We start from the raw sequence: 129,523 nt of genomic DNA, 5'->3' as shown, positions 1-129,523 counted from the left end.
AGGTCTCTAATGTGTTAGGGGTGATTCCAAGCATAGTTCTGCTGAGGTTGGAAAGACCCTGGGTGGGGGTGAGGTGGGGGTGGGAACCAACAGAAATCAGGTGTCACACCCCGTGGGCTCCTGGCACAGGGCCGTCCATCTTGCCCTCCCACCCCAGCCTGGGAAGCAAAGTGAGCTAGATAGTTTTGTATTTGCCAAGTAAATTGTTTTTTGGTTGTTTTGTCATAAAAGATTCAGAAAAGGAGTGATGTTTTGTTTTAGAGAGGATTACTTTTAAAAGATTGAGGGTTTGTGGGCGGGGGGGTGGGGTGGGAGGATCCATGTATATGTATAGCTGCGTCCCTTCACTGTTCACCTGAAATTATCACAATGTTGTTAATTGGCTACATCCCAATGCAAAATAAAAAGTTAAAAAAAAGATTGAGAAACACTGCCCCAAACAAGAGAGAAAGAAGATAACAGTGCCCATCTGTCTGACTCCATAGGGTGAATGTACCACTGTGGGGCAAGGGCTGCTCCCAAACTGGGAAGGAGGTGCAGGTTTTCAGCAGCCATTGAAGGATATTTAAGACCTGGCACCCACACCAGCCTCCTGGTCAGCGTGCTCCCTTCAGGCACTGGCAGCTGCCCTCGTGAGTCATGTGGCTCCAGCCTCCTGTCTGTCGGTGAGATGTCGGTGGGGTGATGGAGACTGCGGAGCACTGTGAGGTTTGGACAAGCGCTCAGATCAGGTTTTCAGCTCCTTGTGCAGCGCAGAGCAGGTGCTCCATTAGGTCTTGCGAGCAGTGTCATGTGGCTTAGCCGTGGTGTTACCTCTTTAAGTCAACTGTCCCTGTGTCTGGTGTCAAGAGAGACGACCAGGACCACAGGTGACCAGGCCAGCACTTAGGAACTACTTCATGGGCAAGATGTCTCCTGTTCACCCCAGCTTATCTGGCTGGTGCACTGTGTGCCCTAGTGACTTCTGGATTTGGCTCATGCTTGATAGGCATGAAGGGCCCCCATGGCAATGGTTTGGGGGAATGGCTCCCCGAGAGAGGGTGGAGGCAGCAAGCTGCAGCTCCCCTCTGCTCATGGGGACCTACCTGCTTGTGGCTGGGGGAGGACATTGTGCTCTGCCGGCACCAGCTGTGTGATAGGGTTTTCTAGATCCTTAAAAATCAGAGGCTTGTTTTTCTTGATGCTAGGCCCTCTTCACAGCAGTAGCATTTGCAGGTGTGTGGGCTGGAGGGCCAGCACCAGGTCCTTTGGACCTTGGAGGTAGGATAGAAATGGGAAGGAAATAGGAGGGAGTGCCACGTCACTCCCAGCTGCCAACAGGCTGGGCCATAAGCACCTGAGTCCCCGACCTGCTCCCTGGCACTGAATAGGGTCCCTGCTGCCTGGAGATGGCGACATCTAGTTTCTAAGGCCCCAGCTCACCTCACCTTGATCAAGAGGAATGGTTTGCCGCTCAGAGGCAGGTCACCTGTGCAGGCGCCTTGACACAGTGATGTAACCTTTTTGGCATCACGGGTGCCAAATGGCAGAGCTGCAGTGTGTCTGCAGATGGGCCCAGGCCCTGGGAGGCCAGTGGGTGGGGGTTCGGCCCCGGCCAGAGCTCTTCCTGCTGCTGAGCTCCCGGAGAGCTGCTCCCGCATGGAGGTGGAAGCAGCCCGGGTGGTCTTTGCAGAGGTTCATGTAGAGGCGGCTGCTCGGCCGAATCCGTGGTTTCTTGCCGGATTCCTGTCCTCTCTGAGCCCTGAGGCCACGCTGGGCACGCTTTCCCCATGGACTTGTTCTGTGCTCTGGGTGACTCACAGGCCCTCTCGTCCCTCCCGCAGGCAAGGTGCCGGGTGACGACTGCCCGCTGGTGTGGGGCCAGTGCTCACACTGCTTCCACATGCACTGCATCCTCAAGTGGCTGAACGCGCAGCAGGTGCAGCAGCACTGCCCCATGTGCCGCCAGGAGTGGAAGTTCAAGGAGTGAGGCCGTCCGCGCTGCCCAGTGCCCCTGCCCTGTGCCCCTGCCCTCACCCTGAGATGGCCTCGCCCCCACAGTGGCTCTGGGTGGCTGTCTCCTCCACGGAGACAGTCTCCTCTGGGCTCTGACAGGGTTGAAATGAGGACTGGAGCTGCGTTTGTTTTCTCCCATCACAAGGGTGACACTTTTATCCAATAAATAAAGCTCATTAAACCACCTAAGCCTGGCCGGAGGCTCCAGTGGCTTGTTTTCTTGGTGCTGAGGCAGCCTCGGTGTGCGCCAGTATGAAAACTCATGAATAAACATCCCAATGCAATGCCGAGAGGCCCTGAGTCACACCCCTGGAGAAGGAACCGGGGATCAGCCGGAGGAGCCAGGGTGGGAAGAGTGGGCTCTGGCTGGTAGAGCCTGGTGGGGTAGAGAGGCCGGGGGCCTGCTCTTCAGGCTGGTGGCTGGGACCCTGGCTGGACACAGCTGGCAGGCACTGCCATGCTTCCTTCCTCTGGAAGGCTGTCCCTGAGTAGGTGCTGGCTGTGCTAAGAGGGCTTTGCCAAGGCGGCTGTGATCCGTGGTCTCAGTCCCTTTCTCCCAGCTCCTTGTCAGGGCCAATGTCCTCGACATCAGGATGTGTGTCCGCAGGTGTCTGAGGGTCTCCCCATCTAGGGAAGGACAGCCCTTGGGACATCCTTTGGGCACCTCTGTTCCACCTCAGCTCCCGTTGGCTGGTGGCCTGGTGTGGGGCGGGGGCAAGGAACCAGCCCTAGGGTTTTGAGCAGCTTCTGGATGGCAGCCGCTGTAAGCTGCATGTCTTGTGAGCATGGGCTCCTTCCAGTCTATTCTCGATGACCTCCCCCCACCTGGGGTCACTGCCCCGTGTCCCTGTAATGCCTTCTGCCCAGTGGGTAGCTGGTTTCTGAGCAGCAGTCCCCAGGGGAGAAGGTGGGGCGGTACATGGGCTGGATCATTGTGCCCAGAGGGAAGGAACCCTCATAGAACCTGGAGGTCATGTGCTCCTTGCCCAGAAACCCAGCTGCCAGGGCCCTTGTACTGGTCTGTCCTGGGAAGGCACGTGGCCAGGGTGTTTGGAAAGTGTGAGCAGGAGGAGGGGCAGCTGAGTAAGCCTTATGTCACCTGCTGTGTGCCCTCCGTCTTGGGCCCTTGGACTCAGCCTCCTGTGTGCTCCCATTTAGCTCTTGGGCTCTAGGCAGTAACTCTGAATTCTAAGTGCCTATCTACAGCGTGTCTGGATCCATGGTCACTGAGTTCACAGACCAGTAGGAAGACCAGCCCTCACTGGGAAGTGGGCTGTGGCGGCTGCAGAGGATCCCACAGAGTGGCCTGGCCTCCGTCTGGCCTGTCCCTGCTCACCTCCCCTCCCTGGAGTTCTGCCTTCCCTGGGGAATTCTCCCCGTGACAGGAAGTACCCACATGCCTAGGGTGCCAGACCATGAGCCAAGCCTCCAGGCTTTTAGCCCTGGCACACCGGGACAGGTGCCCTCACCCCAGGGGTCTCAAGCTTGCCACAGGCCAGACAGTCCTCCAGGCAGACCACTCCCACTTCGCTGCCAGGTGGGCTCCTCTCCATTCTTTACTGGGTTCCAGCCTGGTCCTCCCAGGGCCTGCGTGGTCCCTTCAAGTGGGACACAGAGCTACCTGCCAGGCCCAGCACACACCGAGATCCCAGCCACTGGCTCCCTCGCAGGAAGCTCAAGGGCTCTGCCAGGTCCTCTCAGGGCCCATAATCATCTCATCTCTTCCTCTGCCACAGTGGCACAGGGCCACAGCACCCACCTCTGCACAGACTCTCCTCTGGCCTCCCCTCCTCGTCTGTCCTGGGAGCCATCCTGCCTGTCCTGCCAGCTCTATTTGAGGACCAGGTCAGTGGTATAAAACTCTAATAGGTGTGAAACCCACCTCTGCCCTCCCCACCCCGGGCCCTCTTAGATTTCAGTGCCTCCTCCAGAAGCCTGGCCCTCTGGTCAGCTCCCTTTAGGGTGGGAACTGCTCCTTGTCCCCGGGGTAAGGGAGACAACTGCTCCTTGTCTCCCGGGTACAGGGTACAGTCCCCGGGGCATGACTCGGGGCTGGGACGCCGTCGGATTCGTTGAGGGCTCTGCAGCACCGCCGCCCCTCCTCCCACTGAATCGGGACTAAGGTCTGTGGGAGGGGCCTGGGGGCTGCCTCCCAGCAAGAGTTGAGTGGGCCAGAAACGGGGAGGTGGGCGGCGGTGGGGAGGAAGGAGGTGTCGCATCCCCCCTAAGCCCTGGACCATCTTTCTCCAGCGTGCCCCTGTGCCCAAGAGGCTCTGAACCCCGAGCGGGCTTCTTCCTCCAGGATGCGGAGGCCCGTGCCACCGGCGCCCGCCCTCGCGCCCCGCCCCGCCCCGCCGCGCCCCGCCCCCGCCGCGATATAAGGCGCGGGTGCTGCTGTTCCGCGCCCCGCCGCCCGCTGCCACCGAGTACCCATGGCCGGGCCCGCGATGCTGGAGGCTGCCGCTCTGGCGCTCTGCTTACTGCTGGCGTCCCCCGGCCTCGCGTGGTACAAGCCGACGGCGGGGCCGGGGTACTACTCCGTGGGCCGCGCCGCAGGGCTGCTGTCCGGCTTCCACAGGTCACCGTACGCACGGCGCTCCGAGTCCCGCGGGGGCACGCGATCCCTGGGAGGGGCCGGCACCTTCCGGGAGATGCGCCCCAACCTGCGGAGTCTCGTGAGTAATGGGCGCTGTTGGGTGCGGAGCGCTGGAGGGTGCAGGCGCCCCCTTATTTTTCCATCCCATCTCGCCCCTAGGCCGTGTGCGTCGAGGAGGTCACCCCCAACTTGCAGAGCTGCGAGCCGCTCCCCGACGGCCGCGCCACTTTCCAGTGCAAGGCCGATGTCTTCCTGTCGCTCAGTGCCTCGGACTGTCGCAGCAAGTGAGCCCCGACCCCGGCACCTGGACCCAGCCTAAATGCCCAGGGCACCCGCGGGCCCGCCCCCCGTCCTGGCGCTAGATGGCACCCAGCACCGCCTATCCATCCCCATAGTAAATGGCTTAATGAATAAATGACTGGCAGCCTCTGGAAGGTGGGCACAGCGGGTGGAGTGGGCGTCTCCAGAATCTCCACACCTGTACTCTGCTCACCTAGGTGTGCAGACAGCAGCCAGGTCACCAGGTTTCACGGAGACACCTGTACAGGAGTTCCTAAGAACCACTGCTGGTAAAATGCTGCTGGGAACTTTCTGTGGGCCTCGGGCCATATCAAACCCAGACATCTTCTGGAGCCCTGCATCTGGCTCTGCAAGGCTCCACTCCATACCCCGCCCCCTCCCTGCTTTTGTTCAGGCAGCTCCTGGATCCTCCTAGGAAGTGCTGCCTGTGTCCCCTACTAGCCATCAAGTCTATCATGCCAGCTCAAAAGTCCTACCCTGTAATAAGCCTCCCCTAAACACCCCACACCAGGACACCCTCCTGTCTCAAATGCTACATTTCTTGAGGCCTCCCTTACTAGAGGGGCAGCTCTTGGAGTGACTCCTTTCTTGGAGCACCCCCAAAACACCTCAGAGTATACGGCATGGGACAATACTTGTGCCAAATGAATGAATGAATAGGCTGGGCCCAGCAAGAGGGGGAAGGCAGCTAGATGTGGGGCTCCGGGGCTGGGAGGGGCTGCAGCAGGGGGATGACAGAGCTGGGAGCTGGGCACAGCCCCAGCTGAGTCCTGAGTCAGGCAGCTGGCTCCTCCCAGGCCTGGGAGCTCTTTGTTCATCCCAACCTAGACCCACAGGAAAGCGGTATCCCCAAAGCCATGGGTGCTACCATACCTGGAGAAGGGAGGGGCTATGCAGGACCATGGCTCCTGAATACAACTGCCTTGTGCCAGCCCAGCACCCCTGCCCCACTCAGGCTAATTCCCTAATTCACTTGTTGGAATCTCAGTAGGTTGATTTACAGCCTGGCCCCCAATGAGGCTGACCTGAGTCCCTTAGCCTGAGCTCTGGCCCCAGAGATCTGGAGCTTGTCTCAATGACGTTCCCCACCCCATGGAATGCCTTGCTACCAGCTGGGCCTCAGGGGACCCAAGGGAGCTGGACCCACCAGCTAGCCCTTTGCTGAGGCTATAGGTGGGACCCACAGTCCTGTTGTATCTGGGTGGACAAGTCTCCGGAGGCACCCACCTCCTGGACACCCAGGCTCCAAGTCTCCTCCAGCCACGGTCCAGCTGGGGGGGGGCTTCCCAGTCCTCACCTTGGGGTGCCACCCAGCAGGGGGTTCTGAGCAGGTCTAGGGCTGACTCTGGTCTCAAAAGGAATCCACTGGCTGCTCCTCTATCCCCCGCCCCCCGCCCCCACCCAATCAACCTACAGGAACTGGCTGATCCCTGCCTCCGGGGGATTGGAGTGAGAAGGTCTAATACCACTGGGTTCCTGAAGTTGGGGCAAGGGTGTGGGGAGAGCCCTGTGCCTCTCACAGCTTAGTGTGCTGCCCCCACTGGGAAAGGGAGGAAAGGAAGTGGGGCAGGGGCTGCCCTGAGAGGCTATGTGCACTGACAGTCCCCCCAGCCCCCTCACTGCTGCTGCCCGCACAGGTTCTAGACTGGACCTTAAGAACCGACAGAAAGGATAGGCCCACCTTCCAGAAGGAGTGAACGCTGGTCTAGGACTCCCATGGAGCCAAGCCACAGGGTGCTCTGGCCCCATCTGGCCCAGCAGCTGCAGGGCAGAGGCCATTCTGGAGAGAACTGGAAGAGGACTGAAAGAACATCCCAGTCCTCACTCTTGAACACCACAGAGCCATAAACCATAGCCACTGTCCCCCTCCTCCCCTAAAAAGAGGTGACTAGGGTCAGCACCCTGCAGCCACTACACTGCTCCAAGTGGGCCCTGACTTGGGTGCAGGAGACCCCGAGATTCTGTGGACCTGGCCAGGGAGCAGCCCCCAATTCCTTCTTGGATCAGGGAGCTGTGGGGACTGCAGGGTGTCAGACTCTCATTTTCCTCACCACAGACCCGGGGGCCAAAGACACTCTGTTGGCCCTCGCCTCTCCCTCTTTTGTTTCCGGCCACTGTGGGAAGCGGCAGGGGAGCCTGGATCTAGGGAGTTCCTTGCTGCGGCCATCTGCCTCCTTGTCAGGTGGCGGGGAGCAGGGCCAAGGTTTTCTGGTCCTGCCCTGCGAGACAGAGAGCCTGATGCAGAGCCCCTCCCAGCAGGTTTATTTGGTTGCACACCACCCAGTCAGGTACAAAACCAAGAAAAGTCTCTGGGGAGGCTGGTTCAGGAAACTGGGTGCAGCGTCTGGGCACCAGGCCCCGGGGCAGAGGCCGCCCATGTGGGAGGTGGCCTGGTCTGCACCCGGAGGAGGAAAGGGGGTAGCCCCCTGGGTCACTGCTCCCTGAAGCCTGTTTGAACTGAGGCAAGGCAGGTGGGAAGGCCGACTCGAGCTGGGCGGTGGAAGGCGTATAGGAGCTTCCCGGGGGCAGATGGTGAGCAGCAGCAGGGCTGGGAGGATGGAAGCTGGGCCTTCCATGGCACGCAGGGTGGCACCCCTCTGGTCGAAGGTGCCCCCTGCCCATCCTGCCGGCTGGGCTGCTCCACTGTGCTGGATGCCCTCTCTGCAACTCGGCAGGAAGGGCAGAATGGCCTACTGCAAGACAGGTACCTTGCGAGCAGGGTGACAGGCTGTGTCCTCCACACCAGCCCCTCCGCGGCTGGGTGGTTGGAGAAGAGGGCACCGCAGCTTTGTTAAAAGCTGAGCCAAGCTCTCAAGGCAGGGTTGGGAGAGGGCCAGCCCCTTTGAGGGCCCCTGGCGTCCTCCCACCTGTCGTCAGAAGTCACAGTCGCTCTCCCTTTCGGGCTGCACTTCCTGCCGCCTCATGGCCTCCTGAAAGGCCAGCTCCTTGGCTTCCTTCTTCTGGTTCCGGGCCTCATACTCCAGCCTGGGGGCCAGATAGGGTGAGGTGTGCACCCAGAGCCAGGGCCTCAGTACCACCCTATGCCCCCAGCACCCCAGCCAGGACTCACCTGTTCTTGATAATGCGCTGGACGATGAGGTCTGTGGTGAGGTCGTTCCCACTGTCAACCTGGCAGAAAATGCCCCTCCTTTTGGGCTCCTACAGGCCAGAGAGAGGGGAAGGAGGTGGGAGCTCCTCCCGGACCTTGTGGAGCCTGCACTGCTGCCCTGGCTCCGACTTCCCCCACCCCCGCCACGGTGGGCGTGGTCACTCGCACTCAGCTCCTGCCTCCTCAAACTGTGAGGCCACCAACAAGGCAGCTGTCACCGTGCCCATTTCCCAGACAACCATGGTGAGGCACAGGGGCATCAGGTGGCTGGGAAGCACCAGACAGTGGCCACCTCATGTCCACTGAGGGCCCGGTAGGACCCACCTCGTATGGGTCAGAACCATCCTTGTCCGGCACGATCTCCGTCTTCCCGTGACACACCAGGTCCACCTGGGGAGGAGGTAGGGGTCAGGGAGCCCTCCCAGCATCACCCTACATGGTCCCGTTCCCCGAGTGCCCTCTCCAGGGAGGCCGGCAGGGCTCAGAGCACTGGCCTGGCCCCACTCGGCCTAGATCCTCCCTGCCCACCAGGAGCCCCACCCTCACCTTGAAGTGGTCCAGGAGCTCTGCTGTGACCGAGTACGGGGCCCCAATCACCACTTCAGACACGTACTGGGTGGACAGGAAGCACAGCTGGTTAACTAGGACTTGCCAGGCAGCAGGATAGCAGCTGAGAGGGAGCATGGTGGAGCCCCAGATTCACACCCCTAGGAGGGTTCCGGAGGGTGGGGGGTGGGGTGATGGGGAGGAGCAGCTCCAGCCTGGGAAGGACAGGCTGCTGGTCTGCCCACCGGCACTCACCCGGCAGGCCAGCACACTCAGGGTCCGCTCATGGAGGTTCATGATGGGGTAGTTCTTCCCCTTGTAGTGGTTGACCTCCTAGAGCCAGAGCAAGGTTGAGTCAGCTGGCAACCTCGTTGCTGGTGTGTGTTTGTGTGTGTGAGGCTGTGCTCCCTCCCAACAATCCCTCGGGGACATCTGCCGGTATGGAGGCCATGATGGGAGGCCCGCCCTGGGTTTCTCCCTGGGCAGAGGCCCAAGCTTGCCACCTCTTCCTCACTTGTGCCCAACCCCATCCCTAGGAGCCCTTCCAGAGTCCCCACACTATCAGATGCCCCGGGGTGAGACCTGGTCAAAATGCAAGCCAGCGATGACGTAGGGCCTCTCCGCCAGGCCATATACCTTCTCCAGAAAATCCACATGCCCAATGTCTGCGCCCAGGTTAAGGAGCAAGGAATCAATACAGAGCAGCCGTCCACAGGAGCAGGGACTCAGTGAGGTCCCCTCCCACCCGCCTGCTCACGCCTCTCCCTGCTAACGGCTGTGTCCCTGCAGCCCACCGCAGTTCAGGGTCCTCGAGAGTCAGGGAGGCCCCTTGAGGCCCTGGGGTGCACTGGGGAGGATGTGGAGGGGCAGATAGAAGGCCTGGGGCAGGGACAAACCCCACCCAATCCCAGAGGATACGGAACAGGTCAAAGGCACCAGCCACGTAGATGACCGTCTCCCCAGGCTGGGGCTCCTTCCCTGAAGCAAACTGGATGATCTTCTGGGATGTCTGAAGAAACTGAGACACCCCTGTCCAGGGGTTCCGTCCCCCAGGGCACTGCAAGCCGAAAACAGCCTGGTCAGTGATGGAGGCCTTGCAGGCGCGTTCTTTGCCTGTGACCACCCCTGGGCCTGCCCACACCCGCCTGTCTGTCTGTTCTGGGAGGCATAGGTGTAGGGTGGAGGGAGCAGGTATGGGGGCAACAGGCCAGGACTCCGAACCCCTAGCCGCTGCCGGCCACTCGCTTGATTGCTCTGCTGTTGCTCCCAGGCAGGCATTTCAGGCAGGGATGCTGAGGGCCGGCTGGCACTGCCTGGTCCACACCGAGACCCGCGTGGGCGGGGCGCCTGTGGGTGGCAGGACTGGGGTCCTGCCCGGCGGCCACAGCAGGCACTGCCGCCGATAGCACCTTGGCTCGGCAACTGGCCCGCCAGGAAGAGGCCAGTGGACACAGCCCTCGTGGGGACCTGGCACCCTGAGGCCACCGTCTGGTCACCTGGGAGGAGCCTTCTGAGCAAAGTGTATCCCCGGCGGGTATCGGGTGAGGGGGCTATAGAAGGAGAGAGGACCAGGCCGCCTGGTTAGAGAACCCTCATTCACGTGGTGGCCCCTGGGACCGGCCAGCCAGCAAGATTGGCGGTCAGTACCCAGAAAGCAGGAAGCAGGGTAGACAGCGAGACCCCCTTTCCCCAGGGGTTGCCTGGGGGTCAGGCAGCGGCCCAGACAGTACAGGCGACACTTACCTTGCCAAAGCTGTCTGCATACTCCCGGTACTCGGAGGACATCTCCTGCACAGAAGGGTACGGGGGTGAGGGGCCTGGCCCTCCAGACGCAGCCAACCCCAGGACCCCAAAGCTTGCTGTTCCAGTGCCCTCTGAGGGGCAAGGGTAGGGTAGGCGATCCCTCCCTCCCAGTCCCACACTCACCTGGCTGCTGTGATGGGCCTTGGTCACCAGCAGCATGCGGCCAACGAGGTCTGTGGTGGACACCCCCTGGGTGCGCTTGCATTCTCTGGGGACAGAGGTGGGGTTGGAGCTCTCATCCGGCGACACACGTACAAGGCTGCCTCCTAAGGGCACCTAAGCTGCCCCACCCAAGGGTAAGGGCAACTCTGCTTGTGGCTGAATCTACCATGGTCCAGTCCCTGGCGGCGTTGCTGTGCACAAACCATGCACTTCTTCGCTATTCTTGGCTAGGACAGAAAACCAAGACCCAGGGGGTGGAGGGACCACGGTCATTTTATCAACCAAAGGACGTGACTGGACAGGAGAATAGGATTATCAAGCCTCAAGTTCACAGACCATCCAAGGGGGTGGCTCTGATCCTGTCCAGTCTGCTGACGCCCAGGTCCTGCCTCACCACACACACTGCCAAGGGAATCCCCAGCGTTACTGCCCAATTCGAAAAGCTGGCCAGGTGGCCTTTTCAAGAGTTACTCAGATAAAAGCCAGCTCCCCGTCGAACCCCAGGTCTCTACTACTCTGCAGCCACCTGGGGCCAGTGGCTCCCGTACTGGGTGACCCAGGTGCATGGCGCCCCCAGCCATCGCACCACACCAGCACAAGTCACAGGAAGCACAGGCTGTGGCCCGGACACTGCCCTCATGAGCAGAAGGCACTCAAGGGGCCTCAGGAAACTCACTCCTCTTTATAAAGGTGGGTCAACCAGCAGCTAGAGCTTACCTGTACCTTCCGGCCTGCTTCACTTCCTCATAGGTGTCCCGGCCGTCTACAGTCAGTGTGATGTCATCTAAGGGGTGACGTGAACAGGAGAACACGGCATTTAACCCAAAGCCACGAAGACCTCCAGGCCCATACCTTCACTCCAGGCCTGCCCCGGTGTGCGTACACTCCTTTCTGGGGAAGGACCCAGAGCTTCCTCAGACCCTCAAAGGGCTCCATGCTCCCCCAAGTGTGAGGAGGCCAGCACCTCCGGACACCCCTCTGATGGTCAGGTCCCGAGCTGCCCAAGTCCCCAGCCCCTGGGAGTAAGTCCCACCCACTCACTGCCATGGACGCAGAAGTCACAGTTGTACTTGTCCAGAGTCTCCAGAGTGGTGACGTAGGGGGCTGCCGGCACCACCTCGTCCACCCACTTGATGGCCTGCACCATCTTGTACCTCTCCTCCTGAGTGAACACCGGGGGCCCCTTGTGCTTGGCGATCTCCTCTAGGGAGAGAGAGGAGAGCAAAGGACAAGGTGGGTGACTCCTGGAGGACTGGCCACAGGCTTGCCGGCCCCTCCTCAGAAGTCCCCTCCCAGCACTGAGCAGAGTCTGCAGCCACACAAGGGCTTATGGAGGGAGGCTGTCTCTGACCGGGTCCTCAGCCCATGAAGTACCAAGTAGCCCTGCTGTCCTCTGTGAGCTGGTACAGGCGCTAGGGATGTTCCTGCTGGGAACCGCACGCCACCCCCCACCTCAGTGGACTAGAGTTCCAGGTGCAGTCTGGGTTCCCTTTGATAGCTGGGTACTCTACTCAAAGGCCTTGGGACCCAGAAAGTGGGGTAGGAGGTGGGTGGCATACCCAGATGGATCCACTGGACACCCCCTACACCCAAGCTCATGACAGGATACAAGACAGGAAAGCTATAGGAGGCCCGGCCTGGGCTGGGGTTAGGGTGAGCTTGCAGAGCTGTGCTAATGGGGAGGATGGCCTAGGCCTGGCCCTACCCTCCAGGGGACCTGTGGAGTCTGTCACAGGCACGGAGTTGGGGGGCGGGTGGTGGGCACAGCAGCCCGGCTTACCATCAGTGTGCACACCCACGATGAGGTGGTCACCCATGGCCCGGGCCTGGCGCAGCTGGTTGGAGTGGCCATAATGTACCATATCGTAGCTGTGGAGAGCACGGGGCTGTCATCCCCGTGTTGGGGGTACAGCCTTGTTCCTCTGAGTGTCATCAGGAAGCCCGCCAAGAAGCCACCATCGGAACTGCCCCCAGGGTCCCGGTTGGGCTTTCAGAGAGAGGGGTAGTCAGTTTTCCTTATCACCAGTCCCTGGGCCCAGGGTCAGACTGAGCCAAGCATGACTGTGCCCAGGGACAGGTCTGGGGACCCTGAGGGCTGGTGAGGACACAAAACAGTCCCTGCTCCCCACACCTCGAACAGCGCTCTGCCCTTAGCTCCCATGGGCAGTCCCTTTAAGGTGCAGTATAAACTGGTGATAATTCAAAGGTACATTGGACTCTGTACTACCCTGAGACAGCCACGCAGTCCCTGGAGCCAACACACAAAGAAGTCTAACCAATGACCAAGGGCGACTGCTGGCTTTAGAAGTCCTGCCTGCTCCTCATGGCCTCTGGAAACTCTCTGAGGCTTTGCTCCCTGGAACCAACTCTGACTTCCAATCAGTGAAACTGACCTTCCCGTGAAGAGGCGGGAATAGACTAATGAGACGAGAAGAAAACCACCCCCCTGTCACCTGGGGTTCTAAAGCTTTCATCCTCAAATTCAGGTCTGGTTAAGAGAGAACTCTTAGCTGAAGGCCACACATGGCATCACAGCACCACTCGAGTTGTCATGTGTGTGGGGAGACCCCCACCTCTCTGTGGGCTCAGGGGTGGACCCTCACGCTTGCTCGGCTTCCTCCCAGCCTTGTACTGCCTTCTGAGTAGGTGGAGCTGTCCCTGCTTCTCCAGGTGGCCAAGGCCACCGGGTGGACAGAACCATTCTACTCAACACCACCTGCTACCACCACAGGCCCCAGCAGACGAGCCTGTGGGGCACAGTACTCTGGTCCTGGGCTAAGGGAAGAAGGGAGTCTAAATTCAGGAGTCTGGCTGGCCCTTGTGCCCACCAGACAGGCTGGGCAGGAGGGGTGCATAGCACAGAATCCAGGGTGGTCCTGGGTCCAGGCCGTACCCCAGTCACTGTGGCCTGCTGGGGGTGGGGCCAGGCCTGGCCAGGGCCAAGGTCAGAGTCCACAGACACGAAGCCACATCCCCTCCCCAAGGTGACTCAGGTGCAGGCACATAAGTATGGCAGCCCCGCATGCTGGCTGCTGAAGCCCTGGGCTGGCTTTCTTTCTTTTTGTTTTTTTGCTGGGGGGGGTGGGGGGTGGGGCTTGCTTTCTCTGCTTTCATCAAATAAAGGTCTGAGGAAGTAGTCAAGGTGGCAAGTTACCACTAGACGTTCACTTTCCTCTTATCCCCCAGCAGCCTCAAACCTATCTTAACACCACCAATCCAATTGTCTGGCTTGCCAAAAAGAGAGAACAGTTGGGCAGTGTAACTCTCCTCAGATGGATCCGGGAGCCTGAGGGCTTCACTAGGGTCTTACACGGATTGGCCAATGCCTGCACTGACACTTGTCCAGACACCCAAGAGAATCTTCCAGGTTTTGTCCTGGGCAAGCTGAGGACTGGACAGGGAGAACTCTGGGAAGACATTTTGGGTGTACGGCTCCCTCGGAGGAAGAGTTCCTACGGCACTGAAATGATTAAAGTCACCAAGGTTAGACCCGCAACTCTAGCCATTATTGTGCTCAAATCAGGCAGGTGGGACCGCCTGGCTGGGTGTCCGGCTTAAAGGCAAACGTGGGCAAAGGAGCACCCAAGAAAGGTGCTCATGTAGGGATCCGCAGAAAGCCTCCAGCGACCCTCAGCCGCGCTGCCCGTGGCACCTCGGGTCCAGGGTTTCTTCCGCAGCCTGTGACTCCTTTTGCCCGCCGCCCCGAGCTCGCCGGCCGCCCGATTCCGGCGAAAGCGGCCACAGCGGTCACCACTGCCGCGGCCGCACCCCCGCCCCCGCCCCGCGTCCCCCGCCGCGCTCACCAGCCGTCGCACCACACCCGCACAGCGCGCCTGGCCCTCGGGCCCAGCCGCTTGGCGCCGCCCGCCTCCCCGTGCCCGTTCCGGATCATGGCCCGGTGGCGGCAGCGAGACACTGCCCCGCCGGCGCCGGACTCCGAGCCGCCGCAGCCCGCGCACGCACGCGCCGTCACGCGGGTCTCACCCGCTCCATGCGGCCAATGGCGAACGTCGCCCCGCCCCCCCGCGGAGCCCCTCCCTCTCACCACACACGCAGCCAATGGCGAACCTCGCTCAAGCCGGATTCCGCCCCTCCGCTCCCGACCAATGACCTGTGTCCAGCATCCCTTAGCGCCCACCTGGCAGAGGGGCGGGGCAGGACCACGTGGGGCGCACCCGCCCCTTCAGGCGTCTCCTCCCACCCACCGCTTCAGGAAGGTAGTCGCTGACAAGGGAAGGACAGTGCAGAGATGTTTAATAACAATAAAAAGGCTTGTTGAGAGCCAAGGCTCAAAAATCACCCCTTTGCAGCATACTCAATACAGAAAAAGGCTTCTATAAACTTAACGTTTTCAGTAAGAAGTAGTAGAAATTGGGTTGAGGCCCCTGAGACTGGCCTGGTGAATGAGGTAAGGCAGCTTTGTGCTTCCTCTTTGCAGGCCAGGTGTGAAATAACCGGAGTTCTGTTCTCACAGAGGGTGTGACTGCCACCTCTTTAGGAAGAGGCCGCTTGAGCGAGGCCTCTTCCATCATTAGGCCCATGCAGGGGGCAACCACAGCAGTGCAAGGGGGCTTCCCACGAGGACAAATGGCTAAACATGTCAGGGTGAAAATGTCACCCCCAGAATTCTCAGGGGCAGTCCAGGCATTAAGGGTGCCAGCTGCCCCTGAACAAGAGTCCCGGCCATTTTCAAAGTGCCATCATTGTCCTTGGTCAAGCACCAGGTTACGTTACTTTCTTCCTTTTTGTGCGTTTGGTGCAGCCCCTGCCAAACCAGCCACCCAGGATGGGGGCTGAGCTAAGTGGTGCACCCCGGTCCCCAGGCCCAGGTTCCTCTCGGCTTCTGCACAGTGACTTGCGACTGTGGCTGCCTTCTTCACCAGCACGCAGGGGAGTCGCCAGGGAGAAGATGGGGTCCTGCCACCTACGTAAAAGGGAAAGCTGGGTCAGGTGTGCCAGGGAGCCCCTTGCAATCACAACCCGCCCCAGGACGGGAAAGCTGACTGAGGTCACCCTGCGTCCCTCCCGTGTCTTAATTGTGGCTGGGCTGTGCTCAGTGGTAGCTCCAGAACATCTGTGAGAGGGGTAAGTTCCCCGAATAACTCAAAGGCCAGGACCCAGACTAGCCTGGCCTCTGCAGAACTCACTCCTCCTTGGTGCTTGAGGGGGCTGTGCACACAGGGGATGGGGAGGCACTAGCCCCAGGAAGGACGAGTCACTAGCCAACCCTGGGCCCCACCTTTCACTCATACGGCCAGGGACAGGCAGACCAGACCCTCTTCCCCTTCCCAGACGGCAGGACTTGACAGGAGGAAAGCTGACTAGGGAGGTGCGGCCTAAACACTACACCGTGACGAGATCATGTGTCTGAGATGTAGAACCACATATTATAAACTTAAGATACAGATAAGCACTGATAAAGAAAATGAGCTAAGTTAATGTGAAAAAAAAAAGTACAGTACACAATAGGCCCACATTACAGAACACCACAAACATAACATACAAGAATTGCCAGGCCCAGAAGGTGAAGGGATCCTTAATTCTTGAACCCTTTGATTAAAAGAAGTTATTGATTTCCCCTATAAGACCCTGGAAATTCACAGAAAGAGAAAGTGTAAACTTTTTACTCAATACACACACCACGTCTAAATTATCACAAATTCTGTATTAAGGCACAATTTGTTTAAGCTTCCCCAAAGTATTCCAGTTCCCCAAGCCAAGTGCACCCAGATCCTGAAGAGCAGAGTTGCTGAGAGCACATCCCTTCAAGGCACCTTCCCGTCCAGGCTGCCTGAGGGGAAGGGGGGACATCCAGGCATACCCTGGCAGATTCCCTCTCCCCGCAGGAATCACACCAGCCAGGACATCTCAGCCAATGCTGGGGCTGGGCCCTGCAGAGGCCACCACGCCGCAGTCACGCCTCAGATGCCAGCTGCCACACCTCAGAGCTTTCTCTACGCTCAGCTCACAGAAGACGACAGACACAGCCCATCCACACAGGGGCAGGGAAGTGGGGGACGCGCCTGTACCCCTCACCTGCTATAGCGGGGGATCTCCAGGCCCAGCTCGTCCATGAGGAGCTGCATGACGTCATCACACCTGCCGTGCAGCTTCAGGGCAGCCCAGTCATCCTTCGGGGTCCACTGGGGACAGGAGAAGGTGAGTGAGGACAGCACCTCACTCCTTCCCAACAGCCTGCTGGCCTTGGACCCTGCTTAGCCAGACCTCCAAGGTGCATGACTGTGGGACACAGATGTCCCAGGGATGGCTGGCTCTCCTGTTCTAAGGCCCAGGTCTGAGGAGGTGGCTCTGAGCACCTGAGTTACCTGCAAGTTCACAATGTAGAGCTTGGGCCGCCGGCTGGGGGGCTTGGTCATACACCAGAGGTGCGGATACTTCTTTAGAACCTGTGGGAATGGACAGATGGACAGACCACACACACCCCAGAGAAGGATGATACAGGAAGATGGGGTCTAAGGTTGAGCTGACCAACTGCAGGCAGGTTCACCCCTGTTCCCATCCACGGTGCTATTTGCATACCTTTAAGCTGGAGCCTAAACACAGGATTGTGTCTGCTTTGCTGGCAGCCTCGGTGGCTGCCTCCCAATTCAGAGGCTGCCCCAGCGTCCCCCTCTCCCCAAAGTGCACGATGGTGTCCCTGAGTTGGCCTCCACACTTGTGGCAGGTGCGGCCGGTCTGGTGCCGGTGCAGGGCAGTGCGCTCCGTCACATCAAACACTCGAACATACTCCCTATTGGGAGTGCAGGCTGTGCAGACCTGAGGGGAGTAGGGTCTGTGAGTGGGAGCCACTGGCCTGCCCAGGCCCGAGTCCCTGAGGGATCGCTCACTTCAATGTACATGTTCCCGTGGAGCTCCGACATGGCTGAGCGAGGCAGCCCACTTCGCAGGTGGAGCCCGTCGCAGTTCTGAGATACCACATGCTGCACCTGGAGGGGCAATAGCGGCAGTCAGCAGCAGGAAGTGGGGGGCGGCACTCAGGTGTGAAAGCATACCAAACCCTGCCGGTCCCAGAGCCCGCAGCCCAGCAGAAACTCCGACCTTGCACAAAGCACTGAAGGCAAACCCAGAGCAGCAGGCTGGTCCCAGCAGGACTCAGGAGGCTCTGATGAGGAGGGCACCAGGCCCACTCCCAACCACTCAGAAGCACTAGGAACCCCCAGGAAGGCAATGTTTGCACCACCTTCTCTTGGCTAAAAAGGGGCTCAGGACCCAGACTGATGCTTTAGGTCCTTGAAGCCCTAGAGGTTCGACCCCTCTCCCACTCAGCAACAGGTGCTTAGTGGAGGATCTCCAGAGGCTTCTTACTAGTTTGCCCTGTTATCTACGTGGTTCCTGAGATCTGTGGAAAAATGCAAGAGAAACACGAGGGGAAGGGGCTACCCTCACAAGCTCTTGGCCTAGGTGGACTCTCTGTGTGATGATTCAGCAAAGAGGCTACCCTCTACTCTTGGGAGTGGAAACACAGGAGGAATAGATGGCAGCTCAAACCAGAATCTAAACTGCTTGGTGGGCGCTCATCAGGGGTACCACTAGCTGACAGAGGTAGTATGCAACTGTCGCCTGGGCAGGATCCAAGGTGGCCCTTTGGATCCTACTCATGGACCCAGTAAGTACAATCAGCCTTCTATATCCGAGGGTTCTACATCCGCAGATTCAACCAACCAAAGATCAAAAATATCTGGGGTGGGAATATTCAGGGGAAAGAAATCCAGAAAGCTCCAAGAAGCAAACTTGAATTGGCCACATACTGGCAAGAATCTGCATAGCATTTACATTGTATTTATACCAGTTTAAATAGCACTGACATTATATTAGGTTTTATAAGTAACTCATAGATGATTTACAGTATAGGAGAGGATGCACAAATTACACACAAACACTATGTCCTTTTTATACAAGGGACTTGAGCATCTGCAGCCTTTGTTATCTAAGGGGGATACTGAAGGATGGCTGGACACTAGCCACTCTGGGCTCTTACCAGCTTCTGCTCATGTAAGCGGGTGATGCTCATGTGGGTGAGGGTTGGCTCAGCCTCACTCAGGTCAGCAGCACTGCTAGGTGGAAGGGAAGCAAAGGTGAGGGGAGTTGTAAGGACAGGTGCATGTTCCCTGTTCAACCAGGTAGAAATGCTGTGCCAGGTTGCTCACCTAACACTTCTTCCTTTCTGAAGCAGCGTCCACACTCCATTAGGGCCCCGGTAATCTGGGATAGAGGCTGCCTGCAGGTTCAGAAAGGAGATAAGCCCAGTGGAAAGATCACTGGAGGCACTGACAGAATTCCCAAGAATTTCTCTCAGTACTTCCCAGGCTGGCCCACAAACTGGTCAATTCGTTCCATAAGCTGAGCATTTCCTAGTCTAACATCCACCCAGATGGAGTGCACCCCTAGTGGCTTCTCCGCTCCACTAGGACCCCTGCCCCGACCTGTTCCAGCTCATCCTTCTAAGCTCCAAGGAGCCTTGTTCGTGCTGGGAGCCTCTTTACCATGTAGTCCAGCCTGGGCTCTGTGGACAGGTCTGTCCTCATACTGAGGGGGAAGACTGATCAGGCTCATCAGTATGTCCCCAGGGTCTAGCCAGTACTCAAGGGTTAGCAAACAGTGAACCCATAAGTGGAACACTCCACCCTCCAAGTTCTCACATCCTGATGCTGTAAATGGTTCTTGGCCTACCTTCACAAAGGCCAACCTCTTCAGACAAGATAAACGTTACTGAATTTCCCAAGTTTCCAATCCACTGAAACAGAGCTACCCCAAGAGAAGAAAACAGAGTGTGCCAGGATCAAGGTAGCCTGTGATTCCCCAGGCTGTGAGTGACCTCCCTTGTGGGGTGCCCTGTCTCTTCTCAGGTGCTTAAGCTCAGAAAAATGCCCATCCTGACCAGAAATTCATATGCACATGGAAAATGGGAACCTCAAACAGTAACACTCAGAGCAAATTAATGAACAGCTGCTTACAATTCTTTAAAAAGTGATGTCACTGCTTTCATATAATCACATGATAGGAGGTCACATGTGCCAGGGTTCCAGGTGTTGGTAAGTTAAAGCAGTTAACATACCTTACACATTTTCGCTATTGGGCCTCTTCAGTCATCCCTGCATGGAGTGTCTTACTTCACAAGTGCCTGTAAAATCTTACCCACCCTTCAAGGCCCAGACTCAATGCCATGCCACCTCCCACAGAAAAACAATCAGATGGGTTTTCCAGCTGAAACCAGAGGGTGTATTGGGATTTTCATTCTAGGGGCCTAGCACAGCCAGCTTCACATTAGTCATTTGCTTATATGGCTTAGTATCACCACCTATGGATTCTTGATGGAAATCCTTGCTTATTCACCTCTGCTGGGCCTACATGCAGGTCACACTCAACTTGCACCCAGCAATTAAAGCGCGTGCTATCCACCCTATCCAAGCTAGTCACATTCGACTGCCCAGGTAGCTTCTCTATAAAACTTACCAAAAGCCATAGCATTTCCCTTCCTTATCTAATGCACTCTAATGTGTATTGCCTTGTGTTCTACGTACCTTACTTTAACCTTCAGAATGAAGGTAGTTCAGGGCTTAGCTCTGCCCACACAGCCTTCGGACAAGCACCAAACGATCAAGTCCTGTTTTTATCACTCTTTCTTTCCTGTCTCTAACTGAGTATAACGCAAACTTCAAATATTTTAAAACGTCTATCTACTTAACGAAGATCCAAATAGAGTCATTTCGAGTTTCTCTAAAAAAGTAAAAGACGCTCAGCAGGCGCTTTTACAGTAAGCTTTTGCAAATCGGTACCATTGCTTAACAGAATACTGTGCTCAGTGCTGGAATCAGACACCCAGAAGGGGGCGCCCCCCGCCTGCCCAAGCTCCAGCAATCCGTGTTTCCCAGGACCTGGGAGCCGATCCAGGGCGCAGTCGTCCCCGCCTCGGGTCCCTACCGTGCTGATCCCCGCGCCAGTGTAGACGACCAGGTATTTGGCATTGCGGACGGCGCTGGCCAGCTCCCGGACTTTCCTCTGCAGCTCCTCCGGGTCGTCGCACACCTGCCAAGACACCGAGGCCGGTCGTGAGCCGGCCCCGGCCCGCCCGCGCGCCCGCCCAGTCCGCCCGCGCCCGGGACTTGCCTCCTCCTGCCGCCGCTTCAGGCCCTCGCGCCGCCTGCTCCGGCCCTGCAGCTCGGTCACCAGGTCCTCGCTCTCGGCCAGAAGCCTGCCCTCCTCGGCGCTGCGCTCGGTCGCCGCCTTCCTCAGGATGCGCGACACCTGCAGGCGCGGGGCGGGCGGTGAGGGCGGCGCGGGCTGGGGACGCGGCGCGGGGCGGGCGGCGGCGTACCTGGCGGAGGCGCTCTCTCTGTTGCTCTTCTCGCAACCTCCGTACCCGCTCCGCTGCCTTGCGCTCGGACCGGCTCAGACCCCCGGCAGCCATCGCTCCTGAGGAGACTCGCGCTTCCGCTTCCGCCTCCCGGCAGGCCACGCACCAACGCATGCGCGCAAGACCCGCCCCGCCCTTCCGCCCCGCCCGCGCGTTGCCCCAAGGAAACACCTGCCAGTCTCTTTAAAAGGTGTTTATTGATCATATACAAAATAAAGAAAACCTTATATATCACAAACATACACTATGTACAGCAATAAATACCCGGGGCCTGGCCCAGTGCCGCCCCTCCTGGACAATAATTTAGCAATAAATACTGCACAGGGCAGGGAGAGCACGAGGCCGCGGCCGCCCAGGTCAGCCAGGGTGCCCCAGTGAGGCCCTTCCCCACCTGGATCTTCAACAACCCCCGCCCGCCCGGCAGATCCCAGCGTACCCCCGGCCCCCCCACTTCCTGTCTTTAGCCTTAGGCAGTTAGGGCAGGTAGGATCTGATCAACTCTGCTCGGCCCACCTTCTCAGTGCCAGGAGAGCAGCAGAGCTGGACACACTGGACAGCCCTTATCCTGCTGCCCTAAGATGCCAGGAGAAGGTTTTCTGTACCCACTCCCGTTTGGTTAAAGGCTTCAGGGACTAGCAGTTTGAGGGGATGTGGAGGGTGGGGCTGGGACACAAGGTTGTTAGAGGGGTCCCCCTTCACAGGTCACTAGGGACGGCTCTCCTAACACTCCAGCTCAAACTGGAGGGACACCCACGTACCAAGGCTGCTGCTCCAGGGTGGGGTGGAAATGTGTGCGACTGGTCCAACAAGTATAGCACATGCTCAGGACACAGACCAGAGCAAGACAAGCTACCAGTCTCCAGGGCACACCCTTGCCTCTTCCCATCGGCTTCAAAACCAGACAGCTAACAGGAAGGCAAAAACCTGCCAGGAAGAATTATTCGGTGGCTTCTGGGGGAAAAAATCGTTAATGTGTTGGTTCCTTTCACCAAACCACAGCCTAAAAAAGTAACTTACAAGATCCTAGAGCGGAAACAGTGCTGCAGGCTGTGGCTTCCCAGCTGTGGACGGAAGCTTTGGCCAACCGGCCACCCCAGAGAGGGAAGCAGCAGTGACAAGATGGGACTTGACCATCTGTCCCAAAGCAGGCTGCAGTGGATCAGAGCTGCAGGCCCAGGCACTGACCACTGAGGCTGCTGCTGATGGTCAGGGTTGTGCCCAGACCTGGAGGCCTGGACCAAGAATAGAAAAGCCTCCAGGGAGACCTGGCACCTGGCAGAAACCAGCACACCACCCAGCAGCCATAGCTTCTCCAACGCAGTGAGTGTAACCTGGAGCAGTGGCCAAGAGCCCCGCGGAGGGCTCCCTGGAGCCATAACTCTGGGCAGAAGCTGACCTGTTCCCAAAGGGTTCGCCTCTGAAATCTGAGTGTCCATGTTGGGATAAGGGAAGACTGGGCAAGGGCAAAGTGTAGGAAGGTGCACATTATGGTTTACTTAGCGGACAAGTTTGGGAGACTTGGCCTGAGCCAAAGTCCTCAATTCGCTGTGTCAAAAAGTTGAGGAGAAAGAGAACACGACACACTCACAGTAGGAAAAATGAATTAACGAGAATCAAAAAGACACCAAACAGCCACATGTGGACACAGGATCTACTGTCAAGAACCAAAATGAAGTGGGGGAGGGGCAGAGAAGCCCCAAGAGGCTGGCTTAAGGGGAGCAGAATGCTCCCCAGATCCAAGGAAGAGTCGCTCCAAATCCAAAAACCTCAAAAGGAAGCATAGCCTCACTAAATCCAGACGTGTCTGTAAACCAAACCAAGGACCTGTAATTCTGTTCAGCACATGCCCACCCTCAAACCTTCCTCTCTCCAGGTCTACAGCATGACAGGAGTGCACAGAGATAGAGGCTCCACCTCCAGAACAAAAGTGGGGACTGTACTTGGACACGGAGAGCCTGTCCCTCCCCTTGTCCAGGACAGGGCATGATCTCTCTTTAGGGATTCTTATGATGTGATTCCAACTTGCTGCTACAAGCAACATCAACCACTCTCTTCTGGACCTTAGGTAGACAAAGCCAGACTGCAGGGAGCCAAAGGAAGCCACTAAGTGATTCAGAGTCAATGGTCAAAATCTCCATTGCAAGCCAACCTGGGTATAGCCAGGAATGTCTCTGAGTGTCTAGGGTCAAGATCAAGCCCAACAAGACAACAGAAGTAGACAGCCCAAATTCCCCAGAGTTTAGGCATGCTGCATCAAACGCTGGGATGAAGATTCTACTGTCTACAAGGTTAAACCCTGCCAGGCCACATTGTTTTTCTTTTCACCAGCCCACTTCTGTGCTTTTTCGAGGGGTTCAGGGCCCCTAGAAAAGCCAGCCAGCGACCCCAAGTAGTAGCCAAACCCCACATGGCCAGAGCCAGGGGAGCAGCCTCTTGGGGGGCGGGGCAGGCACCACAGACAGCCCCCATCATGTGCCTACAAGCAGCTGCCCAAGCCAAGTCTGAGATTGGCTGCCTCACTGAGTTGCCGTGACAGGAAGGTGGGCTCAGCCCTGGGGAAGCACCTCCACAAGCCGAGCAGTGGATCCCTGGAAGACACAGACCCCAAAGGGCGGTGAAAGAAGGCCCAAAGCCAAGAGCTGCCAGCATGTTCGGGGGGAGAAGAGGGACAGGACTTGGCCCCGGAGACCATAGCCCTTGTCTGGCACTGGTGGGGACCCCCAGGCCTTCAGGCAAGGAGAAGGGGCTGCTCCAGGTGGGCCCCGAAAACACCTGGCTCTGCCTGGGAAGCACCGTCCTGCAGCATGGAAACAGCTCTGGGATGAGTGGGCAGTAGGTCCCTGGGCTTCCCCTGCTGAGGCCCACCTGAAACCCACAGGAACAAATCTCCGATTGGTGGCTGGAGCCCAAACACGGTGACTGAAGGCCAGAAGGAAGACAGCCAGGGGCAGCTTGGCCCTGGCCTGGTGGGCACCCACAGTGACTCCTTGATCCCTGTGAGCCCCCACCCAGGTCCAGAGGCCGAGGATAAGGAAGTAGTGCGGGGAGCAGTGGGGTGGGGCGCCCAGGATAGCCCCCATTTTCACCTACACTGCTGCTGGATCAGCCCAAGCCTGAGACACACATGCGAAGCCAAAGGTCAGCCTGGGGTATGGCAGAACCCTGCAACTGACCCCCCCCCCCCCCCCGCCCTGGGGCTCAAGGTGAGTGCCAAAGCAGAAGAGGCAGGGCTGGCGGCGCAGACCCCCAAGCTCCACTGGAGCAGGCGCAGCCCGGCATGACAGCCTGGGCCTGACAAGTCAGCAGAAGCAAAACCACAACCAAATCCAAAAAAACAAACACGGGAGAACAGACACAAGAAGTGACACCCACAGGTCAAAGGTCACCAGAAGCACCAGCACGTGACGCTGCACAAGACCTCACCAGGCACGGACGACACCACGGCACCGGCAAGAAACGGAAGCAGGAAGGGGCAAGGGAGTAAGTCACTTTCGGTACAATTGCAAAAGAGATAGCAAAGAGGACGTCAGGACGCGCCTTCTGGTCGCTCGCGGCTTGGCTTTTTTTTTTTTGTCTTTTTTTTTTTAAACTAAGTTTTATAAATAACGTCTGATAACTCTGTGTATATAAAAACTAAACTCCAACAGCCACAAAGACTTGTCTGTAAGTTTACAAGAAAGGATTTTTTTTTCTTTTTTTTAAACTAGCAAAGTTTCTATTATACTTTCTTCCCTTTTCCATGTATATGGTCAAATGTTCTTTTTTTTTTTTTTTAAAAAGACAGTTTTATAAATACTCTGCAGCTTTTTTTTTCTCTAGCTTTTAAACATATAATTTAATAACTTCGTAAAAGGAACTTCTCTCTTTTAAATAAAGGGCTATGTAACCACACAAACAGGTCATGTAAACAGTGACACGGGACCCATCGAAGGACACTGGACACACCCTTCACGCTCACAACCAGTGATTTGGTCTTGTTCAGTGCAACACATCAGGCGTGAGTGCCAAGGCCCCTGGCCCACAGCCACACGACGTCCCATCCCCCCTAGCGCCAGACTGGTGGCCCGCCTGTCCAGGGCCCTCGGGGACAGCCGATCCCGTCTAGGCCTGCGGGCTGGACTGAGAGTGAACCTCCTGGCCTCCTGCTAACCTGGTGGCCTTCAGAGCCTGTGGGTCACTCCATAGTGAGAACAGCCTCTCCTGCCCTGCAGCCCTCCGTGCTCGGGGGAACATGCCCCAGAGAACCTGCTTGATTTTCCTCTGTCCACTCCCACAGGCTGACTCGACTCCAAGCCCACCTGCCCATGGTACACAGGGGGCGGGGGCGACCCCACGTCACCGCCAAACTGACCAATCCCAACGTACAAAACACACGATGACAAAGACGAGATCAAAGGGGCTCAGCCCAGCGCCCCTGGGGTGCAGGTTGTGCTTTGCAGGGAAGGGAGGAGGTAGGAGAGGAGGAAAAGGAGAGAAGAGGAAGAGGAGGGAGGAAGAAGGGGACAGGGCTGCCGAATTTGCCATGCGCCTACTGGCCCCTTGCAGACCCGCCTGGCCAAGTGTGTCCCTACGACCGGGCGTCCGTCTTGGACTTTACTATTGTGATGACGCTGGTGGCAGCCACCTTGCCGGGGACAAGGGGCCCCAAGCCAGCAGCAAGGGGACCCCGAGCTGGCGCCACAGGGCTTCGGGCCACGGTCCTGGCGAAGTTCTGCAGGGCCTCGTACTTGGAGCGGAGGGCATCGAGCTCCAGCTTCATGCTGGCGTTCTCAGAGGCCAGCTTCTCCACCTCCTGCTGCAGCTCCGCCTTCTGCTTTTCCAGCTCCTCCTTCTGGGTCACCCGCTTCACACGGCAGCTGGCGGCATAGCCGCGGTTCTTGAGCGTGCGCCGGCGCTGCTTCAGCTGGATGATCTCCTCCTTCGAAAGGCCCCGCAGGTGCTGGTTCAGCTCCCGCACCGACATGGTCACCAGCTCCTCGTCCGTCAGGCTGGTGCCATTCTCTCCCGGCTCCCGCTTCACCTGGGGAGGGCACAGTGCACGAGGTCGTGGGCCAAGTGGAGGCCATCTGCCCCTGTGCCACCCCAGCCCTGAGACGCTGCCCACCCTATCTGCTCACCTTCAAGGCCTTGTTTCCTTTATTGGGGGTCGTCATAACCCGGGGGGCACAGCAAGCAGGCACTCTGCGAGACAGGGAGCAAAGGTCAGGACCCTGGAGACCACACCCTTTCCCTCCCCAATCCACACAGAGCCTTGAGCCCCCCTGACACCCTCTGTCTACCCAGGGGAACACACCCAGCCCCGCCCCGCCCCTCCAGCCTCACCCCTTGCCTGCCCCTTCCCTTTGATACCTGGCCTCTCCAGAGCTGGGTTGCTCCCTGTCCACCCTGCCCCTAGGGAACTAGGTGGGAGGCTAGGAGGGTCAGATGGGGGAAGGGGAACTGAAGGGCTATTAGGGAGGCAGAGGCAAGTAAAGGGGCCGGGAGTGGAGGGGTAGAGATTAGAAGGATGCGGGAGGGGCCAGCCTAGAAGGAAGCCGGGAGCTTTAAAAATAACCCCAGTGCGCCCCAGAGCTTGGCTGTTCCTGGCGAGTCATGCTGACTCAGCACATCGCTCCCGCTCTCTGCTCTCTCACCGGCCTGGCACTCCCGAGGCCGCCAGCCAACACAGCCCCAGGGGACTGGCAGCAGCAAGCTGCTGGGGCGGTGAAGGCCAGCCTGGCCAACAGCAGGTGAGGGTCGGGGCCAGGGTTCTACCTCCCCTAAGCCGCCTGGGACAAAGCCCTGCTCCCGTGAAGGCTCAGTGGGCTGTCCCCACTGGGGACTGGAGCAGAGGGGAGGATGCAGAAGACTGCCAATTCTCCTAGACTGTTCACTTTGAAGAGTAGTAAGCGGAGTTGTCCAAGCCGCTCTGATTTTGTCTTTAGCACTGGTGGGAGCTCCCCACCCTCCTGGCAGCAGACACTCCTGCCAGGGGAGCCCAGCCCCACGCCCCTCCGCCCTCTTTGTCCACCTCTGCTGCCGATGGAGTAACCATCCTGTGGCTTTGGTTGCAGCTTTTTGTGCCCCTGCCCCACCCCATCCAGGGTATTTCACAAGAGTGCCCACAACTGACCCCCCAGGGGCCTGCTCAACCCTTTCTGGCCAGTGACTATTCTCTGGCTCCCTGGTTGGGGTCCCCACCCACAAAGCAGGGAACAAAACCCAGAGGGCCCCCTCACCCATCCACTTGGTCATCTTTTCTGCATCCTGCCCTCACTTTCTGCAGCCCTGCCAAGCACATTTCTCCCCATTGAGTCCTGGGATTCCTGGCTCAGCTTGACCACCTCTGTCCCCTTGATCCCTCCGTGACCTTCCAGGTTAGATGCAGGGAAGTAAATGGAAGCCTAACCAGGATTGTGGTGCCCTCCTGGAGAGGCTATGGCGCCATTGCTCTTCCAGAGCAGAGGAGCTGGAGGTCACGAGGTCTTCAGGGCCCCATGCCTACCACAGGAGCCAGGTCCTCCAGGTGGAGCCAGAAGGGCTCCCCCAGCTCTGAGTCCAGGTCCAGAGTAATTGAGTTGGTCCTGCCACTGTCAGCGTGAAGGAAAAGCCCTGGCACCAGTTTTTCCCACGCGCCATCCTCCCTCCACCCCCCCATCCCCAAATGCTGAGCATACGGTGACTTCCTGAAGAGATCACACAGAAAAGTGCCGAGCATGGCGGCTGGGAGCTGAAAAGTGCCTCCTCGGCAGATTTCACCCTCCACAGAAGCCCTGAACTCAGCACAAGTGTAGCCAATCGCCTCCTAATCAAAGGTGTGCCTGTGCGCAGCTCGTGGGGGGGAGGGGCGGGTCTTAGCAAAGCAGGGGCTTCCGACCTCCTGGCCTGGTCTCCGCTACCTGCAGACTCACACTGCTGGGACGGAGACAGCTTTTGGGCAAGGGATGGGACTGATGGCTCAGGGCACCACAAGAAACCTGAGGGAGGGGATTTCAGAGGCCAGATCAACGAGAACCTTTACCCTGTTTCTTGTCTCTGCTTCTGCGAAGGCTGAGCACACCTTGTGGTGAAGGCATGGGTGGTCCCAAAGGCAGGAATCCACCAAGGTACCCAGGGCCACTCATTCAAGCTCAAAGCCAGCCAGAAAGGGGAGAGAGAGCTCCATCCTCTTTCCCGGGTGTGGACAGCAGACAGGAGGCCAGTCCACCCCTGCCCCTTCTCCTGATCGCAAACACCAGTGGCCAAACTGCCCTGGCAGGTGTGGCCTTGGTCACTCTGGCACCCTCACCTAGCCCACTGCACTCCCACCCTGCCCTTTAGACCAACCTTCTCCAGAAGCCCTTTGTAAAAAGTCTAAAACTTAATTTCGACCAGAGCATAAGTAGCTAAGAAGAATCTACATGTTCCTGGGGCAGAGAATTCCAGCCAAAAGATCAGCTGAAGTGTTAAAACACCTGGCATCTATAAGCCCAGGGCTGGAGAGGAAGGAGGACAAACCACAAGGTCAGCCTTGGCTAGCCATGAACCCCTGGGCAAGAGCAGTCAGCTCTGGTCTAGACGGAGTGCTCCCCTAACCCTGAGACCAGGAACCACTTATACACCCAGGAAAAGTAGCTCAGGCCACACCACCCTCAGGCTGTCACTCCCCAGGAGTCCCTCCCTACCACTGGCCTGACACCCAGCAGTGCCACGTTCCTCGCTAACCTGCACAGTACTGAGCCCCAACCTCAAGTGGAACCACTCTGGGGTGACTGGGATTCGTCAACTCCTGCCATCCACACCAGTCCACTTGTTATGCCCTGAAGGCTAGGCACCCTCAAAGTTACCACCACTCAGACCCCAAGGCAAGGCTGTGAAGAAAGCCAAAGCCTGCTCACCAGACACCTCACTCCCCTGAAGTCTAAGACCTTCTGCTTCCTCTCCTTTGCAATTTCCTGGTAGAGCTGCACCGACTTGCCCCTTGAACTGTCCACTGTCACCGAGGACTCAAGTACAGGCACCCCTCCTTCTCCCACTGCCTCACGTCTTCCCACCTGAGGCAGCCCGGCCTGGCCAACCACACCAGCCATAGGGAAAGCCTACTTCCCAGCCCGCTAGGACGGCCCCCCCTAAGCTCCTCCCCTCTTCTCAGAACTATTTCCCAGTTTGGGGAACTGTCCCAGAGGCGGGTCAGGAACCAGCAGCCTGAGAAAAGCCTGCCTGGGAGGGGATGGACAGACCAGGGGCTTCACCCTCTACCCTGGGATAACCCGCACCGTGACCGCTCCGTTTACTCCTCACCCTCCTATCGTAAACTCACGTATCAGTCTAAACTTAAGCTGGCGCCCCAGCCTGGGGCTGGGCCCCTTCTCACTTCCCACGGTTTCCCTCTCACCGCTCGTTTCCCGGCCTCTCAGGCCCCTAGCTCAAATCCCCCCAGGCATTAGGACGAGCATCTAGTGACCTCATGCTGATGACTCAGCAAGTCTCCCTCTGGGCTCTGGCACGCGTGTGACGGAGCGAAGCCGGCGCGGGCAGGGTCTTCCCAGCCCCCCCACGTGCCGCCTCCTCCCCCCAGCCTGCCAAAGACCCCGCGCCAGGGAAGCCTTGACACAGACACCTGATGAATCAGCAGCTCAGGCCGGGGCCGCCGAGCTTTTCCGCGGAGCCCTGGGCGCCCTGCTCGACCCCACCCTTTCCTCCCGCCACCCCGGCCGCCCCTCCCTCCAGGACGCCCCGGCTTTACCTAACCAGCCCAGAACACGCCCCGCCTGCCCCTGAGAGCCCCTGCGCCCACCCCAGCACTCCCGGCTCAGGGGCCAGGAACCGCTCCTGACCGGTGGGGAAATCGAGGCACGGGCCGCCAGCAGGGCACAGGCAGACCCAAAGACCGAAGTGTACCCGGCCCGCCCCGCCGGGAGGAGCCGCAGCCCCGCGAGCACCCGTCCCCGGCCTGGAATCCCCGGCCACCCTCCGTCCGGCCCTAGCCCGGCCGCCGCCGCACTCACCCACCACACTGCGGGCCCGGCGGGCCGAGGCCGGGGCGGGGCGGGGCGGGCACTCCGAGGCCGCGCTGGGCTGGCCAAACGAGTACTCCAGGCCCAGAGTGGGGGCTCGCCGCTTGCGCGGGCCGCGCCGAGCGCGCTGGGAAGGCCGAGCTGGACCAGGCTCGGGGCTCGGGATTCTCCGCCGCCGCCGCCGCCACCGCCGCCACAGCCACCGCCGCCGCCGCTCCACAGACGTCACATGATGTTTGGTCACGTGGGCTCCATTCATGAAGCGGCGACGCGACCGGCTAGGGCTTAAAGGGGAAGACGCGGCGGCGGCGGCGGCGGCGGGGGCGGGGCACGCCTGCACTGCGCCTGCGCACCCTGGCACGGTCGCCTGGGCAACGCGCGCCGCGCCCGGTGGGTGAGGTCTCGCGGGACTAGCCCAGGAGCGCGCTCCCGGCCAGCCACGCCCCCTTCGAGGCGGGGCCTGGCGATCCTGCTCAAATACTCTTCTGTGCCTTGTGTGCAGGACGTTTCAAAGGCCACGTGTCCAGGGCGCCGGTGCGGATCAGAGGTCCCATGGATAACGGAGAAGACTCTCACGGTAGTTCTGATGCCGCCTGTCAGACTCTGCATGCACTGCCTCCATAACTGGAGCGGGCCTCAGCCCTGCCAGGAACATTGGCCTGGCTCACAAAACCCATATACTCCCAGAGGTGAAGGGCTTATCCAGGATTCAAAACTTAGGTCTGTCTGTCACTTCCAACATCCTTCCTGTAGTGTAATCTGTCTTCACCCAACATCCCGAGACCTCACAAGGACTCAGGCGGTCCCTGGAACGCGTCTAGCTCAGAGTGGGTGAGGGGTAAACATCTGTTGAATGAACAGTTTATGTAGAAATTGTACCTTTCCTTTCCTGTTTCATCGGCATCTGCCTGGAACTCAGGTCACCGGTCCATGTCTACTCCTGAACTTTCTGTAAGTTCTCACGACTCTTAAAAATTCCCAGAGGAAAAAAAAAAAATTCCCAGAGAAAAAGGTGACAAAAGGCAGACAGGAAATTGAAGGGATCCAATTTCTACTTTGACATTCTGGATTTACCTTCTCAAGTGTAAAGCCAGGAAGGGGGACCTACCCTGCCAGGCAGGTCAGAGGGATCAGGTGCGCTGAAAGAAGGATGAGTGACAGAGGGGTTGCCTGTCCTCAGGGGAATTCAGTGCCACTGAATGAATGATGGAGGCCAACCCAGGAGGCCCCCAAAGCCAGGAGACATCAAGGTGTCAGCAGCTCTCTCTCCCAGACTCTAATTCCCTCAGAATCCCACAGGACCTTGTCACCTACTTTTCAGGGTTGCATGTGGTTGTCTTATCATCCTGTCTGTGTTCTTTAATGGCAAGGCGTGTCCCCCTGCACCGGGTGTAGCCTGAGTCTCACAGATTATAGGGCCTTAATATACTCAGGGAGAGACTTCTAAAGCCCTCAACTCTTCTTTTTTTATTTTTATTTTTTATTCTTTTTTAAATTTTTCCTTATTTTTGATTGTGCTGGGCCTTCATTGCTATGTGGGTTTTTCTCTAGTTGCGGCAAGTGAGGGCTTCTTATTGCAGTGGCTTCTCATTGCACAGCACAGGCTCTAGATGTGTGGGCTCTGTAGTTGTGACTCTTGGGCTCTAAAGTACCGCCTCAGTAGTTGTGGCACACAGGCTAAGTTGCCCACAGTATGTGGAATCTTCCCGGACCAGGGACTAAACCCACGTCCCCTGCTTTGGCAGGCGGATTCTTAACCCACTGGACCACCAGGGAAATCCCACTCTCAACTCTTAATGTACTAGACCACAAAGACTTGCCCCTGAGGCCAAGAAAGAGGTCTTCTTGGACCTCTCACATCCTCACCACCAGCTGTAAGCTCTTCTTCTGTTCTGCTCTGCTTAGGTCTGCTCATACTTGCAGGGATTTCTCCAGGTGTCACTTCCTGCAGGATACCAAACACCTCATATCGTTCTCCCCACATCACACCCCTTCTTGGGCCTGTGTGGCTCTGCCACAATTCCCCACCTCTGGCCTTTGGTGGTTGGAATCAAGGTTCACAGACCTGCTGGCTGAAACCCAGTGTGTTCTTCACAGGGTAACACAAAGCTTGTTGCAAAGCTCATCTGGATCCCTGTGCTTCCTCCGAGACTGTGACAGGTGATTCCTTATTTTGGAACCACCTTCTGGCTTTCTCCAAACCCCAGACCAGGGCACGTGTGGGAGCAGCAAGACCCGCTCATCTTATTGGTAGACACCTGACACACAGGAGGCGCTCCAACAGTGAGACTGACCTTGACTTGAAGGGCACAGTCAAGGAAAGGCTTTGGTCCTGGGCAGATGTGTGGCCTGTGTGACCATCTCTTCCAGGACATGTTTTCCCCAGAGTGATGGTGCCAGGGTCTCCCTGCACTGCCAAGTACTCTGCCAGGCAAGGCCCATAGCTCACTCATGCTTCTACCCACCAGCATGGAGTTCCAGGGGCTCATGCCCTAGGGGGGCCCTGCAGGAACTCCAGGCTTCATGAGGGCCTTGGGCACTTGGTACGTAGTGAGTGACTGGGACTCTGGAGACCACCCTGACAGGGACAAGGGAATGTGGTCTTGCCCTTGTGTGTGTGCATGCTCAGTTGTGTCAGACTCTTTGTGACCCCATGGTCTGTAGCCCACCAGGCTCCTCTGTCTGTGGCATTTTCCAAGCAAGAATGCTGGAGTGGGTTGCCATTTCCTCCTCCAGGGGATCTTCCCAACCCAGGGATTGAACCTGAGTCTCCTGTGTCTCCATCATTGGCAGGTGGATTCTTTACAACTGAGCCACTGGGGAAGCCCTAACTGCTGTAGTCTTGCCCCTTAACTGCTGTTTTTTCTGTCTCCCGTAGATTTGGAAGGCCATGTCCTTGTCCCCAGAGTGTTCCCTTCTCCCATCACATTTGCACAGGGCTTTGGTTCTAAGTGGGCCCAGAGGAAGGAAATGAACCAGAGTTGAGACCTTGTAATGCAGTTCCTGGAAAACCTCTGCCCAGGGGCTCTCTGGTCCCCTCCCATCGCTTCACCTGAATGCCCCCTCCACCAACACCCTACAGATGCCCAGTCTTGGTCCTCTGACATACTCACTCAGGTGTGTGTGAGTGTGAACCTCTGGAGGCAAGGGGCCTTGTCTTCATGCTCAGTAATTTGTTCATCAAACAAATGTGAAAAAAAAAAACGAAAAAAAAAGAAGAAAAACAAAAAACAAAAAAAAACAAACAAATGTGAGCCCTCTTGGCCCCAGAAAAGGTTCTGACCCTCAGCAGCTCCTCTGATCTTGTGGGCTTCTGATGATGGATAATTTTAAGTCAAACTGACTGGGCCATGGGGTGACCAGATACTATTTCTGCGAGGGTGTTTTTGTATGAAAGTAACATGTACAGCAGTAGACCAAATTAACATTTTATTTTTTCCTTTTTTATCCTTCAAATTAATATTTTAATCAATAAAACAGATTGTCCTCCTTATGTGGGTGAGCATCACTGAAGCAGTTGAAGGCCTGAATAGAAGACTGACTCTGCAGAGTAAGACAGAATTATCCATCAGCCTACTTCAGACCTCACCTGCCTACCTCAGTTCTTCCTGCCTGATGGCCTTCAAATCAAAATACTGGTTCTCTGTGGGTCTCCAGCCTGCCTGCTTGACTCCATAATTGTGAGCCAATTTCTCATGATAAATCATGATATGAGCTTTGCAACATATATAAAACATGATAAATCCTGTTTATATATATGTGTGTGTGTGTGTGTGTGTATATATATATGTATGTCAGCCATCTCCTACTGGTTATTCCTCTGAAGAACTCTAACACATCTTCCTAGGGGGCTTCTTCCTTACCTGCCCTTGGCCTTGCCTGGGTGAGCTGGGGAGACATCTATCCCCACCAAACCAAGAGGCGCAGAGTACTGAGGCTGGTACCCCTCACCCCCACAGCAGGGCCTGCCAAGACCAGCTATGGTGCCAGTTTCCTGTCATGCCTCTAGTGACTTTCCCCAGAAGCCCCCTCACACCCTGCTCACTGGGAGACTCAGCCCCACCAGCCAGGCTGGCTGACTTGGATTGTAGGGCTCTGCGCATGTGGGTGGCCAGCCTTCAGTGTTATACCAGACAGCGATGACCCTCCAGCACAGGTGGGAGCCTCCCCTCCCCACGTGGGGACAAAGTTACAAGTCCAGGCATTGGGGATGGAAACCAATTTATTTAATCTAAAAAGTTAAGAGACAGAGCTGACAGCGTCTGTGGGTCAGGCCAGGAAAGGGAGATGATGGCCTGAGTGTTGGGGCCTCAGGAGTCCAACCACCTGAGGAGCCTTTTTCTCAAATCTCGTGCTGGCCAAGAACCATGGGCCCTTCTGTGGGATGTCGGGGACCCTCTGGTTCTTCCCACACTGAGGAAAGAGTTGTGAGTGGGAAAAGGGCAGACGTTCTCCTTGGGTGGGCCTTCATGGTGGGGGTGGGGGGTGGAGTGGGGCCTTGACCTTTGTACTCAAGGGGAAGCCAGCTAATGCTGGCGGGGGAGGGTAAAGCCCCCTCAAGCCTCCTGAGCTTTGGAGGAAGGTGGTCCTGACGTGGTTTGGGGATAGAGGAATCGGGAGGCTGAGGTCAGAGAATCCTTGTTTTGGACCAGGACACACTTGGGGGACCGTGGAGGTTCCCACTGGGAGGTGATGTGCCCCATCCCGGCTATGACTTGCTGATCCGAGTGGACCAAGCCATGGACAGTGTGGATCAACATGAGGACACCCTGTGCAGCCTGGGGCTAGATACTCTCAGCGCAAGAGCTGCAAGCCCAGGAGGAGAAGGCGGAGAGTGGTCCGCAGGCAGGCTGGACCTCTCAGTCCTTCTTGCCTGCTGGGGCCATACTGCGGGGCAGCAGCTTGGAGTGGCCAGAAGGGGCCAGCGAGGCACCGGGAGGGGAGTCCAGTTTCACCTTGTCCAGGATGGTTTTCTTGATGGCAGCTGGTGAGACCTTCTCCTGGTCGGCCATGGACTGCAGCTCTCTGGGGAGACAGTGAGGAGGGCTGCGTCCAGGGCCCCGCCTCCTTCTAAGCTCAGGAGCCCAAGAGGGAAGTGAGAGGAAGCCCATGGCTTCCAGCAGGGAGCTGCTGCGCTGTCACTCCTACCTCAGGGCCTTTGTCCCTGCAATGCCCTCTGCCAGTGACCCCTCCCCTACACTGCCATCCAGCTGCCACTCACCGCATTCAGGTCAGCTCAGGGTCACCAGATCTACCAGCAGCACCTGAGACACAGAGCCCTCTCGGCCCTGACCACGGGACACAGGCATCATCTGCTTCCCTTGCAGGCTGGCACCCAGAGGGCAGTGCTGTGTTGTAGCCTCACTATCAGACAGTGGTAGAGAAGCCCGGGCACTTGGACTGGACAGCAGGTGGGGTGCTGAGAAACAGGCCTGTCCATCCTGCAGACCTGAACTTGCAACAGGGACTCTGAGCCAAGATGCCACACCGTGTCTGTCCCCTGCTCTTTCAGCTTTCACTGACTGCTGTCGTTGTGCCAGTACCTCCTGCGCATCTCTCTCTCTCTCCCCACAAGGCCAAGAGGAAGGTGGTATTGTCAGCCCCACAGAGATTTCCTCCTGGCCTGCCTCCCTGGTTTGGATGACCACCCCAGTCAAAAGGCCACAAGTGATGAAACAACATGAGGAGCAGAGCCTGGGCCCGGGAGGCAGCGCCTCCTCACAGGATGATGGGGGATGGTGAGGGATGCTGTACACTGCAACCCCAGGGCTCCCTGTGCCCTGCCCACTGCCAAGCCAAAGCTCAATAATCATCTGCTGAGCCAGTGACAGAGTGGGTGGGCAGTGGCTGAGGCCCACCGTGTGCGGGTGCAGGAGGCCTCCACGGCATTGATGAGCAGAGAGCGAAAGCCCCCGCTCTCCAGCACATGTAAGGCATGGATGGTGGCCCCGCCTGGTGAGCAGACGTTGTCCTTGAGTTGGCCTGGGTGCTGTTCAGAGTCCAGTAGCATCTTGGCAGCCCCCTAAAGCCAGAGAGAGGGGCTGAAGGTTGTGAGGGTACTGCCCCCCCCATCCCAGCCACACCCACTGACTCTCCACCCATCCACCCCAATGCACCAGTCTTGGTCCTGGCAAGGAGTGGCCCCCACCAGAGGGTCAGAAAAAACACTAACCAGCAGAGCCTGGGCCCCAAGGCGGACTGCCAGGCGTCTTGGAAGTCCCATCTTCACACCTCCATCAGCCAATGCGTCCAGGGCTGTGAATGCCTACAGGGAGAAAGCACTTAAGCTGCTGTCCCAGGCCCATTCTCATTTTCCTCCGGGCAGTGCTTAGGACAGCAACCCCAGGGAACTTCATGGCTCTCCGTGCCCTACCCACTGCCCGGCCAGAGCTCTATAAACATCTGCTGTGCGAATGACTGAGTTGGTGGGCAGTGGTTGAGAACCACTGTGTGCAGTGCGTCTGCAGTAGCTCTGCCCGCAGAAGCCCAGAGCAAGGAGGAGGGTAGAAGATGGGGAGACATGCCCTGAGGTCCTGGGAACTGCCTACTTGCCCCTGCCCCTCCCCAGTTCTCACATAGGCTGGGCCACTGCCGCTGAGCCCTGTGACAGCATCAATCAGGTCCTCCTCCACCTCCGTGCAGAAGCCCACGCTGCTCATGAGCTGCTCCAGGAGCCTGCCGTCCTCCACCTGAGCGTGGGTGCCTGTTGCATACACCGTGGCCCCTTCCCGCACCACGACCGGCGTGTTGGTCATGCAGCGGATGACTTTGGGAGCTGGCTGGAATGCCGTCAGCTTCTGGAGGAGAAACCAGCTGTGTGTCCATCCCGGCCCCTTGCCCTGTGGGCTGTGCCGGATGTGGGTGTGAACGTGCTCACCCAACTCAGCCAACCGAACACTTCCTGAGTTCTACAGGCTGCACCAACACAACACACCCACTTTACAGGTGGGGGACCCCAGGTGTGAAGCAGGCCAGGACTCCTGAGCCCTCTGCAGTGCACGCGTCTGCCCCATCTACAGACCCTCGGGCCAGTTTCAAGCTGTAGTGCTCACCTTCTCGATGGAGCTGATGGTGACGCCGGCTGCGCAGGACACCACGATGTGCCGAGCCTCAATGTCAGCAGAAATCTCATCCAGGATGAAGGGGATGATGTGTGGCTTCACGGCCAGGAAGAGTACGTCACTGTGCTGCACGGTCTCCTTGTTGTGGGGCGTGAGGTTCACCCCCATCTTCTGCAGGGAGCACCCAGGCAGGCTCAGCCTGTGATTCGTGGCTGGCTGGCCCCCGCAGTGTCCCCCCACAGGCCAAAAGCCCCTCATGTAGCCCCTCATCATAGAGGATTCTGGGAATGTCAGCATGGAAGGGCTAGCGGCTCAGGGCATGGGGCACTGGCATCCTCTAACTGCCACTCCCACCCCAAAGTGGAGGAAGCATTCTGCTCTGAAAGGTAACTCTTTTGTGGGTGGAAAAGGAAAAGTGCCCACAGTCCAGGCCCACCCCACCTGGGTCTGCAGCCCCTAGACCCCTGCCCCGTGCCCTCCAGGTACGAGTAGTGCTATAGGTAGCGGTCTTAAGCTGGGAGTCTGCCAGCACCCTTGGAGCCCTCACTCAGCTATGGCAAACTGAAGCTGCGTTCAGCCCTTGGATGTCTGTCCTGGCCCCCACACTGTGACCCCTTGTGGGGGCTCCACTCTGGGAACCGCATTCTTGACCAGCAACCTTTTCCCACCAGCTGCACATGTGCCCATCAGGCAGGTCCCAAGAGCCGAGGGAGGGAAGCCATCTGCAGTCCGAGAGGCAGAGTCTTTAAGATACTCTTCCCCAGGGACCCTCTTCTCACTGGTGTGGGGAACTGCGGCACAGTGCCGCCCACTGGGGCCCCTACTCCTAGTCTTCCAGGGTCATGGCTGTCACATACTGGCTTCCAGAAATACTGACCAACCTCCAGAGGGACAGCCGCCCAGTCACCCTCCAACCCTGCACCTACCCTGAGGGCAGAAACAGTGGCCAGGTCCATGTCTGGGGAACTGGCCATTATCTTGTGGGCAGCCACAACACCTGCAGGAGACAACAGTCCCTTCCTCAAGGCCAGGCCTGGCATCCCTCCCCCACATTCCCAGGAAGAACAGAAATCCCCCCACCCCAGGGTAAAACAGCAACCACAGCCTTACTCCAAACTTCCCAAGGCTACCGTTTCCCACGGCTCAAATGAGGCTTGTTATCCCGACTCCCTCTTCTCCTCGCAGCCTGGGGAAGGGTAACCGGCCCACCCTCTTACACTTGTCCTTTACTGGTCATAGAGCCTACCTGCTGCTGTGAAGCCCTTGGCCAGGGCAAAGGCCAACTGGCCAGCCCCGATGAAGCCCACGCTCATGGTGTCTGGAGGTCTGCGCCCACCGCCCTCTCAGTTGGCACCGGCTCTGCAAGAACAACGCGGGACGATGGGGCAGAATCCAGCCCAAGAAGTTAGGCAGACAGTGTCAGCTCTGGCCACTCCACCGCCAACCGGAGTACCCCCGCCCCCGCCCTATTTCAGCCGGTCTAACTCTCCCCTACTCCGGTGCCCCGCCCACCGCGGCTTCCCGATCGGTTCCCGAGGGTCCCAGACACGGGGAGCTGGGACAGGCGCGCCCGCCTCCGGAAGAGGTCGGCAGCTCCGGAAGAGGGGAGACGAATCATCTGCGCCCCGACGCCCCCACGCCCGAATCCCCTCCCCACGCCCACACCTCCCCAGGTCCGAACCCCCTCCACGCCGAAGGCGAGGGCGCGGAGCCACATTTCCTTCCCGCGGCAGCACCGCCCGCTCAAGCCGGACTTCAGCCTGGCCCCCCGATAACCCAGTTACCCTGTACGTGTCGCCCCCAGTCTGCAGCGCCGCGCCCGCCACGCGGCACCCACTCCGGGGGCCCCACCCCCGCCGCCCCAGCCAATCCGCGGCGCGGCCGCCCTGGAGCCGGCCAATCCAGGGGCGCGGGAGGCGCCGGGGCCGTTGCATCATCCGCTCGCCCCGGCCTCCCGCCCCCGCCCCCAGGCCCAGTCGCCCCCGGGCTTCAGAACCCGCACCCAGCTACCCTCAGCCCGGGCTGTAGACCCTTACCCACCCGAACCCGGACCGCTCTTGGGGACCGAGCGCGGCGGGGGAGGGGCGGCAGGAGCCGGGTTCTCAAAGAGCCTGTAGCTTGAACACGGACGCGGCTCTCGCTCGCTGTGAATCCAGACATGTTATTAACTTGATCGTCGAGCATGGAGGAGTACAACTAGATAGGATTTTTTCCTTTCTTTCTTGTAATGCTTTTTTTTTTTTTAAATTACTTGCTAGGCTTCTTGCTTTATTTTCGGGAAGGGGGGATTGAAAACAATTTATCAAATAAGAACATTTAAGGCATAGCACTATTTTGATACTGTATTTTGTCACTTAATTTTTTTTTTTTTTTTTAATTATAGCCGGAGGTGTGGAAACTGGAGAGACAGCCCGGGCTTTCTCAGAATCTCAAAACTGGGAGACACCTGGGAAGTCCAGGTCCCTCCCCCTGAGATCTGTACCCCTTCCTTCCCCACTACAGTTTCCCCTCTGTTAGTCTCAGGCTCAGGTGCCCTTTTAAAACTACATGGCCCTGGGGGTCACTGGCCTATTACTACCGTGACCCTCCCCAAACAGGCTCTCAGGGTGGGTAGTGGTCAACCAGTAGATAGAAGAAGATGACCTCCTAGTGGTCCAAGTTCCCACAGAGCACCCCATGTCTCTTGACATCTTGTCTGCAGGGTCCGTGAAATCTTTTGGCCCTGGACTCTCAAAAGATCTCTAGTTATCTTTGTGAAGGACATCCTCGGGGCTCATTTGAACTGAGCCTACTTTTGGGGTTCAGAATAGTCTGGAGTCCCAGTCAGCAACAAAGTTAAGAGCAAAAGTAAGAAGCGATCCTCATTGACAACCCATCCCCTACCAGGGGAGGGGGTGAGCTGCTTTTTTTTTTGTTTTTTTTGGTTCTGTATCTTAAATGATGACAAGCTGTTCTGAAATGTAATTTCAGTGTATTTGGACGTTTGTGCCCCAGAAAGCAGGGCTGTGAGTTCTTGACATAACAATGACCAACACCGACACCACCAGACCACTGTGCGGTGAGCTTGTGTACACAGCAGATGTTCAGGCCTCCTTGTGTTTATTGTGGCGTTCAGTCCTCACCCTCTAAGGGAGGAGCTGTTGTAAGTTCCGGTCCAAAATGGATTGCTCAGGGAGTGGCCCAGACTCAAACGCATAGATGCAAAGCTGGGGATCCTACCATGTTTGACTGTATGTTATTAGAGAGGGGCCTCCCAGGTGGCTCAGTGGGTAAAGAATGTGCCTGCAATGCAAGCGACCCAGGTTCGATCCTGAGTATGGAAGATCGCCTGGAGGAAGGCATGGCAACCCCTTCTAGTATTCTTGCCTGGAGAATTCTATGGCTAGAGGAGCCTGGTGGGCTACAGTCCATGGGGTTGCAAAGAGTCAGACGTGACTGAAACGACTTAGCACCCACGCACGCACATATCATCAGAGAACAGAGTCCGTCCTTTACAAAGTATTGTTTTTCTCGTGACAACAACAAATAACTCCTTCCTCCAAAAAGAAAGAGTCCTCTGATCCAAGGAGTGAATATCATGAGGACATTCCCCCAGTGCAGCCTCTTGGGGGCAGAGGACATCTGGTACGCTTATCTTGAGCCCTGGAACCCCTCTCCTCCTCCGTCTACCCGCTCAAGACCTTTGAAATTTAGAGTGGATGTAGCTTTGGGGGCAGAAGACCACAGGGCAGTGAACAAATTGGGGATGTGTGACAGATAACTCATTTCAGAAACTGGGTTAGAAAAGGAAGGAAAACTGTTCAGGCCTCCCTGTGGGCTGGGAAGGGTGTGGCCCGTAGGCGCCCTTGTCACCTGGTAACACGCTCCCAATCCCCACCCTCCTCAGTCAGCAGGGCCACCAGGACACCTTGGATCACAGGGGCTCCTGCCTGCTCCTGGATCTGCTGCTGAACTCGGGCCTCTGCAGGTGAAGGACCCCTGTGCGTGTGCCCTCCCCAGTGGGCAGACAGGCCGTGTCTCTCTCACTATGCGTGGTGCCAGCACAGGTAGCCCTCGGACGCTGTGCCTAAAAGCTGCTTGAGCTCGCTACCATGAGTGTAGTGGCCCCTCTGCCCACTGCCATGCCCAGGACCCCTGGAAACCCCCGTGGTGGTGGTGAGTGCTGAGAACTCCCCACCCCCATCTTCCCCTTGTTGTCGCCCACTACTTCCTGAGGAGACTGCCCGCCCACCACCCAGTATCTCAGCGGCCCCCTCCCCCGCGGCTGCCTCCTTCCTCAGCCAGGTCTGGTCTAGGCTCTTCTCTGGGAACATTCTGGCAGGTGATCCAGGAGATGCAGGTGGCCACCACCCCCTCTGGCTACCACCCGCTTAGCAGAAACTACTCCGTGCAAATCAGCGTTGGTGTTTATTTCCTGCTTAAGGCCATGGGCCAGGCTATGGGCTGAGCGGCTACTGTGCTTGGGCAGCTAGTGGTCTGCTCCAAGCTGGCCCAGTCTGGGCCATTGAGTGGGAGAAGCTGGCTGGAGCATGGAGAGCAGTGACCCTAGCAGGCCCTGGTAGACAGCGACCAGGCAAAGGAACTCTTGAGCAGAGGTCGTTGGTCTGTGAGCACCAGAGTACCAGCGCCTGGTACCCAGGTTTGTGTCTCAGTGGCTGCCCCAGGCTGGTCCTCCTCTGGATCAGGGCTGCCCCAGGCGAGGCCCCCCGGGTCCTTGGCAGGTACGGCAGGAGCTGCTACATCGGGGTAGACGCTGGGGGCTCGGTGGTGGCTCCCTGGTGGGTGAGAACCTATTGTCTTCCTAGCGTGCTGTGCCCTTAGCAGTGTTGCTGGCCCCTATGGGCCCCTCCAAGCCTACGCTGCCTCTAGCTTGCTGAGGCTGCCCTATGCGACCACGCTAGAGTCCTTGCTCGGCTCCTGAGGCTGTGGCCACTCAGAGGTGGGCAAGGCGGGGTCCTAGTTCCCGGCTCCTTCTCCACTTACGGGCACAGATACCCCAGCAGGAGGGCGTCTGCCTGGATCTTTCCAGGGTTCCAAAAACTGCCCCCTTAAGGCCAGAGGAAGCGCTGGCTTCCCACACCCCTCCGCTGACCCCTTCCCACACCTCTGGGAATTGTCACTTTTCAACTCTACTTAGGTGACTCAACCCAGACGTGGTCTCCAGACACTGATGGGCTTTTGGGCCAACTTTGTAATCCTGGTCTAAAGGTCCCCATCTGCATGGTGGGTCACAGGAGTGCCTGTTTCAAAGGCTTCTCATGTGTTACAGGGGCCAGCACTGAGGGAGGGCGTGCCAGGAAATGGAGAGAGATGGAAAGAGAGAAAGAGAGACAGAGATAAGAGAGACAGAGAGATAGAGTGGGAGTTGCCTGGTGAGACTCCTCCCCCGTGACCTGTTCACGGCCTCCGGCCCTCCCTGCCCCTCTGTCCCCTCTCTGTGCCTCCCTGAGCTGCACTGCTGAGCACTGCCAGAAGCCCTGCCATGGCTCTCTTGGCCCCCTCCCTCCAGTTCGTCCTCAGGGGTCTGCGTTCACCTGGGTCTTCTCATGATGCCTGAGCCTGAGTCCCTGGAGAGCAGAGGTGGGTGGGCTGCTGCCACCTGTTATGCTAGAAGGTGGGCACGAAGCGGATCCTCTGGGAGTAGGCCAGGTCAGCGACGTAGAGGAGCAGGTTGACGTAAGTGAAGGTGGCCACCACCAGCTGGCTGTCCCAGGGGCAGCTGCCCTTTGGGCAGTCGGGGGGCCGCCCAGGCTCACCGTACTTGGGGTCGAAGCAGAAGACGGGCCAGATCACTGCAGCGCTGAGGTAGAGGAGCACGGCCAGGAAGGTGTACACCACCACCACACGGTCGAAGGGGCAGCCCAGGCCCCCCGTGTGACCCAGCACACTCAGGACCACCACCACCACCGTGGCCAGGAAGCAAAGGCTGTAGACAGCCACACACCACTGGGTGGCCACGTAGCGCCCATAGTGGCTATCATGGACCAGCGCCCCGAATATGATGCAGGCCACAAAGGCCTGGACGATCTTGAGGAGGCCTGACACTGTGGCCATGTAGCTGGCCACCTGGCCTGGCCGGGCCCGGGTCAGGGCCACCTCCGTAGCGTAGGCCAGGAAGAGGAGCCCGGCGAAGACGCTGGCTGCCAGGCGGAAGTTCCTGGCCGTGCAGCCCTCGGGTTCAGGCGGACACTCCAGCCGGGTGAAGTATAGTGGGTAGATGACCGCCGCCGTAGCGGACAGCAGCGTGGCGAGCATGGCGAAGGCCGCCGTGAAGTTTCCCCAGGACAGGCGCAGACAGCCGTGTAGCCGGGTGAACTCGCAGGCCACCACCAGGACAGAGAGCGCGAAGCAGAAGCCCCAGGCTGACACGCAGAAGGTGCCCTGGACGCCCGAGAAGCCGCCCCGGTGGGCCACCAGGCTGAAGGTGGTGCAGCCGAAGACCAGCTGCAGCACTCGGGCCGTGCCCACGGGAGACGTCACGGCACCCAGGTGCAGGTAGCCGCCCCCGGGGGGCTCCATGGTGCTGCCCATGTGGCCGGCTGCGTCCTCGCCTCACACAGTGCCCAGAAACCCTGGGGTCTCTCTCGGGCTCCGTCTCCTGCGGCAGTGGCAGGTGCCGGCAGCCTGCAGTGGCGGTGACGCCGCCGGTGACATTGCAGCAGAGCAGCCTCTCTGCCGCCTGTGGGGGGGGGGGGCGAGGCCCCCCCAGCGCTATAAATAGGTGACCGGGATCAGAGCCCCGGAATAGCAGCCTGAGTGCCTGTCCCCATCCTGGAGGGACATCTGACCCTTGCGTCCCGCCAAGCCCCGGCCAGTACCATTAACCCCTTGGCTGCTGGCACCGCCTCCACCTCCGAAGCACCTGCTTCTGTCGGTCAGTCAGCTCTGCTGCCCAGGGGAGGGGGGCAGGGAAAAGAGCAGCAGGGACAGGGCGCCCCAGCTCGAGCAGCCTCTGCGGCTGTGCTGGGGGCGGGGCGCAGAGAGAAGAGGGCAGCAGCCGCTCTGGAGGCAGCGATCTGTCTGGTTCAGCGCTGGGATGGTTTCAGGACCCCGTTGTCGTCATCCCTCAGCCCACACTCAGCTCTGATTCCTGGGAGGTGGTGGGGAAGGGGAGTGGAAACCCTGAGACCCTTTGCCCTCCTCCCAAAGGTGCCCACCCTCATTCTTGTCACCCTGACCTAGGGGCTGAGTTTTAGCTTTTATTTGTGGGGATTATAATGGAACTTTTTACTTGATCCTCCTAGTCATGTAAACACCTAGGAAAAACTCAACTCTCCCATTTTTAGCCTAACATATTAACAATAGGGACTTCCTTGGTGGTCCAGTGGCTAAGACTCTGTGGCCTCCTCAATATAGGGGCCCAGGTTCCATCCCTGGTCAGGGAACTAGATCCCACACACCACAGCCAAGAGTTCGCGTGCCACAACTAAATATCTTGCTTGCTGCAACCAGACCTAGGCAGCGCAGCCAAATAAATAAGTACTAAAATAAAATAAAATATTAAAAATATATGAAATGTTTTTGAAAAGGAAAAAAAACTTTTTTGACTATGAAAGTAGTTTTTGTTCAGGCCCAATCAACACATGAAAAGTGTAATTAGTTTGCCTAGTATTCTATCACCTGTGTTCAGTGCCTGACTATTGGCTTTCTATTAGGTATTATAAGTTACCTAGAGATGATGCAAAGTATTGAGGAGGGGACTTACCTGGTGGTCAACTGATTAGAACTTGGCACTTTCACTCTCATATCCTGGGTTCAGTCCCTGGTTGCGGAATTAAATCCTGAAAGCCACCAGGTGTGGCCAATAAATAAATAAATAAAAATAAAGTGTACGAGAGGATGTGCATAATATTATGCCGTTTTACACAAGGGACATGGGTATCAGTGGATTTTGGTATCCTGGTGGTGGGAGTGGGGAGGCGGTGGTCCTAGAACCTATCCCTTCTGACACAGAGAGACAATTCTAAGTACAGTCTTATGTGTATTTCCCCCAACTTTCCATTTAGAAAAGTTTCAGATTTACAGACAAGTTTCAAAATAGCACAATGAACACTCATATGTCTTTCACCCAGATTCAATAATTATTATTTTGCCCTGTTCATGCTGTTTCTCCTCCTCCATTAATAATTAATAATAACATTAATTCTGGCAACGTGACAATTCTCCGCTAGATACTTCCATGGACACCTAAGAGCGAGGCCGTTCTCCTACAGAACCTGAACTCAGTGGCCACACTTGGGAAATTGAAGAATGATCACCTAATATGCACAGTCATGGGTTTCCCTGGTGACTCAGTCGGTAAAGAATCCGGCTGCAATACGGGAGACCTGGGTTTGATCCCTGGGTTGGGAAGATCCCCTGGAGGAGGAAATGGCAACCCACTTCAGTATTCTTGCCTGGAGAATCCCCATGGACAGAGGAGCCTGATGGGCTACTGTCCATGGGGTTGTGAAGAGTTGGACATGGCTGAGCGATTAAGCACATAATACACAGTCTTTCAGTTTTCCCCACCTGTCCTGAAAATACACCTTATAGCATTTAAAGTTTTTGTGCCAGGATTTAATTGCAATTATACATTGCGTTTGGCCATCATGTCTCTAACTTTCCTTTATTCTAGAATAGTCTCTATTGTTTTTATATTTCATAACACTGATTTTTAAAAAATGTCCCAGCTGGCAGCTTTATTGGTGGTCTTTCAGTGTGTTCTGTCTGTTTGCTCATGTTTAGATCCCAGCTAAATGCCCTTGGCAGGAAAACCATGTGGGACATGTCACCTGTCAGGAGAACTGTGATGGCTATACATCCAGAGTAAGAAGTTTGACCATCTTTTGGGGTGGTGTCCATGTCTCGTGCCCCTGTGATTCTCCCAGGCGTCCTGGCATCCCTTTATGCTTCTTATGGGCGGCGTTCTCCATGAACACACACCCCCTTTAAAAGTAGAATTGTGCTGGGCATCTGACAACATGTTTGTTGGCGATGTTTCCAGAGCAGTTAGCAGGACTGTAAACACAGGATTTCTTTCGCTGTTCGGAGGGTTGGCAGGCCCTCCGAGACAGTGTCTGGACACTGCAGTGGAGTGGAGTGGGCAGTAAGGTCTCACCAGCCAAACTTTTTATGGAGCCCCTTAGGAAGGATAACCCGCCTTCTCTCTCCAGGCATCTGCAGCACGTGCTCCTGACCCTGGACAAGGGAATGAGGGGAGCATGGGGCCTTAGGCTTAAGGGGTACAGACAAGCTGGTTCCAGACCCTTCTGCCCCATGATCAGAGAAACCTGGAAGGAAGTCTTGCACATAGCGGACGGTTTAGTTTATCTCAGAAGCAGATGTGTGCCAACTTCAGTCCAAGTTCATAGCTCAGCGAATCCTAACAGTGAACATGCCCACATTTCTCGACCACACAAACTGTCCTGGGGCGTCAGCCTCGCAGTGCTCTTGGCCCCTGCTTCCATTCCCTTCTCACCCTCAACCAAAGGGATTCAGCTTGTAGCACCTGAAGCCTTGGGCGCTTCGGGGTGTCCCCAGCTACTCAGGGATACCAGCACACCTGTTCAGGTAGGAGGCAGCCTCTCAGGTGCTCTGTGGCCGGCGTGATTAGGGGGACAGGCAACTGACAGCAGTCTTCTCCACCGGAAGTCAGTCCCCTTCCTCAAAATCAGGCACTGCACTGTGCCTCCATCTTCCGGCACAGCGAAGCCTGGAAATCAAATTGAAAAATGGATCGACAGATGCTAGGCAGAGACAAGGCATGACAACATGACCATCCTGGGAAGCCCAGCTAAGAAGCCCCCCTGAAAGTGGTTGGGGCCACTGGGTTCTGAGTGAGCGTATGGAGTCCAGGTGAAGCAGCATCCTGGGACCCGTGTCCGTGACTGGCAGTGCCCAGGAATGCCAGCTAGCCCTCCACCTGGCCCTACTCAAAGTTCAGTTGGCCCTTTGGAGCCTGGAGTCTTTCACCCGGGCCTGACCAGGCGAGAGCTCTGGCTGCTGTGGCTGGCCTGCAGGCTTGAACATGGCAGTGGGTGCTGTGCTGGGGATGCGGGTTAGCGTGTGGGTGTGGAGGGGGAGACCTCAGTGAGGAAATCTCAGATGCCAGTCAAGCCGAAGTCAGTACCATCTGCTGGAACTCTCTGGGAAGCGACGTACCCACCTTTGGCATCCTTACTTTCCTTTTCCATGTGAGGAAACTGAAGCTGCTTGGCCTGAGCTGCCCAGCTTCCAGCAGCCACCCTGTCCTTGCATGGGTATGCCTGGAACTGCAATCAGCCACCTGGCTTGGGCCTGCCAGGGAGCTATGTCCAGACTTGAGTCCTCTCCTGGGCCCAGCTTTTCCTGACCCACTTAAGTGACTGCTGTGCCCACGTGTGGGCTTCCCAGGTGACTCAGGGGTTAAAAAAACTGCCTCCAATGCAGGAGGTGTGGGTTCAATCCCTGGGTCAGGAAGATCCCCTGGAGGAGGGCATGGCAACCCACTCCAGTATTCTTGCCTGGAAAATTCCATGGACAGAGGAGCCTGGCGGGCCACAGTCCATAAGGTCACAAAGAGGTGGACTCAACTGAAGGTCTGAGCACGTCCACGCACAGAAGCCCCTGGGTAAAACTTGTCCAGGTCCCTGTGGGTGGGGCCAGGCCCTCAATTTTCTCATGAAATCAAGTGCTGAAGAGACAGAAGAGACAGTGTGGAGGGGGGGTCTGCCCTGGTCCTGTGTCCTTCCTGTTTCCCACTTTCTCAGTTATTAGCAGCTCTTTCTATGTAAAGATAAACAGCAAGGTCCTACTGTATAGCACAGGGGACTATACTCAATGTCCTGTAATAAGTCATAATGCAAAAAGAATATGAAAAAGAATACATACTTACAGTCATTAAGACAGTATGGTACTGGCACAAAAACAGAAATATAGACCAATGGAACAAGATAGAAAGCCCAGAGGTAAAGCCCACGCACCTATAGGCACCTTATCTTTGACAAAGAAGGCAAGAATATACAATGGAAAGGGGACAGTCTCTTCAATAAGTGGTGCTGGGAAAACTGGACAGTTATGCGTAAAAGAATGAAATTAGAACGCTTCCTATCACCATAAACAAAATAAACTCAAAATGGATTAAAGACCTAAATGTAAGACCAGAAACTATAAAACTCTTAGAAGAAAACATAGGCAGAACACTGTATGACATAAATCACAGCAAGATCCTCTATCACTCACCTCCTAGAGCAATGGAAATAAAAACAAAAATAAGCAAATGGGACCTAATTAAACTTGAAAGTTTTGCACAGCAAAGGAAACTATAAACAAGGTGAAAAGACAACCCCCAGAATGGGAGGAAATAATATCACATGAAACAACTGAGAAAGGATTAATCTCCAAAATATACAAGCAGCTCATGCAGCTCCATACCAGAAAAACAAACAACCCAATCAAAAAGTGGGCAGAAGGGGCTTCCCTGGTGGCTCAGTGGTAAAGAATCTGCCTGCCAATGCAAGAGACAGATTCGATCCCTGATCTGGGAGGATTCCACATGCCGCAGAGCAATTAAGGTTGTTCACCACAACTATTGAACCTGTGCTCTAGAGCCCACATGCCCTAGAGCCCATACTCTACAACAAGAGAAACCACAGCAATGAGAAGCCCGTGCAGTGCAATTAGAGAGTAGCCCCCACTTGCCGCAACTAAAGAGAAGCCCGTGCAGAAACGAAGACTCCGCACAGCCAAAAATAAACAAATAAACAAAATTTTTTTTAAGTGGCAAAAGACCTAAACAGACATTTGTCTTAAGAAGACATATAGATGGCTAGTAAACACATGAAAAGATGCTCAACCTCGCTCATTATTCAGTTCAGTTCAGTCACTCAGTCGTGTCCGACTCTTTGTGACCCCATGAATCGCAGCACACCAGGCCTCCCTGTCTATCACCAACTCCCAGAGTTTACTCAAACTCATGCCCATCGAGTTGGTGATGCCATCCAGCCATCTCATCCTCTGTCGTCCCCTTCTCCTCCTGCCCCCAATCCCTCCCAGCATCATTATTAGAGAAATGCATATCAAAACTACGATGAGGTATCACTTCCATACCAGTCAGAATAGCCATCATCAAAATATCTAAAAACAACAAATGCTGGAGAGAGTGTGGAGAAAAGGGAGCCCTCTTGCACTGTTGGTGGAAATGCAAATTGATATAGCCACCACGGAGAACAGTATAGAGATTCCTTAAAAATACTAGGAATAAAGCTACCATATGACCCAACAATCCTGCTACTGGGCCTATACCTTCAGGAAACGATAATTGAAAAAGACACGTACCCCAGTGTTCATCGCAGCTATGACATGGAAGCAACCTAGATATCCATTCAAAGATAAGTGGATAAAAAAGCAGTGGTACATACACACAGTGCAATATCACTCAGCCATAAAAAGGAATGCATTTGACTCAGTTCTGATAAGGTGGATGAACCTAGAGCCTATTATACAGAGTGAAGTACGTCAGGAAGAGAAAGACAGATAATGTATATTAATGCATATATATATGGAATCTAGAAAGGTGGTATTGATGAACCCTTCCGTAGAGCAGCAATGGAGACACAGACATAGGGGACAGAATTACGAACACAGGGGGAAGGAGAAGGTGGAACAAATTAAAAAAGGAGCTTTCAAATATATACATAACCATATATAAAATTAGATAGCCAGTGGAAATTTGCTGTATGATGCAGGGAGCTCAAATCTGGTGCTCTGTGACAACCTAGAGGGTGGGATGGGGTGTGAGGTGGGAGGGAGGTTCAGAAGGGAGGGGACATACATATACCTATGGCTGATTCATGTTGGTATATAGTAGAAACCAATAGAGTATTTTAAGCAATTATCCTCAAATTAAAAGTAAATTAAAAAAGGAATACATACACATATGTATAACTGAATCACTTTACTATACACCAGAAACTAACACAACATTGTAAATCAACTATATTTCAATTAAAAAAAAAAGTATCAGCTCCTTTTCTGAAAGAGGGCTTGAGAATCTGAGAACAAATCACAGCAAAGTCATCTTTCTTTGCTTTGCCAGTTGGGTTCTGCCCACCCATGAGGTCCTGGGGGAGCTCTGGGTCCCCACTGTGGTCTAGGCACAGTGCTTCATGACTGGACCCGTGGTGAGGATCTCTGGACCCTGCCGTGGGCCATGCTTCTGGTTCTAGACACCAACTCCCAAGTGGTTGGCCACCGGGCTGCTTGGTGACAATGTCTTTTGCTTTTGAGTTTTTGCTAATATGTCACAATTACAGAAGCCCAGTGATTCTAGATTGACAGCTTCTCATACTACAGAAATGCCAACAAAATTTTAAGTGAGTTTGGTTGGAAATCACCTAAAGTTCAACAGTAGGGACTGGTGAGTAGACTAAGCAATATCTGTGTGAGGGACACGTAGGTTGCTTTGAGGTCACCTTGTAGAAGAGCAGGGTGACAAGGCAGGAGGTCATGGGGCAGTGTGGAAGACTAAAGGACCCGTGGGCACATATGCATCCGAAGATAGAAAGGCTGGGTGAGCTCCTGAGAATGCCCTGCCATCACCTCCAAGGTGTGGGGCAGCAGGTGCTTCTGCTCTTTGGATTTTCAGTATTTTCCCAGTTTTAAACTAAATAGCTATTCCTTCCTAAACCAGGAAAAGAGAATAATTTTTTTTTGAGAATAATTTTTAAAAATAAATGAAGTACATTTTGCTGCAGTTCTAAACACGGTTAGGTTTATATTCTTGTATAAATTTTTAAAAGCTGCTTTAAAATTTTTTTAAATAAATAAATAAAAATAAAGGACTTCCCTGGAGGTCCAGTGGTTAAGACTGCACTTCCACTGCAGGGGGCATGGGTTCAAGCCCTGGTCAGGGAACTAAGACCCCATGTGCCACACAGTGTGGCAAAAAAAAAAAACAAAAACTTGCTTTTACAAAATTTTGAAATAGACTTTATTTTTAGAACAACAGTAGACACACAGAAGAAATTGACTGAAAGAGCTCCTATATTCCTCACATCCAGTGTGTTCTATTGGAAACATCTTTCAGAACATTTGTTACAATTAATGAGACAACACTGGCATATCATATCAATACATTATTATTAGCATTTATTCAGGTTTCCTCAGGTTTAACCTCACGCCCTCCGGCTCCTCCAGGACCTGTTCCGACCTCACGTGACAAGTAGTCGTCACGTCTCCTTCAGCTGCTTTTGGCCGGGAGGGTCTCTCAGACTTTCCTGGTCTGAATGACCCTGACGGTTTGGAGGAGGGCGGGGCAGGGATGACAGACTGTCCCTCTGCTGGCCTGTCTGATGTTTTTCTCGTTATTAGTCTGGGCTTGTGGGTTTAGGGAGGAAGGCCACAGAGGGAAAGTGCCCTTCTCATCACGTCCCGCAGGGCCAGTGCTCTCAGCATGACTCCCCACCTTTTGCCCTTGATCACTTTGCTGAGGTGTGTCTGTCAGGTGTCACCTCTGAGGAGCTCCTCTTTCTTTCTCCTCTTCCCCATCCTGTTCTCTCTGGGGAGGGGACCCACACTTGTGGCCCACACTTAAGGGGAGTGTATTCTCCCCCTCCTTGAGGGGACAGTATCAACATAAATTATTTGGAATGCTGCAAACATATTGGTCTTTTCTCCCCCACTTACTTTCTTCAATTATTTACTTATATCAGGATCGACTTGAGGACATTCATTTTATACTTTGGGTTATAATCCAAAACTACATTTTTTATTCTGCTGCTCAAAGCCTTCCAAGTGTCCCCTGACAGACCCCATCAGTGGGGATTGGGGTTGTTTTTCAGCACCTCCTCACTGCAGGCACTGCAAGATGCCCTAGGTTCATCCTGCGCATTTCTCACCAACCTTAGAATCAGGTGTTTTCCAAGAAGTCCTGGTTCCTATTACTGGAGACGGTGTAAGAGACCAAGATCTGGACTTTTCTGGTGGTCCAGTGGTTAAGAATCTGCCTGCCAGTGCAGGGGACAAAGGTTCGTTCTCTGGTCTGGAAAGATTCCATATGCCTCGGGGCAACTAAGCCCATATGCCACGACTACTGAGCATGCACTCTGGAGACTGAGAGCAGTAACTGCTGAAGTCTTCGGGCCCTAGAGCCCATGCTCTGCAACAAGAGAAGCCGCTGCAGTGAAAAGTCTGAGCGCCGCTGTGAAGAGTAGCCCCTGCTCTCTGTCACCAGAGGAAGCCCGAGCAAAGCAATGAAGACTCAGAGTAGCCAAAGAAATTAAATTAAAAAAAAAAAATTGGCCGCTTCCACTCCAGAGGGCATGGGTTCAATCCCTGGTTGGGGAACTGAGGTCCTATCTGCAATGTGGCTCAGCCAAAAAAACAAAATAAAAATAAAAGAAGTTGGGACGTCAGGGTAGACAGTTCCACCTATCACATTGATCATGCACTGAACACTACAGGTTTGGCATCACTCACTCTCCTTATGGGTCCCAGGCTCATTTTGCCAATGGTACCCACAGTACTTTGTGGGTGAAGAGCCATATCAATACCACGTGATGTGAAGAGCCAAATCATTGAAAAAGACCCTGATGTTGGGAGAGATTGAAGGCAGGAGGAGAAGGGGACAACAGAGAATGAGATGGTTGGATGGCATCACTGACTCAATGGACACGAGTTTGAGCAAGCTCTGGGAGATGGTGAAGGACAGGGAAGCCTGGTGCGCTATAGTCCATGGGGTCGCAAAGAGTCAGACATGACTGAGCGACTGAACAACACTCACAGTAAGGCGCAGACGCTGGAGGTAAGCTAAGCTTCCTTCCTTCTTTATCAGGAACATGGGAAGAAAGGATTTATTCATTTGGTGAAATCCCATCGGGCCTAACCCACAAGTATAATGTTCAGTGGGCCTGGCACGCTCGAGACACACAAAGCCACCCTGTTACTCTTTTCAGCCCACCTCATACAGAGTAAAGCATCTGTCTGTGCTGATGTCACCACCTGCCGCCCTTCTCCACACAAAGAACTGGCCTCCAGCCGGCACCTCTGGGGTCCCTCCCCCAGAGGCCCAGCTTTGACCGCAGCATGGACCCCTCCCTCCATGCAAGTCTCCCCTGGTAGGTGAAAGCCAGGCCCCTTTTGGTCCTCCCAGCCCCTTCTCCCGCTGGAAGCCCACTGTCACGCTGGGAACCCGGTTCATGCCCTTCCAAGGAGGCTGCTCCCCAAACTAGCAGCCACCCCAGGGTTCCCCTTCTTTCATCTCCAGCCTTTGGCCACACCCCTCCCTGACCTCACTGTCTCCCTGGGTCAGTGAGACTCTGTGACCTCCCATGGGAGCTGTCCACAGAGGAAACCACGAATGGGTCATTTAAGCTCCCCTTGGAGAAGCCAACTTTGGTGGGTCCAGAGCTGGTCAGACCTCAGGGCATACTCCCAGTCTTGAGGGGGCATTGAGAGGATGGGGTCTCTGTGATTCTCCCCACTCTGGGATTGAAGCTGCAGGCTGCCTGAGAGAGGCTTGGTGGTCGGAGGCTAGAAGCAGAGTCCAGGCACGAATCCTTCTTCTATCCCTTCACATAGCCTCTTCAGGCCTGTTTCTTTTTCAAAATTTTTATTAAGATATTTGGCTGCATCAAGTCTTTCCTCTATCCCTTCGCATAGCCTCTTTGGGTCTCAGTTTCTTTCTTTCTTTTTTTAATATTTATTAAGATATTTGGCTGCATCAAGTCTTAGTTCCAGCATGTGGGATCATTTGTTGTGGCTGGGGGTGGGGGGTGGGGGCTTAGTGACCTCAAGACATGTGGGAAATCTTAACTCCTCAACCAGGGATTGAACCCGTGTCCCCTGCATTGGGAGGCAGATTCTTAACCACTGACCACCAGGGGAGTCCGAGGGCCTCAGTATCCCAATCTGCAAATTGGGGCCTGTAATAAGACCTACTTGCCAGGCACCCGGGGGAATCAGGGTGTCATGTGTGGGGCACGTAGTGCAGGAAGCGCTGAGGAAGCCAAGTCTGTTGGAGAGTCATGACCTGGCCACCTTCGGAGGGGGTGCTTATCGTATGTCACAAAACCCACAGGGGCTCACTATCTTCCCATGCCACCTCGGGGCGCCTCCACGGAGATGCCGGCCTGTGAGCCTGTGTGCAGTGGCGCTGGCACAGACTAGTCACGCGACGCCCTTTGTACCTGAAGAGGGTACAGGGCTCACTGAAGACTGGGAATGTTCTCTTCAGCCCCGAGTTGCAGCGGGAGGTAGAAACCAGGCAACGAGTTTGTGGTGTGCAGTCACACGTGGAAGGACAAGATTGTGTGTGTGTGTGTGTGTGTGTGTGTGTTTATAGGGAGGCTGTGTCCTCTGGGACTAACCACAGAAGCAGAGCCAAGGGCTGGCCTAGAGGGAGAATTTTCACCCTCCAAAATACTGCCTCTTTCAAATTCTGGACCATGTGCATGTGTGATGTTGTGAAAATAAATACAATGCAAACTTCAAAGAACGTGCTAGCTGGGTAGGGAGTGTTCTGTGATAAAGTTTTGAAAGTGGAGGTTGCTGTTGGAGACACAACATTGTAGATGTACAAATGCCAAGTTATGCCCTTAGAAATGGTGGAGGTGTGGTGTGAATGCCACCCCAAGATCAAAATAAAGAGGAAAGGGAGCTTAAAACCATGCTGGGGGCTTGTCTGAGACAGGCCCGTTACTGCTGTGTGTGGAAAGGATGAACAGAAGGAGCAAGGTTTGGAGGTCAGGAGGCCCCAGAGCCCCTCTCAGCTTCTCCCTGCTGCCCTGGGTTTGTAGGGGGTCCGGGTCGAGTCGGGGTATGAAGCAGGCAAAGTGCCCCCTCAAATAAACACGTCTACAGGGTGAGGCTCTTTTGTTATCTTTTCTTCATTATTTAAAAAAAAAATATGTTACAAAACAATATCATTCACTATATATTTCTTGCTTATTTTTCTTTTTTTAAAAAATTAATAAAAAAGTCACTTTATAAAATAATACAAAAGGGCAGGAGAGGCTGGGGGACTGGGCTGGGGGAGGGTGCCTTCTGGGCTGGAGGCTGAGGAATCCAGTGCTTCTGGCTCCCTACCGTGTGTTGGAGGTGGAGGGAGTTGGGGGGGGTAGGAATGAGGGGATGGGGATTGGGGGGGTGTCAGGAGGGAGGGGCGGGAGGGGGCCAAGGGCCACAGCCAGGCTGATGGCAGGTCCACCGTCTCTGGCCGGGGCCCCTCAGAGGCAGTAGGAAAGAGACAGTGAAGGCTGCCAGGGGAGGGCGTCCAGACCCAGGGTGGGGACGGCCGGGGCCCTGCGGTCCTAGGAGGGCAGGAGGGCCTGGAGGGGAGATGGCTGGGGCGGGGGGCCCTAGCTCCCGCTGCTCAGCATCCCCAGCAGTTTACTGGGCTCCAGGCCCTGCTGCTGTGCCACCGTCTGCACGTCGAAGCCCATGTGCATCAGGAACTGGGCCACATTCATCTCCTGCCCCGTGAATTGGTCCCGGATGGTGGGGCATGAGGGGTTGCAGTGGGGCCAGGGGCAGCTGTCCACCAGGTGGATGGGGCAGCCCTTCAGGGGGGCTTTGCTGGCCTTGTGGCTGTCGTGGAGGCTTCGGTCCCAGCAGTGCAGCGCCCGGGGCAGCGAGGTCCCCTTCACCTGGACGTCTGTCCAGTGGCTGCAGACAGAAACCCAGGTTGGGATCACTCGGGTGTTGCCAAAGCAGGGGATGGCATTGCCACCACTGAGATCTTGCCACACAGCTGGTTGTGCAAGTGGTTTTGAAAACCCTCAGAAGAAGCCAGAGCTGGGGAGGCTGCTGGGCAGGCCTGCTGGGGATGGGGGCGTTGCAGATGTCTGGATCGAGAACCATGGATACGAGCTGTCCTAGGGCAGGGGGCACTGACCTTCGGATGATGATCTCGTGGGAGAGGCAGGCGGGGGCAAAGCTGGCCCTGTTTGGGGAGAAGGCAACTTGTGAGCAACCACATCCCAGCTCAGCTCCTTCCCCACCCCAAAGCGCACAGGTCACAGCTCCTCTCCTGGGAGGCTGTCCCCTACTGGCTCGTACTTCCCTCCTGCCGCTTGCTGTGCTGGCCAGTGGCTCCCCCAGGCCTTATCCCTACCAGCTCCTAGGTGCCCTACTAACCCCTGTCCCTTTCTGCCTCCAAATCCTGCTCAGAGTGGGGGCTCTGCTGGACAGGTGAATATTTGTTTTTAATAGACTTTAGTTTTTCATAGAAGTTTTAGGTTCACATTGAAATTAAATGGAAGATATAGATTCTTTTTCATCCCCTGCTCTTATACATTCACAACCTCCCCCATCATGAATATCCCCCACCAGCTGGTATGTTTGTTACAATCAATGAACCTAGCTGACACATTATCACCACCCAGTCTGTAGTTTACATCAGGGTTCATCCCTGGAGTTGTACTGTCTATGAATCTGGACAAATATTTAATGACACGGGGGCTTCCCTGGTGGCTTACATGATAAAGAATCTGCCTATGTGCAGGAGACCGGGCTTCAGTCCCTGGGTTGTGAAGGTCCCCTGGAGAAGGGAATAGCTACCTACTCCACTATTCTTGCCTGGAGAATTCCATGGACAGAGGAGCCTGATAGGCTACATGTCGCAGAATCGGACATGACTGAGTGACTTAACACTACTACTGCTGTAATGACATGTCTCTACCGTTGTGGTACCATACAGAGCAGGTCCTCAGCCCTAAACATCCACTGTTCTCCACCTATTTATACCTCTCTCTCCCAGCCCCTGGCCACTGCTGATCTTTTACTGTGTCCATAGTTATGCTTTTTCCAGGATGTCATAGGGGATTCCCAGGTGGCACAGTGGTAAAGAATTAGCCTGCCAGTGCAGGAGATGCAAAAGACTTGGGTTCGATGTCATAGAGTTGGAATCACACCACATGTGGCCATTTCAGATTGGTTTCTTTCACTTGGTAACATGCATTTACAGCTCCTCCTCTTTTCACGGCTCATTTGCTCACTCCTCTCTAGCACTGGGTAATACCCCTTTGTCTACATTGACCACAGTTTATCACCTCAAGGACCCCTGGGCTGCTTCCTGTTTTCCATCTTTGCAGCCTCTTTTTTTCAAGTCAAGTGGTTTACTATGTATCTGGGGGGCCGAGTGGGGTCCCCGCACACTCACGGCACGTCCTTGAGTGTGTTCCGCAGCTCACGGCCCAGGTTCTGGATGTACAGCCATTGGCCCTCCTGCACCGGCTGCCCCGTGAGGTGCACATTGTCCACAGTCAGCTGGGCCTCGTCAAACAGCCACTGTACCACGAACACCGGGCCTGGGGGGACGGCTCAGCTGGGCCTTGCCTTGGAGCTCCGCCCCCCACCCCAGGCTCCAGGGCCCGAGGCCACAGCCAGCTCCACAGCAGGCTCACGGGCCAGCCAGGTTCTGCCTGCAGAGTGCTGGCGACTAGTCCCCCGGGCACCCTGCCTTGAAGAGGTGCCTCGTCTCCTCCTCCCACCTTGGCCTGGCTCCCAGGACTCCGCTTTGACCAAAACATGGCGATTATGTCGCTTCGAGTGTGGTGCTGGCGAGGGACAGCCAAGGCCCCACACAGGGACAGCACTGGGATTCAACTCCAAGGCACGTTCCTCACCGTGGGTGTGGTCAGCGTGACCAACCATCCTAGAGTTTGCCTTGAACCGAGTGGACTTTTAGTGCTAAAACTGAGAAAACCCAGCCAGGCTCAGATGACTCTGTCAACCGTTCTTGGGTGTGGCAGTGGTCTCTGGGCCTAGCCTCTGAGGACTGGACTCCAGGCTGGGTTTCCAGCAGACACAGAAAGGCTGGCCACCCCCCCGCCACCCTGTGTGCCCACTCACAGCGCAGAGTTGGGTAGACTTTGTAGCCAAAGAAGCAGTTCCATTCCTCGCCCTCCTTGAACTGGCGCCGACAGCGCTCCGGGACCACCCCATTCCAGTACCTAGGCCACACACTGCAGGTTAGGCTGCTCACCCCCCTCCCACCCAGCCCCCATGAGCTCCTCCATCCCCTGATGCCACCCAATCCCAGGCCCTCTGCACAGAACGGGCCCTCCCTCCCGGGGCACCTGATGCCCCGGCGGATGGCTTCCGTGGGTGCGCAGGTGATGGTGTCGATGCAGTCTGTGCGGCGGTACTGCTTGTTATCCAGGAACCAGCCGGAGTCAGCCAGGCCCCGCACCTGGATGGCTGGATAGCCCAGCTCCTCCAGCTGCTCGGCCACACGGTCCACGTTCAGCAGCACCCCTGTGCCCCCCGCGCTGCAGGGAAGGTGGGAGGTCAAGCCAGGCAGATTGAGGAAGGACACTCACCCACCAGGTCTGCCCAGCCCCAAGCCCATTCCCCAGGGCACAGGGAGCCAAGAGCATTCTGAGTTGCCACCACATTCTGTGTTCGTGTGTAAGGCCCCTGGGCCCTTCCAGGTCTTGGAGGCAGAGAAGGGCTGGCAGAGCTCCAGGCAAGGATGCAGAGCTAAGTGTCGGGTCATCTCTCTTCCTCGGACCCCTCCTTCCCTCTCCCCCTTCTCACTCTCTGACTTGGTTCCCTTATCTGAAAATGAAGGTGAATTCTGTGGTCCAGGCCCCTCTGTCCATTCCTTAGATGACCCCTGAGTCCCCTACATGCCTGCTGGGATACAATAACCAGCGGATGTGATCTTGCCTACAGGGACCCCAGCCCTTGGCGGTGCATCGGTCCACAGCTAGCCCCTAGTCAACTGCCTAGGTCACTGTGATCCAAAGCCTCCCTCACACCCAACAACCACGGAGCCAGAAGTGTCTGTGGGACAGCTTCCAGCCACATGGCATATAGGAGCCAAACCTCAGAGACGCCCCATGTTGCTGAGCCTCCTGGCCACGCGTCTGCCCTGGCTCAGCCCCATCTTCTCCCTTCCATCCACACTCCCACCCCAGCCCCTGCCCAGCCCACCTGCTCCCTGCCAGCAGCAGCACCTTGGCCCCACTCAGCCCTTTGCCCAGGAGCTCTCGCACAACCTCCCGGATGATGAGGGTGCCCATGAAGGCGTACTCGTCTGCACAGAGAAGGAGGGCTGGCTTCAAGTGGTGGCCTGGACAGCCAGCCAGTCTTCCCATCCCCAGATTGGAAGGAGGTCAGGTATAGCTGGGTGTCTGGAGGGTCTTCCAGGGGATGGGAACAGGGGCAGGGGTAAGGAGGAAGATGAGTCAGGTACACAAGGCTGTGCTGGGGGCCCTCCCTCGGGGAACACCTAGGAGTGAGGAACCCACTCCCCCAGGGCCAGGCCAGCCATGGACAAGCCAGGTAGTGGGTGCTGGGGGCTGGCACCCTGGGATATACTATCGAAGGGTTAGAAGGAGTCACAAGGCTGAACATCTGTATTTCCCCAGAAGTTCTGTCCTCCCTGCCCTGCCTCTGTGGGGGCGGGGGGGAGGTGAAGGGGGTAGGGGGGCGGGGGAGGGCAGGCATGGGACTCACTCTTCTCAGACTTGGATGAAGCCCCACTCCACACATCGCTGGAGCAGTAGGGGATGAAGCTGTGACACATGGATGGTGTGAGCCTGCCATGCTCCTCTGTTGCCCGAGGACCCCAGGAAGGATCACCCTCCTTGGGAAGGACTCCTGAGGACAGGACCTCCCTAGAAAGGACCGCTCCCAGGACCAGACCCCCTTAAGGACAGGATCCCCCAGGATGGACTTCCCCTAAGAACCTCTTAGGAAGCAGCCTCCAGAAAGGACCCCCAAGGACAGGACCCCCCCCCCAGGAAGGACCTCCTGGCTCCCTCTTACACCATGTTGGCGTTCCACCAGTGGGGGTTCTCCTCTGGCTGGGAGGACAGGATCCCCGTGCCTGTGGCAGGGGAGGACAGAGGCAGTGGGTCTTTCTGGTGGGAGCAGGGCATGCAGGCAGGGGTGAGGACTACAGGAAGGTGAGTGGATGTGGAGGGATCCTTCCAAGCTTCATTCAGCAAGGGGGTGGGTGGTGACACCCGCCTGAACCAAGGTTGCCAGGGAAGTAGGGAATGGATGGGTTTAGTTACTCCAAGGAGTCTCCATGACCCGGATGCCCAGCTGGGCTGTGACTTTTGGACATGACCTTCAACCTCCCCACTTCCACCAGCTACTTTGATCAGGGACCAGCTCTGTACTGTGTAGCCAGGATGAGCCCTGGGAAGTTACCTGTGGAATAAGAATGAAATGTTAGAGTGAATGTTCCTTGACCTTGGTGGGTTGGGGGATAGATGGGGTGGGGCCTCTCTGGGGGCTCTACATAATGAAGGAGAAGAGGCTTCTTCCATTACTTTCAATTATGAGCTCCTTCCCCTTCCCCCCACCCCCTGGGGATTCCTGGGCAATCCCTGGTGCGCTGACCTGTGCGAGTGCGGGGCCAGTCCTTGGAGCTCATGAGGCGCCGCATGGTGTCATATCGGGAGTCGCAGTTCTCCCGGTTGAAGCAGTACCAGCCTCCTGCGGGCACAGATCACAACCTCAGGGTCCAGTGCCAAGGGGACCCTCCTCCTGCCCCACCGCATCCGCACCTGAGACTCACCTTCCAGAAAGAGTAGCCAACGCCGACTGCCCTTGGATTCCTTCAGGTAGTAGCTGCAAGGGAAGTGGGCGGAGTGCGTGGTCATCAGGATGGAGGGGCGGGCAGGGGCTGCAGGGTCCAGCTTCAGGGAGATAGGGGTCATTCCACCTGTCGCCGGGCACGCGCCGGCCGCACGGGGGCGCCAGCGGACAGGCCCCCGCAGAGCGCGCCCGGCAGGGCCAGCGGCGGTCAGTCCCGGGAGGTGGCGCTCGCGAGGCGGGGAAGAGCGGCGAGGGGCTGTGTGGTCCGTGGAAAATCCCCACGTCCCGCCCCGCGCGGGACCCGCTGTAACCTCGGCGCCAGGCGGGGTGGGGGGTGGGGTCTTTGCCAGAGCTTGAGATCCTCCTGGGATGCGCAGTGGGGCTTGGAGAGTGAAAAGCACTCTCGAGTGTGCGTGGGGCAGGGGCATCGGGGTCGCACAGGCGGGAGTGGAGGGGAGCGGGCGCCATCGAAGCGGGGTCGCATCCTTCCTACCAAGGCCGGACCTAACGTCGTATTCCTCAGGTTGTGGAGTCACTGAGGGCATGGGAACCCCTAAACCCCTCTCCAACACTCAGCCTCTCATCCTTCCTTTATCTGCTAGGGGCTGGAGAGGGGGTGAATGCCGCACCCTAGGTCCTTCTGTCCCACCTGCACCCCCTGCCTATCCCTCTGGCTGGCTGGATCTCTGGCAGTCCCAGCAGCAGCACGGAGCAGATGGGGCGAGTTGAGCTGGGATGGGGGTGGGGGTACGGACGGCAGGAGTCTCCCCGCCCCCCGTGTCACCTCCTCTTGCTGGAGTCAGGGCCACTCGCGGACTGCCATCTCCCCGCCCAGGGAGCGAAGAACGCGAGCACAGGGGCTGGGTACCGGTGGCCGAGGGGTCAGTGCCCGGAGCTGGCCCAGGACCAGCGCTGCCCCAACCCCCGCGCGGCTAGTCGCCTAGCAGGGCCCTACCCGGAGCCAGCGCCTCCGAGGCCAGACGGGAGCCCTTTCCCCTGTGGGCGACCACCGCTGCGGCCAGTAGGGACGGTCCAATGCAGGCTCCGTGCGTCTGAGCGGGGACAGGGAGGCGGATGGTGCGCACCCGCTGGCGACCAGGCAGTCCCGGGGCCACCGACGGGGGCGCGCCGGTCGCAGCGGGCGGGTGCAGGCCTTACCCGGCCGGGCTGCCGTCGTTGCAGGTCACCGACGTGTTGAGCAGGAGGTGCAGGCGCAGGTCTTCGTTGAGCTGCTGCGCCGAGCAGGGGTACAGGGACTGAGCCAGGCTCTTGACCTGTGCCATGAAGCTGTCCATGTTGCCCTCCACGGCCGTGAAGTCCAGAGGGAAGCTCTCCACCGGTTGCCCGGCTGCCGGGGCCGCCTCGGCCCGCGGCGGGGGCGGCGGCGGGGGTGGCTGCTGGCCGCGGCGCCGCCAGGTCTTCCTGCCCTCGCCGCCCCCGGCCCAGTGCAGAAGGCCCAGCAGCAGAAGCACGCGCACCCCTCGGCCCATGGCCGCACCGCTCGGGCCCGCGGCCACCTGCGGAGAGCAGGCGGCGTTGAGGCGGCGCGGCGGCGAGGGCGCCAGGCCGGGGGCGCCCGGGCCGCGGCGCGCCAGCCGCGCCTGCTCGATCGCCCCGCTCCCCGCGTTGGGCCCGGCCGAGGAGGCGCGGGCGGCTCGGCGTCGAGGCTCTCGGGGCCGGGCGCCGTCGGCCTGGGCAGCTGGGACTCCGCGCGCTGCCGGCCGAGGGCAGCGCAGGGTCTGGGTGCGCTGGCTCCGGCCCGCGCCAATGAGCGGCGGGGGCCGAGCCTGGGCGTAGTTTGCGGGGGCCGCGGCGGCCCGGGTGCCCGCGCGTTAGATGTGCCGCCGCCGCCGCCGCCCGGGCTCGGCGGAGGGGGAGGGGGCCGCGCTCGCTCTTTTCTTGGCGGAGGCATCGCCTTTTCTTCCCAAACCGCAAGCCTGACGGAGGGGCCTGGACTACCCCGCCGCGGCCGCCGGAGGCGCTCCCGGCCCGGCTCCGTGGGGGGCAGCGCGGCCCGGCGGCCCCGGCGGCTCATTCACCGCGGCCAGCCCGGCGCCGCCGCCCCCGCCCCCGGGCGGCTGGAAGGGGCGGCGGGCGGGGGCCAGCGGGGAAGGAGCGGGGTTTTTCCGCGCGGTGGGGAGCTCGGTTGGCCATGTGGCGGGTCGGCCCGACGGGCTGGGGGCGCAAGGGGAGCGCTCACCTGAGCCGCCGGGGGCCCTTCGCTCCCGCCGCCCAGGCCCAGAGCAGCTGCAGGCGACAGGCACCCCGGCCGGCACCCCCCACCCCGAACCGGCCCGGAGCCCCGCGCTTACCGCGGCCCGCGCGGGCGGCCCCGCGGCCCCGGCTCCTTGGCGTCGCTCGCCCAGCGCCAGCCCGCTGTACGCCCGGCTCGGCTGCCTCCCCTCTGGCGCTGGCGCGGAGCCGCCCGGGACTTTTATCCAGCGGGGCCCCCGGGATCAAAGCGACGGCGGACACAGGGCTCCGCGCCGAGGGGCCGGCAGCAGAGGCGCCGGGGCCTCCCGGAGGAGCGGACAGGTGTGGCGCGAGGCCCCGGCGCCCTCGGCGACCTGCGGGAGGGACTGGGCGCCGCAGCACGGCGCCACGGGGGAGTCGCCCTGTCCCGCGCCTGGGTGGACAGATTCTGGGCGGCCCTAGGAGGCAGTGGGGGCAGAGGGGGCGCCGCCACTTACCGAGGTCGGTGGGCCTCGGGGTGGCGTCCTGGTTCCTCCCCGCGTGTGCTCTGGTTTTGCATCCCGTGCAGGGACCCCCAAGAACCTCTCCCCGCCCCAGCCGACACTGGGGCGTGGGCCAGGATGGAAGAGCTGCCGGCTTGGTCTCTGTTCAGTGACCTCCGGGCAATAAAGTGTATCTGCCCCTTCATCTCACTTTCCCAGCGCACCTCACCGGGGACAGAAGGAGAACCCTTTTCAGAAACCAGAAATGGGGTGGGGGGTGGGGGAAGCTGCTTACTTAGGGGCTTGTTCCGGGCTGGGTGGACAGACAAAAGAAAAAAGGGGGGCATTTATTTGCCCTACACACAACACACACAAAGCACCATAGACAGCTTTGGTAGATAGACCTCTCATTCCCCTTCCAGTCACAGCTCCCCGGATGTCATTAAGCCATTTCGAAGATAAGAAATAGACCTTGCCTTTCGGGACAGGGGTCTAGAGCTGGGGCACAGCTTCCTGAGCCCTCCTGACTCGCGGCAGTGGGGAAGCTGTGTCCCCAGGGAGGCAGGCACCTGCAGCCCCTCTGAGGCAGGAGAAGAGAGGTTGCCAGAGCCTCTGGCCACACCAGGGACCCCTGCCCCTGCCTTCCTCTCCTGCCGTGTTGGCCCCAAGCACTGTCCTCCTCACCAGTCCCTCGACTGGATAATGAGCTGCGGGGTAAACAGTTACCACACCCACCCCGCACACACACAGCAGGCTGCTCCAGCGGTCTCTCAGAAGACACAGTGAGAGACCAGACAGGGCCCTTGAGAGCTTCTCTGTGAGGTTGAAGTTGTAACTTCAACCTCGACGCCTCGTATAAGGCTGAGGTGCCCCAGAGGTCAGCCTTGGCTGGAGTTGCTCAATGGAGAAGAGGGCAGACTGTAACAGAAGGCCTCCCCACAAGCAGCCATTGGGCAGCTGGGCACCCATTTTCCTGCTGAGAGGACCTGAGACTCAGAGGTGCTAGAGGAAGAGCTGAGTGTGAGCGCTGTTCATTCAAAAACCCACGCTTGCCACACTGCGCTTGTCAGGTCAGTATACAGGCCCTCCATAGGACTGGCCAGAGGCAGGTACTTCAAAGACAGGTTCCCCCATTTGAAGGTGTTCCTAGGCATTGGGGAGAACGTGCCCCAGGAACCTTCTTCATCTAAGAGTCTGTTATTCTAAGTCCCAGGCAGGGAAATGCTGCTTCCAGCCGGATGGCAAGATTGCGTAGGGTTCTGCTTCACACGGACCTGGCTCTGAGCCATTTCCTGGCAGGAGATCCTGGGCAAGCTCCATGACCTCTCTGTGTGCCTCCGTTTCCTCTTCTTTAAAGCGGGGCAACGACCATACCCCCATCAGAGGGCTGTTGTGGGATTACGGGAGCCCATGCGTGAAAGTGCTCAGCGCTGCGGGAAAGGCAGTTACGACTGCCAATGGAATTCCAGTGTGAGGGGGGAGCTTGCATGCTGCACTCGCTAGTGTTGCTGTAATGAGATTTAGCCTGCACTTTGACCAAAATGAGTTCCTGTTTGCTTTATTCAACACTACTAGCAGTAGTGAAGAGCCTCCCCCAGAACTTCCCTGTCCTTCTGTGTCTCTGCCTTTCCCACATCCTCTTTTTTAAAGCTTTAGACCCCAGACCTCAACTCCTGGGGGCAAGAGCTCCTGAGAGCCTTCTGGAGCTGTTCATACCTCCTTCTCCTCTCGACTCTCACAGATTGGCTCTGTTCCCTCAAGGGCCAGCTTTACCTTCTGCACCTCGGACTCTTCCAACTCAGTCTTCAGCTCCCTAAATGTGGGAGCGAGATTCCCAGGACAGCAGGTTGGCCTCAGTTTCCAGGCTGTCAGCACTCAGCCCCGAGGCCACCGTTGCCCTGACACGTGGGAGGAAAGGGACCCTGGATTGAACAGTAGAAGTTTAGATAACACTTCACACCCACTAGGATGACTGTGATCAAAAATATGGAAAACAGGGAATTCCCTGGGAGTACAGTGGTTAGGACTCAGTGCTTTCACTGCCAAGGATTGGGATCAATTCCTGGTCAGGGAACTAAGATCCAGCAAGCCATGTGGTGCAGCCAAAACAAAAACAAAGGAAAACATCGATAACAAGCATTGGTATGGGTATGGAGACACTAGAGCCCATGAATTGCTGGCAGGAATATAAAACAATATAGCTGCTATAGAAACAGTTTGGTGGCTGTGCAATAAGTTACATACAAAATTGTCACATGGCTCAGCAATTCCACGCCTAGGTATAATCCCAAGAGAGATGAAAACAGGTGTTCAAACAAAAGCCTGACCATCACTGTTCACAGCAGCAGTACTCACTGTAGCCAAAAGGGGGAAACAGCCCAATGTCCATAGTGAATAAAAATGAAGAAAATGTGGTCCATCCACACAATGGACTATTATTCAGCCATGAAAAGGGACAAAGTACTGACACGTGCTTCAACATAGATGAACCTTAAAAACAGTAAGATAAGTGAAATAAGCCAGAAATGAAAGGCCACATATCTTATGATTCCATTTACATGAAATATCCAGAGTAACCAAATCAATAGAAATAGAAAGGCCTTTCTTGCTCAGTCCTGTCTGACTCTTTGTGACCCCATGGACTGTAGCCCTGCCAGGCTCCTTTGTCCATGGAATTATCCAGACAAGAATACTAGAGTGGGTAGCCATTCCCTTCTCCAGGGGATCTTCACGACCCAGTGATTGAACTCTGATCTCTTGCATTGTAGGCAGATTCTTTACCTTCTGAGCCACCAGGGAATCCCATAGGGATAGAAAAGCAGACTGTTCATTTCCAGGGGACAGGGAGGAGCAGGGAGTGACTGCTAAAGGGCACAAGGCTTCTTTTTGGGATGATGAAAATGTTCTAAAATTGACTGTGATGATGGTTGCGCAACACTATGAACGTACTAAATGCCACGGGATTGTGCACCTTAAGGTTTTGTTTTGTTTGCTTTTGTTTCGGTTGTGCTGGATGTTCAGTGTAGCACATGGTCTCTTGCTTTCAGCACTCAAGATTTCTCCAGGTGTGGCCCATGGGGTCTTCTCTAGTTGTGGTGCATGGGCTTAGTTGCCCTGCGGCATGTGGGATCTGAGTTCCCCGACCAGGGATCGAATCCATGTCCCCTGCTTTGGAAGGCAGATTCTTAACCATGGACCACCAGCAAAATCTCTAAAGTGATTCTATTTTATGAATTTTACCTAAAAAAAAAACAAACAAACCCAAACATCTAAAGGTCTGACCAGTGGTGGTCAGCAGGCTGGGCCTGAGGCACCAGGTAACTGGCAGGGAAGGAGGGTAGGTGAGTTAAGTGGTGGGCTGGTCCCACCCTGGAGATTCTGTTGGGACATGGGATGTGCATGCCCCTATTTACTCATTAGACAGATGTCTATGGGACCCACACAATGACAGATGTAGCCGTGGGGCTGAGAGCCTACATCTGCCCCTGCTGGGCCTGCAGCTGGTTCTCTGAACCTCAGGCTTATTATCTGTAGGGTGGGGATGAGAATACTACCTGCCTTCCAGGGTCATAGGAGCATGAAATTGGGCAGGACTTGTATAGGCCAGTGAGCACGTGATCAATGATAGTTATTGCTCCCCAGTGGATGCCAACCATTCTTCAGGAACCAAGGCAGACTGTGGTCCTGGGCACAGGGGGCTTGTGTGATGTCTGGAGGGCTAACACTCAAGCTTGAGGAAGAAAAGCAGGAACAATGGTCCATGGACACCAGATATGCTGGACATAGGACTTACCCTTCTGCCTACCCCACCCCAAACCATTGCCATGTCGAGGTAGTTTCTGCATCATTCCTGTCTCTTAGCTTCCTGGTTCTTGTCCAGGTGGGCGATAGGTGCTTCTAGCCAAGCTTAGATCCTACACATGCCCAGGTACAAGGAGGCCTAGGAAAATGAGACCTCAGAGGGGAGCCCCTGCCTCTTCTGAAGTGCCATCTTTAGGTATAGGATGGGGGTTCAGGGGCTGGCCCTTTGGGGAGGAAGCACAGAAGGAACTGATGCGGCTTGTGGTCCATATGTGGCATGTGTGCATGCTCAGTCACTTCACTTGTGTCTGACCCTGTGAGACCCTATGGACTGTAGTGTGCCAGGCTCCTCTTTCTGTGGGATTTTCCAAGGCAAGAATACTGGAGTGGGTTGCCAAGCCCTCCTCCAGGGGATCTTCCCGACCCAGGGATCGAACCTGTGGCATCTCCTGCATCTTCTGCATCACAGGTAAATTCTTTACCACTGAGCCACCCAGGAAGCCCTGTCCATATGCGTCCACATGTGTCCAGTTTCTGGGAAGGGGGCATCAGACATGGAACATTTTGGGAAAGAAGAGCTAGAGCCCAAGTTGGGGCAGGCTTGGGGTCCCCGCTGGCCAGCAGGCCCTGGGGAGGAATGTATGGTGGGGGGCAGTCAGTGGTGCAGGGGATCCCACCTGTTGGACTGGGCCTTCAGGGTCTCAGGATGTCCAGCGGCTCCAGACCCAGTGTCCTTACCTGGACTTGGGTCGGCCCCATATCACACAGACGGCTCCCTCCTGGGGATCCCCAAGGGTCCTGAGCCCAGGGCTCCAACAGCACAAGGCTGCTCTGGGCTGCAGCTGCTGCCTGCCGTCTGGGGCCCAGCTGTTCCCTGCTGGCCTCAGCCGCCCCGCCTTGCACAACCACCTGGGCGGCTCTGCGTCCCAGCTGCTGGCCTCTGAGGCCCAAGAGGGCAGGAAAGTGGGGCAGACCACCACAACCCCCACCAGTGGCTTGCCCTGAATGAAGGCCCTACTCCCCAGCCAGCCAAGAGCCCACAGCTAGCTTTGAGCTGGGGGAGGGGCCTCAAGTCGAGGTCATGCAATCACAGAGCTTGATTCCGCCTGGTTTTCCCGAGCCCCCTCTCCATCAGCAGGAACCCCCCTCGCTTCACATCCTGGGGCCTTGATGAGAAAAGCCCATCACCTGGAGCCGTCTGATACAGGGCCTGGGGAAGATGGGGCTGGGGCTACCTGGTCAGCTCCAGGCCTTCACAGACAGCTCCGAGGCATGATGTCAGAAGTTATCCTCTCCTGTTTGCAGGTGGCCATTTGCAGGCCTGGCCTGAGCAGCCTTGGGGTCACCTGCAGAAAGGACCCATACGCCCCTCACCCTAGGACTGGGAGCATGTGGGAATCAGAGCCCCCTTCACTTAGGGGTGAGAGCCCCTAGGGCTGAAGGAGGAAGCTGAATACCAGATGTGCCTGTCACTCTGCCGCAAGCCCCGCCCTCCCATGCCTGTGAACTGAGGACTGGTACCGTTTTCTGGCCCCAGGCTTGACCCCAGCCCACCCTCTCCACAGAGCCCCACCTGGCTGGTGGGCAATCCTGGCTGAAGGACTCTCCTGGATGCCAACCCACAGCTGACCTGGGCTAACTGTGGAGTGTCAGGGTCCACCGGGGTCCCCCTGGGACTAGCCACATTCCAAAGACGGGGGAGGGGAGGAAGGTGATGGGGATGGGAGGGGCTTCCTACACATCTGTGGAGATGGGGCTTCTTGGGGGTGTCACCAGAGTGTCTGCAAAGTGCCAGGGCATGCTCCTCACTATATAGGTGAGAGGGCGTGGGGGAGGTCAGGCTGCCCCAGTCCCATGGAGAGGGCCAGAGACAGCTCCTCCTTAGCTTTCCCAGCTGCTGGCTCTGCTGAGCCCTAATGAGCTCCAGCCGGCTGGTCCCCATCCGAGCAGCCTGCTGGTCCTCAGCGCAGGCTGCAATAGCCGCTGCAGGCCATGTGACCTTCGGCCCTCCCTCCCTCTCACCCTGTGATCCGCACGTGGCCTCTGGGGAGGCAGAAACAAACCCTCAGATCTGCCACTGGGAACCTTTCAGCGCCAGCGACATCAAAGGGGGCAGCAGGGCGGCGGGGGCGGCGGATGCTTTTCTTAAAGAGCTACGCCACTTTTTAATTCAAAGCAGACGCTGGGAACAGCTGTCAAGCCGCTGCCTGGGAGGGACGAGGAGTTGAGGAGGAGCAGGAAGGTGGCTTCCCTGTCCTCTCCAGATCCCACTGTGTCTGCTTACAGAACTGGCTAGAGGGTGGGGCAGTGGGGACTATGCTGAGCACCTTCCTCACACCCATCTTGCAGAAGCACCACCACCCTCTACCCAGGAGTCAGGATCCACTTCTCAGAGGAGGACACTGAGGGCCCAGCAAGCTCCTGAGTCAAGGGTGTCGATTCTTCTGCCAGCCGGTAAGGCGGCAGCTTAGAAACGGAACTTGTTTTATGAAATTAACAGTGTGATCTCCTTTGCAGGTGTGAGTAGGAGCCGAGATTCTTACCTGTCCAGGTGTCTGCCTGGCCTAGAGGCCCCCAACTGAGACCAGACGTGGGGCAACTCCATGCCTGGTGGTGGGGGCATGGGGGTCCCTGACGATCTCACATGCACTCACCGGAGCCCTGTCCCAGGCTTGTCTGCTGGGGGTAAGTAAGCAGATAATGGAAACAGCTGCTCAAGGGGCTCCACAATGTGAGGTCAGGAGTGGACAGAAAACCAGGCAGAGGGCAGCAGGTGGGAAACTGTTAGGGAAGCTCCCCAGCAGGTGACCTATGGGCATCACCCTTCTGATGGGAGGGAGCTGAGAAAAGGCCTGGAGAATGGGCTGAGTGGGAGGCCATGGAGGGAGAGTGCTGAGGGTGGACAGCAGGCCGCCATCAGGAACTCACATTTTTTTTTCCTTTGGCAGTGGAAAGCCTTAATGATAATACAGATAATCTCCCAGAGAATCTATGTTGGAAAGTAGATTTTAAACTTATTAAATTTAAATTGCAATTTTACTACAATTATCTCTCTCTCTCTCTCTATATATATATATATCTTTATGTATATTTTAAATGCATTCACCTGGAGTGCAAGCACAGCATGACGCAGGGCTGAGCCTCCCCGGGTCCAGCTCAGAGGAGCCTCAGAAGCCTGCTCTGAGAATGAGCCACAACTTTCCCAAAGAGACAGGTGCAAGGAGCTTCAGTCTGCAGGTCAGCCCGGCCAGGGGCTTTTAAACCTTAACCTACAACCTGAAGTTCTAAGAGAACTAGTTTGGGACATCGTTTCTTTGGAAAATACAGCCTCGGTCCCATCAGGGGCACTGGGAAAAATAACCCTTATTACTGCCCCCTCACCCCAGCATTCAGGTGGGTCCTGGGCCAATGTTGAAGGGAGTCTGGGCAGCCTGGGGTGAGGACCCCGGCCTCACCTTCTGACCTGGCTCAAGATTTCCCACAGACACTGAGTGGAATCGCTGCCTGTGATACTTGTCTGGCTCACCTGCACTGAGCCTCCACCTCCCTGGGTCTAGCTTTACAGATGAAGAATAGAGGCCCAGGCAACCAGGAGATGTCAAAGCTCTGCTTGGTGCAGGTAGGGGAGCCTGGACCCCAAGCCCTGACCACTGTCTAACCTATATAACATCCAGGACTTTGTGCTCTGGATGTACCATACTGTGGAGCGAAGCAGAGTTAGACATGGTTCCAGAGTGAGTCATACAGGCTGCAGAGAAGACAACAAATGAGGGTATGTTCTGTGTCACCTTCTGTGTAAGAAGGAAGGAGAGAATCTGCATCTGTGTCCACTTAGCTTCTGATACATGCACATGCTCATCTTTGCGGAAAAACAGGAGGGCTACCGCAGAACTGGAAGATTATTTCCTATGTGGGCGACAGTCGGAGTGATGAAGAGGGAGTGACCCTTTTCTGGCTATGTGTCATTTTATATTTATAACTTTTGAATCAAATAATATTTAAATCAAATACATATTTTCCATAATCAAAACATAATATTAAATAGAAAAAGAATGAAAAAGACCCTAAAATTCAGTAATAAATGATTTATTGATTCATTTATTGAATATCAAATCAACATAACCACACAGAAAAAAGAAAATTCAAATAGCCTTGAACACCATATTCTGAATTTCAGTGTGATATATTCTGAGGACAAAAATAATTACAAAGAGATCTTGAGATTTCCTTAGTAGGTCTGGTTAGTAGCAGGATTGTTATAGTAATTCCAAAGCTGTTTGGAGGGCATTTTGGAACAGAGTAAATTAATAAATATGTTGATGCTGCTGAAAAAGGGTTCTTACTGTGGATAAGGGTTTATTTGGTTGTGCCTTTTTTTTTGTAGACTGAAAATGGTTGAATATTGGCAAATTCATACAGTTTGGTTCAGTCACTTAGTCATGTCCAACTCTTTGTGACCCCATGGACCGCAGCACGCCAGGCCTCCCTGTCCATCACCAACTCCTGGAGTTTACCCAAACTCATGTCCATTGAGTCGGTGATGCCATCTAATCATCTCATCCTCTGTCATCCCCTTCTCCTCCTGCCTTCAGTCTTTCCCAGCATCAGGGTCTTTTCAAATGAGTCAGCTCTTCGCATCAGGTGGCCAAAGTATTGGAGTTTCAGCTTCAACATCAGTCCCTCCAATGAACACCCAGGACTGATCTCCTTTAGGATGGACTGGTTGGATCTCCTTGCAGTCCAAGGGACTCTCAAGAGTCTTCTCCAACACCACAGTTCAAACGCATCAATTCTTCGGTGCTCAGCTTTCTTTATAGTCCAACTCTCACATCCATACATGACTACTGAAAAAACATAGCCTTGACTAGATGGACCTTTGTTGGTAAAGTAACGTCTCTGCTTTTTAATATGCTGTCTAGGTTGGTCATAACTTTCCCTCCAAGGAGCAAGCATCTTTTAATTTTGTGGCTGCAGTCACCATCTGCAGTGATTTTGGAGCCCCCAAAAATAAAGTCAGCCACTGTTTCCATTGTTTCCCATCTATTTGCCATGAGGTGATGGGACCAGATGCCATGATCTTAAGTTTTCTGAATGTTGAGCTTTAAGCCAACTTTTTCACTCTCCTCTTTCACTTTCATTAAGAGGCTCTTTAATTCTTCACTTTCTGCCATTAGGGTGGTGTCACCTGCATATCTGAGGTTATTGATATTTCTCCCGGCAATCTTGATTCCAGCTTGTGCTTCCTCCAGCCCAGTGTTTCTCATGATGTACTCTGCATATAAATTAAATAAGCAGGGTGACAAATATACAGCCTTGACGTACTCCTTTTCCTATTTGGAACCAGTTTGTCATACAGTTCAACCAAGTATAAATATGGAAGGAGGGAAGAAGAGGAAGATTGAGGGGTGGTGAATTCAGGATGCTAGCTCTGTCTCCTAAAGGGCCTACAAAGCATCCCAGTAGCAATGAACACGCTCAACTCCAGACCTTGGTTGCTAAATCCCACTCCCCTCTAACGGGGACTAGGGTTTCCTTGGGAAATGGCATTCAGGGCTGGGGCAGGGACATCGTGGGTAACTTAAGACACCTTCTTGTGGCTGAAGTGAGGAAGTGCTCAGAGAACAACAGAAACATCAAAAAGATTCAGGAAAGGTGTGAGTGCTACAGGTGACTGCAGAGTAGCTTGGATTCTTGTATCAATTACAGATCTCCCAATGTTGTATCATAGTTTGGTGGTGAAGTAACAGTGGCCCTTCTTCTTCAGAAATACATACTGAGATATTTAGTGGCAAAGGTGTACAATGTCCCCACTTACTCTCACATGGTTTCAGAAAAAAAAAAAAGATATATATACACATAGTGACAAAGAGAGAAAAAAAATATACATAGAAATGATAATGATGAAGCAAAGGGGCAACATGTAAACAAATGGTGCGTCTAGGGCAACATGTAAACAAATGCAAGCAGGAGTTAGTTTCTGTACTGTTCTTGCAACTTCTAAGTTTGAAATATGAAAATAAAAAGTCACTGTCCTCCCCTCCCCAAACAAGCACAGGAGCCAGCTTGAGCAGAGGGTCTAATTGGTCAAATTTGGATCAAATTTTAGCATCAAAAGAAGAACTGAAAGAAGAAAAAGAATCCAGGCATTCATATTAACATTTAGGAATTTAAAAAAATTCTTAATCAGAAAATGCCTGTTAAATATAAAGGAAATGATAAGGTTGGAAGAGTGTGATTTTGCACCATAAATGTAATGATGGATTCAGGCAAGGACCATCAATTGGTGCTAAAACCACTGGGTCAGTGGTTCTTAGAAAAATGTCATATTTGTGCTCTCAAAGAATTACCTCCACACACAGCTTATTCAGTTTACAAGGGACCTGGAACGGGGAGGTTCAGTCTTTGCATCCTTATTAATGGGACAAACTGAAATCCTGGAGCTCCTGAGAGGCTGTCGTCTACACTGCCTCACCGCCCTGAATGTTTAACTCCAGGAAAAGATCATGCAGATCTAGCCTGTGGGCTCTAAAATATGTGAAAGTCATGAAAAATAGAAACAAAACAAAAAACAGAGGCACTGTAGTTATTATTATTATTTTTGGCTGTGCCACATAGCTTGTGGGATCTTAATTCCCTAACCAGGGATCAAATCCATGCCCTCAGCAGTGAAAGTGCAGAATCTTAACCACTGGACCACCAGGGAATTCCCAGGACTGTGGTAGATTAGAGGAGTGTAAACAGGCCCAACAACCAAATGCAATGTGACAACCAGCTATAAAGGACCATTTTGGGACAAGGGAAATTCTAACGTGGACTGTGTAGATATATCATTAGATAATATCATTATATCCATAGTTGTTGCATGTGGTGATGGGTTATGATTAAACAGGAGAAGGTCCTAGTTCTTAGGAGGAGCTGCTGCAGTATTTGGGGAGAAAGGGCCTAGATATCATCAACTTACTTTCCTTTTTAAAGTATTCACTTATTTACTCGGCTGTGTCGGGTCTTAATTGCATCATGTAGGATCTTTCGTTGTGGCACATGGGCTCCAGAGCTCAGTGACTTCCGTGCTCAGGAGCATGTGGGATCTTAAGTTTGCTGACCAGGGAGTGAACCTGCATCCCCCTGCATTTCAAGGTGGATTCTTTAACCACTGGCCCACCGGAGAAGTCCCTCATCAACTTACTTTAAAATATAAATACGTATGCACATATTAATACAGAGAGAAAAAGGCAAACACTCAGATTCATGATGCTATCATACAATGTGCAGCCTTTGGGGACCAGCTCTCTTTTTTTGCCACATGATGCAGCATGCAGAAATTCCCCAACCAGGGATAGAATCCACACCCTGTGCAGTGAAAGTGTGGAGTCTTAACCACTGGACCACCAAGAAATTTCAGGACAAGCTCTTTTCACTCAGCGTGACTCACCCAGGTTGCAGAGTCAGTATTCATTCCCTTGATTGCTGAGCAGAGCTCAGCAGGGCATTATTGAAGGACATTTAAGTTCATTCCAGCTTTTGACTATTAGATAAAGCTGCTGTGAATGTTAATGTACAGCTATGTCATTTTTTTAAATGGCAAATTTGGAAAGAAAAAATAAGAGCTGCAAAAAGAGGCTGAACTATGAGCACCAAGAAAGGACTCCCCTTTAGGACCTTGCATGCTTCCCAAAGATAATCTTTGACCCCACAGTCATCTCTGTGACCTCTGTTGTGATTACACTCTCAAGGCTGTAACCAGACCCCCTGTAGGAGGTCTTGAGGCCATGAGGGAAGGTGCCAAGTTGCCGTAAGGAGCTCAGGAAGGCAAGCCCAAGGAGGCAGCCTCCCCATGGAGCAAATGGAGGAGTTCTAACTCAGGCTTGTGAGTTCTAATCTGTGGCAAACTTGCCACAAAACAGGTGAGGGTCCTTCCTGCTGTGGTGTGGAGCTGGTATGTCAACCTGAATTTTTGCCCCTAGCCTGAAATTATCCCTTGTCCCAGGGGAGCCTCTGCTGGGCGTTTCCTGCCTCTGGAGGCTTCTCAAGCTGTGTTCAGCATCAAGGGGTCGGCTCCAGGGCTTGCTTCATGGATGCCTCACAGACGCTGGTCTGTCGTACTTGGTCTTCAAAAGGTCACACCCAGCCAGGCTACTGAGGGAGGCAGGTCTGCTCTGTCTCTCCCATCTCCTAATGGCAGCATCAGGACACAGACCCCATGGAGCATGGGGCACCTTGATCTGTCTGCGGCAGCAGCCGGAGAAAGCACATGTTGGGGGACTGCGCATACATTTGTCTCCCCATCAATAGTCATTCCTCTCACAGATGTTTGCAGAACTCCCGCCCCATGTGAGACTGCTCTGCGTGCCTGCCACTGGAGAGCCAGGCAGACAGGGCTGCCCTGGGTGGAGACAGCCAGTAAACAAGTGAGCAGGCACGAAAGGCCTGTCCCAGCAGATGGGGCTCTGAGGAAACCCTGCAGTGCTGAAGAGGCCAGGCTGGGGGCAACTAGGGACCTGGCTGCCACAGAACTGCATGTGGGGCCCTGGCAGGCCGAAGGGTGGGTTAGAGAGCTTGCAGGCAGTGATCAGAAGTGCCCCCCAGGAGTCTGTTCCAAGGTCTTGTGTACTCAGCTACACATGGAGGGTGAAACCCCTGTGAGCAGGTGGGAAGGGGAGGAGCAGGTCAACAGAAGCTGACTCTGAGCCAGAAAACTTCTCTGCCCTGTATCCCCTGCGGCTCCTCTCCCCAGAGGGGACTGGCTGATAGTCACCGATGTGTGGGCCGAGTGAGGCACTGAGGTTGCACAGTCAGTCCAATGGGACTGTAAAGCAAACTGTGAAGGGTGGCCCTGGAGCTGTGGCTACCCTGAAGCTTTCCCGTTTTCTCGCATACACATGCTGTCAGTATGAGGCTGCTGGTCAGACGAATGTGTCAGCTACACGAAGGCGCGTTGCAGCACCCGCTCCTGAGAGGTGGCAGGATCCACATGCCCCTCCTCCCCGTATCTTCCACTGACTTGGGCAGCTGGAATCGGAGGACAAGTTCTGTCACAGGACAGTGAGAGCACGGAAAGTCAGAATGCTCGTCGCAGACTTTCACCGAATCTGCTCTCTGATTTGGAGTTGCCGGCGGGCCCTTCCCCAAAGCTGCTCCCAGACTTTCACACCACCCCATGGCCGGCAGGCATTCACTCCACAGAGGTGCGGGAGCCTGACTTCACCCCTGAGGACCATAGGGGGCAGGAAAGGGCGCAGTGGGACCCAAGACGGGCCGGAGGGGATAAGGAGCCCAGGGCACCCCCAGCGGGGACCCAGGGCTACGTGGCCCGACTGCTGTGACCGCGCTCAGGTGTCGGGCGCGCGCTCGGGGGTGGGGGTGGGGCCAGCGAAAGCGTCGGGGGCGTGGCCATGCAGGGGCGGACCCGGAGGAACGCTGGCCCCGCCCCATCCCAGGCCCCGCCCCCCGAAGCCGCGAGGCTGTGCGTCCGGCTGTTGCGGATAAAGTTGTTTGACGCCGGGCAGGCGGGCGGCGGGTCACGTGAGCGGAAGATGGCGGCCCCGGCAGGCGGCGGGGGCTCCGCGGTGTCGGTGCTGGCCCCGAACGGGCGGCGCCACACGGTGAAGGTGACGCCGAGCACCGTGCTGCTGCAGGTGCGGCCGCGGGCGGGCGGCGGGCGAGAGGAAGGCGGAGACGCGGCGGCGGGGACGTGGCGCCGGCCGCCCCTGCGGTTGCTGCGAGGGCCGCGGGGGCGGGGCCGGGAGGGAACCTTGGGGCGGGGCCTGTTGCGGCCAATGAACGGCCTCAAGGCGCGGCGGGCCCGCCTTCTTCCGCGTCGGGCTCCGGGCGCACGGGGATGGGGGCTGGCTAGCCTCCTTGAGGGGATGCCTGGGGTCGCGGCCCCCACTACCCACATCTGAGCACGCGGCGCTCCGAGCCCAACTCCGAAGGTCCCGGCCCCATGTCTCCACTCTGGGGTCACCCTCCGGCTCGGTGCGCTGTGGCGGCGTCACTTGCTGAGTCACTTGCTGCCCTTAACCTGGCAGCTGGCCCATGTCGAACCCGTTATGTTGGAAATGCTTGTTGGGCTCTGTTATGTAGGAGCCGGCGCGAAGACACGGTGGGGAAGGGGGTTGAGCCGATGAATGGCAACTCAGTGTGTGCAGAGCATGATGAAAGACGGGCTTCCGTCGAGTGGGGAACCCAGGACCTCCTTGAGCTGGCTCTTTTTGGAGTCTGAACATTATTCTCTGGGGGTGGAGGGGCGTCCCTGAGTGTGTAGGAAGATACCTGTGGTGGCCAGTTGTTGAGGGCCGGGTCCAGCAGGGCTGAGTTGACACAGCAGGCCCAGTGAGGAGAGAGTAAGCAGGATTTGCAGGTGAGGTGTGTGGAGCTGCTGAGTGGATGGTCCACCACTTGTATTATAGGCTCTGCAAGAGGTGGACTCTGTGCCCTCAGCTGCCTCAAGTGGCACTTGCCTGCCCCCGCCTGGGGCGACCAGGCCTGACACATTGGCTCACACCCTCATCTCACCCTTAGGTCCTGGAGGACACGTGCCGTCGGCAGGACTTCAACCCCAACGAGTACGACCTGAAGTGAGTTTGCCCTGGCCAGGCCACGGGCTCCAAATCCATAATCACCCTTCACCCAGGGCCCTGCTGGGGCTTCAGCCCACATGGGTTTATTCGCTCATCCCCTGGAAGCCAGAAGCCCCTGATGACGGGGTTGGTGGGGCTGCGTCCCCTCCAGAGATCTGGGCGAGTCCGCTGTCTTACCTCTTTCAGCTTTGGGGGACTCCAGGTGTCCTGGGCTTGTGGTTGCCTCCCTCTCGCCTCTGCCTCCCTGATCCTTGTGTGTGTCTCTTATCAGGGCACTTGTCTCTGAATTTAGGGCCTAGCAGATAACCCAGGATGACCTCATCTTGAGATTTTAATTACATCTGCAAAGGTCCTGTCTCCAAATGAGGTTACATTCGTGAGTTCTGGGGGTTTGGCTATGGATATATCTTTTTAGGGGCCATCATTCCAACCATGGCAGAGGGCTTTGGGCCTTAGGTTGTGTAAGTTCCTGGTGGGGCTCTGAGGGCAAGAAGAGGTGATCATGGAGAAATGGGAAGAAACCTGCAAAGTGCAGGTGGCTTCTGGTGGCTTCAGGCCCTGGAGCTGTGCACCAGTCTTCGTGTGCAGGCATTTTTCCAAAGAGAGGGCTTTCACCAGATTCTGGGATCTAGGGCAGTGAAAGAGTCAAAACCCCACACGAGTGGGTGTGGATTTCTGTCGCATATGGGAGCTTCCTACCTTAGCAGCATATCCTTCACAGTATGGCTGTCCTCCCATCAGGGGTAGACAGGAGCCCGAGGTGTGGGAGACTGCTCTGCTAGACCTGGCTTGCGCTGCCTCTCACGTGGGGCTCTATAGAGAAGGTCTGAGCACGCATGCTTTCGTGTCATCCCAGATCCCTGCCTCCTACCCAGCCACGGAGAATCCCAGGGCCTGTACTGGGCCTTCCCCTGGCATCCTGTCACAGAGCTATGCACTCTTTCTTTGCTCTCCCTGAACCTGCCTGCGATTTCCATGTGGTGCCTGGTTGGACTCTTACAACATGTATTGATTTTTCTCTTGTTTTCTTTGTATCTACTGGCTGTGTAATTTGTTTAAAAACTGCTGCTCCTGCCAAGGAAGGCAGCCTCTTGCCCACGTGCATGTGTGTACTTCATGAGGCCCCTTCCCCTCATCTCCAGGGCTCCGAATGCCTCCCTTCAGTCGAGTTTTCCTTAGCTCTGCTGTCCTGTCTCGCACTTAACGTTGAAGTTGTTGTGTGGCAATTTCTAAAGTGATGAAGATGGGTATCAAAGTTTTTTCTTTCCTAGGTCTTCCAGACGCCCTTTGCATGTTCAGAAAACCATTGTTTCCAAAGGCGTCTTGATTTTCATGCTGCCGGGTGACCACTTTCTTGTGTGTTCAAATCTCATATTCTCTTGCCAGTGCTGTAGTTCCCCCTATCCCCCTAAACTTTCATTAAAAATGGAGCTCATGGTTTGACTTTTGAGAGGCATAAATAAGTTCTCTTATTCATTCTTCTGGTGATTCATTCTGGCTGCTGTCTGTGTCTTATAAAATCACGGCGACATGGCAGTACTGTTTTCTGTTATGGGCAAGAGCTTTCCTCACTCCCAAGTGATCTGTAGAGTTAACAGTGGTGGTTCTCCTTTCCATAGCATTTGTGGGAGCAGAGAGGGTCAGGATGAGAGGGCCCAAGGTCATGCAGGCTCCAGGGCCACCTGGCTGCCACACTCCTGCCCTCACCCAGGTGAGACAGTGTCTAGGCCTCCAAGTCCCAAGCCCCTTTCTATCCCTCCTCTTGTCAGGTGTGGGTATCTGACTCTCTTTCAGTCCCCAGACGAGATGAGATCTGAGCTGGATATCAGGAGCTGTGCAGTGTGGTCCTAGCACTGTCTTTGGGTGGCCTGGGCTACCTGTAGGTACTTCACATCTGGGTTTCCTGTTTGTGAAGCAGGCTGATCACAACCCTGGCCATGCTTCCCGGGAGGGCTGGCTGCCAGTGGAGACCAGCAGGTGTCTCGGAGGTCGCTGGATTCTCTACCTGTCCTCTTGGCCGTGGGTATTTCCCTCCTGACTCACCAGTTCACTTTGCTCCCACTAGTTCCTTCTAGGAACCATCCTTCCTTACATCCAGGAGCTCTGTGCATGAGGGTCAGAGGAGGCTGTGGGCCCACGCAGGCCTCTTCCTCATCTGTTGGAGGCTCTAAGTTGCCAGGTCCCCAGCTCTAAAACATGCAGGACATGGACAGAGAGACGATGGGCTGCTCCAGGGTTGGAGGACCTGGCTTTGTGAGCCAGGGATGGTGGTCTCAGCCCTTTATCCCCATATTCCAGCTACGGTGAGGGCCTGGCTCTCCATGGGGACTTTAGGTCAGGTCATTCCATTTGTGATTCTCTAAAACCTTTGCCTCTGTCACTGGTCTTTGGGGTTGTGGTCCTGCTTCCAAGGATGGCAGGAAGCAGGGGGGACGGGAGCAGGTCATTTTGGCCGGTGGCCTGCAGTACAGGGCAGTGGCTGCAGTGGCTGGAGTGCTGCAGCTCCGGGCAGTGGCAACAGGGCTTTGTTCCGTAGGAACTTTTCTGTGCAGAGCAAGGTGCATGCCCTTCAGTTGTGCCCATGTGTGCTTTCTTCTTCTGAGTTTGTAGTTGGACTGATCACTGCTTCATGGTCTGAGGGAGCAGGCGCTTGCTTTGCCCCAGGGGTGACCTGTCTGTGTTCTCACTGTTCTTGCTCTAATTGTTTCAGTGCTCACTCTCTTTCCTTCAGAAGACCTGCAGAGCTCACTCTCTTTCCTTCAGAAGACCCACTACTGGAGTCAGGGACCCACCCTGTCTTTGCAGGCTCTCAGGCCATCCCTCAGTTCTTGCAGCTTTGCCGCCAGGGATTGTGGAAGTGCTGGCCAGACATGGGCGTCTGCTCGTACCCTGCTCCTGGCAGTGCTGGGCTGTGTTCGGGTCAGGGGGCAGCTTGAGGCTTTGATCTGTTTTGCAGGTTTCAGAGGAATGTGCTTGACCTCTCTCTCCAGTGGCGATTCGCCAACCTGCCCAACAATGCCAAGCTGGAGATGGTGCCCATCTCCCGGAGCCGCGAGGGGCCTGAGAACATGGTAGGTGGCTCTCGGGGCGGCAGTGCGCCTCCCAGCTCTTCTGTTCAGACCACTTGGGCCGAGCAGATGGGGTGGGGAGCGTGGGCTGTGCACACGAGGCACTCGTCCCCATCCTCGGGTGATACTGGCTTCTCTCAGTCAGGCGACAGCCACTTTTCTATTCCAAAAACTGATGATTGGAAATGAGACTTTTCATTCTTTGTGCTGAATGTGTTTTGGGGTGGGGGCGGTTAATTGTGCTGTGTCCATGTCGGCATGCTGGCAGCATTCACCATAGAATATCGCCAAGAATCTTAGAGTCGGCAGGACTCTCTGTGCGGCATCCAGTGCAGCCTCAGTTCTGGGATGAGGACACACAGGGTGAGCCGCAGGCTTCCTCTGACCGGGCGCAGCCAGAGCACAGCCTGAGTCTTCCGACCGCAGCTCCCTGCTTTCTACCAAATCTGCAACTTTTGCTTCCTAGGGATTTAGCAGATGGTAGTAGGATTACTACAGAGAGAGACAAGAATCGTGATAGCTGCCCTCTTGTGCCCAGGCAGGTCCTTTACGAACGAAAGTGCAAATACTCCCAACACTGCAGGGAAGCAGTTTTCATCCTGCTTGAGAGATGAGGCTAGGCCTAGCCTCAGGGGTGTTAGTTCTCTGTCTAGAGCCCACTGAGCCTGATAGACCTCTTTTTCCATTACAGTTGTGGTTCTCAGCCTTTGATGTGGACGGAACCCTGACTTCCCCAGGGGGTTCCTTGGGCGTGGCTGGAGACCCCCTCACGCTTTCCCGCAGAGTGGTTTCTCCTTTGTCTTTTACTGGGATTTAATGTAAACAATGGCAACCCACTCCAGTACTCTTGCCTGGAGAATCCCTTGGACAGAGGAGCCTGGTGGGGTACAGTCCATGGGGTCACAGATCGGACCCAACTGAGCGACTGACACATACAGTGTAGATAAACGTGCCCTGGAGGAGCCCCTTGGCCAGAAGGGCAACAGTAGCAATGACCTAGAGAGTCACTGTACTGTGGCAATGGGCTGAGCAAGGTCCTCACCTGGGGACTTTGTGCTTTAGTGTGTCTGTCACTTGATAGAGGGACCAGAGAATTTATCCCCCTTGTGGGTTATAGACTTGTGTCCCTATTTTGGGAGATAATTTTTAAAAGCATCTCATAAAACGGTGTGCTTACTTATTTAAAAAAAATTCAGCAAACACAGTGCCCTCCACCTGTGCCCTGAGGACCAGACCTGGGCGGGGTCCAGCCAGGGCAGTGCTCCTCTTCCTGACCTGGCTCCGACGTCTCACCCCTTAGGTGCGCATCGCTCTGCAGTTAGACGATGGCTCTAGGTTGCAAGACACTTTCTGCTCAGGCCAGTCGCTCTGGGAGCTTCTCTGCCACTTTGCCCAGATCAGGTAAGTGCTGATGAGCAGGTTCTGGGCTGTGCCTTCCTCTGCCGTGGGGATGTTGCCGTGGTCACTGGGGTTGATCCAGAGCCGCAAGCATGAGCTGTGCTTCGGCCTCCACCAGCCGCTGCTGGTACCGCCTTCGGTCTATGCCAGTAGCTCATCTGTCTTTACTGGGTGTTGTGGTGTGATGGCCAGGCCTCGCCCTCCTGGAAGAGCTTGTGGGGGACCCAAGAGACCCCCTCCGATGTGGTGAGCATTGAATAGGGAAGTAGGGTGCTGGGCTTCTCAGATGACAAATGCTGCAGCTATAAAACTCCCTTGTGGTGAGAATGGGCTCTGTTTAGAGAAAACACTATAATGACAGTTGCCATGGGTCAGTTTCTATCTGACTTTGTTTAAACTTTGTTTCTGAAAGTGTCAAAATGGTAGTCTTTTAAGTTCTGATTTTTCTTTGTGGGGTGGAAGTCTTTGTCCACTTTTAAAGGTCTCCAGCCACAGAATGGAAGGGACCGTGGAAGGATACAGTGGTTGTTGTGTGGCCTTGGGCAAGTTGTTTGCCCTCTCGGGACCTCCCAAGGGTGATATGATGATGAGATGAGTTGATGTTTCTCAAAGTGCCAAGAACTAGGTTTGTCTCTGTGGAAGAGGGGACTCTGGATGGGGTCCTCACGGTGACAGGGTGGGGAGGGTGACAAGGGGACGTGGGGGGGCCATGGCAGGCACTGGAGGAGGAGGTGAGGTCCTAGATCCCCGCAGACTCCACACTGCTGATGCCGGAGGTGGTTCCCTGGGTAGGGTGGGGCTCTGCCCACACTGTCCCGAGAATGGGGATAGGTGAGCGTGAGAATTCTGGAGGCTCCTAGTGTTGGGGGCATGGGTGGCTCCTCAGATCACCACCTGGTTACTGATAGCCAGTCGCACTGTGGCCAGAGCCCCAGTGTAATTGGGAGCTCACAGCCAAGGTGCCCAGACATTTGAGCGAGCTTGACATGAGAGTCCAGTGCAAACAGGAAGGGACAGCAGCTGTCAGGACAGGCAAGAGCATTTGTTCCTTTTCTCGGAGGATGGAGAGGCTGTTGGAACTGGGTCGCTGGATGCCATTAAAAAGGAGGGTTCAGAAACAAGAACTCTCAGAAGCAGATCAGCAAGCCGCAGTAGAAGGTGCTGGGGTCAGCCACAGCTGTGGATCAGATGGCAAGATCCCAGACACACATGCCAGTGTGCTGCGTGTCTGGGAGCGCTGGCGGACTGGGGGCCTGCCGTTCTGCTGAGGCACCTGAGGGTTAGCTGGTCTGGCTGATCTGTGGCCTGCTGGAGCACATTCTTCTCTTGGTAGCAGACGCCTGAGGGCACATGGGGCCATGGAGGCATGGGAGCAGACCTTGGACCTGGGGTGCAGAATCCCTGCCCTGCCTCCACCTGGGAGGAGCCACAGAGCCAAGCCGCCAGGCACGAGCGCAGAGGCCAGAGGATGGGGAGTCCGGACAGGCCAGCCTGCCAGCTCCTGCTGCCTCAACTCTAGAAAGAAAACAGAAGCCCAGGAGGAAGCTGGTGGGAAGCGGTCCTGGAACCAAAGGGCGTGCGTTTCCGAGTGACAGGCTGGCTGTGCTTGGGCCAGTGGGCCCCCATCTGGTGGCATCACTGTGACTCGTCAGGAGCTGGGGATGCGGGGATGGTTCCGCACCCTCAGGGGGCTGGCGGGCTCGGGCTCCTCTTGGTAGCACCAGGATGGTGGCCGCACAGTGCCTTCAGAACACTGTAGGAAATGCATTTGTTCTAGAATTCTCTGTTTTGCTAGATGGTTCAGGGGATGAGGGTGAAACAGAGCCATTTTTAGACACACGGGGTCACCCATGAACCACGTGCCCTCTCTGAGCAAACTGCTGACTGCTCTGCCCTGAGGATCTACTCTGGAGGCAGAATTGCTGGACCTGTACGTGGGACTTGCCAAGGCTTCGTCTCCAAAAGTGCAGATCTGGGCCTTTGCTTGGAAGCTGGCATTCACTAACTGAAGCAGGGTTCAGATGTGGGAGGGTGGGTGGCGGCTTCGGCCCCAAAGCCATGGCCAAATGCCCAGTGAACTGGTGAGGTCACGCTGGAGCCACAAGAGTGCCCTGCTGACGGAGTGGGGGGCGGCCGCCTGACAGGTCCAATGTGGTGAGGGAGCTCCAGCTGGCTCATAGCAGCTCCCTCACTGGCTGGGGGGTGGGCAGCTCTGGGAATTCTGAGTCTCCGTGTGCCCAAGAGTGGGACAAGCAGGAAGTTGGTTTTTCTCACTTGACGCTTTCGCGAAGTGGTAAGCGTCCCTGAGCAACTGGCGCTGTGCGGGTGTGAACTTGGCATCCCGGGTCCACTTTTGGTCAGGCGGTGGGTCCTCTGCTTGGGGATCACGGTGGACAGTGGCCCGGCCCTGACACCAGCATCTGGAGCCACAGACTGTCCACTGGATGTGCCATGTGGGCCACACGTGCGGGACAAGGAGGTAATTCAGAATTTTCTGGTAGCCACATCAAAGAAAAGTAAAAACAGGGGCAATTAATTTTAGGAATATAATTAACTTGACTCAGTATATCCAAAATATTATCCTCTGAACATGTAATCAACAGGAAAAAGGAGATATTTTACATTCTTCGTTGGTAGGAGGTCTTTGAAATTCGGCGTGTCTCACACTTGGAGCTGGCCTCCCTCTGGGCCGGCTGCCCTGTGAGTGCTAGCACCCGTGTGGACTTGGAGCCACGAGGACAGTACTGGCTCCATGTGGGCTGGCCCGTCCGCCTCTCTGCTTCCCAGGCGTCTGCTGCAGGGAGGCTCCAGGCGTGCCGTGCAGGCTCAATTCTCCCCTGAAGCCCAGTGCCCCTTGGCACTGGGCCTGATTTCATGGCTGAGCCTGCTGGTCCATCTCAGCCATGTTCACCCTGTGGATAGTAAGAGCAGGGACTCAGGGGTCCTTGGGAAAGACAGGCCATCTGCCTGTTCTCTTGGGGTTGTGCTGCCCCCACGGCACTGTGGGCTGCAGGGAAGGGATGCCTGTGAGGTTAGGGACCAGCCATGGTCACGCAGAGCCCAGACCCAGGGCCTTGTGGGCGGTTAGCACGAGGCATAGATGCTAGGCTATTCATTCAGTGGTCTCAGGCAGGCCTCCCTCCCCACCCCCAGCCTTGTTTGGAAAGGCCAGAGGCCGCTTTGCTCTCGAAACTTCCCGTTCTGTCTGCTCAGGGGAAGGAATCCCTGTGATTTGGCCAGTCCTCATCCTTCTTGGTCCATCTGGCGCTAACCTCATCTCTTTGTGGGCTGGGTTGCTGAGTGTGGTGGGTGTGAGTCACCTGGCCCCTCAGGACGTAGCCTCGCCCACCCTTGGGCCTTCTAGTGGCCTCAGGGGCCCCTCTGAGCCTGTTGGCACGGCTCTGTTAGTTTGGGTTGGTTTCTGTCAGTTTTGGTTATTCTTGCATGGGAGTGTTGTGGTGCCAGCCTTGTGTCAGAGGCAGCTGAGTTTGTACCAGCCCCACTTGGTCAGGCCCAAACAGGTGACAGAAACATAAGGGGCTCCAGATAAACTGCCTTGCCCCCCCGTTCACAGCATCACTTCCCTGGGAGCTCTGCCGGGAGCCCACATCTGTAGAGTAGCACTCTCTGTGGTGGGTGAAGGACAGCAGGGCCTTGGCCTTGCCTGGCCGACCCCCTGGCCCTTGGCTCAGCCCCAGGAGCAGGTGTGCTGGCCTCAGATGAAGCAAGATCCTCCCCAGCACCACCCCATTGGGCCAGTGGCCCTTCCTGGGCTGGGGGAGCTGAGGGCAGTTCCAGGGGCACAGGGGTCCCCGGGAGGGCCCTGCTAAAGTTCCTTCTGAGAATGAGGATCTTCAGCGAGGCCTGTGGCAGGGAATGGCGGCTTCAACTCACCAATGAACTGGAACCTCCTGGTCTGCTGTCCTCAGCTGGACACAAGAACGCTGCTAATTGGCCAGGAAAGTCTGGAAGCGATCGCGGCTGCCACTCCCCTCAGCGTGTTTATGGGCCTCCTCTCAGATCCCACACGCGAGAACCCGATCCCTCTGGAGGAGCCGACATCAAAGTCGGGCTGCTGTTTGATGTCCAGAGGCCTCTGAGGACAGCAGGCAGGCAGGCAGACCTTCCCAGGTGCTGCCATACTCTCGTCCCTGTTTGTAATTTGTGGTTCCTGGGCTGCCCTCAGGTGCCGTGGGCGAGGATTTTGGAGGGAGGATGCGTGACCAGAGCCTCTAGGAGCAGAGAGGGCTCTGCTGGTCTTGTGATGGGCAGTCAGCCAGCTTTCTGAGCCCAGGCAGCTGCCGTCTCTGTTGCCATTGAAAGGAGCAGGACCCCCGTGTCTCCCCCTCCTTCTTCCTCTCTGGGCCTGGGATCTTGTTTGCTGGAGTAGCTTCCTTCGCTCCTCCTCTGTTTTGGCGTCAGGATGAAGAACGTGTGGGCCTGGCAAGGGCTGACTCTCTGGCACTTTGGGGTCTTGTGTTTTCCTGAGGCCTGGCCCCGTAAAATGTGAAAGCAAACGAGAGATGGGAGAAAACATGCTGAACCCACCCAGAGGACATGGGTCCTCTGTCACGGGTCTGGGGTGGGCCCAGGCAGTGTTCCAGTGTCCATACATTTACCAGCTCAGCACCTATGTAACCCCATCCCAGCCACTTCTGTGTTTGAGCCCTGGGGCCCGGCTGGGCTGAGCTGCATGGCCTAAGGGGGCTTCAGCTCTCCTGCCTTTCCTGAATATCACCCTTCCTGGAGGAGAGGGACAGGCCTGGGGCACTGCTGGTGGGTCTGGGATGGGCCTTTATTTGGGGCTGGTTCTACGGTTATGTGTCAGGAGATGCAGAGATGAAGAAATGAACTTGAGTTGGTTGTCACAGGCCTGCCACCAGCAATTTAGCCATCCGAAGCCAGGACGTGGCCCCCGTGTGCTTGTAACCTCGCTGGCCGTCGCGGTACAGGCTGGTGCAAGTGGTGTGGACTGTCCTGAGCATGTGCCCCGTTGTGCACCTACATGCCCTCCACCCTCCAGCGTGCCCAGCTACGCTTCCCTAGGGCCCTTCCGTTCCATCTTGGGGTCTGCTTTACAGGGGAGGGGCACAGGTGGCCGGGCCTGTTGCCCACCTCCCTGTTAGTCCCAGGGTTGCGCCACTCTCTCCTTGGAGTCCGTGTGATCCTTGCCAAGTGATCCTGGCAGCAACCCACTCAGGGGACAGGTTCAGATAAAAGTTCGATCACGGTCCCCCAGGACTTGTCATCACCGACCGCAGGGACAGTTGCCAGAGCTGTGAGGCACATCTGGGAGGTGCTGCCCGCCCCCCGTTCCGTGTCCTCTCTGCTCTGAGCCCAGAGGCCAGGGGCGGGTGGGAGACTCTGCCAGGCTGATGGCCAGCCGTGGGGCGGCCAGGGTGGGCGGGTCCCCATGGCGCTGGCCAGGGTGCCGTCCTGAGGGCAGCAGTGTCCCCGGGCAGTGGCCGCCTTTGATGCTTTCTTCACTCTCCTCACAGGGAGTGTCTGGAGCGGCCGTGTGAGGCCAGCCCGGTCTGCGTGTACATGAGGGATGAGGTAGGTGAGCTGCGGACCCGCCCCCCTGGCCCGCACCCCGCCGCCCACTCCTAGCTGCCACACAGGCCCAGCCCCACTTTCCAATCTGGAAAATTCACTCCCTCAGACCTGCTTTCAAAGCAGCGACGGGCAGACTTGGGCCCTGAAAGCATGATGTGTTTCATGGAAAAAAGGCAGGACGCCGGCTCCGCTGGAACCGACCGCGGGCCGCCCGGGCTGCTCCCAAACCTCCCTCAGAGCCCTGTTTGTTTTCTCAGCTTCTCTCAAAGCCCAAGAGTCACAAAAGTGGTTTCATTTTAATAAATATTTGCTTTGCTCCATGTTTTGATCTTTTTCAAAACCGAGTGTGGCGTGGTGCGGGCTTGGCCTGGCACCGAGGCCCTGCCTGTCCCCGCCCGCCCGCCCGTGACGGGGGACCCTCCTGGCGCTCGGCGCCCTGGCTCACAGGGGCTTTTGTTTCAAGCCTGGCCAAGTGCCCTTCCTGGCCTGGGGTGGCCACTGTCCCCAAGGGGCCCCTGGTAGGGATGGGCCACACCCACCTGTTTATCCCAGCTTGAGGTTCCGGACCCAGGGCTCAGCTGGGTGAGGGTTCCGGGCCGTGAGTGGGAGGGGCCTGAGGGAGACATCTTCCCCGGAAGGAGAGAGACCGCTGGGCCTTGGGTACCTGGGCCTGGATTGAGGCCATGATGGTCAGTCCCGGCCCTCAGGGGGCTCATCAGCTGGCCAGATGTGGCTAACCCAGGCCCGAGCCCTGCCCACCCAGACCTCGGATGGGGTGGGATTGGGGAGACAGACATGAATGAGCAGACAAATGCTCAGGTGTAGATAGGGGTGCAGGGGCTGGACCCAGGCCTTTTGGGTGCTGGGGTCGGCAGGGCGATCCCACAGTGCTGGTGACATAGTGCCCAGGCTGGGGGAGGCAGCATGCGGCGGGCTCAGTGGGTGGGGAGCTTCATCAGCACGGGGTCAGCAGGATGTCCTGTACCCCCTCACAGGTGACCGGCAGAGCCGCCTTGCAGAGCACAACGCTGCAGTCGCTGGGCCTTACTGGGGGCAGTGCGATCATCAGGTGGGGCATGTCTTCGAGTCTGGTTTAGAAAACGGGGGTCTCACAGGAAAGGCAACAGGAAACATGGGGAAGCCCAGACCCTCGCCGGTGGCTTCGCCCGCCCTCAGCCTGGGGGGCTGGGCACCCTAGGGTGCAGTGTCAGGTGGGGGATCTGCCCTTGGCAGGGTTGGCATGGTGATCCCGTGCACATTCCTTCCCCTGGGAGGTGAGGTGGGTTGGGAAGGGCTGTGGGGTGCTTTCGGTTCCCTGGGTTCAGTTTGGTAGTCATCAGGGCCAAGGGGCGGCACCGTGAGACCCGGGGCTCCACGTGTGGAGTTTCACTTGCTTTCTGGGCCTCTCCACTCAGGTTTTCCATGAAGCGATGTGACTCTGCCAGCAAGCAGGAGCCTGGGGCCTCCTGGAGCAAAAGCCCAGGAAGCCCGACCCCCTCCATGTCGGCTGACCAGGCAGCCAGCAGCCCTCTGCTCCCGCTGAATTCGCCAGGGCTCAGCCAGGGCGATGTGAGCCGTCAGGATGAGGCAGTAAGCCCGGGTGCCAGCCGCGTGGATGGCCTAGGCCCGAAACCAGCGGATGCTCAGGCGAAGCAGATCTCGAAGGAGCCCCCACCTGCCCCTTTTGTTCCTTTCTCTGGTGGGGGACAGCGACTGGGGGGCCCCTCCGGGTCTGCGAGGCCTCTGATGTCATCTTCAGCCAAACTGCCAAAGTCCTTCTCCAGCCCTGCAGGCCCCTCCAAGCCGAAGAAGTCGAGGCCTGGCCAAGAGCCTCAGCCAGAGCCGGAGCCGGTAAGGGGTGAGCTGGGCTGGACACTGGGGTCATTTTTTCTGACAGCACCTGACCTCGTGGCTGGTCAGCCTAGGGTACAGCAGGGTCACTTGCGTGTGTTTTCATCTTCTCAGGGAAGTGATGTTTTGGCATTGTTTTGCTTGAAATTAACTTTCTTGAGGCACCATTTTAGATGTACTGTTGATGGGTTTTGACAACCCTGTGTGTCCCTGTGGCCACGTCACAGTCGACAGAGCCATCCTTCCTAGAGCTGGTACCTCGCCTTCTGCTGGGCTGGTGGGTTTGACCGGCGTTGGTGTGAAGGTGGTTTGGCCTTGATTGTGCCATGCCACCTTTACTCCTGAGCCAGGCGTTCCCCAGCTCACCCATTGTGTCCGATCGCTGGCCAGAAGAGGGTGAGTTTGCTCACTCTTCACAAACATTGTGGCCTTGTGGTTGGGCCCTGGACATCTCTGCTGGACACTTCTGGGAAGTTCCTGGTGGCCGCCTGAGCCGTGGCTGGGAGGAGGGTGCACGGCCTTCTCTGAGCTCGGATGGAAGAGCCCAGGCTCTGATCAACTCTGTTGAGATATTGGGTTGGCCCAAAAGCGCATTCAGGTTTTTCTGTTAAGATATTATGGAAAAACCAGAACAAACTTTTTGGCCAACCCAGTATAGCTTCCTGCATAGACACCTGCCATCAGGGCAGTGTGGGGCTTTTGTAGATGTTGAGTCTGTCTGTGGGCATCTTTGAGCTGTCCTGAGTCTCACACCCTCCTCTGCAGTGAGGCCCGCTCCCATCTCTTGCTCTGACCACACACAGACATGCACAGTGGCCGGGACCCTGCATCTTGGATCATGCTAAGCAAGGGGACCCCCAGGTGGCCAACACCTCTGCAGAAGACAGGCATGTGGCCAGCGTCTGCCTCCCTGCCGTCTGATGGTGCCAGCTCCCAAGGCCATCTCTGGTCTTCTGTAGGTCAGGCCAGCCCTGCCCTGGTCAGTTGCAGCCTTAGCGGAGCTCCTAAGAGGGAGGACAGGCATGACTTCTGTTGGGTCAGGTGCTTGAGCTGGGTGCCGATGCAGGACTTTCCCCTCAGGAAAGCCTCTGGGACTTTGTCCAGTAGGGCTTTCATGAGTCGTAGGGCAAAGCTCCCATGGGCTTGTGTCCCTCTGTGTGACTGTTCCCTCGGCAGTGCTCACAGACCCTGTTTTCAGGAGTGGCATGTTGTAGATTTCTCAGTGTCTTGGGTTCCTGGGCACCAAAGAATGTCTTGCCCTGGGACTGTCCTGGACACCCTGCCTCCTGGGCTTGGCCCCTAAGGAGGCTCTATGCGATCAGTCATCCAGAGTCCAGCTTAGGCCTCTGGCTTGTGGCTGGAGAGAGTCTTTCCTAATGGAGACCTTACGGTGGCGCCAGCCTGGGTTGGCAGCCTGGGTGGCAGGTTCTCACCTCTGATGCCCTTGAGGCTGCACAGGTGCACGTGGGCATTGTCTGAGACACTGCTGCACCTTTGGAGTGGGGCCCCCAGGGTCTCCACCTTCCTCTCCCCTTCCTTCCAGCCAGAATGACTCCATGTATCCACACTCAGGGTCCACTTGAGGTTTTATGTGATGAGAAAGATGCCGCTGCCAAAAGAAACTGCTCTTTACAAATCACCTTTCCAGGTGATGGAGAGCCACTGCAGGATTCCCTGCGTGGACTGGGAGCTTCTGGAGTGAGGGTGGTGAGGCTCCACCTGGGCAGTGGGATGCTCACCTGCTTTACTGGTTCCAGCAGTTTCTCAGCGTCAGTTGGAATCTGCAAATAACATCAGTTTTATCTTTTTCCTTGATGTCCTTCTCTCATTTTTTTGCTCGTTGTATATCAGTGACTGGGTTTCTGGTGTCTGTTGAATAGCAAATTTAGTGAGCATCCTTGTCTTGACCTTGATCTTACAGGGAGTGATCTTAGTTTATCTGGGAAGGATGCTGAGAGCTGTGAAAAGTCCATCAAATCAAGCGGTTCTAATTCTCTGAGAATTTTTCTTTATTGTAAGTGTGGTTGTTTTATGAACTGCTTTTCCCACATTGAGGTAACTCCACGCCTTATTGTCTCCTTCAGTTCATTCGCATGATGTGGTTTTGGGTAGAGTTCTCCCATCAAGCTATCCTTGCATTCCAGGGGTCAGTCCAGTTTCAGTGATGTGTTTAGCTACTCTGTTAGTTGTAGTTGCTGGAGCCTGCCTGCACCCTGTCTCTTCTAGAGCCCCCTCCTCACTCTTGCTCCAGGTCACACACTGGAGTATGGTGGAAAAGTAGGGGCACCTGTGCCTGTGTGTTGGGGGGAGGTGGGGCAGCTCAGCCATGAAACAGAGCCTGAGTCCCTGCAGAGGAACAGGCATCAGAGACCTCCTCCTGCTCCCCAGATCACCCTTGGTGTGTTCTTGCTGAAATGGATGGTGGGGAGGGAGGTGTTGGGGTGGGGTGGGGACTGAGCCAGTCCCAAGCCCCATGAATGTCCATCCTAGGGAGTTAGTGGTGGCACCCTGGCCTTTTGGAGACCCCACTGGCTTCTACACTGATGTTTGGGCTGCATTAGATAGTAGTATGAAGCCCCCAGTCTCATCACCTGGGCCCAGAATCAGTGGTTGAATGCAGAGCCTCGTGGTTGGGGTGAACCAGGGCCCAGGCCTGACTCCCTTCAGGCCTGCCCTTTGTGGGAGGGGTCCCTGAGTTTGGGGGCCAGAAAGCTAGAACTGGGGCTGGCTGTCTCCTCCTTCCAACCTAAAGCCTGTGGCTCTCTGCATCTCTTGGGAACCCGCTGACACCCATGGCTGTGTGGGGAGTGGCCGGGGCTGGTGCTGGCCTGGTAGTGGTTGCTGTCAGGCGCAGGTTCCCAGTGCATCCCCCAGTGCTGACCCCAGGGGCCCCAGGAAGGAGGGGTCCCGGGGAGGGTCCGCCTGGCCGCCAGCAGTGCGTGTCTTTGATCTGGGAGCCCCAGCAGCTGGTTGATTGTGGCGTGTCCCCCGCCCGCCCGCCCGCCTCGCGCCTCCTGTCACTGACAGCCGCGCACCCGGAGGCCCGGCTGGCCACATGGTGTCTGCTTTGTGTCCCCTCGAGTCCTGGGGGAGGGGAGGAGGGAACAAAACAGAACTTTTGGGGGAACTTCAAAGGTACATTTTAGTAATCAAGAAGAGTTTCCAAGTTTCCCATTAATGTTTTGCCTGTGTGTGGTTTTGGATTTGAATGAAGAGTCAGAAGAGACAGGATGAAATACAGGCAGGTCCTCGGCTGAGGCCCAGGATGGTTTACAGACCCGGGCGGCTCCTGCCTTTGATGTCAGAACATTAATTATTAGAAGGTAGTTTTACTGGCCGTCAGAACCGGGTGCGGGGAGAGGTTGGGGCTGCCCGGCGGCCCCTGGCCTGTCCTTTGAAGTCCTTCCGCTGGCCCTGGAGGCTGCCCCGCAGCTCTTTGTGCTGCTGGGCCGTGCTCCCAGCAGGCATCCCCCCACGCAGCTGTACAGGGGTTCGTGATCAAAAGCCCCAACCCCCTAGCAGGGCTGGCTGACCGTGGTCTCCCCTGCCTGCCCTCCAGCCCGGGGGGTGGTTTTTTTCCCCTGGAGATGTGGCCCCGATGACTTGCTCCGCACCTTGCACCCACACCTTGGGGCAGGCATCAGCTTCACCTCCGGCTGTCCCCGGTTACTGGGAAGCTTAGAACACACAGGACTGGGGGGACCCTGGCCAGGACCTGGGGGCTGGGGTAGACCGGGAGCAGTGCCCCTTGCTGCCCTGCTGCCCTCCTTCTCTTGGTCTGGGGTGTCTGTCCATGACAGCCCCCCAAGAGCACAGCTCACTCTCCCCTGTGTGTGAACCCAGGGTGGGGTATGAGCTGTCCCTGACCTGCTGGTGACTGTGGATACCCGCGGGCGCCAGCCTTGGCCTTAATTGGGATGTCCTCTGAGGGTTTTCGGCAGATGGGTCAGCCGCTTTGAAGGCCCCAGCTGAGTCTCGAGGCGGTTTCTGAAGCCTGGTGACCGGCGGGTGCCCTGCAGCTGTCTCTGTGCTGTGTCAGCCATGACTGGCCTCAGGGGAGAGGCAGACGCCCAGCTTGCAGAGCCATGATGAACAGGCGGGCAGGGCACCCCGGCCACCTGAGCATCTTTTGGTACCCAGAGCTGCCCACAGGGCCAGGAGGCCTGGTTGGCGGGCCCCCGTCCTGATTGGGCCCCGGGGGCTCCCTGTGTGGGATTGGTCCTGGCCCAGATCCGCTGTGTGCATCCACCCCCGGGCTTGCTGGTCTGGAACACACATCTTCCCCTGCGGATGAGGAGAGCCACCCCACGCCCTGCGTCTGCTTATTTCAGTCCTTTGGGGGTCTGTGCACTGTGTGCACGGAGAGATGCCAGCTTCAAACTGCCCGTGTCGCTGTTGCAGCCCAGCATTTCTCTTTTAAAGATCTGCTCTGGTTTTTCCTGCTCGGAAGATGGGCAGAGTCAGGTGTGGACCTCAGCCCCAGGCTGGGGCAGGCCTGGCTTCTGCCTGTGTCATGACGGGCCCAGCGGGTGAGGGGCTCAGGTTCAGTGTGGCCTCGCTGGTCAGGCCTGGCCTCACTTTGGCACGGCGCACGCTCCGGAGGGCGGCCGGCTCTGAGAGTGACGGAGGCTTGGCCCACGTCCCTCCTGCGTAGTGATTCATTTCAGCTCCAAGCCTCAAGGGGAAACGCTTCACATTCCCTGTTACCAAAAACCATTGTCAGAGGACAGTCTGGGCAAGAGGGAGGCGGGAGGGTGGGAGGGACACAAGAGCCCTCACAGGGAAGCTGGAAAATCTGGGGTTGAGGTCACCTCCAAATAGTTTTTGCATTTTTTCTCCCTGTGTCATCATGTCCTGGAAAATTACTGTCAAGAAAATGAAACCTCAGCGGGCAGTGAGGCTGCTTCTGACACGAAGGGACCCTAGTGTGCCCAAGTGGGTCCTCAGCCATTCATGTGGCAGCCACTGGAGCGTGTCCACCAGCTGTTGGGGGATGCCGTGGGCCCAGATCTTGGCCCGGTGCCCTGTCCCCTCCACGTCCAGCCCCTGGCTGTGCCTGTGACCTTGCTGATCTGGAGTGGTGCTGACGGTGGGCAGTGCCCTCACCTTCCTCCCCTCGGGTCTCCCTCGAAGGGTCTGTCCCACTGTGGCAGCGGCTCTTTCTAAAGGTGCTGGTGGCCATCCACAGCTGGTGGCTGGTTCCCAAGTCCCCATGACTGAGTGGCCCAGATGTCAGTCCAACATCTCTCCAACCTCAGGCCATCGCTCCGGGCCTCCTCTGAACGTCACCCACAGAGGGTGTTCCTGTCTCCCCACCTCCAGAGGGTCTCGTCCCTCCCCTGGTGCCGTCTGTTCCCCTTGCTAGTTTCATCCAGTTTGCAGACCCCCTGACTCATCCACGCTTTCCATCCACCTTCCTCCTCTCAGGTTTTCTGGGTGTTGTCTGTAATAACTTGGTTGGAAGCTGGGACAAGGGAATCTTTGCCAGGGTCATGTGTTTGCAGGAAATGAGGGACCCCCATGGAGTGTTTCACCAGCAGGGTTGGGTCTCTTAAGGCCCTACCCTCGGAGCCTGTAGACACCCGCTGTGCCTCGCCTCAGGATGGTGCCTGTTTGCTCATCTGTCATGGGCAGTCGTATAGACCCCCCACCTCGCAACTCCTTGGACTCAGGCCCCCGGCCCTGGCTGCCACCTCATCATTCTACTCATCTTCTCGCTGACAGATGCCCACAGCGTTGAGGCCATCAGGGGAGAGACCAGCTCCTCTGGCATTCCGGGGGTTTAAGGGGGTGGGGGAGTCAGAGCCAGTCTGTGCCCTGAATACTGACAGCCTTCAGGAGCTGGACTCTGAGCCAATGATGGAAAACTTGCAGTTCTGCCAGGATGACCCAGGCCTGGTGACATTGGGTTCTTAGCGGAGGCGCATCCTCCGAGCGGCTCCCGCAGGCTCTTGAAAAGTTGACCTGGAGTTCTGGGCTGTGAAGACAAGTTGCCAGGTGTGCTGAGAAGGTTCCAGGCCTGCCTCTCCACAGGGGGTGTTTAATTTTGGAGCCCCATCCCAGAACTGGGAGCTCTGGCCCTCGACCAGCGCACGGGAACCCAGTCTCCATGGTAAGGGTACCAAGCCCTCTGACAGCGGCTGTTGGGTGCCTTTCTATTTCCTTACCCAATGGTGTCTCATCCTAGATCTCTAGTCTCTATCCAAAAACATCTCCATAAATCCATCTAGGATGGGAGCTGTGTGCATAACAACTGCGCATGACCAAGGAATGGTGGGTGAAGGAACAGCAAATGAGGGCCAGATTGCCAGCAGAGCATCTGAAGTGAGTGGGGCCAAGGCTTGACCTCCCCCCGGTGCCGTGTCTACCGCACTTCCTCCCACGTGGAGCTGTCAGGCCCTCTTCTCGTTTCCTGGTCTCTCTCCTCTTTGCAGTGGAAATAGCTCCACTGGGCAGACTGTGTGGAGGTGTTTGAGGCCTCCTGGCTTCTCCCTTGGTCATTTGGTAGGACAGGGTGATGTGTCCTACCAACCAGCCATGGAAATCCACTCTTCTCGTGGGACAGGGCCCTCCTGGGGCCAGGTCAGGGCAGCCACTCTGGGACTTGGGTGGTCTGGGCTCTGATGGGTGGCATCAGACCCCTGGCTCCTCTGCCCAGGAGCAGGGAATTTCCCCAAGGTGCAGATGATGCAGGCGAGTCAGAGAGAGTCATCTCGAGGTGGCTCTCTCCCGGCCCTCTGGCTCGCATGTGGGACCCTGGCTCCAGGCTGCTGTTGGACAGACAGACGGGCTTCTGGAGCAAAGCTGAGGCTTGCGTGGGAGGAGGGGCATGAACTGAGGGTAGATGCAACACTGAGAGAGATTTTTGTCAGTTTATTGTCTGACTAAAGGTCAGTGGCCCCTGAGCAGCATGAAGCTAAAGGCTGATGTCGCCTGCGTCCTTGTTCTGGAAGTTGTGGGAGGGCTGTGGAAAGTGCTAGTGGCCTGCGGTCCTCCAGGTCATCCCTGGGCTATGCACTGGAAGTACCCAGGACAAGGAGGCCAGAATGGCCCCACGCTTTCAGGGTCGGGCTTCACCAACATGTCCCCCGGAGAAGAGGGGCACTTCTGAATGGTCAGGCTCAGCTCCAGGCCACAGACCACAAGTCACCCGATGGCTGGATTCTCAGGGCGACTCACTCGTGTGCCCACACGGGGCCCTCTGAGGGTGGGACTGGGGCAGCGTGGCCCCAGAGCCTGCTCGTTGGCACGTGGGCTCTGTGCTCGAGTCCCCAGGGGCCTGGCACTCGTGGAAACTGTGGTGCCCTGCTCAGGCACATCCATGTTTGCCCTCACCCTCCCCCAGGAGCCCAGGCGAGTGCTCGGCCCTTTTGGAATGCAGGCGCCGTGGCTGTGGGGGGCAGCCTGGCGCCTGGCATCTTGTTATAAAAAGCTTGGCGTGGACTGCCTGTGGGCTGCAGGAGGGTTGTGGCTTTGAGGGGGCAACCCCCAGGGGCCTCGGTCAGCCACCTACCGACCCTACTGCCCGGGCCTCAGCCAGTCTTCCCTAGCTCCCCTGCCACCAGTGCCCTGAGATCAGAGGGGCTTCCTGGCGAGAGCCCACTGCCCTTTGTTACAAGGCGTGACGCAGCTGTGTGCTCAGGAGTGGGAGAGACCTGCCAGCCTGGGCAGTCAGGGCCTCGGGGGTGGCTGGGGGAGCAGCCGTGGGCCACCTGGCAGGTGCACTGGCCAGCCCCAGGACGGTGAGTCTGACCTTTAGAGCCGGCGGGGCTGGGGTCAAGCCAGGGTGCAGGAAGGGACACTGAGAGAAGCCTGCCGAGCCCGGCGCTGGGTGTTGGAGGCAGAGTGTGGGTTCCTGTGCAAGGCTGGGGCATGGAGGAGAGGGCAGGCAGGAGCAGGAGGCGAGAGAGGCCTCACCCCAGGCGTTTGTGGACAGTCCGTGCAAGGGAGGGCAGGACCTGGTGTGGGCCCCGCGGGACACCTCCGCCAGGCTGGGCTCCGTAGGCAGCCTCAGCACCACGAAGGTGTCTTCCCCCGTTGTCAGCTGGGCTACACTCGCTGCAATTACCCACCCGGAGGCACTGCAAACAGCGAGCCCTGCCTTGTAATTTCCGTCGCTGTTGGCTGCCAATTAGGAAAGAGGCTGTCCCTTCCTGTGTCCCCACGGTGGGCAGAGGGCGGGGCTGACTGCTCCCCCAGGGAGGGAGGTGGGGTCTGTGTAGCCACGGGCCAGCCGCTGGCAGGTTTTTGCCAAGCCTCTGATTTAGGGGTTGTTGCTTGTCCTGCCCCTCCTGTGGAATCTCTGACGTGGCCCTGACCAGCGTACTGCTCCCCAGTTTTGTTCCCCACTTCGGGAGACCGTGATAGCAGGTGGCTTCCTGGAGCTCATGGGGAGCCCCCATAAAGACAGGACGCGAACAGAGATGCTGCCGTTCATTCACTGTCCAGGTCCCCCCAGTAGTCAGGGTGCCCTCTGGCCTGGCTGCGCTGAGACCCTGGGGCCCTGTTGGTGAGGGTCTCAGCATCCGTATTGCTGAGTGGGCGAGCCTCGGGGGAGGGTCCCTGGTCCTGGACAGGCTTGGGTGCCCCATGCCCCACCCTGGAGTCCTGGCCACGGGCTGACAGGTGGGGCCGGCAGCACATGGCTCAGCTGGGGTCTGTGTGGCTACCCCAGCCCCTCAGGGTGGGGAGCCTGGGCCTCTCCTGGGACCTGCGTCAGCTGAGCTCTCTACCTGCCCAGCCGGTGGACCGAGACCCTGTGGTGTGCCACCCTGACCTGGAGGTGCTGCTCCAGGCCTGGCCTGCGGAGCTGCCTGACGAGTTCTTCGAGGTGACGGTGGACGATGTCAGAAGACGCTTGGCCCAACTCAAGAGTGAGCGGTGGGTGTGCCCTGGCCCCTTCTGAGACATCCATGCGCTCAGCAGCACCTCAGAGGGTGCGGGGGCCCAGGCAGGGGGCGCTTAGTCCTGTCTGGCCCTGTGTGGGGGGCATCTCACGGAGCCTGAGGGAGAAGCCCAGAGTCCAGCCAGTGTGGGTCTCTGCTCTGGCTAGGGAGACCTGGGACCTTCACCACTGCCCACCCCCTCCCCAGGAAGCGCCTAGAAGAAGCGCCCTTGGTGACCAAAGCCTTCAGGGAGGCTCAGATGAAGGAGAAGCTGCAGCGCTACCCTAAGGTACCCAGGATGGGGGGGTGCCATCTCCACACGGCTCTGTGCTGGGGCCTCCTGCGTTTCCCGCAGCCCACAGGTCAACTGGCCATGGTCTCCTGTAGTTCAGCACAGGCCTGCAGGGCTGCGGTTTGTTAATGAACCAGTCAGCCCCGTTTTAAGATGAAGAATGTCACTGTGTTTTCACAAGTGCATGTGGGTACTTGTCTGGTCCTTGCTTCCAGCCCATGGCCAGGAGTTTCAGGGGGCAGCCAAGGTGAGGGGGTGCTGGCCCAGTGTAGGGGAGGCCTGGCCATTGTGGGCCCAGGGGTACAGCTGCCTGGGTTGGGCTCCAGCTGTCCTGCTGACAAACCGGCTTGTCCTGGCCTAGGTGGTCTTGAGGGTCCTGTTTCCTGACCGCTACATCCTGCAGGGCTTCTTCCGCCCCAGCGAGACCGGTGAGCAGCCCCGTCTGGGAGGCCAGGAGGGCGGGAGGACCCACGAACCCCTCCAGGCTCCTTCCGTCTGGGCTCTGGGGCAGGCAGTGGGCACAGGGCTGGGGACCGGCTCTCGTCAGAGGCCTGGCAGAGCAGCTGGGCAGTGCCTCTGGGGCAGGGTGCCCTCCATGCACCCACTGTTCTGGGCTCTGCTGGGACAGAGGGGCACCCAGAGAAGGTGGGCTCCCCTATACCCAGTACTGGGGCCTCTGGCCTGGGACTGCAGCTCACCTGAAGAAAGCCAGCCATGCACCAGTTCTGAGGAGGGTCCTCGGTGACCTGGGGGGTGGTCTGCACAGAGGTTGGACTGGGCTCATCCCACTGCGGAGGGGGCGTGGCCCTGGAGTGGGGTGCCTGCTTACCCACCTTTCTCCTGCAGTGGGGGATTTGCGGGACTTCGTGAGGCGCCACCTGGGCAACCCCGAGCTGCCGTTCTACCTGTGTGAGTGCTTCCTCAGGACATCCCGTTAGCCGCCCCGGCCCCTCCCAGTTGGGGCTTGAAGCAGCTCTTGCCACAGAAGCAGCAGCACCGGGTTGGCGGGTCTTGCGCTGGGGTCTGAGCATGAGGTGGGGGAGTTGGGGAGGGAGGGTGACCCTGCTCAGTACCCCTGTGCCCTCTGCTGCCCGCCTGCCCTGGGGGATGTAGGGGCTGGGGGAGGGGGTGTCAGGAAGAGCTGCTGGCCGCCTTTGGAGAACATCTGGGGGTTGAGGGGTCAGGTGTTCCCCTGTGGGTGAGTCTGCCCCTGGCCCTCTCCCCAGCTTCTGGCTGGGTTTTTGCAACAGCAGAGAGATAGATAGGGAGATGTGAGCTGAGGGGGCTGCTTCAGAAATCCTCCGGCTCACTCTCAAGCTGTTCTGGGAGCAGGGCCTCTGGGGGTGTAGGGGCAAGCATGGGCCAAAGGTGGGGGCGGTGATGGGGGGAGGGGCAGGGCACTTCCTGGTGCAGACAACTACGTCTCCACAGTCATCGCTCCTCCAAAAACCATCCTGGACGACAACACGCTGACCCTCTTTCAGGTACTGTCTGGGGCTGGCCTGGGAGGGACAGTTGCCAGGGAGGGCGGGTGAGGCCACAGTCAGAAGTACGATAAGGCCTTGTAGAGGGGTGAGCTTGTATCAGAGCGCCTCTGAAGGCAGTTTTGGGGCTTTTCAGTCTCTCGTGCCTCCTGCTTCAGTGGGGATGGGCCTGTCCAGCTGGCTGATGCTGGCTTGAGCCAGGACTGCCCCTGGATCTGGGTGAGAAGGGGCTGGCACGTGGGGCTGCTCGGGGAGCCCCCGAAGGACCAAGGGTCAGAGGCCTCAGTTCAGGTGGCCAGCCGCCCAGGAGGCCCCTGGGGTGCCAGCTGCTGGGCAAGTTTGGCTGCAGACTGGAGGGGCTGCTGCCAGGCCTGCTGCCCTGCCCCTGCCTGTCCCCTGGATCCCATGGCCTCCGCTGGGAATGCCACGGCGGGCCCTCCCTGGGCACTGGGGGCCCCGAGAGCTCCCAGGGTGAGGAGTGTTGATCCGGTGCCCTGCTGGGCTGCAGTCCAGAGCCAGAAGGAATGTCCTGTCCCTTCACCCCAGGAGAGCAGCCCGGGGCCTCCCCAGCCCTCTGGCCTAATGGTTTCCTCTTAAAGTCTCTTCAGATATTTTAATTAGTAACAGAGGCTGGCCTTTGTTAAATGGCCAGCAGGCCCTGCAGAGGTCTGAGTTGGGGCAAGGGGATCTGCTTGCTGCCTGGGGCTGCCACCATCATGGGGGGATGGGGCCAGACCAGCAGAGAGGCTAGAAGCCCACCAAGGAAAGGAGTCGAGGTTGGTGGGAGCAGGGTGCTTCCCCGCATTCCCACTCCCCCTTCTCAGCCCCCTTATGCAGCCCCCTGGGAGCCCCAGAGGCACCGGGCCTCCCTTTATCCCTACCCGCCCTGCCTCCCTCCCTCCCCACTCTCCATCTTTGGCCAGCCTGTTGATAAACATTGAATTTGGAAGATGCTTTGGGATGGAGAGAGGCCAGTGTCCAGGCACCCCCCTCCAATTAGGAACCCTGGGGTGCTGCCTGTCCCGCCCACGCAGCCTGATTCCTGGTGACACTCTGCCCCCTGCTACTAGCAGCCGTCTCCTTTCATCCGTCAGCTCGCCCTGGAGCCGTGGGGCCTCCGCTCGGGGTGGCGTCCCTGCCCGCCTGCGATCAGAGAGCTGGCAGGGCTTGGGGAAGGAAGCCTTCCTCCCTCCCGCGGGTGAGCGGGCGCGGAAGCTGCCGGCTTTCATGTCCCTGGCAGGGCCGCATGCTGGCTGCTGGCTGCCGGCTGCCCGGGGGCCAGTCCTGCACCCCAGGAAGTGACAGCTCAGGGTGGGTGTGGGGGCTGGAAGCCTAGCTGCCTGTTTTGGCCACGGGGCCAGGAGAATGACTGTTGGGCGAGATGGGTGAGGTTGAGGATTGGTGGTTGCCAAGGATGCCATCCTTGAACACAGAGGTCCCCAACAGCCCACGTCATACCTACTTCCTGGGCCCAAGCCCCTTCATGCTGGTGCAGCCCCGAGCCTCAGGGACCTCCCTTTGCTCCTGTCTCAGCCCCCCTGCACTGCCTTACCCAGAGCCCCAACATCAAGCCCCACCCCTTGGTGATGCCCTTAGAGGGCCCCGAAGACCACCACGATCTGTGAACTTTGTCAGCCTGAGCAGAGGGGTGCACCTCCCTCCTGGAGTCATAGTGGCCTTCTGTGCTTTCTACTCACCCCTTTTTCCAGTGGGGTTGTCCCCTGGGACACAAGCTGGCAGGTAGAGGACTTCCAGCAGGTGCAGAGGGGAGGCAGGGAGGCCAGGTTCCAGAAGAGCTGCCTTGAGGGGCCCAGAGGGGTCCTTCAAGGCCTTAAGCTCTGTAGCCCCTAGGTGGCCCCACTGGGATAATCCTACCAGTGCCTAGGGGGTTGGCCAGCTCAGGGTCTGGCCTCACTGGGCCACCTGAGAAAGGTTAAGGCACTCTCCTACCTGTTTCCAGCCCCTCCAGATTCAGGTGCCTCCCGGGCCAGGGGGCAGCCCCCGAACACCCTCCAGGCCATTCCCCTGCAGCAGGCTGTGATCCCAGGCCTCAGAGTGGGGTTTCAGAGCGTTCATGGCCCTTCTCTGTCCCTCTGCTTTGCCTGCAATCCCAGCGTTCCTGGTCTTTGAAGCTTCTTTCTGTAAATACTCCCCACCCAATTCCAAGAGCTCAGAGCTGAGAGGACACACTCAGCTGGCAGCTGCGGCCCTTCTGCCGAGGGCTGAGGACACAGGGCTGTGGGTGGTGGCCTCGCTGCTCCTCAGGCCAGCTCCGGGGGTTGCAGCCACGGTCACCCTTGGATGCACAGGCGGGACTGGAGGCAGGTGATGATGCTGGGGGGCTCTGGGATCCTATCCTACAACCCTGATTTCTGCACCATAGTCTGCCCTCCTGCCTGGGAGGCCTCCAGGAATGTTTCAGGGGCCATGTGATGCGTCTTATGCAGGTGGGGCCAGTCCTTGAGCAGAAATCTTGTGCCACCACCCCCACGGACAGGACGCCAGGAAGAATGTGGGGACCCCCCCTACCCTGCAGGAGGGGCTTCACGCTGGCTAGCACTGGCTCTTCCTCATAAGGTGACCCAGTGCTGAGTCAGGGAACCCTTATGTGGGCTTTCAGGTCAAGGCAGTAGGCCTGGGGGCACCTCTGAACCCAGGCTCCCAAAGCAACTTGGCTCCAAGAGGCCCCCCGCTCACTTTCCTATGTCTGGGTACCACTGGCGAGCCCTGCACATGGCACTCCCATCGCCCATCCAGCTGCTCCCAGGGGAACTGGGCTCACCTGTCAGCCCTTGCAGAGTCCCCCCTCCATTCTTGGGCAGCAGAGGTCGGGGGAGCCTGGGGCATAGCGGGTTGTGGCCTCTGTTGGCGGCCACCTCACACCCCATGCCCCCATCCCCATCCATGCACTTCTGTGTTCATCTGCATCTCTGACCCCTTGATGTCCTGTAGTCTCTGCTGAGGGTGGGGCGGCCACAACCTTCAGAATATTAAGCATTGACCCTGGGACCTGGGCAGGAAGGGGAGATAGTTAAAAATGCCAGAGCACGCGCACCACAAGAGCTTCCTGTTCAGCTGGTGCTTGAGGCTGGGCCCTGGAAGGACCCTGTTGTTTGATGCCCTGGCCTGGCTCGCACTGGGGTTGGTGCCAGAGGAGGAACAGGTGAAGCTGGGCAGTGGGCGGCTTGATGGGAGGGGCCTGGTGGGGCTGTAGCCTCCTCAGTGGAGCCCTGGGCCTAACAGATGTGCCCGTGAGGCCAGCACAGAAGCGGGCTGCAGCCCTCCCTGCTCCTCCCTGCCGTCCTGTGCCCCACGGGGCCCACTTGTTCCCTGAGCTCCCCTCTGCCCTCCCTGCAGGCGAACCTCTTCCCTGCCGCCCTTGTGCACTTTGGACCTGAGGAGCCGACAGGTGGGTAGCGTCCCCCTCTGCCCACCAGCTCTGGCCAGCCCTGGGCCCCACATTCCAGCTCCTGAGATGCCCCAGAGCAGAGGACTTCAGGTCTGGGAGGGAGACCTGTGGGATACCCCCTTACCCTACTACTCCCCAGAGCTGGGCCACTCTCCCTCCCAGAGCAAAGCAGCAGTAGGCGGGTGGGGTCCCCTTGTCTGTGGCCTGAGGGTACACTGGGCCTCCTGCAGGCATCTACCTGGAGCCCAGGCTGCTGGAACACACCGTCTCCCCATCTGCAGCTGACGTGCTTGCAGCCAGGTGAGTGTTCGCAGAGGTTGGCGGAGCGCAATGGCACAGCGCCCGCCACCCAGTACCTCGGCCTTTGTGCCTTTGTTTCCAGGTGCATGTCCAGGGCTGCAGGAACCCCACCCCCACCGCCAGCCCCTGACCCTGCACCCCTTGAGTTGGAGCCAGCTGCTGAGGAAGGGGCAGTGGGGCCCCCTGAGCTCAGCCGGGGGACAGCCCAGCCTGTGAGGAGGGATCTGGGCAAAGTGCCCAAGTGGTTGAAGCTGCCAGGTACCCTGGGGGTGTGGCTGGGCGGGGAGGGGCTGTGGGCAGGAGCCCAGGGCCTCGAGGTCACCCCGTGTGTTTGCCTTGCAGCCGGGAAGAGGTGAGAGCTGCCAGAGGTGCCCACTCTGCCAGCCACAGGACCCCTGCCCACCTTGAGCGGAAATAAAGACGCGAGCCTCTCCTGAGACCCTCCTGTCATCTTTTCCAGGGGAGGGTCCCTCTGTCCTCCGCTCTGTGCCAAGCTCCCAGCCAGAGGCCCCCAGCCTAGCTGGATGGTGACACGTGAGCCCAGAGGCTGCTTGCTGGGGCTTGTTCTTGTTAAGGACACAGGTGTCTTCCTTGAACTGCCTGCCCTTTGGTTTTGAACCTCACTGATATTAACGCCCCCTCTGTGGAGGACACAAGTTTGGGGAGAAAGGCCTCTGGGCGTCGCCTGCTTGGCTGCAGCTCAGGCCGGGCCCCCAGTCCCTGACAGGAGAGAGGATGTTGCCTCCACCCCTGGAGGGCTGGGCGGGCAGGGCCTGCCTGGGGTTTCCCGGAGCCCCGCCCGCCCCACCGTCTGAGTGCACTTCAAAGTGGCTGTGGGGGGGGCACGGGCCCTGGCACTTGTCGCCAGCCTCTCCCCTCAGGTCTAATTACTTCCACATGCGCCCAGAGCTTTGAAGCCCTCAGACTCCCTGTGGGAGGAGGGGAGAGGAAGATGGGGGGCAGAGGCGGGGAACGGGTGCAGGAAGGAGCCAGCGGGGCTAAACTAGGGAGGGCGGGCTGGCCCCCTACCTATGCCACCCTTGGGGGTGGGGGCAGGGCTCCTGGGTGCCCATGGCAGTCGGGCAGATGTCCCTCCCCAGCAGGCCAGGTCCCGCTGCTCCATGAGAGTCCTGACTCCGAGGTCACTGGGCCCAGAGCCCTCGGGGTGATTCAATCCTAGGCTGACAAGTCCAGACAGCTTTCAGAATTAATGGGAGGTAGGTGCTGGGGGGGGTGGGGGGGTGGTTGCTGGGCCCCAGAGGGCAGCCAAGCCTCCTGACTGGGCTCCTAACAGGTCCTGAACAGCCCTGACCTGCCTCGCCTGGGCCCTGGGGGCAGTGGTCCTTTCCACTGGCATGACCCCTCTCCCCCCAAAGAGCCCTGCCCACACATCCCTGGGCATCCCGGCCGGTCGCTGGCACCCCATGCCCACGGCAGCCCCGTGGCAGAGGCACCATCCCAGGCGAGCAGCCACACGTGCGAGGGCTCCGATGTCACAGCCCCTCAAGCCCGGCCCTCGGCAGGGTACTCACACATGGTCTTTGTTACTCTGTCCTCTTCCAGCTTCGAAGCAACTTGACTTTGGGTGATTAATGGCAACAGGAGGCTGTGCCTGGGGAGGTGGCTCTGATTTATTGATGTTGCTTTGTTGAAAACAAATATGTAGCTCAGGGAAGCATCTTTTGAGGGGAGTATCGGATGGCTGGAAGGTGACACACTAGCTTTGGTACCAGTGGCAGAACCACACCATTCTGTGTGTGTGCGGAGGACATGTGGGCTACCTGTTTAGGTGGGCGGGTCTCCCGCCACCCGCTTCCCAGTGACCGAGTGCTTCTCTCACACCGGTGGGTACCTGGCTGCCCCCGGGGGCGGGGTGGGTAGGGCACCCACCCAGGCACCTGGCCCCTCATCCTGTCAGCGACCTCTCCCCTCCGCATGCTGTGTCCTGGCTGTCAGCAGCAGGCAGAAGGGATGACCTGGGGAAGAGGGGTGGTTTGCTGGGAGCTGGAGGAGAACGTTGTGGGTCAGCGGCTTCTGTCATGTCTGCAACCAGAGGCTACGACTCCCAGCAGGCAGTCACAGTGAGGGTGGAAACCCTAGAAGTCCAGAAGCTGTGGGGGAGAGGCGTGCTCAGAGCCTTATGGGTGTGGGCCACCCACCCACTCCCCACCCAGGCCCTGTTCTGGAGGCCCACCTACCAGCTGAGGCAGCACCTTCTCCAGCTGCTCCACATCCACATGGTCCAGTTCCTCTGCCTGGGCCTGCCGGACACTGCGGATGGCCGCTTCTGCCGTGATGCGGGGGGAAGTAAGGTAGAGAAAGCTGGGGGGGCTTGAACCCCAACCCCCCTGGCCACAGCCCTGGCTGTTCCCCCACCCCTGTGCCAGCTGACAGCTCAGAAGACAAGGTTGAGACTTCTGAAATACAGAAATTTTCAGGGACAAGGTGCTTGTGGGAAAATGGGAAAAAGGTGTCTTGATAGCCTCACTGAAAAATGTAAAGGGATCACAAATCACCCAGACAAGCCTGGGTGGGACCCCAGAGGACGCTATCGGGCCCCTCTGCTCACCTACAACGAAGATCTTCAGCAGCTCGGCCATGAGCTGCAGCGCATCCCCACTGACTGCAAGGCGAAGGGAGCAGGTTACAAGTACGCGTTCTCCCTGCTGCCCCACTCCACCCTCACCGCTTTTGGTGTGGCTCATGCTCAGGCTGGTGACCTCCACCCTCTGTCTGGCCCACCCAGCCCTCCCTGAGGCCCTGGCTCCTGCAGAGCTGCAGCGCAGGGTCCCAGCACCCCACCCCTGCTTCGGGCTCACACACCTTTGGTCTTCTTGTCTTTAAAGTGCAAGTGCAGCAGTTTGCTCACCAGCTCCTGGGGGACGGAGGGCACATCAGTGAGCCACTTCCCCCACCCCTCCTGCTGACCCTTTAGTCATTTCATTGTGGATGGGATGGGGTTGTAATTTCCAGCTGGAAATGCTGTCTGTGGGGCTGGGTCTCCCCAGGGTGGAGGACTAGGCATGGGGGGATACCTCCCTGCGAATGCCTCCAGGAGAGCCAGATATGAGACGCGTGTGGCAGACACGAGGGAGCAGCCAAGGTGCCGGCCCACTGCTCTGGGCTCCAGTCCTCATGGTATCCAGAATGGTCTTGTGCTCCTGCTCCCAGAGACAAGTTGCTTTCCCCACAGTGGGCCCCTTCACAGGCCTGCCCATGTCACTAACATTGCCTGGCTTTGTCAGACCCTGCTCTGAGCACGGTGCCAGCTGCATCCCAGGTCCCTCCTTGGGGCCTACAGCATGGCACGGAGAAGGGGATCTTCCTGTAATGGGGAAGGGTACTGTGAGAACCCCAGAGCTTAGCAGGAGCCAGGCTCCTTGTCAATGGGCAGTCAAGGTAGGGGACCCAGGGAGGTTGCTGAGGGTAGGGACCAGCTGGAAGAAGCTGTGAATGAGGAGCCCACAGAGCGCCTGGGGACGTGGAACAGCAGCAGTGGGTGCCCAGGAGCCCAGAAGCCAGGTGTCGTGCAGAGGTGAGCCAAGGACCCACAGGCCTCCAGCCTTGGCCATGGAGATGGCACTGCCTTGCCCAGTGCAGCTCAGCAAAGCTGGAGAGTAGAGTGGAGGGAGTGGACCCCACTGGAGACCCATCTCTGGAGGCGAAGAGCTTGCCATTGGTCACCAGCAGCGCTGAAGCAGCTTCACCCTTCCAGCTATGACCACGGGAGCCTGGCGCCACCTGCTGGTCCTACACGCTGTGTACCTGGAGTGTTAGTCACTCAGTGGTGTCTGACTCTTTGGGACCCCATGGACTGTAGCCTGCCAGCTCCTCTGTCCATGGAATTCTCCAGGCAAGAATACTGAAGTGGGTTGCCATTCCCTTCTCCAGGGGACCTTCCTGACCCAGGGATTGAACATGGGTCTTCTGCATTGCAGGCAGATTCTTTACCAACTGAGCCACTGGGGAAGCCCGTGTACCTGGAAGATACCAGGAAGGGCCCAGAAGGCTCTACCGCTCCAGCAGCTCCCAAACCCAGGTGAAGAGCTAAATCAGTCAGATTGCTGGTGGGGGGCAGCTGCATGGGGTGGTCGTGACAAAGGGATCAACACCAGCTGGGAGCGGAGATTCCCTAAATTTGCAGAGGGGAAGATGGGATCTGGGATGTGGTCAGCCTTTGTCCCACTGTGTGGAGGCAACACAACCCCTGACGCGACAGCCTTGGTCATGGGTAATGGCCACAACCCCAGCTCTGGGTGATAAAAGAGCGAAAATCCCCACTAGGACAGGGTGGACAAGGCAGTGCTCACAAGGGGCTGGGATGCACCTTCCCACCCCAGGTTCACAAAGGCCTGACATCAAGGGCTCAGTGTCTCCAAACCTTAAGGCAGAGTAACAAAATGAGACCCAGACCACTCATAGCCAGCGGAGTGTGGGAGGTGGCGGGCCTCCCTATCCATCCACCCAGAGCAGCACTTGCCAGGTGCAGGGCAAAGGGGCTTACTCTGGAAGTGGGTGGCTTGGGTTTGACCCTAGTTCTGCTGATTTCTCCCACTGGCAAGTAGGGACAGTACTAGGACCCATGTCCTAGGGTGCTGAGCATTACACGGGCCAATTCATGCCTGGTGCATACCCAGTGCCTGACTGCTGGGTGTGTTGCTAAGAAGAGCACTCGTAGAGACACAAACACACCAGACAACGGAGCCAGCCCGGCTAAATCGAGACGCAAAGCACAGGTCTGGCGTAACAGGAAAAAGGCCAAAAAGAAGCTTTAGAATACACAGCCGAGCTGTGTCTACACTACCAGCGAGCTGGGCCGCACTGTGCTCTACGCTAAACCCTTGAGGGAGGAGAGTCCTGCCGAACCCGTAGCCGCGGGGCGAGGGGCAGGGGTCGGCGGCCCGGGCTCCTCTCTGAGTCTCCCTGCATTTGTGCCAGCACCTACCCCTGCCCGATTTCTGCACTTTCCGTCTGGCCACAGACTAGGGCGCCTATTCAACCTTCTGCTACCGGGGCACGGGACCACGGAGGACGAAGGGAGCTCGGAATGGCGGTCATTGCCGGATTCTGGAAACTGGCTCACCCTAGATGGCAGCGCGGGGGCCGGCTCAGGACCCGCACGTGAGTCAGGCAGGGAAGAGGGGTCGCAGCGTCCCCACCGGCCCCGTGCGCGTCCCCCAGCCACAGAAACCTCGCCCGGCGCCCCCAACCCGCCCAGCCAGCACGCCCTTTCTCACTTTCCGGAAGACGGCTCCGGTTTCCTCCATGACCGCCACAAAAGCGCGCGCCCTCTGGAGCCCCGCCCCCGCCTCCCCAGCCAATGAACCCTGAGCGCGCCCTCTGGAGCCCCGCCCCCGAGCTGTCAGCCAGTCGACCCAGAGCGCGCCTCCCGGAGCCCCGCCCTCGCAACGCCAACCAATAGTCCCGCCGCGCGCGCCCGCTCCTTCGCCTTCATTGGCCGTGGTGAAAGCCCTCCTCCGCAAGGCCTCCTGGGAGTCGTAGTTTCTACCAGGTCTTCCCGGCGCGCCCTGCTCTTCCTGGATACTGAGGCGCGCGGAGGCCGCGTACACCTGCGGCGTACGAGCCGGGGTCAGCGGCCCGAGGGCTAGGGCCTCCGGCCCGGGGCCCAGGGGTACGTCCGACGCCCGGACAGGCTCTACCGCTGGAGGCTCCGCCCCCGAGGACGCCCACCTCCTTGGTCCCCGGCTCTTGCGGTCTCCTGAGCATCACCTGCCCCCTCTCTCCTGGGGCCTCCTGCCTGTTGGACCAACTCAGTTTGTTCCTTGTTCCTCGCCTGCTGAGGACTTAGGGTCTTTGTGCCCCGCACTGAGCTGCCGGGGCCTCTGTAGGCCCCCATGGGAGAGGCCCTGCCCTTCTGCCTTTCCCTGGCTTCCTGGCTCCAGCTGGCTTCTGGTGAGTCCTGTCTAGGAGTTTGGGGAGAAGCCCTTCCTGCACTCCAGGGACATGGAGGAGTTCCGGCGCGCCTACAGTCGGCTGTGCAAGGAGAGTGGGACCGAACCCCAGGAGACTGTCCTGCAGCAACTGCACCAGCTGCCGCAGGGCCGGCTGGACCTGGCCACACAGAGCCTGACAGTGGACACCTGCAGGGCTCTGGGCAAGCTGCTGCAGAAGGAGTCACTGCTGACGGAGCTCATCCTGAGTGACTGCATGCTGAGTGAGGAAGGTGGGCACCAAGGGCCGGCAGCGCCCAGGGCAGTCCTTGCAACTTCAGAGTTGGGGCTGGGTTCAAGCCCTTTGCTTCAGGGCCACCTCCTCTGGCTGCTTTTGCACTGCTGCTCATTAGCTACATATACCCCAGTCCTTGGTGCTTGGCACCTCTAGCAAAGAACTCTCTGTCCCACCTGATCTCTTTTTTTATTTTTGGTGAAGTTTCTCCATTTCACTGTCATTAAAGCAACCCCTTTGGAAACCTGAGCGCAGAAGGCAATTTCTCTTTTTAACGGGAAAGCCCTTAGCGTCCCCCAGCTTAGGAGAGTCCTGCCGTGCTGATGAGCACAAGGGTCAGCAGCCTGACTCGGCACTTGGAAGCTGTTTCAAACCTGACACAGAAGTGGGGTGACTTGGCATGAACCCTGGCTGGTGGGGGCCACGTGGACAGCTGTCCCTCCCCTGTGTCTGGGGAGCCGCCCCAAAATGGAGCCACCAGGGGTGGAGAGTGACTGCCCTGCTCTCTTACAGGGGCCACGCTGCTGCTGCAGGGGCTGTGTGTCAACACTGTTGTGCGGTTTCTGGATCTCAAGGTGGGTGGATCTGCACTCAGGGGCATGCCACCTGAGAGCAGGAGTAGAGAAGATGCAGGTGTCCTGGCAACCAGGAGTCTGCATGGTGGCCAGAGACCATGTCTGTAAGCGCTCTGGGCACACAGGCTCCGCACCGTTTTCTCATGGTCTCATGAATGTGTGCTGGTGTTCTGAGGGCAGAAATGTGAGTTCCAGAGCATTCTCACAAGCACACTGAAAGAGCCCGCATCAGAAGGCCACTCTGGTCAGGGAAGGCAGAATCTGAAAGGAGCCACACGTCTGTTCAGAGCGTGCCATGGCCTCACCCGCTGCCTGACCAGGGTATTCAGAGCCCAGGCCAGGACGCCGGAGAGTGACTGGATGACCTCTTCCTGTCCTAGGGCAATAACCTTCGAGCAGCAGGGGCCGAGGCACTGGCAAAACTCCTCCGACAGAACAAGTCCATTCAGAGGTAGGGTGGCAGTCCCAGCCCCCAGCTCTCCCCGCAGCCTCTGCTCTCTCTGTGGTTCTGGGTTGGCTCCAGGGGACACTCTTCTGCAACATGGGAGCTCACACCTCATGCCAGCCTTCTCTGGTCAGGGGTAGGTGGGTATAAGTTACTCAATTTCTGCCAGAGACCCCCCCAAGCCCGCGCTCCTCCTCGAGCCCACTGGATCCCATGGGAGGAGGATGCCCTTTGGGCTATGCACCTCATGTCCACCCTTCCTGCAGCCTCACCCTGGAGTGGAACAACCTGGGCACATGGGATGAAGCCTTTGCTACCTTCTGCGGGGCCCTGGCGGCCAATGGCACCCTGCGGCAGCTGGACCTCCGCAACAACCAGATCAACCACAAGGGCGCCGAGGAGCTGGCCCTGGCCCTGAAGAGCAATGCCAGCCTCCAGCAACTGGGTGAGGCTGCCAGCACCGGCCCTCCCCATCCTCAGAGCAGGCAGGGAGGTCTTGCATCCCAAGCCCTCCCAATGCTTCCTCTGTCCTCTCCCAGAAGGGAGGGGGTGGTGAGGAGGGGCACACTGAGCCGGGCTCCTGATCTGTGGCCCATCACAGGAAGTGCCAGTGTCTTGGGCAGGGCCAGCCCTCCCACCCCTGGCAACACCACATTTCCTTCCAGACCTGCGCTGGAATCACATTGGCCTCCTCGGGGGCCGCGCCCTGGTGAACTGTCTCCCCAGCAACAGAACCCTGTGGAAGCTGGAGCTGGCTGGGAATAACATCCCGGGCGACATCCTCAGAGCCGTGGGTATGGGCACATGGGGCTGCTGGCAAATTGCACTGTTTGAAGCAGGGCATAGAGCTGATTCCCTGTTGACAGGATCAGCTGATTCACCTCTTAAAAGTCACATTTTGGCCTTTAACCTTTGGGGGCAGAATCCACCGAGAGAGGGGCTGCTTGGGCTGGAACCATAAGGGCATCACAATGGTAGAGTATTAGAAACAGAGGGAGCGGGGAGCAGGCACCAAGGAAGAAAGGGCAGAGGCGGGAGCCTGCAGAGTGCCAACGGCCCAGGCTTACCACGGTCCCCTCCTCACACCACGGTCCCTTCTGTCATGACCCTCAACTCCTCCATCCCAGGCCTGCTGAGTGCTCTGCCACTCCCCTCGGCAACTTGTTCCACCAGCAGCACCAGCCCCTTGAGGGCCCAGGCTTTGGCCGGAATCTAGTGTGAGGTTACCATCTCCTGAGTCTCCCCAACTCATGTCCTCTCCTGTTTCTTGGTTCTTGCACCTGCCTCTGAGTCACCCCAGTTGACAGTGTGGCCGCTTCTGGCCGGCCCCTCTCCAAATGCTGCCTGGATCTTTCCAGCACATGGGAGCTGAGCACAACATTCACCTCTTAAAAGTCACATGTTGGCTTTTAATCTTTGGGGAAGAATCCAAATGCCCACCTTTTGTGACAGTTGAGCAACCTCTTCCCATGAGACTGTCCCCCCACCAGGTGCCTCCCAGGCTCCTCGCTTCACTGTTGCCCCTATCCCCTGTCCCCGCCGCCTCTGAGCCTCTCACCTGCTAGTGCACTGAGGGGTCCGATCGGTGTGGTTAAGACATGGGGGTGGGCTGGCCATTGGCCATTCTTGGGGCTCAGTCCCCCAGGAGACGACTTCACTCTTTCCAACAGAGCAAGCCATGGACCACAACCAGGACCGGCAGACCGTCTTCCGGGAAAGCCAGGCCCGTGCCCAGGTGCTCAGCAAGGAGGTGCGGCACCTCCGGGAAGAGAAGTCCAAGCAGGTAAGGACGATGCTGCCTCTGACCGCAGGGCCTTGCCCCGTCCCGGCTGTGTGGACAAAGAGCCCCCCTCAGCCCCCATGCCATGGCCACCTTCCCTCCCTCTGAGCTCTGGAGCCTCTCCGAGAAGCCAGTACCTAGGCCCCAGAGGCAGCCTCTTGTTCTGATGCCTTTCAGCTGGGTGGGTGGACTTCCCCCTGGGCCTCCCTCTCCTTGGATGAGGCTCAGCTCCTTGGTGTCCTGCTGCCTCAGTAGATGTCGGCCTCCTTTCTTGCCAACCATGGGGAGTGAGCAGGCTTTGGGCCCTGACGGGCTCTGCCTGGCTCTGTCCCCAGTTTATGGACTTGATGGAGACGATCGACAGACAGAGAGAAGAGATGGCCAGGAGCAGCAAGTGAGCTTGGCCCCGGGTCCAGGGCAGGGCGGCAGTGCAGTGGGGGAACCTGGGGGTCTGGGTCCTGGTTCTGGCCCTGGAGTGACCTAATGTGGGAGCCTGGTCATCTCCCCACAGACAAGGATGTGGGCTGTATTTCCTGAGGGAGTTGGCTGGAGGGCTCAAGGCGCCACTGAGCACTGCCTTAGCCCACACCTGGACATTGTGTGAGCATGAGGGGCAGCAGCCGCTTCAGGGAGGGGCTCAGACGACTCGGGTTTGGGCCCCTCGAACCCTCCTCTCTGTCCACAGGGCATCGGCTGCACGTGTGGGGCAGCTTCAGGAAGCCCTGAACGAGAGGCACTCCATCATCAATGCCCTCAAGGCCAAGTAAGGAGGGGCAGAAGGCAGGATGGGGATATGAGGAGGTTTCAGAACACTTCATAGGCCTGCCCACAGGGCAGAGGAGGACCATCCTAGTAGGGACTCAGGTTCCAGTGCACAAAGGAAGTCAGGGAAACCGCTAGGGTAGTTACTGAGAAGGCTTTCTGGGAAGAGCTCCAACTCATCTGCTTGCAAAGCTGGGCACCGGGCACTGAGGGAGGGAAGGTCAAGCTTTGTCTGCTTTCCCCAAGCCCCACCCCAGGCTCCCTAGAAGCCTGGTTCCACTGCCCTGCACCAGCCCCCCCCCCCCCGCCATCCCCTTACCTGGTTTTGCAAAAAGCAAGTTCTTTTCATTGGCAGCAGACAAGTCTCTGAGGAGCCTAGACTAGCTCAAGGGGCACTAGCAGGTGTAGTGGCCTGGCAAGAATGACCTTAGCAAAGGCTAGAGGTCGGCTGGAGCAGGGCTGGCCCTTCTCTCCTTGCAGACTTCAGATGACAGAGGCTGCCCTGGCTCTGTCGGAGCAGAAGGCCCAGGACCTGGGGGAGCTCCTGGCCACCACAGAGCAGGAACAGCGGAGCCTGGCACAGAGGCAGGCCAAGGAGCACAGGCTGGAGCAGCAGGTGGGTGGGTGTGGGGTGGGCAGGCCGGGGGTGCATGGTGGCAGATGGGCACTGATGCCCTTTTGCTGTGTTACCCCCAGGAAGCTGCAGAGCGGGAGTCTAAGCTCCTCAGAGACTTGTCTGCTGCCAATGAAAAGAACCTACTTTTGCGAAACCAGGTATGGGGGTGGGGGGGGATGGGGCCAGCCCCTGGGGAGCCTGGGGTGGGGCTTCGGGTAAGCTGAACGAAGCTTCCTCCCTCCTTGCCAACTTTGCAGGTGGATGAACTGGAGCGGAAGGTGAAATCTCAGCAGGAGCAGCTGTTCCTGACCAAAACGGAGCTGACCAACACGACGGCTGAGCTGAAGATGCGGGCCGTCCAGGCTGAAGGTCAGCACACCCAGGCCTGCTGCTGGGGCCTGAGAACCAGGGGCCCCATGAGGAGTCCCACCCACTTGTCTCCCCTGTGCTTCCAGAACGCCTGGAACTGGAGAAGAAGAGGTCCCGGCAGAGCTTGGAGGACGCGGAACAGCTGCGCTTCAAGGAGGTGCCTATCAGTTGTGTCATCTGGGCTTTGCCCTCCCTGTTCCCCCAGTGGGGCATGGTGTCCCTAAGGCAGACTCCTGGCTGGGCTTCCCTCAACAACCTTGGGCTGCTGCTGACAGTCCCAGCAGATGTCAGACCCAAACCCTCCCTACCGGTTTCTAGAAGGGACCCTGACTGTGCCCGGGCCACAGTGCAGGCTGCCATCTGGGGTGCAGCACTGGGACCTGCCCTCCGTCCTAGCTTCCTCCGAAGCCACTTGGGGCAGCCTCTAGTTGGAAAGAACAGGGTCCCCAAGATTCATCTGCCCCCTCCAGGGTGGGGATCCCATGAGGGGAAACCTAGGGGGCCAGACTGCCAGCCCTATCCCTGCCTCGCACCTGGGCAGGTGGAGCACATGACTCGCCACCTGGAGGACAGCGAAAGAGCCATGCAAGAGAGGGTGCAGAGGCTGGAGGCTGCACGGCTGTCACTCGAGGAGGTGAGCTGGGTGCCAGGCTTGGGAGGCTGAGTGTGGCTAGAAGGGGTCCCCCGGCAAGGGCTGAGGATGGTTACTGTCTGTGGTGTAGGAGCTGAGCCGGGTGAAGGCCGCGGCACTCAGTGAGCGAAGCCAAGCCGAGGAGGAGCTCATCAAGGCCAAGAACCAAGTCCGCCTGGAGGAGGTGAGCTCAGGGTCACAGCCCACTGCTCACAGCACCCACCAGGGAGAGCACTGAGGGGCTGGCATGAGCTGCTGGGCTTGCACAGCCCTTCGAGCTTAAGTGGGCATGACCGAGGCTGTCTCCTGGCTCTGTAGGGAGGGACAAGGGAACAGGAGCTCCAGGGGTGCAGAAGAGCCAGACGAGGACACTCAGCCCATCAGTACCACCTCCAGCCCCCCCTGCAAAAAGCCATGGTCCTCCCTCCCCACAGTGGGGAAGGGGTTTGTCCCAAATGTGCAGCCTGTGACCACTTGGTGGAAGTCGGGGGTGGGGGGCCCAGGAGGCAGGATGGTGTTAGCTTGGCACACGGGGGAGTCTCCTCATTCGCGTTTGAACCCATTCAGAACAAGGCATGTGTTAACTGTAGTGACAAAGTGGTTTCCACTTTGCAAATATAAGCTTCCTTCAGCCTGAAGGGGCAGGGGTCACTCCTCACAGGAGCTCAGAGCCACAGGCCAGAGAGCAGCTCACCCGTCCTTCTCCTGGGCCCACAGCAGCAGCACCTGGCTCACCTGGAGGAGAAGCTGCGGCTGCTGGCACAGGCACGGGACGAGGCTCAGAGCGCCTGCGTGCAGCAGAAGCAGACGGTAGCCGATGCCCAGGCGCGGGCCAGCCAGCTGGGCCTGCAGGTGGAGAGCCTGAGGCGGCGCCTGGAGGAGCTGCAGCAGGTAGCTGGGACACTGAGAGCTCCCGGTGGTGCCCCTGGAGCACTGCCCCCCCGCCCCGCCCCAGCCAGCACCTCACACTCACCCCTCCTTGCCTGGCAGGAGCTGAGCAACAAGGACCAAGAAAAAGTAGCTGAGGTGACGAGGGTGCGGCTGGAGCTGCAAGAGCAGAATGGCCGCCTGCAGGCCGAGCTGACGGCCCAGGAAGCACTGAAGGAGAAGGCCGCGGCCCTGGAACGCCAGCTGAAAGGCGAGCTGAGCCCCAGGCCCCTCCACCCGGTGGCATTTCTGCAGGGCCTTCCTTACTAGGCCATCCCACAGAAGGAGGAGGCGGGCCGGGAGAGCTGAGCTTGGCCCAGGTCTTCGCTCCGGGAGGTGCTGGTAGGGGAGGCTGGGTGCGTGTACGCCCAGGGGACCCTGAGCAAACCCCACCCCGCCAGCCCCCTGTGGACCTCCTAACTGGCGGGAGCGGACCCTCTTCCTCACTGAACTTCCCCTCCTGCAGTGATCGCGAGTGACCACCGGGAGGCGCTGCTGGACAGGGAGAGCGAGAATGCCTCTCTCCGAGAGAAGCTTCGCCTTAAAGAGGCTGAGATCGCCCGGATTCGGGATGAGGAGGCCCAAAGGGCCAGCTTCCTGCAAAATGCTGTCCTGGCTTATGTGCAGGGGTCCCCCCTGAGGACCTTGAGCCCCCAAAAGTGAGGGGTCAGGGAAAGTCTGAGAGCGGCAGGAAGGTGGCATCTGTCGGACGAGTGTCTGACGCCTGCCCCTCCCTTCTTCACCAGGAACAGGCCACTGGCAGGTCTGGGCTCTTTGCGCAGAGTCTACAGCCAGTAACGTGGAAAATCAGTGCTGGGCAGGATCTGAGAGCAAGACAGCCGCAGCTTACAATCGGGGTCCCTGTCTGGGTGGTGGGGGCGGTCCAGAACCTGGCTGGCCAAGAGGGCCCTCCCCACTCCGTCATCCCCATCGCAGGGAGTGACATGCCTGAGAACACAGACCCAAGAAGGTAGGAGCAGTGCGTGAGCTCTCCCGGCCCCACCCACCGTGGTGCAGTCACCTTTTACAACCAGGAGCTCTGCAGTTTGCTCACCCCAGGGTATTTTGAAATACAGAATTTTGCACTTTGTGATACATTTTGGTTCCAGTGCCTTTCTCCCACATCAGTCTGTGCTCCCAAACCCGGGCCCTGCAGGAAAGGCCGGCCCTCCAGGTGTGGCTGGGTCACCCCTTCTAACTGCTATCAGGTGGGGATGGTCTGGCTACTGCAGCGGATAGGAGGGGATGGGGTGGGGGGGGGGCGCAGAGGGCTGCCAGCTTTGAGGGTCTCTGGTGATTGACAGCAAACACCCGAGTTTTCAGCAGCTGCCTTTTGGTTGGAGGGTAGGTGGGCCCTGGGGGTGCTCTGCCTCGAAGAAACCCTGTGCCTATCGACCACAACCTGTCCAGGTGGGTGGGAGCCGCCTGCCTGCGCTGCCCTCACCCCATGAAGTGGGTCACAGGGAACCGGGGAGGGCCTGCCCGGGCTCAGACTCGCTAAGGGGTTCGTTGTGTCCCGCCCCTCACCAGATTTCTCTGGAAAGCGCGTCGGCCCGGGTTCGGGGCTGGTCCGCGCCCCCCGCCCGCCCTGCCGGCCGCGCTCGGCTGTCTCCGCGCCCGGCGCTCGTCAGCGCTCGGCTGTCTCCGGCCCCTCGGCTCGGCGCTCGGCTCGGGTCCGCGGCCGCTGCGGCGCCGGGCATTTCTCCGCAGCTCGGCTCGCGGCCGCGCCCGCCCGGCCCGCGCCCATGCAGGCCATCAAGTGTGTGGTGGTCGGCGACGGGTGAGTGCGCGGCGCGGAGGCCGCTCGGCCGGGTTTGCCCGGCGGGGTTGGCCCTGGGGATCCTCCTGGGCAGGGCGCGCGGCTCCGGGGCGCGGCCGGGGCGGAGGGGGCGGCGCGCGCACAGACCAGGGATCCTGGCTCGGGGTCCAGGCGCGGCGGCCCGGATGCGCCCCCGACCGGCCTGTGGGCGTCCGGGGACCGGGCAGGGGCAGGAGGACGTGGTGGGGCGGGGTCCCGGCTATTCGCCGGGCGCAGGCCTCCAGCCCAGGCCCACCTGATGCTGCCAGCTGCCCGCGGCCCCGCCCGGCCTCCGGGTGGGTGGGGCCAGGGCTCTCACCTGGGCTGAACCCTCAGCGGGTGCCACCCTCCCGGCACCTGCCTGGAGCGCTGAGGCGGCTTGCCGCAGCCCGCACCCACCACTCTGTCTCCGAAGCCCACCTGTCCTGGTCCCCCTCCTCTGTCCCTCGTTCACTGCGGATCTGCTGGGCAAGCACCCCTGTCCCCACCCTGGGACCGTGGGAGTGGGCCGCCCTTGCTGAGCGGAGGGCAGAGATGGGCCTGGGGGCAACGTGGGCTCGCCTTCTCTCCACAGCGCCGTGGGGAAGACCTGCTTGCTGATCAGCTACACAACCAACGCCTTCCCCGGAGAGTACATCCCCACAGTGTGAGCAGGCGGGCAGGTCCAGCGGTGGGGAGCAGAGGGTGTGGGCGCCTGTGCGCGAAGCTCCCCTGGGCTTCGAGGTGGGGCCCAAGTGGCCCTGGTCTGGGTTCCTGGGGTGGAGCAAGGTGCTGATAGAGCTGCAGGTCTGTGCAGGACTGAGAACCCAAACACTGGCGGATCTCTCTGTTTCTGCAGTTTCGACAACTATTCTGCGAATGTGATGGTGGATGGGAAGCCCGTCAACCTGGGGCTGTGGGACACCGCCGGGCAGGAGGACTACGACCGCCTGCGGCCACTCTCCTACCCCCAAACTGTAGGGGACCACAGGGGTGCCTGCAGGGGCTGGGTGGCTTGGGTAGAGGCCCCAAGGGCCTGGTGCGTGTGTATGTTGAGGTCTGAGGCCATTCAGAGCCTTTTGACACTTCCCACATGGTCCTCTCCTTCCTTCCCTTCCTCCCAAGGACGTCTTCCTGATCTGCTTCTCCCTGGTGAGCCCAGCCTCCTTTGAGAATGTTCGAGCCAAGGTAGGGCAGGGCAGGAAGCCGGGTTGGTCTTCCTGGGAGGGGTGGAGACTGCCCAGAGAACTTGTCCTTACAAGACAGGGTCTCTTGCTTGAAGGCCTGACAGAGGCAAATTGTTCTTTAGAGGCAGAAGAGATGCCTATTCCACTTGGGGTAGGGGTGGTGAGTGCGGCTCTTAGAGAAAGGAGGGCCCTGATTGCGAGGCCCTGATGAGCTTGGAAGCTTCTTGGCAGCATATTTTTGTTCTTGGTCATTGCTTTACCAGACCTAATGGTTGCCCTTTAGGGCAAGAAGGGCTAAGTGTGGGTCTAGGCACAAGGAACGGGCCCTTGAGAGCTGTGGCCTGCTCTGGGCCAGGCTGAGGGCAAGGCCCTCAAGGGGTAGGGAGGGATCAGAGCCTCCATTCCCACAGTGGTACCCAGAGGTTCGGCACCATTGCCCGCACACGCCCATTCTCCTGGTGGGCACCAAGCTGGACCTTCGTGACGATAAGGACACCATCGAGCGACTGCGGGATAAGAAGCTAGCGCCCATCACCTACCCCCAGGGCCTGGCCATGGCCCGAGAGATCGGTGAGTGGGCCCGTCCAGGCCTGCTGGCGCAGGGAGGAGAGGAGTATGCTCTGCGAGCAACAGCGTTAGCCTGCGCTCCCCCCAACCCTCGATACCTCTCCTCACGGCCCCCTTTCTTGGCCGATCCCAGGCTCTGTCAAGTACCTGGAATGCTCAGCCCTGACCCAGCGGGGCCTGAAGACAGTGTTCGACGAGGCCATTCGGGCTGTGCTCTGCCCGCCCCCTGTGAAAAAGCCAGGGAAGAAGTGCACGGTCTTCTAGAGCCCCCACTTCCGGAAGAGCAGCCCTCCCTGCCTGTATCTGTTGTGTTGAGATGTGTCCTTGAGTCCGCTGTGGGGGAGTGGTGGGGGTGGGGAGGGGGAAGAAGCATGGGGATGAGGCTGCTGCTCCCGGGGCAATGCGGGGGCCATGGGGGTCCTGTCTGCTCTGCCTCGTCTTCGTAGAGGTGCAGCTCCAGCCTCCCCTGGCCCCCACGGGAGGCTGGAAGGGAGCAGGGTCTCCCTCAGGCTGTAGGGGCGGGTCCGGGGCAGCCCCAGGATGGGCTTCCCTGATGGGGGAGTTTGGGGGGGGTGGGTTCTGTCCTTGTGCCCCAGGATGGGGCAGCCCCTTCTTATTTTATACAATAAACCTTCTTCATCATCTCCTGTTCTTATCTCACTCCCTGCCCTGCCCGGGTCTCTCCCTGCCGACTCCTCCACCCTGGGGGTGCTAGGCCCCCAGCCCCTGCCAGCCAAGGGTACAGAGCAGTGAGCTTGACACTCCCCAGCTCCCAGCACAAGGCCAGTTGAGTCCTCTGCCTCCATAGGAGGGACCCTATGGAGTGGGAGTGAGTGTGGGAGTGGGTGGGAGCCAGTGTGCTTGGCCCCTTCTGCATAAAGCAAGCCCCTCCTGTGCTGACCTCAGGCCTCTGGGAGGGCACAGCACCCCTCAGCAGCTCCCAGGGGTGATGCAGGACAGTCTGCAGTCAGGCCCTAGGGGGCCCTGTGGAGCCCAGGCCAAGGCCAGGGGCCACTCAACTGAGTGTTCATGAAGACACACTCTAAAGAACAAGGGTGTCCTACAACCCCAGAGCTGTGGACAGGACAGGAAGGGTGGCAGATGGGTCAACAGTTTGGCTTTGCTGGGCAGACACGGCAGGAGGTGAGGGGTGGGCCCGGCCTGTCACCAGGACATCACCCCTGGGGCCTGCAAGGCACCAGTCTGGGCAGATACATGACATGAAGCTAAAAGACACTCAGCTCCCCCGCAGTGGTGTGCAGAGGGTGGACTGCTGGATTTCAGGAATTCTGCTAGCCAGTTTTTAAGTAACCACTGTTAAGAATTACATAAACTTGAAATCAGTTGTATTTAAAAATGAAATTAACAAATACTCAAAATCCATCACTTCCTAAATATTTTCATACACGTACTATCATCTGTGCTTTGGGGTGTAAGCCTTTTGTATCTGTGTGGTGAGGACAGCATGGAAAAGTGGAGGACAGACATCTCTGTGTCAGCTCCACCTCAAGGACATCAAACAGAAGGGAATATGTCACCATGGAAGTTGGCAAATTCTACAGCTGGATCTTGACCTGGACTGTGCCTAGTACATGGTGAAGGACTCAGAACGCTGCGGGAATATTCTCTCAGTAATTGAAAACCACCACCTGATTCGGCAAAGTCGTTCAACCGTGAACAAAGTAGTGAAGTTCCAGCACACAGCCTGCTCAGTTCACTTTTGTCTTCCGCGCTGACTTAAGGAATACCAATGATCATTCACATGAAAACACCACCACTTCCACCCGAGAGGCTTCTGGACAGGGCCGAAGATCATCCTTGGTCAAATTCACTACCCTCCTTAGGAGCTGGCCTTCTGGAAAGTCCTATATACCTGCCAGGGACTTAGCCAGGCCCAACAATCTCTGGCAGGAGAGCCAGGCTGCCACTGGCCCAGGGTGAGCTGAACGGGTGTCTCTACCTGGGATTTGTCCCCATGCTCAGCTCTGAGCTTTGCATCTTCCGGCCACATGACTGCAGCCTAGGTGTGATTGTGCAGGCTGGACAGAAGAACCATGTTTACTGAAGAGATGGGGAAGGGGATTGGGGGTAAAGGTGGGTTCAACTTGGAACAGGGGTGTGTGGGGATGGAGGGGGGTGCTTAGGTAGCCAGGAAGCCCCCATCCACCGGCACAGTGGAGCCTGTGATCATGCTGCTGCGGTCACTGAGCAGGAAAAGGATGGTGTCCACCACATTCTCCACCTCTGTGGGCGAGGTTGGTTTCAGGACGTGCATGAAAGGAGCTGCCCTTTGTCCTTCCCTCCCACCCCTCACCTGAGCAGGCCACTGGCATGACTCCCGGCCGGGCTCCTGCCCAACTCACCAGCAAACTTGCCAAGGGGGATGCGGTCCAGCATGGCCTTGGCCTTCCGAGGGTCACTCCAGGCGGCCTGGCCCATGGGTGTCATCACCACCGTGGGGTTGACTGCATTCACACGGATCTGCACTAGCACAGGTAGGGGGTCAACTTGATGGGCTGAGGCTCTCTGAGCACATGGACTGGGGGATGGGAGGCATCCCACTGGGGCTCACCTTGTGTGGCCCGAGCTCCACCGCCATCACTTTGGTCAGTATGTCCAAGGCACCCTTGGTGGAGCCTGTGAGGATGGACAGCATGTGTGGAGCCTGAGCTGCCTGCTCAGATGGGGGGTGGGGGGGTGGGAGGAGTCGGGGCAGGGCACAGCCGGGCCTCACTCACAGTAGACACTGTGGTTAGTCAGTCCCCGTTGGGAGGCCTGGCTAGAAACATTCACGATGACCCCTGGGGCTCCCCGGGCTATCAGGCCTCGGGCCACAATCTGAAATCGCAGAAGAAGGATGAGGCAGGGCTGGCATCACCCAGCAGTTCCCAGTCCTGCCCTGAAGCCAGCGCACCTGGGACACCTGGATGACCGCCCGAAGGTTCACATTGAAAGACCTGGAGGCAGATGGACAGACCCTGGTCAGGGACTGAGGCTGCTGCAGCAGGAGACAGCCCTTCCCCAACGGTGTTCCTCCACCCGCCCCGACTTACATGTCATATGCCTCCTTGGTGACCTCCAGGAAGGGCTGCAAAAACGCCACAGCTGCATTGTTCACCAGCAGGTCCACAGGGCCAACACCTCCCAGCGCCTGCTCCGTGGCCTCCCAGTCAGCCAGGTCCACGCACACGGTCTCCACCCCAGGACACTGTATATTATGTGGTATGGGAACACATCTACCAGAGTCTCCATGCCCTGGAAAGGGTACAGCTGGGCCTCTCCCATTCAAGTGAGAGGGACTGTGTTTTCGTGACCTTTCAGTCTCACAGGGATAGGGGGTTAGGGGTCCCTGGGGAACTAGTCGCCTTTTGGGTCTCCCAGGATGCTGTCGGGGGAGGGTTAACTTGTCCTTTTGGCAACTCAACTAGGGGCTTCAGGATCAGGGAATCTAGCCCCGCCTCCAGCCAGTCTACTTCCTCCCAGCGCCCGAGCGCCTCTGGCCCAGCAAAGCAGCCATTTCTGCCTCCTCCTAAGTCCAGGAAGAATCATCGTTCTTCCGCACGTCCGGCGAGGGGCGGGGGTGCTAAGAGTCCTTGGTAAGCACCAGCGCCCAGCTCCCGTGTGTCCCTCCTTGGCCGCCCTCAGCTCCCCACTGCTGCCCCCTGGGCTGGGACAGGGCAGCGCCTACCTCGCGGACCAGGCTGTCCAGGTCGGCCTGGGTCCGGCTCACGGCCACCACTCGCGCGCCCGCCGCGTGTAGCGCCTTGACAATACTGCGACCGATGCCTGCGAGGAGCACGGAGGAGTGAGGGTACCCATCCCCGGCCACCTTTTCCCGGCCCCCGCCACCTCCCCAGGCCCACCTTTGCCAGCCCCCGTGACGAGCGCCCGGCGCCCCGCGAGTCTCAGATCCATGATGTTCCGGCTGCTGCGAACCTTGAGCGGCGCTCCAGGGTTCAGGAGGGCGCGGGGCGGGGCGCGGGGCGGGGCGCGGCAGGCCAATCGCAGGGTGGTGTCCCGCCGTGGGCGGGGATAGTCAAATAGTGGTCTCCCGCGGGGGCAATTGGCCGAAAGGAGTGGGCGCGGCCGAGGGGAGACACACAGGGTCCTCGCCAGACCCTGGGGCAGAGTTTATCCAACTGCCTTCTCTGTGGCCCTTCAACCCGGCGAGAAATAAGGTTAGCGGGCCCCGCCAACATTTTTCCCTTCCAAGTAGGTTATTACAAAAAAATAAATAAATAAAACCAGATATGGTAATTTTTACCCGAAAGAAGATGAAAGAGAACGCAGTGCTAACCCCTTTTTTGTTTCTGAGAATAAAAGTTTGGCTAAAAAGATCACATGTTCCCCTCCCCCAAACCTGGGAGCAGCTCACTTGCAGTGCTTAAAGTGAAAGGGTTTGGACAAGCCTATAAGCCTGAAGAAGAACTGATGCGAAGAACTGACTCCTGGGAAAAGACCCTGATGCTGGGAAAGATTGAAGGCAGGAGGAGAAGGAGACGACAGAGGATGAAATGGTTGGATGGCATCACCTATGATGGACATGAGCTTGAGCAAGCTCTGGGATTTGGTTCTGGACAGGGAATCCATGGATGCTGTAGTCCATGGTGTCACAAAAAGTCGGAAAAGACTGTGTGACTGAACTAAACTGATAAGCCTGAAGTAGAGGCCAAGGACCACAAAAGTGCACTTTAGCTGCAAGGGTGTTGAAACACTAACTCGTCCAACCCACCCACAGAAGGTCACTAGTAGTTCAAAAACTAGGATAGGTTGGGATGGGCTAGGATTGGGATCATCAGGGTACCAGTGGCCCCCAAGGGCAAGCATTGCTTCCTGGAGCTTTGGGTCAGTTAGAGATGTTCGTGTGCACATGTGTCCATGCATGTGTGCACTGGTTCCATCTCTTAAATCTACTTTGTTCTATGGATCATGGTGGGAAAGTCTCAAAACTGCCCTGAGGGCCTTTTTTGGCCAGGATTATGTAAGGAATTGGTGACTGCAGGGCCTCTGCGGGGCTTTGGGCCCAGAGGGGTGGATTGTCTGGCGAGAAGGTGGCCTGGGGGCAGCAGGAGGCACAGATTTGAGAAGCCCCTGGAGGATCACCAAGTGAGTTCTCCCTACCAGACCTGGTCATGTGCCACTGCCCATCCCCTCTGGGCTCCCACCTAACCCTGCCTTCTGCTCCTAACCTTGGACCCTGCCATCTGCCTGCCAGAAGCCAAGGGGCAAGGAGTGGAGGGGAGGGGGGACAGTCCCCAGCCTGTCCTTCCTGAGAGGCACATCAGCTTAGATCCTTTCACTGGCTTTTCCTGTCCCCCCAGAATGGTGTCCAAATCCTTTCTTTGTCCAGTGATCCTCTGTGGGCCAGTTCAATTCAGTTGCTCAGTTGTGTCCGACTCTGCGATCCCATGGACTGCAGCACGCCAGGCTTTCCTGTCCATCAGCAACTCCCAGAGTGGGCCAGTTGCACTGATCCAGATCAGTTTTGGCACAGACCTTGCTCTGGAAGCCCTGAAGCTGAGCAGAATTGCCCTTTACTCTCTCAACCCAGTGCTACCATTGCCTGGATGGCCCCACCCCAGCCCCTTGTCTCTTGCCCCCTTTCCCAGGGTTATACACTGCACCAGGCCAGCTGACTGACCACCTCAGGCCCTCATCACACACTCAGATGGCATGGGTAGGAAGCCGACCAGGGCAAGCACAACTGAATCCCGGCAGGGCCCAGGAGACCCTCTAGCTGCCCCAGCTGCAGAGCTCTTGTGTCTGGGGTCAGGCCAGGAACAGTAGGCATGGCAGCAGCTCTGGACACTTCCCTAGCTGGGGCTGCCCTCTTCATGGGTGGTCTTGTGGGGGAAGGTGTGCCCCAAGGTGAAACTGGGTTTCTCAGGCTTAGGTAAACTATAATGGTCCAGCACCACCCTTCTACCTCCTTCACTCCAGGACTGAGAGCTCAGGCCCATCTTCCCTAGGGATGGCCCAGAGCATCTCCCCGCAGCTCCTCAGACCCTCTTCCTTCTCCAACTGAAGGTAGTCAGAGCAGGGGGTGCTGGGCTGAAGGTCAGATCCAGAACCACAGGGAAGGAAAGTTGGGTGCAGGCTGCCCTCTGCACAGAGAAGGTTGGGTGTATCAGGGGCATGGACAACAAAGACAAGGAAAAACATAGCCCTTCAGATCAAAATCAGGGGTCAGCTGTGGAATTCCTTTGGCTTTGGATCTGCCCCTTCTCTACCTCTTGTAAGATTAACCTGTGCGGCTCAGTCCCTGATCCTCCCCTCCCTGCCCTTGGGGCAAGCTCATCTAGAGCCCAGGCAAGGCTACTAGTTTCAGGAGAATGGCTTCTATTTATTTAGGCAAATCCAACGTAGCACAGTGGACCGCACAGTGGACCACACAGTGGGTGGGAGCAGGAGGGACTGGGTCTCCTGGCACCCACATATTGGGTGTGGAGGAATGTGGTCTGGTTCGGGGGGTGGGCGGGGTGGGGCAGGTATGGGGTTGCAGGCTGGTGGGGCGCTGCCGAGTTGTGTCGTGGAGGTGGGACCATACCGTGGGCCGGGGCGTGCAGGTCTGGGAGTGGGCGTGGATGGCGTCGGGGGCGTGGTCTAGGGCGTGGAGAAGTGTTGCCTGGTGGCCCTGAAGGCCTGAGGGCGGGGCGGCGGGGCGTGGAGGCGTGGCGCTCTAGGAAGCCAGGTACCCGGCGTCCACCAGGATACCCGACCCGCTGGTGGAGGCGCTGCGGTCGCTGAGCAGGAAGAGGATGCTGTTCACCACGTCTTCCACCTCTGCAGCGGGTAGGGGGCGGGGTCAGCGCGGCTCGGCCGGGCTGGCTCTGCCCAGCAGCTCCAGCTGGGCCCGCCACTCCGCGAAGCCCCCCCTGACCTGCAAACTTCCTCAGCGGGTGGCGCTCCTTCAGCTTCTGGAAGAACTCAGGGTCAGCCGAGGCTTTTTGGCCCATGGCTGTCAGCACCACCGTTGGATTCACGGAGTTCACCCGGATCTGGGGCCGGAGGGGCCAGAGGGGCGGCCTCAGACGGCGTCCGAACCCCGCCCTCACGGCCCCCACTGAGCTTGCTCACTCACCCCTTGAAGCCCCCTACACCCGTTCTGATCCCCAGGCCCCAGCCTTGCCCACCACCACCCACCTGACCCCTACCCTGCGTGCCTTCTCAGGCCTGGATCCCTGGCACCCCCAGGGCCCCCATGCCTACCTTGTATGGTCCCAGCTCCATGGCCATGAATTTGGTCAGCATGGTCATTGCACCCTTGGTGGAGCCTGTGAGGAGAAGGCAGCACTGAGGATCCTTAAGGTTTCAGCAGGCTTTGCATGAGGCCCAGCCCGGGAGCCCAACTGCTCCTGCCCGGAATAGGGGCTCAAGACTGGGCAGAGGGACTCACTGTAGACAGCTAGGTTGGGGAAGGTGACGTGGGCCACCATGCTGGAGACATTGACAATGGAGCCAGGCACTCCACGGCTGATCATGCCCCGGGCCACGATCTGGAAGCCAAGACAGGGGACAGCCTGAGCCCACCGCACCCCCGCCTGGGCCATGTCAGTGCTGAGCCACAGCCTCCCACTGCCTCACCTGGGACACCTGGAGCACAGCGCGCAGGTTCACATTGAATGACCTGGGGAGACAGCAGACAGACCACGGTCACACCCGAACCCTGTCCTGGGCAGCCCTCTCCCGTCAACTTCCTTTCCTCCTCCTCACCTGTCAAAGTCCTCCTTGGTGGTCTCCAAGAAAGCCTTCATCAGTGCCACGGCGGCATTGTTCACCAGCAAGTCCACAGGGCCCACACCGCCCAGAGCCTTCTCCGTGGCCTCCCAGTCACCCAGGTCCACGCACACAGGCTCTATCCCGGGGCACTGTGGGGAGGCATTGGCTGGTGACCAAAGGGGTGGTCCTGGCAGGCTTATGAGGCATCCCCAAGGGTCACAGCCCCGGGTCACGCTAGGCCTGCACACCTTACCTCCTTGGAGAGGCTGACCAGGTCACCGTTGGTGCGGCTCACAGCCACCACTCTGGCTCCTGAGGCATGAAGGGCCTTCACCGTGTCCCGTCCGATCCCTAAAGAGGTTCACCAGGCAGGAAGATGGCCCAACAAATCTGGACCAAGACTGCGAGTGGGGGCTGCAGATATGCTGCTCAGGAAAGAGTGATGAGAGGGTGCTGGCTAGAGGGGTGTTGGCCCAGGAGGTGGCGGGAGGCAGGTATCTGGACAACTAGAATCCAGCCAAGGGAGGCCCAGAGGGCAGCCCCTTCCTGCTGAGCCCAAGGAAGAGGCCTTGGCTAGATGTGCCCCCATCTGCCCAGACTTGAGTCTGAGGGCCGTCCTCTCAGGCTCTTGCATTGACCAAGGAGAGGCTAGTGTCCTGTCCCAGTGGGGCCTGCTGGATGGTAGGGAGCAGTGCAGGTCCACTTTGGCTGGTTCGGTGGCTGGAGTTGGGGGGGGCACTTGCTGGCAGGGCAGGCTGTGACAGGCACAGAGGGGACATGCAGGCCCCAACACGAGGCTCTGGGTCTGCGCACTTTGCTCTCTAACCTCAGTTCCTCTCACACCCCCACCTGCCCAGCTCACGCCTACCTTTTCCTGCTCCTGTCACCAGGGCCCGAAGGCCACTGAAATTCAGCTGCATGGTGCCGTTCTAAGCCACTGTTCAACCAGAAATGAGGGTGTGGGGATTTTATAGGCTGGGGCTGGGGCAGGTTGGGCGGTTTGGGGTGGGGCTGGCTGGAGAAGGGGATGCTAGGGACATCAGCACAGCTTCTGTTTCCTGTTTACAGAAACCTGCCTCCCTGGAAGGGGTTGCCCTCCTTACCGACAATCCAAAGGGGCCAGCCAGAAGCTCCAACCCGGGTTTGGAAAACAAATTAGAAATAAACCCTAGGGGAAAAAAAAAAAAGAAATAAACCCTATGGTGTGGAACATGTCCCGTCCTGGCTGGCTGGAAGCAGATGGCCTGGAACTGGTCCCTGAGAGCGCTGAGTCTGGTGCGCTGGGGTGACGGCCAAGAAACACTATGCTTCAGGCTGGCCCCCTGCACCTGCCGACCTGGATCACACCATGCCCCAGTCTGGTGGCCACTTTGGTCTCGGGAATCTTCTTCACCTGCCCCTTGCCAGTCTCGGACTTTCACGTCTCAGATATGCCTGTGGGCCCCAGCCACCTACACCTCACTCTCATTCAGGGCTCCTGCCAGAAAATCCATCCCACATCTCTGAGATCTCCCTGACTCCTGGAGGCCCAGATGAGCTTGCTGTTTTGATCCTGTGAATTCATCAGTGACTAAAAGGAAGGCGGTCCCTGCCCTGCCAGGGACTCAGGTAACACATCCAACCTGGCTTTCTTCCCTCACACTTGTCAGAAACTCATTCTTTTTTTTTTTGCCTTGCTTGCAGAATCTTCATTCCCAGACGAGGCACTGAATCTGGGCCCTGGCAGTGAACATCCTAACCCCTGGACCACCAGGAAATTCCCAGGCCATTCTTTTTTTTTCTTCTTTTTCAAATTAGCCATAATCACGCATTGGATAAACCTCACTGGCTATGGTACTGCTACTGTGCAAAGCTAGAGAAACATTCTTAAAAGAGACTTAGGATGCAGACTGTGGAAGTGGAAAACTGACGATCAATTCTGTGCATGAGTGAGCTGGCCCAGAATACACAACAGGGGATGCCCTGAGCAACAGAGAGCTGAGTCCTCATATGCAGTGTGACCAGGAGGTTTCTTCATGGGACCAGACCACAGGATAGAGCACATCTGCTCCCAGCCCATTCCTGAGCCCTGGGAGCTAACCTCCAAGTGGCCTGATGAAAAGAAACATCCATTGGTTGTGGCATACTCCAGCCCTACCCGCCCCCCCCACACACACACTGCCTGATCTACTCACAGAGGTCCTTTTGGGGAGTGTTCTCTTTAATGCCCATAGCTTAAAAAGTCTCCCTACCTCCATCAATCCCCAC

At 57.7% G+C, this 129,523-nt stretch overlaps 15 protein-coding genes and 1 long non-coding RNA gene across 33 annotated transcripts in view; 7 read left to right on the top strand and 9 right to left on the bottom strand.

The window, feature by feature from the left end:
* The window catches only part of ANAPC11 (anaphase promoting complex subunit 11), a 5,117-nt gene extending 2,933 nt beyond the window's left edge, over positions 1–2,184 (top strand). For both annotated transcript variants that reach the window (XM_043905191.1, XM_043905192.1), the window contains exon 3: positions 1,824–2,184. In XM_043905191.1, the coding sequence (XP_043761126.1) occupies positions 1,824–1,969 (146 nt within the window). In that variant the 3' untranslated portion in view covers positions 1,970–2,184. The remainder of the gene's footprint in view (positions 1–1,823) is intronic.
* Positions 2,185–4,360: 2,176 nt separating this feature from the next.
* On the top strand, positions 4,361–5,006 carry NPB (neuropeptide B). Its single transcript, XM_043905190.1, has 2 exons — positions 4,361–4,670; positions 4,751–5,006. The coding sequence occupies exons 1-2, from the start codon at positions 4,428–4,430 to the stop codon at positions 4,877–4,879; spliced, it is 372 nt and encodes a 123-aa protein (XP_043761125.1). The 5' UTR covers positions 4,361–4,427; the 3' UTR covers positions 4,880–5,006.
* Positions 5,007–7,138: 2,132 nt separating this feature from the next.
* Positions 7,139–14,488, bottom strand: PCYT2 (phosphate cytidylyltransferase 2, ethanolamine). Of its 3 annotated transcripts, none has more exons than XM_043905187.1 (14): positions 14,315–14,488; positions 12,292–12,380; positions 11,553–11,714; positions 11,235–11,295; positions 10,473–10,557; positions 10,290–10,334; positions 10,043–10,096; positions 9,465–9,603; positions 9,129–9,211; positions 8,802–8,879; positions 8,547–8,612; positions 8,325–8,390; positions 7,962–8,050; positions 7,139–7,876 (listed from the first exon to the last, which is right to left on the bottom strand). In XM_043905187.1, exons 1-14 carry the CDS (start codon positions 14,401–14,403, stop codon positions 7,765–7,767), a joined length of 1,218 nt encoding a protein of 405 aa, XP_043761122.1. In that variant the 5' UTR covers positions 14,404–14,488; the 3' UTR covers positions 7,139–7,764. The 3 variants fall into 3 exon arrangements, with proteins under 3 accessions (XP_043761122.1, XP_043761121.1, XP_043761123.1); XM_043905186.1 differs by having other exon boundaries at positions 11,229–11,295; positions 14,315–14,487; XM_043905188.1 differs by lacking the exon at positions 10,043–10,096 and having other exon boundaries at positions 11,229–11,295; positions 14,315–14,487.
* Positions 14,489–14,748: 260 nt separating this feature from the next.
* Positions 14,749–20,998, bottom strand: SIRT7 (sirtuin 7). Of its 3 annotated transcripts, none has more exons than XM_043905178.1 (10): positions 20,848–20,998; positions 20,640–20,777; positions 20,454–20,558; positions 18,680–18,750; positions 18,511–18,586; positions 17,360–17,458; positions 17,052–17,288; positions 16,838–16,918; positions 16,548–16,654; positions 14,749–15,435 (listed from the first exon to the last, which is right to left on the bottom strand). In XM_043905178.1, the coding sequence occupies exons 1-10, from the start codon at positions 20,938–20,940 to the stop codon at positions 15,237–15,239; spliced, it is 1,206 nt and encodes a 401-aa protein (XP_043761113.1). In that variant the 5' UTR covers positions 20,941–20,998; the 3' UTR covers positions 14,749–15,236. The 3 variants fall into 3 exon arrangements, with proteins under 3 accessions (XP_043761113.1, XP_043761114.1, XP_043761115.1); XM_043905179.1 differs by having other exon boundaries at positions 18,511–18,583; XM_043905180.1 differs by lacking the exon at positions 14,749–15,435 and adding an exon at positions 15,450–16,100.
* Positions 20,999–21,064: 66 nt separating this feature from the next.
* MAFG (MAF bZIP transcription factor G) lies at positions 21,065–30,145 on the bottom strand. Of its 4 annotated transcripts, none has more exons than XM_043905181.1 (3): positions 29,853–30,145; positions 26,004–26,067; positions 21,065–25,906 (listed from the first exon to the last, which is right to left on the bottom strand). In XM_043905181.1, the coding sequence occupies exons 2-3, from the start codon at positions 26,037–26,039 to the stop codon at positions 25,454–25,456; spliced, it is 489 nt and encodes a 162-aa protein (XP_043761116.1). In that variant the 5' UTR covers positions 26,040–26,067; positions 29,853–30,145; the 3' UTR covers positions 21,065–25,453. The 4 variants fall into 4 exon arrangements, with proteins under 4 accessions (XP_043761116.1, XP_043761120.1, XP_043761117.1 ...); XM_043905185.1 differs by having other exon boundaries at positions 29,857–29,991; XM_043905182.1 differs by lacking the exon at positions 29,853–30,145 and adding an exon at positions 28,743–29,402.
* A 156-nt stretch (positions 30,146–30,301) lies between these two features.
* Positions 30,302–33,615, top strand: LOC122693478. Its single transcript, XR_006340908.1, has 2 exons — positions 30,302–30,438; positions 33,342–33,615. It is a non-coding gene; the product is annotated as an uncharacterized LOC122693478 (long non-coding RNA).
* A 450-nt stretch (positions 33,616–34,065) lies between these two features.
* Positions 34,066–38,821, bottom strand: PYCR1 (pyrroline-5-carboxylate reductase 1). 5 transcript variants are annotated; one of them, XM_043905176.1, is made up of 8 exons: positions 38,707–38,821; positions 38,169–38,281; positions 37,849–37,919; positions 36,914–37,093; positions 36,437–36,655; positions 36,034–36,126; positions 35,720–35,883; positions 34,066–34,886 (listed from the first exon to the last, which is right to left on the bottom strand). In XM_043905176.1, the coding sequence occupies exons 2-8, from the start codon at positions 38,233–38,235 to the stop codon at positions 34,721–34,723; spliced, it is 960 nt and encodes a 319-aa protein (XP_043761111.1). In that variant the 5' UTR covers positions 38,236–38,281; positions 38,707–38,821; the 3' UTR covers positions 34,066–34,720. The 5 variants fall into 5 exon arrangements, with proteins under 5 accessions (XP_043761111.1, XP_043761107.1, XP_043761109.1 ...); XM_043905172.1 differs by having other exon boundaries at positions 36,437–36,658; positions 38,707–38,818; XM_043905174.1 differs by having other exon boundaries at positions 36,437–36,658; positions 38,604–38,724.
* Positions 38,822–42,009: 3,188 nt separating this feature from the next.
* MYADML2 (myeloid associated differentiation marker like 2) lies at positions 42,010–43,585 on the bottom strand. The gene has a single exon (XM_043905177.1). The coding sequence runs from the start codon at positions 43,451–43,453 to the stop codon at positions 42,530–42,532; it is 924 nt and encodes a 307-aa protein (XP_043761112.1). The 5' UTR covers positions 43,454–43,585; the 3' UTR covers positions 42,010–42,529.
* Positions 43,586–54,754: 11,169 nt separating this feature from the next.
* NOTUM (notum, palmitoleoyl-protein carboxylesterase) lies at positions 54,755–62,863 on the bottom strand. Of its 2 annotated transcripts, XM_043905169.1 has the most exons (12): positions 62,749–62,863; positions 61,595–61,953; positions 60,417–60,469; positions 60,239–60,334; positions 59,657–59,717; positions 59,345–59,403; positions 58,820–58,922; positions 57,961–58,152; positions 57,734–57,834; positions 57,042–57,189; positions 55,776–55,823; positions 54,755–55,546 (listed from the first exon to the last, which is right to left on the bottom strand). In XM_043905169.1, the coding sequence occupies exons 2-12, from the start codon at positions 61,924–61,926 to the stop codon at positions 55,240–55,242; spliced, it is 1,500 nt and encodes a 499-aa protein (XP_043761104.1). In that variant the 5' UTR covers positions 61,927–61,953; positions 62,749–62,863; the 3' UTR covers positions 54,755–55,239. The 2 variants fall into 2 exon arrangements, with proteins under 2 accessions (XP_043761104.1, XP_043761106.1); XM_043905171.1 differs by lacking the exons at positions 58,820–58,922; positions 59,345–59,403; positions 62,749–62,863 and having other exon boundaries at positions 61,595–62,296.
* Positions 62,864–76,366: 13,503 nt separating this feature from the next.
* ASPSCR1 (ASPSCR1 tether for SLC2A4, UBX domain containing) lies at positions 76,367–104,174 on the top strand. 4 transcript variants are annotated; one of them, XM_043905160.1, is made up of 16 exons: positions 76,370–76,547; positions 77,434–77,489; positions 80,449–80,563; positions 81,861–81,961; positions 87,457–87,514; positions 88,510–88,583; positions 88,930–89,365; positions 98,106–98,245; positions 98,458–98,539; positions 98,904–98,970; positions 99,389–99,451; positions 99,974–100,026; positions 103,384–103,435; positions 103,666–103,735; positions 103,818–103,993; positions 104,078–104,174. In XM_043905160.1, exons 1-16 carry the CDS (start codon positions 76,446–76,448, stop codon positions 104,089–104,091), a joined length of 1,659 nt encoding a protein of 552 aa, XP_043761095.1. In that variant the 5' UTR covers positions 76,370–76,445; the 3' UTR covers positions 104,092–104,174. The 4 variants fall into 4 exon arrangements, with proteins under 4 accessions (XP_043761096.1, XP_043761095.1, XP_043761098.1 ...); XM_043905162.1 differs by lacking the exon at positions 76,370–76,547 and adding an exon at positions 76,725–76,844; XM_043905161.1 differs by lacking the exon at positions 103,818–103,993 and having other exon boundaries at positions 76,367–76,547.
* A 1,172-nt stretch (positions 104,175–105,346) lies between these two features.
* Positions 105,347–109,059, bottom strand: CENPX (centromere protein X). The gene is made up of 5 exons (XM_043905168.1): positions 108,973–109,059; positions 106,559–106,610; positions 106,305–106,358; positions 105,934–106,022; positions 105,347–105,846 (listed from the first exon to the last, which is right to left on the bottom strand). The coding sequence occupies exons 1-5, from the start codon at positions 109,000–109,002 to the stop codon at positions 105,832–105,834; spliced, it is 240 nt and encodes a 79-aa protein (XP_043761103.1). The 5' UTR covers positions 109,003–109,059; the 3' UTR covers positions 105,347–105,831.
* Positions 105,841–109,069, top strand: LOC122695370. Its single transcript, XM_043905164.1, has 4 exons — positions 105,841–107,270; positions 107,451–107,588; positions 107,674–107,774; positions 108,674–109,069. The coding sequence occupies exons 1-4, from the start codon at positions 107,122–107,124 to the stop codon at positions 109,057–109,059; spliced, it is 774 nt and encodes a 257-aa protein (XP_043761099.1). The 5' UTR covers positions 105,841–107,121; the 3' UTR covers positions 109,060–109,069.
* Positions 109,070–109,240: 171 nt separating this feature from the next.
* On the top strand, positions 109,241–117,121 carry LRRC45 (leucine rich repeat containing 45). Of its 2 annotated transcripts, XM_043905159.1 has the most exons (17): positions 109,241–109,919; positions 110,435–110,496; positions 110,877–110,947; positions 111,208–111,386; positions 111,607–111,735; positions 112,612–112,724; positions 113,057–113,115; positions 113,407–113,484; positions 113,964–114,099; positions 114,180–114,257; positions 114,357–114,468; positions 114,555–114,625; positions 115,010–115,102; positions 115,191–115,283; positions 115,817–115,990; positions 116,090–116,237; positions 116,493–117,121. In XM_043905159.1, exons 1-17 carry the CDS (start codon positions 109,700–109,702, stop codon positions 116,687–116,689), a joined length of 2,013 nt encoding a protein of 670 aa, XP_043761094.1. In that variant the 5' UTR covers positions 109,241–109,699; the 3' UTR covers positions 116,690–117,121. The 2 variants fall into 2 exon arrangements, 1 of the variants encoding a protein (XP_043761094.1); XR_006341361.1 differs by lacking the exon at positions 116,493–117,121 and having other exon boundaries at positions 115,761–115,990; positions 116,090–116,229.
* A 143-nt stretch (positions 117,122–117,264) lies between these two features.
* Positions 117,265–120,201, top strand: RAC3 (Rac family small GTPase 3). Its single transcript, XM_043905167.1, has 6 exons — positions 117,265–117,806; positions 118,399–118,470; positions 118,663–118,780; positions 118,929–118,991; positions 119,401–119,560; positions 119,691–120,201. The coding sequence occupies exons 1-6, from the start codon at positions 117,772–117,774 to the stop codon at positions 119,819–119,821; spliced, it is 579 nt and encodes a 192-aa protein (XP_043761102.1). The 5' UTR covers positions 117,265–117,771; the 3' UTR covers positions 119,822–120,201.
* Positions 120,202–120,886: 685 nt separating this feature from the next.
* DCXR (dicarbonyl and L-xylulose reductase) lies at positions 120,887–123,556 on the bottom strand. The gene is made up of 8 exons (XM_043905165.1): positions 123,421–123,556; positions 123,246–123,343; positions 122,611–122,765; positions 122,472–122,514; positions 122,296–122,395; positions 122,130–122,194; positions 121,921–122,038; positions 120,887–121,801 (listed from the first exon to the last, which is right to left on the bottom strand). Exons 1-8 carry the CDS (start codon positions 123,470–123,472, stop codon positions 121,698–121,700), a joined length of 735 nt encoding a protein of 244 aa, XP_043761100.1. The 5' UTR covers positions 123,473–123,556; the 3' UTR covers positions 120,887–121,697.
* Positions 123,557–125,879: 2,323 nt separating this feature from the next.
* On the bottom strand, positions 125,880–128,221 carry LOC122695367 (carbonyl reductase [NADPH] 2). The gene is made up of 8 exons (XM_043905158.1): positions 128,145–128,221; positions 127,530–127,627; positions 127,271–127,425; positions 127,142–127,184; positions 126,954–127,053; positions 126,767–126,831; positions 126,438–126,555; positions 125,880–126,340 (listed from the first exon to the last, which is right to left on the bottom strand). Exons 1-8 carry the CDS (start codon positions 128,194–128,196, stop codon positions 126,237–126,239), a joined length of 735 nt encoding a protein of 244 aa, XP_043761093.1. The 5' UTR covers positions 128,197–128,221; the 3' UTR covers positions 125,880–126,236.
* Positions 128,222–129,523: the final 1,302 nt, after the last annotated feature.

This window comes from Cervus elaphus, chromosome 5, assembly GCF_910594005.1.
Source record: "Cervus elaphus chromosome 5, mCerEla1.1, whole genome shotgun sequence".
In the NCBI taxonomy this organism is placed as follows: Eukaryota; Metazoa; Chordata; class Mammalia; order Artiodactyla; family Cervidae; genus Cervus; species Cervus elaphus.
Note: the sequence above shows the minus strand (reverse complement) of the source record. Positions and strands in the feature narration are given on the sequence as shown.

Excerpts from the sequence above, each read along its gene's own strand:
- NPB (XM_043905190.1), top strand. The coding sequence starts at position 4,428 with ATGGCCGGGCCCGCGATGCTGGAGGCTGCCGCTCTGGCGCTCTGCTTA. Across the intron at positions 4,671-4,750 it reads GCCCCAACCTGCGGAGTCTC|GCCGTGTGCGTCGAGGAGGT; the intron begins GTGAGTAATGGG and ends TCTCGCCCCTAG.
- PCYT2 (XM_043905186.1), bottom strand. The coding sequence starts at position 14,403 with ATGATCCGGAACGGGCACGGGGAGGCGGGCGGCGCCAAGCGGCTGGGC. Across the intron at positions 9,212-9,464 it reads TGGTGCCTTTGACCTGTTCC|ACATTGGGCATGTGGATTTT; the intron begins GTATCCTCTGGG and ends ACCTGGGCGCAG. Across the intron at positions 8,391-8,546 it reads AGCTCCTGGACCACTTCAAG|GTGGACCTGGTGTGTCACGG; the intron begins GTGAGGGTGGGG and ends CCTCCTCCCCAG.
- SIRT7 (XM_043905178.1), bottom strand. The coding sequence starts at position 20,940 with ATGGCTGCCGGGGGTCTGAGCCGGTCCGAGCGCAAGGCAGCGGAGCGG. Across the intron at positions 20,559-20,639 it reads TGAAGCGGCGGCAGGAGGAG|GTGTGCGACGACCCGGAGGA; the intron begins GCAAGTCCCGGG and ends GTGTCTTGGCAG. Across the intron at positions 18,587-18,679 it reads CAGAAAGGAAGAAGTGTTAG|CAGTGCTGCTGACCTGAGTG; the intron begins GTGAGCAACCTG and ends CCTTCCACCTAG.
- MAFG (XM_043905181.1), bottom strand. The coding sequence starts at position 26,039 with ATGACGACCCCCAATAAAGGAAACAAGGCCTTGAAG. Across the intron at positions 25,907-26,003 it reads AAGGAAACAAGGCCTTGAAG|GTGAAGCGGGAGCCGGGAGA; the intron begins GTGAGCAGATAG and ends TGCCCTCCCCAG.
- PYCR1 (XM_043905172.1), bottom strand. The coding sequence starts at position 38,235 with ATGAGCGTGGGCTTCATCGGGGCTGGCCAGTTGGCCTTTGCCCTGGCC. Across the intron at positions 37,094-37,848 it reads CCACTGTTTCTGCCCTCAGG|AAGATGGGGGTGAACCTCAC; the intron begins GTAGGTGCAGGG and ends TGCTCCCTGCAG. Across the intron at positions 36,127-36,436 it reads GCGGCAGTGGCCCAGCCTAT|GCATTCACAGCCCTGGACGC; the intron begins GTGAGAACTGGG and ends TTCTCCCTGTAG.
- MYADML2 (XM_043905177.1), bottom strand. The coding sequence starts at position 43,453 with ATGGGCAGCACCATGGAGCCCCCCGGGGGCGGCTACCTGCACCTGGGT.
- NOTUM (XM_043905169.1), bottom strand. The coding sequence starts at position 61,926 with ATGGGCCGAGGGGTGCGCGTGCTTCTGCTGCTGGGCCTTCTGCACTGG. Across the intron at positions 58,923-59,344 it reads TTCATCCAAGTCTGAGAAGA|ACGAGTACGCCTTCATGGGC; the intron begins GTGAGTCCCATG and ends TTCTCTGTGCAG. Across the intron at positions 58,153-58,819 it reads CTGCTGCTGGCAGGGAGCAG|CGCGGGGGGCACAGGGGTGC; the intron begins GTGGGCTGGGCA and ends CCTTCCCTGCAG.
- ASPSCR1 (XM_043905160.1), top strand. The coding sequence starts at position 76,446 with ATGGCGGCCCCGGCAGGCGGCGGGGGCTCCGCGGTGTCGGTGCTGGCC. Across the intron at positions 80,564-81,860 it reads GCGAGGGGCCTGAGAACATG|GTGCGCATCGCTCTGCAGTT; the intron begins GTAGGTGGCTCT and ends CTCACCCCTTAG. Across the intron at positions 98,246-98,457 it reads GCCCAACTCAAGAGTGAGCG|GAAGCGCCTAGAAGAAGCGC; the intron begins GTGGGTGTGCCC and ends CCCCCTCCCCAG.
- LOC122695370 (XM_043905164.1), top strand. The coding sequence starts at position 107,122 with ATGGGCAGTCAAGGTAGGGGACCCAGGGAGGTTGCTGAGGGTAGGGAC. Across the intron at positions 107,589-107,673 it reads CTGTCCATGGAATTCTCCAG|GCAGATTCTTTACCAACTGA; the intron begins GCAAGAATACTG and ends TCTGCATTGCAG. Across the intron at positions 107,775-108,673 it reads CCAGCAGCTCCCAAACCCAG|CACCTACCCCTGCCCGATTT; the intron begins GTGAAGAGCTAA and ends CATTTGTGCCAG.
- CENPX (XM_043905168.1), bottom strand. The coding sequence starts at position 109,002 with ATGGAGGAAACCGGAGCCGTCTTCCGGAAA. Across the intron at positions 106,611-108,972 it reads CCGGAGCCGTCTTCCGGAAA|GAGCTGGTGAGCAAACTGCT; the intron begins GTGAGAAAGGGC and ends TCCGTCCCCCAG. Across the intron at positions 106,023-106,304 it reads GCTGAAGATCTTCGTTGTAG|AAGCGGCCATCCGCAGTGTC; the intron begins GTGAGCAGAGGG and ends GCATCACGGCAG.
- LRRC45 (XM_043905159.1), top strand. The coding sequence starts at position 109,700 with ATGGAGGAGTTCCGGCGCGCCTACAGTCGGCTGTGCAAGGAGAGTGGG. Across the intron at positions 113,485-113,963 it reads ATCAATGCCCTCAAGGCCAA|ACTTCAGATGACAGAGGCTG; the intron begins GTAAGGAGGGGC and ends CTCTCCTTGCAG. Across the intron at positions 114,258-114,356 it reads ACCTACTTTTGCGAAACCAG|GTGGATGAACTGGAGCGGAA; the intron begins GTATGGGGGTGG and ends CCAACTTTGCAG.
- RAC3 (XM_043905167.1), top strand. The coding sequence starts at position 117,772 with ATGCAGGCCATCAAGTGTGTGGTGGTCGGCGACGG. Across the intron at positions 117,807-118,398 it reads TGTGTGGTGGTCGGCGACGG|CGCCGTGGGGAAGACCTGCT; the intron begins GTGAGTGCGCGG and ends TTCTCTCCACAG. Across the intron at positions 118,992-119,400 it reads TTGAGAATGTTCGAGCCAAG|TGGTACCCAGAGGTTCGGCA; the intron begins GTAGGGCAGGGC and ends CCATTCCCACAG.
- DCXR (XM_043905165.1), bottom strand. The coding sequence starts at position 123,472 with ATGGATCTGAGACTCGCGGGGCGCCGGGCGCTCGTCACGGGGGCTGGC. Across the intron at positions 122,766-123,245 it reads TGGACAGCCTGGTCCGCGAG|TGTCCTGGGGTGGAGACCGT; the intron begins GTAGGCGCTGCC and ends CATAATATACAG. Across the intron at positions 122,396-122,471 it reads CGGTCATCCAGGTGTCCCAG|ATTGTGGCCCGAGGCCTGAT; the intron begins GTGCGCTGGCTT and ends CTGCGATTTCAG.
- LOC122695367 (XM_043905158.1), bottom strand. The coding sequence starts at position 128,196 with ATGCAGCTGAATTTCAGTGGCCTTCGGGCCCTGGTGACAGGAGCAGGA. Across the intron at positions 127,054-127,141 it reads CTGTGCTCCAGGTGTCCCAG|ATCGTGGCCCGGGGCATGAT; the intron begins GTGAGGCAGTGG and ends CTTGGCTTCCAG. Across the intron at positions 126,556-126,766 it reads TGGAGCTGGGACCATACAAG|ATCCGGGTGAACTCCGTGAA; the intron begins GTAGGCATGGGG and ends CTCCGGCCCCAG.